The 144,179-nt window shown below is 41.6% G+C and overlaps 2 protein-coding genes across 2 annotated transcripts in view; one reads left to right on the top strand and one right to left on the bottom strand.

The window, feature by feature from the left end:
* The window catches only part of LOC100556473 (retinal guanylyl cyclase 2), a 64,121-nt gene extending 59,891 nt beyond the window's left edge, over window positions 1-4,230 (bottom strand). Inside the window, 2 exon segments of the mRNA XM_062974459.1 lie at window positions 2,009-2,310; window positions 3,549-4,230. Of these exon segments, the coding sequence (XP_062830529.1) occupies window positions 2,009-2,310; window positions 3,549-4,191 (945 nt within the window). The 5' untranslated portion in view covers window positions 4,192-4,230.
* Window positions 4,231-98,961: 94,731 nt separating this feature from the next.
* On the top strand, window positions 98,962-143,843 carry tsku (tsukushi, small leucine rich proteoglycan). Its single transcript, XM_062974458.1, has 2 exons — window positions 98,962-99,319; window positions 142,654-143,843. Exons 1-2 carry the CDS (start codon window positions 99,304-99,306, stop codon window positions 143,715-143,717), a joined length of 1,080 nt encoding a protein of 359 aa, XP_062830528.1. The 5' UTR covers window positions 98,962-99,303; the 3' UTR covers window positions 143,718-143,843.
* The last annotated feature ends 336 nt before the right edge of the window (window positions 143,844-144,179 follow it).

Here is a 144,179-nt window from a genome sequence, read left to right as displayed (position 1 = left end):
ACCACTCTCACAACCACTATGTCAGACTACACAGAGAAGCCACTGAAATCCACAAGCATGTGAACAATTTCCACAGAAAGGAGGAAACTGTAAAAACAAACAAAATCTGGTTACCAGTATTTAAAAAACACCAGAATCAAGACAGTAAATAAAGAACACCACTCAGAAATAGGAGAACTCTAGATAGCAAGCAATCAAGTGCCATGTGTTGTCGAAGGCTTTCATGGTTGTGTTGTTGTGGACATGTTGTATGGACATGTTCCAGAAGTATCTCCTGAGGTTTCTCCCACATCTATGGCAGGCATCCTCAAGTGCCAGTTAACACCTCCCAAACAGAGGATTCCTCCAGGCAACACAACCCAGGCAACCTCCAGGCAGATACCCTCACTGATGGACTTTGAAGTTTCATGGCTACTCAATGCAATTCAAGGTTGCTAATTGCAACATCCACATTTGCTTTAACAGACAAGGGTTCTTTCTCTCACCCTGGACATCATTCCACAGATATACGTATTTACACCCCACTGTTTTGAGTCACTGGCTTCACTGCTAACAGAATCTCTGAAGATGCCAGCCACAGATGCAGGTGAAACATCAGGAGAGAATACTACTAGAACATGGCCATACAGCCCGAAAAACTCACATCAACCCAGTGGTTCTGGTCATAAAAGCCTTCGATTACAAAATAAATGCAGTTTGACAGCACTTTAACTGTCATGGCCCAATGCTATGGAATCCTTCAATTTGTAGTTCGGCGAGGCACCAGCACTTTTTGGAAGACTAAACTAAAGACCTTGTATAATTATAAGGATTCCATATTAACAATACGATTTAGGCCTATGGGAAATAGCTACACACACATGCAAAATTCCACAAAATGCAACCAACTCAAGTGCAATGTGTTGTCGAAGGCTTTCATGGCCGGAATCACTGGGTTGTTGTGAGTTTTCTGGTCATGTTTCAGAATCATTCTCTCTTGACGTTTCGCCTACATCTATGCCAGGCATCATCATTAAGTGCAATGACTCAAAACAGTCCAATGCCATCTATAAGTGCAGAATCCCTGCCGTCATTGGACTACACCACCCATCAATTGTATACAGTGTTCCCTCACTTATCGCTGGGGTTAGGTTCCAGGATCACCTGCAATAAGTGAAAATCCACAAAGTAAGGACACTATATTTATTTTAATATTTATACATTATTTTAGTAGTTACTAGCTGTGCCCGGCCACGCGTTGCTGTGGCATAGTCTGGTGGTGTTGGTCAGTACGCATTAGGTTGTTTTTATGCTGTTCTGTAAATTGTAATTTTTTATGATTTATAATAGTCTTTTAGATTTTATTGAAAACAAAAACAGCGAATCCGTGAAAAGTGAACCACAAAGTAGTGAGGGAACACTATACACCATAATTGGAATATACCATTTATGTGTTTTAAATGCAATTTTTTATCCTGTATTTTTGTTTTAATTGATATATTGTATTACTGTTTTATCTTTTTATAGTGTGATTTGTATTATGTTGCCTATGTTTTGTTCTATGTTGTTTGGGCCTCTGCCCCATGTAAGCCACCCCGAGTCCCCATGGGGAGATGGTGGCAGGGTATAAATAAAATATTATTATTATTATTATTATTATTATTATTATTATTATTATTATTATTATTATAGCAAGAATGGTAATCTAACAACTTCTAAATATGTTGAATTCTCCACCATGGATGCTTATAAGACCTTGCCATCAGTATTTCAAAGTTCTAGAGATGTAGAATAAATGCAGTTTGACCCAACTTTTAATTGCCATGGCTGAATGCTATGGAACCATGGGAATTATAGTTTTAAAAGGTCTGTAGTCTTCTCTGACAAATAGTGCTTGTGCCTCAATAAACTATAGCTCCCAAGACTCCATAGCATTGAGACATGACAGTTAAAGTGGTCTGAAACTGAATTCATTCTACAGTGCAGATGACTTTGTAACAAAGGCCTTCTGTTTTTAGGCAATGCTGACCTGTTGTGGTTCCAAGTCTAGTGTTATTTCACCTCGTTGTTTTGCAGCGTCAAATGCCTCGTAAAAGCTTCTCTCCCCAGACTGTAAAGTAATAGTCAACACGGCATCGTAAGCTTGTCGGAAGACATGGTCGTTTTCAAGAATGAAGTGGGAATGGTTTTCGTAGGGAAGGCTGTAGAAGAGAGTGTCGTATGGTACAAAGACATATCTCCCGTCAGTCAGGCCCATTTCCTGAGCTTTGGTGAGGAACGTCGCTTGGTCTTCACCTCCAACGAGGGCAGAATGCATGCAGAGAATGAGAACTAAAAGAAGAGAAGTCAGGGTTATTTCTATTTTTCAAAAGACGGCAGTTTTTAGTGTTGCGCAAATGAATAAAAGAAGACAATGAAACACATACTCCTCAACATGATGACATGCATACTCTCCAAGTAAATATGAGTCAACAGTGTGGTGCGGCAGCTATAAAAGCCAATGCAATTCTAGGCTGCATCAACAGGAGTCTAATGTCCAGATTGAGGAGAGCCATAGCCTTACTCTATTCTGCTTTAGTGAGACGTTGCCTGGAATAATACAGTGTCCAGTTTTGACAACACAATTCAAGAAGGAGATGAACAAGATGGAATATATTATTGAAGGCTTTCATAGCCGGAATCACGGGGTTGCTGTGAGTTTTCCGGGCTGCATGGCCAAGTTCCAGAAGCATTCTCTCCTGACGTTTCAAGCACATTTATGGCAGGCATCCTCAGAGGCTGTAAGGTCTGTTGGAAACTAGGCAAGTGGGGTTTATATATCTGTGGAAAGTCCAGGGTGAGAGAAAGAACCCTTTATCAAGCTGGCCAATTGCACCATTCACACTTGCCTCAAACAGACAAGAGTTCTTTCTCCCACCCTAAACATTCCACAGATATATGAACTCCACTTGCCTTGTTTCCAACAGGCCTCACAATCTCTGTGGGCAAAACGTCAGGAGAGAATGCTTCTGGAACATAGCCATACAGCCCAGAAAACTCACAAGAGCAACCCAAGATAGAATATATCTAGAGGAAGGTGACCAAAGTGGTCCAAGATGTGGAAGCCAAGTGCCTTAGGGAGCTGAAGATATTTAGCTTGGAGAAAAGTCAGCTGAGAGAGGACATGTTTACATATTTGAAAGGATATCAATTTGAGGAGTTTGTTTTTTGCTGCTCCAGAGCCTGAGACACAAGAAGCAATGGATTCAAATTTTAGGGGGAGATACCACCTAAATTTTTGGAAGAATGTTCTGATGGTGGAATATGATACTTGGCAATCCAGTTGATGCTCCATCTCTGGTGGATTTTAAGCAGAGGCTAGGTGGCCATCTGCCATGAGGGCTTCAATTGTGTCTTTCTACCTACCCCTTGAGATCCTTTTCATTTCTATGAGTCAGTGATTTTATGATCAAATTGGATCCATTGGAGCTATGGTAATTAAAGCAGTATCAGACTAGTATAACTGTCTAGTGCAGATAGACACTCTGCCATATGCTCTTTCCAAAAGAAGGTATTCTCATGTTTCTCACCTTTGACGCTTCCATCGGCCTGGATCTTTTCCCAAGTCCCTTCAACGGCCTCATCTCCTTTCCCCATTGATGTCACAACTCCGACCGGCAGACCTCGGTTTCTCAGTGCGACGGCTAGCTTGTTGGCCGTCTCGACCCAAAGGTCCTCTTTGGAAAAGACGATGCCGACGTGAGCCCATCGGAAATGCTTCAAGACAGCCAGGAGGACGCCGGTCGAAGAGGGCAAGGTCCTGACAAAGGTTGGGTGTTGGCTTGGGTTGTCCAGCTCCTCGCTAAGGCATGCCCAGGAGAAAAGGGCTTTATTCCATCCCATCCCAAGCAAAGAGGCCGAGACGCAGTAGCCAGGGTTCAGGGGCCCAATGAAAGCCGAAGCGTGCTTTGCGTCCCTGGTGAACCCAGCCAGGGCTTGGCTAGTTTGGCAGTCTTCATCATACAAAGAGCAGCCCAGTTGCTGAGCGCCATTAACAGAAGGGTCCTTCTTGATCCGCTCCATGGCCAACTTGGTGGCCAATTCGGGGAAAGCCTTGGATAGAAAAGGATCACAGGACCAGGGTCCTACCAGACCAATGTTGAAGACCATGCAGTTTATTGGGAAAGGTGGAGGGACCATCCCAAGAACGATCCACCACAGTCCCGTCAACATCCGACAAAGGGACCTTACATAATAGGAGATGATCAGAGATGAGTGATGAAAACACACCAAGACAGCCATCATCTTATATCTGGTTAGTTCCAGGCAAAAGTCTTTAAGATGACGTGATCTGTCAAAAAGAAAATAGAAATGAATAAATAATAATTTATTTATTTCGTGTCAAAAGCATTGCATAACAAATACATTTTAAAATGATGGAAAAAAAGGAAATCACAAGCAACTAAATAGTTTTAGACCAAAAATGGGCAACAGCAACCGCATTGTCCGTAGCTTTAAGAGAAAGGCTATGAGAAAGGCTGCATTACGGGAACAGTTTTTGTGGACCTTACGGCAGCCTATGACACGGTGCAACATAGAAAAATGCTGCATAAAGTCTACCATATCACCCGGGATTTGATTTTACAAAAACTGTCCAGACCCTCCTAGAAAACCGCAGCTTCTATGTGGAGTTTCAGGGCCAGAAAAGCAGATGGAGGAGGCAAAAGAATGGTTTACCCCAAGGCAGCGTTCTTGCACCGACCTTATTTAACATCTTCACGAACGATCAGCCACAACCACCACTCACAAAGAGCTTTATATATGCTGATGACCTTGGCCTTACAACACAAGCAAAAGATTTTGAAACAGTTGAAAAGCAACTCACTAATGCCTTGAAAGATCTCTCCAGCTACTACAAAGTGAACCACCTGAAGCCCAACCCTGCCAAGACACAAGTGTGTGCTTTCCACCTACGTAACCGCAAAGCCAACAGGAAACTGAAAGTTACTTGGGAAGGCCAAGAGCTCGAACACTGTTTCCATCCTAAATACCTTGGTGTCACCTTAGACCGAACACTAACATATAGGAAACACTGCATGAACACCAAGCACAAAGTAGCTGCACGCAATAACATCCTGCGGAAACTGACTGGCAGCGCATGGGGAGCAGACCCACAAGTAATAAGAACCTCAGCCCTGGCCTTGTCTTTCTCAACTGCTGAGTACGCCTGTCCTGTTTGGCACAAGTCTGCCCATGCAAAGCAGGTGGACATAGCACTGAATGAAACATGCAGAATCATCACAGGATGCCTTAAACCTACACCTGTTGATAAACTCTACAAGTTAGCTGGCATTGCCCCTCCTGACGTGCGACGGGAAGTTGCTGCTAACGGTGAGACAAATAAGGTCGAACATTGTGAAAGCCACCCACTGCATGGCTATCACCCTCCTCCCACCAGACTCAAATCAAGGAAGGGCTTCATGAGAACCACCATTCACTCCTCTTGATGTTCCTCCAGCAGCAGCAAGGGTGTCTCTCTGGGCAGCTAAACCTGGCAATTCTAACTGGATGGCCCTCCAAGAGGGTCTTCCTCCAGGGGCAAACCAGGAATGGACAACTTGGAAGTCCCTGAACAGACTCAGAAGTGGAGTGGGCAGATCTAAAGACAACTTGGCAAGGTGGCACTACCTGGAGGAATCCTCCACCTTGTGTGACTGTGGAGCTGAACAAACAACTCAGCATATGTATGCTTGCCCACAATGTCCTGCCTCATGCACGGAGGAGGAGTTGTTTAATAAATAATAATAAAAATAATGAATGCCTGTTGTAAGTCCCAATTATGGAATCAATGGGATTTACCCCAATATTGACTCATCAGTCAAAAATTAATTCAGCACTCTAGTTAGGACTGATCCGTAGTATTCTAGATATAAACATTGCTGTCTCTTGATTTGTTTACACACTCATTGGCACAGCACTGAATTTCACTAGTGCACAATTGTCAGAAAACTCTCTAACATTACATTTTACTTGGTAGACTCCCCACCTGTATCGTCACTTAAATAAAATCATTTCACTTTCAGGGGTTATCTTTCCAAATTGTTCCACACATTGCAAACTCATTCCCAACTTCCAAAACAAAGCTTTGATTTTTACTCTCTTGAGCGAAACTGTTTTGTTGGAGTAGATCAAGAAAGAATGAAAGTGGCCCAGAAACGGAGGTTTAAAACGAGCCACTTAAAGGAAAGGAGAACCTATTTTAAGTGACAATATGCAATTTTGCAAATTACACCTACCGTAGTTTGCCGCATTTGGATGGGAAGATTGTACCCGAACGGGAGATGTTGCCGAGATACTTAAATAGCAGTATTATTTCACATTGTGTTTCTAGCAATTGCTCAAGACAGCGAGCACAATGTCTAAATGAAAGGCAAGAATGACAAGATAAAAGGAAGCGACTCCTCTCCGTTTTCATTATAAAACATTGACTTTCTGATGGAATATTTGATTGCGTCTTGATCAGTGTAGTGCAGTCATGGGCAAACTTTGGCCCTCCGGGTGTTTTGGATTCCAACTCCCACAATTCCTAACAGCCTACCGGCTGTTAGGAATTGTGGGAGTTGGAGTCCAAAACACCCGGAGGGCCAAAGTTTGCTCATGCTTGGTGTAGTTCCATATAATGCAGTTCTAAATAGTTATATAAGTCAGTGTAGATCCAGCTTTTGAAGACCAGAAGTGTGGTGAATGAAACCAGTATGGGGTTCAAAGCAATTGTCTCATTTCTTTACCCAACTTTGACTTTCTCTCGCTATAAAATCACGTGAAATCCACTTACCGTATCCAAAATACGATGGTAGTTTCACCTCCCAGCCAACATTAATCGGTGCAATGCAACCAACGCAATGTTTCAAGACCAACAGTTTCCCCGGAAACTCTGCTTTTTTCTAACATTTGAAGATAACCATTTTGGAGACGACGAACGGTGCACAAAAGCGTCTCTTCATCAACGGATGTGGCGCTGGCACTTTTCTTGAGCTTTGTATCATATTCAGCACCACGGAGAGTTCACCCTTTGGGAGAACTCCTAATTAAAAGGATTTTTGTGACAGAAAGCTACCCGCTTGGCAGCCCATTATTGAATTGTCGTGGGCACCTCTCTCGCAATCCCAAGTCGCCTTTTCCTTGTGGAGCGTCGGAAATATCTCCACGCCTTCCGCGTTTTTCAATTTCGACTCCTTTCCTCAATGGGAAGGCAAAAGCCTTTTTGAGCAGTTCTTTATTATAAAGAATGGCATGTCCCAGTTTAATTTTGGAGAAGCCTGACATGACTGCAATTACCGAAAGTACCAGTTTAAGCTCCGCATTTGGAGTAAGAAGATTTAGTTCATACAATGCAGCTTTTGTTGAGATGGCTACGAGGCGACTCAAAGCTTTACGCCCAGATATTGGAGATGTTATGCAGACTGTTACAGTTTATTATTATTATTATTTTATTGTGACACAGCAAACAAGATAGATATGCTGGATTTCGTATCACAAAATCACAAGTCGAACACGTCCCAAGTGTCTAGGACTGTGTGATGTATTTTCGGATGATGCGCGCAGATCCCATTCGGGTGGCCTTTTGCAGTTGGCAGATCGTAATTTTTATTTAATAATTATAATTATAATTATTATTTTATTATAACACAGCAAACAAGATAGACATGCTGGATTTCGTATCACAAAATCACAGGTCGAACACTTCCTAAGTGTCTAGGACTGTGTGATGTATTATTATTATTATTATTATTATTATTATTATTATTATTATTATTATTATTATTATTGACACAAAGACAGAATATGACACAGCAAACAAGATATATATGCTGGATCTCGTATCACAAAATCACAAGCTGAACACTTCCCAAGTGTTTAGAACTGTGCGATGTATTTTTGGATGATGCACGCAGATCCCAGCAGGGTGGCCTTTTGCAGCTGGCAGATCGTGATTTTTATTTTATTATTATTATTATTATTATTATTATTATTATTATTATTTTATTATAACACAGCAAACAAGATAGACATGCTGGATTTCGTATCACAAAATCACAGGTCGATCAGTTCCTAAGTGTCTAGGACTGTGTGATGTATAATAATAATAATAATTATTATTATTATTATAATCCAGCATATATATCTTGTTTGCTGTGTTAGACTATGTCGTTGTGTCAATAATAATAATAATAATAATAATTATTATTATTATTATTATTATTATTATTATTGACACAACGACATAGTCTAACACAGCAAACAAGATATATATGCTGGATTTCGTATCACAAAATCACAAGTCGAACACTTCCCAAGTGTCTAGGACTGTGTGATGTATTTTTGGGTGATGCGTGCAGATCCCAGCAGGGTGGCCTTTTGCAGCTGGCAGATCGTGATTTGTCAATGTCTATTGTTTCCAAATGCCAGCTGAGATTATTATTATTATTATTATTATTATTATTATTATTATTATTATTATTATTTGATACACAACAAGATTAGTACACAGCAAACAAGATCACTATGCTGGCTGTTGTATTGGATCACACGTTGGACACTTCCCAAGTGTCTAGAATTATGTGATGTATCAGGGAATAATGGGGGCAGATCCGAATAGGGTGGCCTTTTGCAGCTGACAGATAGTAATTTTGTCAGCATCGATGGTTTGGCCAAGGTCTTGAGGCACTGCACCCAGTGTGCCGATCACCACTGACCACCTTTACTGACTTGTACCAGAGTCTTTGCAATTCAATCTTTATATCCTCATATCATGTAAAATTTTACCAGTGGCTTCTAGTCAAATTTGCTGTTGCCTGGGATTGCAACATCGACAATCCATACTTTGTTTTTTTCCATGTTTATGAGGTCAGGAGTATTGTGCTCCAAAACTCTGTCAGTCTGAATTCAGAATTCTCAGAATAGTTTGACATGTTCATTTTCTGTAACTTTTTCAGGCTTATGATCGCATCAGTTTTTTGTCACAGGCAAATAGTATTTGTGGCACAAGTTCCAATGGATCATCTGAGCAATGGTGTTATGCCTCTGCTTGTAGTCTGTCTCCGCAATCTTCTTGCAGCAGCTGAAGATGTGATCCATCATTTCGTCTGCTTCCTTGCAGAGTCTACACTTGGAATATAGTCAGTGTAGTCAATTGAAAAGCTGAATGTAGTCAACTTTTCAATTGACTACATTCAGTGTTTTGATGCCATTTGTTCTAATTGCATGTTCTTCAGCTGAAAGAATCAGGCCCTCCGCCTCCTTTTTTAAAATTCCATTTGTAAATCACATCCATGTTTTTTCCTTGTCAAGTTTGCTCTCAAATTTTCCCAGGAACTGTCGATTGAGAGCCTCATTTTGCCAGTTCTGCTCTGCATTGTATTTTCATTATTATTATTATTATTATTATTATTATTATTATTATTATTACAGTTTAGTAGCATATAAGGCAATTTGGCATATAGTAGCATATATTAGTAGCATATTGATTAGAAAGGCCAACGTCATTCCAGATTGCATCAATACACATATATAGCACTAGCTGTGCCCGGCCACGCGTTGCTGTGGCAAAGTGGTGGTGGTATTGGTTAAAAATTGTTGTGTAATTTTTATTTGACATTATTTGTATTTTTTAATTAATTTTATTGTAAGTTATCTTTTTATTTATTATATTTTATGATTTTCTTGTATAATTTTTAGTTTTTTTGTTATTATGATATTTTATTGTATTAATTTTTTAATTATTTTTAGTGTTTTTTATTATTTTTTATTGGGTTGCTAGGAGACCAAGTTGGAGGAGCTTAGCCTTCTAACTGGCAGCAATTGGATAAAAGCAATTATTCCTCTCTCTCTAATTAGGACTTTATTTTTCTTTTCTTTTTGTTGTATCAACCTAGAGACGTGGATGATGGGTTGTGTTGTCAAATTTCGAGGTTAGGGAGCCTGTAGTTTTGTTGTTTTGTGGGTCGCCGTGATGCCATCACTCTTTTATATATATATAGATGGGTGAGACCTGGCTTGAAAACAGTCCAGACTTAGGTGTCTTAGTAAACCTCAAGCTGAACATGGGCCAACAGTGTGATGCAGCAGCTAAACAAGCCAATGTGATTCTAGGTTGCATCAATAGGAGTCATCAAGTGCCATTATATTCTGGTTTGGTCAGAACTTGGTTGAAATGACCTTATATCAAGTTCTTGGTATCACAATTAAAAAAGGATATGGACAAGATAGAAGATGTGTTGTCGAAGGCTTTCATGGTCGGGATCACAGGTTTGTTGTATGTTTTCCGGACTGTATGGCCATGTTCCAGAAGTATTCTCTCCTGACGTTTTGCCCACATCTATGGCAGGCAACCTCACAACCTCTATCACATGCGGTAGAACGTTCCTTCATGATCCCTGCACTTCCAACATTTGTTATGTGAGTTTTTGCACATTATTCCTAACATTTGTGGCATCATGTACCATCGGTACATCATTTTATACCAATTTCCTTTCAAATCTGTTGCATAGGAATATTTTAATTTTGTATTCCACATGGATTCTCAATATTTTAATTTAATTGGTTTCCCTATATTGGTGGCCCATTTTATCGTACAGTTTTTTACCGATTCTATTTCTCAGACCATTCCAGAATTTAATTATGAGATCTAGAGAATGCCAGAAAATGCAATAGACGTCCTTCCTTCCCTTGAGAAAGGATCTGAAGCTTTGTTGACATGAGACGTCATCTGGAAGTGATCTGGAAGAGCCTTTGCCTCTTGAGAAGCCATGGCTTGGAAGGATTGCGTAGTGTGTCAATCTTCTCACTCATGTTCATGAGTCACAAACCCGAAGCAAGCCACATCCCTAGCTGTAAAAACAAAGGAGAATACTTAAGTCTGAATGTGGAATTTAATTATCAGACTCAGAAAATATACTAGACCACCCCCCTCCCCTTGAGAAAGGATCTTAACCATATAAGCCATGTTGACATGAGACTCTAGCAGAGCAGGACAAAGAAGATTAAGACTCATGATTGTTCCAGGAATCCAAAGGAGACTTTGTGAAGCTCGAGACGCAAGGCAGCTCTCTCCGAAAACAATGGCATTCGGATAGAAGAGTCACGTTGCGGATAGGATAAATGTCTCTCTAGACAAAGCAGCCATTTCTATGGTCAATTCTCCGGCTTAAAAGAGGAAACAAAGCCGCAAATGCTCTTGAAATATATTGCTTTGTGGGCTTGGAAACCCTGAGGATATCCAAGAATGCCAGACCCGCTTCAACATCTCCAAAAATGCCCAAAGTAACCATCATAGTTCTCACTTGGTTTGGCAGAGAAGGCAAAATATCTTGTAAAATCAAAACTCACAAGGAGGCATGTACGGATATAGTGGTGTCAAACTACATTAATTGTATAGCGTAGATCAGCATTTCTCAACCTGGGGGTCGGGATCCCTGGGTGGGTCACGAGGGGGTGTCAGAGAGGTCACCAAAGACCATCAGAAAACACATATTAATTCACAGTGTTCTCCAGAGATAGGTGAACTACATCACCTCTAAATCACTGTCAATTCCTACCAAATCCCTCCAGTATTTTCTGTTGGCTCTGTGTGGGAAGTTTGGCCCAATTCTATCATTGGTGGAGTTCAATGTTCTTTGATTGTAGGTGAACTATAAATCTCACCAATTACAACTCCCAGATGTCAAGATCTATTTTCCCTAAACTCCACCAGTGTTCACATTTGGGAATATTGAGTATTCGTGCTAAGTTTGGTCCAGATCCATCATTGTTTGAATCCACAGTGGTCTCCGGATGTAGGTGAACTACAACTCCAAAACCCAACGTCAATGCCCACCAAATCCTTCTAGTATTTCCTGTTGGTCATGGAAGTTCAGTGTGTCAAGACTGGTTCAATTTCATTGTTGGTGGAGTTCAGAGTGCTCTTTGATTGAAGGCGAACTATAAATCCCAGCAACTACAACTCCCAAATGACAAAATCAATCCCACTCCAACCCCACCAATATTCAAATTTGAGTGTATCGGGTATTTGTGCCAAATTTGGTCCAGTAAATCCTGCCTATCGGATATTTACATTACAATTCATAACAATATTATGAAGTAGCAACGAAAATAAGTTTGTGGTTGGGGGTCACCACAACATGAGGAACTGTATTAAGGGGTCGTGGCATTAGGAAGGTTGAGGACCACTCGCTGGTGGAGATGAATCCTCTATTGGGTTTTTGTATGTTTTCCGGGCTGTATGGCCATGTTCCAGAAGCATTCTCTCCTGATGTTTCACCCACATCTATGGCAGGCATCCTCAGAGGTTGTGAGGATGCCTGCCATAGATGTGGGCAAAACATCAGGAAAAAATGCTTCTTGAACATGGCCATACAGCCTGGAAAACATACAACAACCCAGCTTCTACATTAATTATTATTATTATTATTATTATTATTATTATTATTATTATTATTATTATTATAAGACCTGGCTCTGGCTCACGAATGGGACCCTGAAGAAGGAGACAGAAGGCCTGATCCTCGCAGCCCAGGAGCAAGACATCAGGACAAAGGCAATTCAGGCCAAGATCGAAAAATCAGCTGATGACCCAAAATGCAGACTCTGCAAGGAAACCGATGAAACCATTGATCATATCCTTAGCTGCTGTAAGAAAATTGCACAGACAGACTACAAACAGAGGCACAACTATGTGGCCCAAATGATCCATTGGAACTTATGCCTCAAGTACCACCTCCCAGCAGCAAAGAACTGGTGGGATCACAAACCTGCAAAAGTCTTGGAAAATGAGCACGCAAAGATACTGTGGGACTTCCGAATCCAGACTGACAAAGTTCTGGAACACAACACACCAGACATCACAGTTGTGGAAAAGAAAAAGGTTTGGATCATTGATGTCGCCATCCAAGGTGACAGTCGCATTGACGGAAAACAACAGGAAAAACTCAGCCGCTATCAGGACCTCAAGATTGAACTTCAAAGACTCTGGCAGAAACCAGTGCAGGTGGTCCCGGTGGTGATGGGCACATTGGGTGCCGTGCCAAAAGATCTCAGCCGGCATTTGGAAACAATGGACATTGACAGAATCACGATCTGCCAACTGCAAAAGGCCACCCTGCTGGGATCTGCGTGCATCATCCGAAAATACACCACACAGTCCTAGACACTTGGGAAGTGTTCGACTTGTGATTTTGTGATATGAAATCCAGCATGTCTATCTTGTTTGCTGTGTCATAATAAAATAATAATAATAATAATAATAATAATAATAATAATAATAATACTTTTATTTCTTACTCGCCTCTCCTCATGGCTCTCCTCATGGCTCAAGGCGGGTTACAAAATAATTAAGACACATAAACATTGCAAAAACACTACAAATACACATATTATTCCAGGATTCTATATTAAAAAGTATTCCTATAAAAGCTACATTCTTGCTGGGCCCACGAGGGGGCGCCTTGTCTCTAGCTCATTGCTTCAGCTGAGAAAGCAAATCAAAGCAAGTAGTGAGATCATATGGCTGATTAATTATATTTGTTTTATTCCCTAAGCTCTGCCATTTTGGTAGAAAGTGTACTTTACAGGGCGTTCTCACTTTGCAGAGCTTCTCAGATTTGCTTTCGATGCTGTAAATATTATTTCACCCGTCTTCTTCCTTTCGCTCGTGTCTGTTCCAGCAGCAACAACACTACTAAGGATGAGGAGAATATCAGCAGCAATTCTCTACCAAGGCCCACATTAACTACCCTGTTTCCCCTAAAATAAGACAGTGTCTTATATTAATTTTTGCTCTAGGTCTTCTTTTCAGGGGATGTCTTATTTTTCCATGAAGAAGAATTCACATTTATTGTTGAACAAAAAAATGAACATTTATTATATACTGTACAGTAGTTGTCATCATAAACCAGCATAATAATAATAATAACAACAACAACAACAACTTTATTTTTATACCCCGCCCCATCTCCCTGAAGGGACTCGGGGCGGCTTACATGGGGCCTTGCCCGATACAACAATATAATAACAACAACAAAACAATAAAACAACCATCCCAACAATAAAAACATCAGCATCAATAAAACAGTCATTAAAATCAACATACAGCATAAAATGTTAAAAACAAGAGACTAATACACAGATCTAGGCCAAAGTGCAGAATATTCCAAAATGGGGAGAGGTAGTTTCACAGCTAAAATGGACAATAAAGTGCAATGTAATAATGGCAAAGCATCAACGATGGAGCTATTGTAGAATTGGCAGATACCAGACAAACTGTGAATCCTATCAAGAATTTCTGGTTACAACCAATATTTCCATGTACAACACTTTATGGTACGTAAATTTACCGATCCTGCATGCTCTGGTGTTCTGTTCGGCGGGCATGCTTCCAAACAAAAACTTTGCTAGGTCTTACTTTCGGGGGAGGCCTTATATTTAGCAATTCAGCAAAACCTCTCCTAGGTCTTATTTTCCGGGGATGTCTTATTTTAGGGGAAACAGGGTATGTAGCAGTGACATTGAATGTGTTGTTAAAGGCTTTCATGGCCAGAATCACTAGGGTTGCTGTGAGTTTTCCGGGCTGCGTGGCCATCTTCCAGAAGCATTCTCTTCTGACGTTTCGCCCACATCTATGGCAGACACCCTCAGAAGTTGTGAGGTCTGTTGGAAACTAGGCAAGTGGGGTTTATATATCTGTGGAATAATATCCAGGGTGGGAGAAAGAACTCTTGTCTGTTGGAAGCAAGTGTGAATATCACAATTGGCCACCTTGATTAGCATTGAATAGCTTTGCAGCTTCAAAGTTTGGCTGCTTCGTGCATGGGAGAATCAATTGTTAGGAGGTGTTAGCTGGCTCTGGTTGTTTTCTGTCTGGAATTCCCATTTTCTGAATGTTGCTCTTTACTTACTGTCTTGATTTTAAGAGTTTTTTAAATACTGGGAGCCAGATTTTGTTCATTTTCATGGTTCCTTCTTTCTGTTGAAGTTGTCCACATGCTTGTGGATTTCAATGGCTTCTCTGCTATGGCTTCTCTGGTATGGCTAACTTTTCTGGTTGGATTAGAGAAGACTAAGCGAGTGTTGGATAAGTGAGACTCTACTGTACTTTTCCAAAGTGTGGGAAACAGAACCTTAGACTGTTTCAAACACTGTAAACTATGAAAAACTATAAGTAAAGGTAAAGGATTCCCCTGACGTTAAGTCTAGTCATGTCCGATTCTGGGGGTTGGTGCTCATCTCCATTTCTAAGCCGAAGAGCCGGTGTTGTCCATAGACACGTCCAAGGTCATGTGGCTGGCATGACTGCATGGAGCACCATTACCTTCCCGTCGGAGTAGTACCTACTGATCTACTCACATTTGCATGTGAGGTTGGCAGAAGCTGGGGCTAACAGTGGGAGCTCACCCTACTCCTTGTATTCGAACTGTGAACCTTTTGGTCAGCAAGTTCCGCAGCTTAGCAGTTCTATTGATCTCCCATTTGCATGTGAGGTTGGCAGAAGCTGGGACTAACAGCGGGAGCTCACCCTCCTCCTTGTATTCGAACCACCAGCCATTCGGGCAGCAAGTTCAGCAGCTCAGCACTCCTATTGATCTACCCACATTTGCATGTGAGGTTGGCAGAAGCTGGGGCTAACAGTGGGAGCTCACCCTCCTCCTTGTATTCGAACTGTGAACCTTTTGGTCGGCAAGTTCAGCAGCTTAGCGGTCCTATTGATCTACCCACATTTGCATGTGAGGTTGGCAGAAGCTGGGGCTAACAGCGGGAGCTCACCCTCCACCTTGTATTCGAACTGTGAACCTTTTGGTCGGCAAGTTCAGCAGCTTAGCGGTCCTATTGATCTACCCACATTTGCATGTGAGGTTGGCAGAAGCTGGGGCTAACAGCGGGAGCTCACCCTCCTCCTTGTATTCGGACCATCAACCTTTCGGTCAGCAAGTTCAGCAGCTCAGCAGTTTAACCCACTGTTCCACCGGGTTATATTTCCTTCTTAATGTCTAAATAACATTAATTTAGAAACATTTTTGTGTTGTTGTTGCTGTCCACTTTGGGAAGAACAAACAATAACAGCAAACAGCCTCTTCACTTTTTGACCTGTTGCTTCCAAAGGTCTGCCTGTTGCATTACGGGCCGGAGACCGCAGCCACAATGGACGGACACACGGTGCTTGATTGATGAAGTGTGTCATTATATATAGCCGCACAGCACAACAAAACACACCCTCAAGGGATGCTTGTGGCATTCTTTTGCCCTCACCTCCTGCTGCGAACAAGCAAGGGGAAAATCCTCTGGGGATTGTCCGGTTTGGTATGCAGGAGGGGAAAATCTGACACCGGAGGCATGTGAGAAAGGGAGAGAGAGGGAGACTGGAAGTGTACACTTGATACACTTAACTTGGGTCCTCCGGGTGTTTTGGACTCCAACTCCCACCATTCCTAACAGCTTCAGGCCCTTTCCTTTTCCCCCTCAGCCGCTTAAGCGGGACTTCCTACATGATCTGTGGAATGCAGGGGAGTTTTCTGTGTGTTCGGCGTGAGCGTTCACTGAAGATGGACTAAGAATGTTTTGCTCCGTAGCCGAGAAGACACTGCCATGTGTCTGGGACTTATTGCAAATGACTGCTACTGTATATAGTAATGTAAATAAAGATTAAGTACCGTTGGATTTCAACTGAACATTCAACTGCTGGTTTTTGTTGACCAGTGCTGATTCTCTGTATGAGAAGGCAGCCTGGAGAAGGAGGGATCGGTGAGACCAGGATGATGATTTTGGAACCCACTCTGCATGGCAAGCAGAGTCTCACCCTTCGTCACCCCGTCACATTCTATCCTGTGTACGTCACATCCCTTATTTTGAAGTTAGTAGAAATGTGAATCTCCAGGGACACTAACTTCCCATTGGTCAGAATGTCTTTTATGGCCCCAATAAACTGGGCCATGAGGTGGAACCATTTTGGTTCTCTCTTCTCCCTTTGTTCTTCAAGCTAACAACACGTCCTGCCATCTCTCCTGGCAAGATGTAACTATGTAGATGTTTGTTATTTTTCCTTTCTTATTTTTCCTTAGAAACCAGTCTAGAGCAGTCTAGACAGCTCCCAAGCCTTTCTATCTACAATGGAGTTCTTTTTACCTGAAGAAATACTTTTTGAACTTTTACTGAGACTCTGCAGTCCATTGCAATCCTAAAGGCTTCTCTTGCTTGCCAGTGTAAGTAACTGTTGCATTTGAAAGCTTTGCTTTTGCTACTCTGCTGATTTTGGTGGAATCTCCCCCAGAAGAGGGTTACATTGAGTCTAACCGCTCAGAGATTACCACAACACTGTGGAGGTGTCACACCTCAGGTTAGCTTCACCTTGCTAAAGACACCAGGCTGCACACATATCGTATTCTTGTGTAGTTTATTAGGAAATAGGGAAAAGATAGTTCATAAAAGGCAAAAGTTCAGTTCCAAAAGATAGTTACAAAATCAAGGCTGTAGAATAAATCCATGGAAATATTAGGCATGAAACAAGGTCCTTAAAATGAAGCCAAAGACCCAGAAACGAGGATACATCCAGGCTACAAGATAATACAGGAGAGCAGACTTGGTTCTTGATTCAAGCGAGGAAATTGCTTTGACGAAGATTTCCCTCTCAGCAGACTGTTTTAATAGCATAACATGAAGGCATTTCTTTGCCCTTTGAACTCCCTCTTATTTGCTATTCTGAGGCTTCTGCGCAACCCCCGAAATTCCAAACGACTAGCTCGATCTAGAGACACGGCCTCATCGCTTTCGCTTTCAAGGCCGCAGGGCTCGTAAGTGTTATCAGAGGTATGGAGAAACTAAGCATACCTCACAACCTCTGAGGATGCCTGCCATAGATGTGGGCGAAACGTCATGAGAGAATGCTTCTGGAACATGGCCATACAGCCAGAAGAAGAGAGTTCAGTCTAATTCCATTCTGTAATAAAAAGGAGTTTTTTCCCTACCTTGGGATCACACTGTTTAGTGCACTCAGTTGTCTTGCGTACGAGGGTTGAATGAAAAGTAATGCCTCCACCTTCGTAACTCCTCAAGAGGTGGCAGTCCTGGTCTGCAGCAGGTACTGTCTTGTTCAATAGACTCTCCTCTACAGTCCCATTTGGAGGGAAGCCTTAGCATTGAGTGGTTGTGTTGTTAAAGTGCGAAGTATGGAACCCTGCACAGACAGTTGGTCAATACGACTTAAGCAACGCGCAGTCATTGAGTTCATACATATAACAAATGGGAAATAAAAGGGAAATAAAAGAAGCAATAATTGAATGTGCACAAGCAGTAATAGTATTAGGGTGGAAAGATAAATCCAAATGGTCAGTAAGTAAATGGTACTAATATATGGTGGAGCAAATGGAATTTGAAATTATGAATGTGAAACTAAATGTTGTAAAAACTAATGAAAATAGAACAAGAGAAATAGAAGAAAGATGGACAATGGTAAAGAACTATATCATGAATCAATCTGGAGATCAAGCCATAAGAAATAAGATACAAATGTTATATAGTATATAGGATGGAAATGGATAATGATAAAGATATAAAGATTGTCTCATAAAGAAACGAATATGTAAAAAGAAAACAATCCTCGTGTTGGTGGTGGGAATTGTAAATGTTTTGTATGTCTACGGTATGTATTTTTTTATGTTTTAAAAAATAAAATAAAAAGTTAAAAAAAAATACATACAACAACCCTGTGATCCCGGCCATGAAAGCCTTCAACAACACAGTAACATTTCCCTTGCAAACAATAAATTGCAAACAATAAATTGCAAGATTAATTTGAGGGTAAATTATGTGCACATTCTGAGTTGCAACACCAACTTCAACCCAAGTTCTGCCGTGCCATCCCTTTCTTGCATGCTTTGGAGGAGAGGGACCCGAGCTTCGCAAGCCTTCAGAAAATGAGGCATTTGGGATTATCCGAAGCTTCTTCCAAAGCCCTGGGCATTATTTCCAGGGATCTGCCCCACTCCCACCTTGCCGGACTTCAAAGGCCAGCGGGGGCCTTAAATAGTCATTATGCCCTAGATTGACATCCCGGGAGGCCTTCCGAAGGGGCCGGGCTGATTGATGGTGCCCTGTGTTGACCTCTAAGGTCTCCGCAAGGCCTTGTTCCCCTTCGAGGGCTGATAACACCAGCCGGGGGTCAGGCATTCCAGCCGCGCATCAGCTCCAGCCCAACAATAGACCAGAGTCCGGCAGGGTGATTTATTTCGTTTCTGTGATGCCCGGCTATTTGTGATCAAAGGCGAACTCCGTCTGACACAGGAGCAAGATTAGCAGGGACTCCATCTGACATTTCGTCTTCGCTGTTCACTGCCTTCCCTGTTCTCCAGCCAAGTCAAAGATCCCAGAGAGTAAACTGTCACAAACGTAATAGCATAGGTGACACCTGGCTTGCAAAAAAATCCAGATAAAGGGGTCTAAGGAGTCAAACTGAATGTGATGCGGTAGTTATAAAAGGTCAAGGCAATTCTAGGCTTCAGATCACACTGGGAAGTGTTCAGAAGTGTTCAGAAGAAGAGAATTCAGTCTAACTCCATCTATCTATATATATAAAAGGGTAATGAAATTTCGGCCTAGGACAAAACAACAAAACTACACATCCCAGAAACACTAAACTTGGCAGCACAACCCCTCATCCATGCCTCTACGTTCATACAACAAAAAGAAAAGAAAAATAAAGTCCTAATTAGAGGGAGAAGAATAATTGTTTTTATCCAATTGCTGCCAGTTAGAAGGCTAAGCTCCGCCCAGGGGACAGGCAGAGTTAGGCCTCACTTAGGCCTCTTCCACACTGCTTATAAAATACAGATTATCTGATTTTAACTGGATTATATGGCAGTGTAGATTCAAGGCCCTTCCACACAGATATATAACCCATTTATAATGGACTTAATGTAAGGTAAAACCTTTACCCTTGACCTTAACTACCACCAATTCCTCAATACTTTTATTTCCCATACCTCCAGACTTCGCCACAGCAACGCGTGGCCGGGCACAGCTAGTCTATATATATAAAACAGTGATGGAATCCTGGCACCAAGCAAAACAACAAAACTAAACACCCCCCAACCTCGAAATTTCACGACACAATCCATCATCCACACCTTGAGGTTGAAACCACAAAATATCACATCACGAATCTCACAGGGCCTAAAAAACTCCAAAAACCGGACCTATTCAGTGCAATTCCAATGGACCACAGCAACGCGTGGCAGGGCACAAATAGTTCTGTAATAAAAAGGAGTTTTCCCCTACCTTGGGATCACACTGTTTACTGCACACAGTTGTCTTGTGTACGTGGGTTGAATGAAAAGTAATGCCTCCACCTTCATAACTCCTCAACAGATGATAGTCCTGGTCTGCGGCAGGTACTGGCTTGTTTCGTAGACTCTCCTCTACAGTTCCATTTGGCAGGAAGCCTTAGCATTGAACGGTTGTGTTGTTAAAGTGTGAGGTATGGAACCCTGCACATTGCAACTTAAGCAGAATACAAGATTTTAAGTGTAGAACTCAGTGGAATTTAAGTTATGTGATGAAGTGGATTAATAGGAGTATAGTCTCCAGACTGGTCCATAAGGTCACGGAGAATCGGAGACAACTAAGAAGTCTCCAGATTGAGGGAAGCCACTCCCACTCTTGTCTGCTTTGGTCAGACCTCACCTGGAATAATGCTGTGTCCAGTTCTAGGCAAAACACTTCATAAAGGATCTTGACAAGCTGGCATGTGTCCATAGAAGGGCAACCCAAAGAACCAAAAGCTGGAATTCCTGTAAGAAGCAACTTAGGGAGATGTGGATGTTTAGCTTGGAGAAAAGAAGGTTGAGAGGTGATGAAGGGGACAAGAGACAAGGACCTGGTTTAATTTGATTAATACAAGGGTTGAAAAGTAATGCCTCAACTGATGACAGGACTGGTCTGCAGCAGGTCCTGGCTTGTTCAGTAGACTCTCCTCTACAGTTCCTTTGGCAGGAAGCCTTAGCATTGAACGGTTGTGTTGTTAAAGTGTGAAGTATGGAACCCTGCGCAGACAGTCGGTCAATGTGACTTAAGCAACGTGTAGTCATTGAATTCTTGACAGCAAAAGGTCTCAACCCAAAGGAGATTCCTCAGAGAATGCAAGCGGTTTATGGGGATTGTGTTGATGTGAGTACTGCGCGTCGTTGGGCGAGTAAGTTTAAAGATGTTGAGGTGGGAACATCTGACTTGTGTGAGAAACAAAGAGTTGGACGTCCTGTGACAGCAACCACCAAGTTTCACAAGCAAAAGGTTGACGAATGGATTTAGGATGATCATCGTATCACTCAGAGAGAAATTTCAAGCATAATCAGCATTTCACAAAAACATGTGGGTCACATTATTGCTTTGCTTGGCTATTGGAAGATCTGTGCACGATGGGTCCTGTGAGACGCCGCTTGCGGAAACAGAGTGTTGACTTCTTCCGTGACGGCTTCGGGCAACTTGTTCATTGTTGGCAGAAATGTATCCAATTGCCTGGTGATTATGTGGAAAAGTGAATAGTGGTAGTTCAAGAGCCCATACTAAGGATTATTTCTGTGTTTGGTTTATTAAAATATTCCCATTCAAACCCAAGTAACGAAGGTGGAGGCATTACTTTTCATTCAACCCTTGGGCGCTTACAACTAAACCTTCCTGCTTGGGGAGCAAAAGGAAATGCTGGAAATTGCCCAAAAGGTTTATTTTGACTCCTCCCCCAATTTCTCAACCAGCCGGTCACCCCTTTCTGCAGCTGCGCATTGTCGCCAAAACACTGCTTTGCCAGCCATCCCTTCATTGTTGGAAACAAGTGGTTGAGGACGCAAGTGGCAGAGTTTTGTGGGGAAGAAGTTGCAAAGCTTATTCATCGCTATGATAAGTGCCTAGATTTGAATGGTGACTGTGGGTGGGTGTGGCTTTCAACTGCATATGATAAATGTTTTCTCCTATACTTTGTTCATTTTTAATTCCAAAACGTAATCTACTTTCTGGATAGCCCTCGTATATGGCATTATTGTGGATATAGTAATCCTGGTGAGAAGGAAATTGGCCTCCGATCTTTTGCAGGCACTCTCCCCTGCTGCAGTCACTAACCCACACCCACTTTTGCACCAATGGTGATGAGGCAGATAAAGATAATGAAAGAGGAGTGTGTGTGTTTTTGTGTCCAACGCATTTGGAAGAGTTTTGCCCAATGACATTTTCCAGTGGTGACCCAGCTGGGGATTCATTTCATCCCTTTTGGCTGGTGACACTCTGCACACATGTGGATTCATGAGCCGGCGCATGTGAATGCTTTCATTCTGGACGCTTCCAAGACTTGGGAGGAATTATTCTCAGATGAGCACTTCAACGCCTAAAAAACAAAAATCAAATGGAAGAATCAGGCATCTGGGTCAGAAGAAAAGTGTTTGCTTAGTGGAACTGCCAGCCAAATATAAGAACTGGGCCTGGGTTTTTAGTAAAAAGAAGGAAATAAAGCCCACACTATAAAAAAATAATAGCAAGAGATTAAAATCCTTTAAGAAACAATTGAAAACCTGGATGTTTGGGCTGGCCTTTGGAGAGACAGCCATTGGATGACCAGCCTCATTATAATTATTCTATTCTGAATATTATTAGGTTTCTTTCACTGGGATATTTTAATCTAATGATTTTATCTTATATTGCTGCTATAGTCCCCCCACCTTTGAAGTTGACTGAATCGCATTGGTGGTTGTTTGATATTATTACTATTGATATTATTATTGTTGTTTAAATCTTTGTTTTAACTTGTTTTATTATCTTCTTGTGTTTCAAACTGTGTGTATTGTTAATGTATTTGTGCTGTTATTTTTGTAACATTGTGAGCCGCTCCGAGCCCCCACGGGGAGATGGTGGCGGGGTATAAATAAAGTTTTATTATTATTATTATTATTATTATTATTATTATTATTATTATTATTAAAATCCAAGCTTGGGCGAATGATTTTTCTGACTGCAAATGTCAGAATCCCCAAACCAGTGTGAGCTCTGTCCATCCCCCTCTTAGCTTTCCTCACTTTCCAGCTTTTACTTCCAAACATAGGAACTGGAAGTAAAATCCAGCATGGATGGTTCTGACTTTTAATTGATGCATTTTGACACTCCAGGATCATGTCTAATTCCTCCAAGTCTTAGTGCCCCTTCAATAGGTACAGCCTATAAAACAAGGATGGGCACGAAGCATTCCTTGGTTTTAATAGTGTTAGAGGATTAGAATTATCACAGCCGGGGGCAACGGCTAATCCACAATGGATCGATGGAGTTTTCCTCACCCTCAGCTCTATTGTTGCAGAAATCCTCACCGATAGAGGGAACAAATTAGACAGTCTAGCCATTAAAAAAGAACAGATCCGCAGAGGTCCCATGGCCTATATTCAAAGGGCTCGTTTTGATGGCTAAAGCTCATATCCAGGTTATCTGAATGTTGGGTTTTCCTATAGGAACCTGCCCATGTTTTGAGATCCCTTCCCTCTGTCCCAATTATAAAAATTGGAACAAAACTACAAGCTGAACATGAGCAGATTAAAAAGCCAGTGTATCCATAGAAGCATAGTATTAGATCAGTGTTTGGTCCTCCCTATGTTTTGGACTTCAACTCCCAGAAATCCCAGCCACTTACCAGCTGTTAGTAATTGTGGAAGCTGAAGTTTGTTTATTTATTAATTACAGTATTTATATTCCGCCCTTCTCACCCCAAAGGAGACTCAGGGCGGATCACAATGTACATATACATGGTGAACATTCAATGCCATTAAACATACAACATATATAGACAGACACAGAGGCAACTCAAGGCAGATCACAATATACATATACATGGCGAACATTCAATGCCATTAAACATACGACATATATAGACAGACACAGAGGCAACTCAGGGCAGATCACAATATACATATAAATGGCGAACATTCAATGCCATTAAACATACGACATATATAGACAGACACAGAGGCAACTCAGGGCGGATCACAATATACATATAAATGATGAACATTCAATGCCATTAAACATACGACATATATAGACAGACACAGAGGCAACTCAGGGCAGATCACAATATACATATACATGGCAAACATTCAATGCCATTAAACATACAACATATATAGACAGACACAGAGGCAATTTAACATTTTCCAGCTTCCGGCTTCATGAGGGTATGCTCGATTCCGGCCACAGAGGGAGCTGCTGTTTCATCATCCACTGTGATGCCGAGTCCTTGATGGAGTGCTTCCTCATTCTTCCTGTCCTGTTTTGTCTTTCAAGAACAGCCTTAAGACACTGTGGTAAGTAAATGAAAACTGCTTTACTTCAGCAAAACATAAAGTACAGCACACTCAGTGGAATAATGCAAAAGGAAACAAGAAAGTCTCAGGGCAAATGCAGTTCTTAGTCTCTGATACAGTCCCAAAACAAATAGCAGTCTTACTTCAGACAAAGAAACAGCAATAAATCCAGATGCAGACTCGGAGCAGGCACACGGGGACGAAGGCATTGGAGTCAGTTTGTTACCAGCAAGAGCTGGCTGCACCTGCTTCTGCTTTATAACCCTGGGTCCCCTCACAGCTACATGTTATAAATAAATATTTGTTGTTGTTGTTGTTGTTGTTTTAAAGGGAGGTTATGCTCTCAAATTGCTTTTAATTCTATTGTAACTTTTGTTGATTTCCATCATGTGGAATTTTATCTGTAGTAGTTTCAACTTCATAAGAAGATACATACATATTTAAATACAGTGTTGTTAAGTGGTTGGAACATCGGACTAAGACTCTGGAGATCAGGTTTGTCCTGTTTTGTCTTTCAAGAACAGCCTTAAAACACTGTGGTAAGTAAATGAAAACTGCGTTACTTCAGCAAAACATAAAGTATAGCACACTCAGTTGAATAATGCAAAAAGTAGCAAGGAAGTCTTAGAGCAAACACAGTTCTTAGTCTACCAAAACAAGTAGCAGTCTTACTTTAGACAAAGAAACAGCAATAAATCCAGATGCAGACTCGAAGCAGGCACAAGGAGAGCGAAGGCTTTAGAGTCAGTCTGTTACCAGCAAGAGCTGGCTGCACCTGCTTCTGCTTTATAGCCCTGAGTCCCCTCACAGCTGCTAGGGCAGTTCCTCATTACTCAGCTGCATTTCTGGCCGTGATTCTAGCTGAACGACGTCTCTGCTCTGTTTCCTTTCGCCTCTCCTGAAAAGTGGGTACTTGCAAAGTCTCCTCCTCAGATTCCAACTCACCCTCAGATTCATGAACACTTTCCTGCTCCCCTTCCTCTTCTGAAGAAGAGGAATCCCTAACAGGGTTTGAATTTCCCCTCAGCCCTGGAATCCCACTGAATGACCTTAGGCAAGTCATGCTCTCTCAGCCTCAGAGGAAGGCAAACAGTAACTCCTCTCTGAACTAATCTTGCCAAGGAAACCACTGCAATAAGTTTGCCTTTGGGTCCTCAATAGTTGGAAATGACTTAAACATACACTCCAAATATTCCCAGACAATCAGGTGGAAAACACTAATGTCAGATGACCAGCTAGAAAAGCAACACACAACAGGAAATAAATGCTGTGTTGACAAACTGAACGAAGTTTTAAATAGGAAAAGCAAATACAACTCACTGCGAGTGTGAGATGCATCACAGATCGTGACCCCAGATTGAAGCAAAGGCATTGTCCAGATTTTAAGCCTCCCCTTTGAAAAATGTGGGTACCATATATACTTGAGTATAAGCTGACCCAAATATAAGCCGAGGCACCTAATTTTACCACAAAAAACTGGGACAACTTATTGACCCAAGTATAAGACGAGGGTGGGAAATGAAGCAGCTACTGGTAAATTTCAAAATAAAAATAGATACCAATAAAATTACATTAATTGGGGCATCAACAGATTAAATAATGTATATATATGGATACAGATATACAGGTACATGGATCTATATGTATATAGGATTTGCAAGGACCTGCAGACATATGAGGGGAAAATTCATATATAAAATTAAGATAGATAGATAGATAGAGATATATAAGCAGATAGGGATTGCAAATGCATGCAGGAGGTTAATGCCTATATATCTGTAGGAGAGATTAACAAATATTTCAGAGGAAAATGCTTTTATAAGATTAATGTCGCACCTCAGGCTAATTTCACCTTGCTTAATACACCAGGCTGCACACAGGTTAAAGTCTTTTGTAGTTTATTAGAAAATAAACAGTTGTTAAAAAGCAAAGGTAAAGTTCCAAAAGATTGTTGCAAAACAAGGGTTCAAAGAATAATCCAAGAAATCATAAGGAACAAACAAGGTTCCATTAAGGCATGACGAAGTCCCATGAACATGAACACACAAAGGCTGCAAGATAATCCAGGAAAACGAGAGCTTGCTTCTTGACTTGAGCGAGAAGTTGCTTTGACAAAGGTTTCTCTTCCAACACACTGTTTTAATACCCTTTGCATAGCATGAAAGCATTTCTTTGGCCTCTGACCTCCTTCTTGTTTGCTATTCTAACACTCCTGCGAACCTTGAATTCCAAACTGCCAGCTCGATCTAAAGATTCCGTTTCATCAAGGCCAGCCAGCTTGTTAGCATCAATCTGCTGGCGGCTATCAGACTGAGAACTATCCTCCTTTTCTGAGTCAATTTGCACCTGGCTAGTTTCAGTATCATCAACACCATTCCCCGCTGTGGGAAAGACTCCCTGTTCCTCATCTTCAATAACCAGAACACTCTGAACCTGAATTCCATAATTCCCATCAGAGTCATCTTGAACCTGAATCCCATAATCCCCATCAGAGTAATCTTGAACCTGAATCCCATAATCCCCATCAGAGTCACTCTGAGGTTCCAGATGAGTCACAACAATTAATGGATATATACCCTGTTTCCATGAAAATAAGACATCCCCAGAAAATAAGACATAGGAGAGGTTTTGCTGAATTGCTAAATATAAGGCCTCCCCCGAAAGTAAGACCTAGCAAAGTTTTTGTTTGGAAGCATGCCCGCCAAACCGAACACCAGAGCTTGTAAGATCGGTAAATGTACGTACCATAGAGTGTTGTACATGGAAATAATAGTAGTAACAAGAAATTATTGCTAAGATTCACAGTTTGTTTGGTTATGCTGGTTTGTGATGACAGCTACTGTACAGTGTATAATAAATGTTCATTTTTTTTGTTCAACAATTAATGTGAATTCTCCTTCATGGAAAAATAAGCCATCACCTGAAAATAAGACCTAGCGCATCTTTGGGAGCAAAAATTAATATAAGACACTGTCTTATTTTCGGGGAAACACGGTATTTTTCTTCTTCCTGACTTGCAAGGGCGTCTTTCCCTTTTCAAAACATTGCCTTGGTTAAAAGCGAGGGAGGCTTTGCAAAAGAAAACACACTGATAAGGGAGGGTAAGAGAAAAATATATCATATATTGCAAGCAATGGCCTTCAGGTTCTGTTGCCTGGCCTTAACCTTGAACCAATTGTAAGTCGAGGGAGGCTTTTTCAGTTCAAAAAAAGGGCTGAAAAACTCAAGGTATTTTCGAGTATATACGGTAATTTCTAGGATGAAATTTCAGCCTGATTTGCCAATCGGATTCTCGCTGAACTTTTGCCTTCTTGACCATACATGTCCTCCGTTGCTCTGATGACAAAGGCCGGACCGTGCTCCGATGACTTGTGGATTACCAAAGGTAGCCTCTCACGGTTTCCTTTACATCCCCAGCCTGCTTAAAGCAATCTTCTCAAAGGGATTTGTTTATTTATCTCACGGCTTGCTTGGCATTCAAGAAGGGAACTGGCTAATCTCTGGGGAATGTCCGCGGCAGGGGCCAATTTGTTCTGAAATATCCGTAACACAAGACAGCAAAGCAGTGGGTCCAGTGAAGCATCAGGAGGAAGACATTCCAGCAATGGAAAGAAGAGCAAAGACAGCCTGGATCTGGAAGAGATTTGGACACGGCATCCTGAAATCTTAGAGCTGGAAGGGGTCACAAATGACATCTAGTCCAACCACCTGTCAGGCAAAATACACAAGTAAAGCACTCCCAAAAGATGACCATCCAAAGTCGTCGAGCGAAGGAGAGCTCACCATCCTCTAAAGCAGTCTATATATATATATATATATATATATATATATATATATATATATATATATGATTTATCAATCAAAATGTATAAGTATATATTCTTTCCTCATTTTACAATATCTTAGACATATCATATTGTATACAATCCGACAAATAACAATAATAATAATAAATAAAATTATGTATAAGTAGATAAAAGGGTGTAGTAGAGATATATGTAGTAAAGTTGTAATGGGAAAAATCTAAAACTGATAAGAAATATGTTTAAAGATGTTTTGATTTTTTTAACTGTCTGATTGTATACAACATGATATGTTTAAGATATAGTAAAATGAGGAAAATGTAAACTTATACATTTTGATTGATAAATTAATAAAAAAAATTAAAAATAAAAAGTATACAATACGACAGTAAAAAAAAATCAAGAACATCTTCAAACGTATTTCTTATCAGTTTTTAACTTTTCCATTACAACTGTACTACATGTCCCTCTACTACACCTTTTATCTACTTATATATGTTTTATATTTTATTATTATTATTGTTATTATCATTAATTTATCAATCAAAATGTATAAGTATATGTTCTTTCCTCTTTTTACAATGTCTTAGACATATCATATTGTATATACAATCCAACAGTAAAAAAAATCAAAATCAAAGATATTTGAAAGCATAATTTTTATCAGTTTTTAAGTTTTCCATTACAACTTTACTACATATCTCTCTACTACACAAATTTTATCTACTTATACCGTGTTTCCCCGAAAATAAGAAAGTGTCTTATATTAATTTTTGCTCCCAAAGATGCACTAGGTCTTATTTTCAGGGGATGTCTTATTTTTCCATGAAGAAGAATTCACATTTATTGTTGAACAAAAAAATGAACATTTATTATATACTGTACAGTAGTTGTCATCACAAACCAGCATAACCAGACAAACTGAATCCTATCAAGAATTTCTTGTTACTACCACTATTTCCATGTACAACACTCTGGTACGTACATTTACCAATCCTGCATGCTCTGGTGTTCTGTTCGGCGGGCATGCTTCCAAACAAAAACTAGGTCTTACTTTCGGGGGAGGCCTTATATTTAGCAATTCAGCAAAACCTCTACTAGGTCTTATTTTCTGGGGATGTCTTATTTTAGGGGAAACAGGGTACATGTTTTATTTTTATTGTTGTTGTTGTTATTATTATTTTATTATGACACAGCAAACAAGATAGATATGCTGGATTTCATATCACAAAATCACAAGCCGAACACTTCCCAAGTGTCTAGAACTGTGTGATGTATTTTCGGATGATGCACGCAGATCCCAGTAGGGTGGCCTTTTGCAGTTGGCAGATCGTAATTTTGTCAATGTCTATTGTTTCCAAATGCCGGCTGAGATCTTTTGGCATGGTACCCAGTGTGCCCATCACCCCCGGGACCACCTGCACTGGTTTCTTCCAGAGTCTTTGAAGTTCAATCTTGAGGTCCTGATAGCGGCTGAGTTTTTCCTGTTGTTTTTCGTCAATGCGACTGTCACCTGGGATGGCAACATCAATGATCCAAACCTTTTTCTTTTCCACAACTGTGATGTCTGGGGTGTTGTGTTCCAGAACTTTGTCAGTCTGGATCCAGAAGTCCTGCAGTATCTTTTCATGTCCATTTTCCATTACCTTTGCTGGTTTGTGATCCCACCAGTTCTTTGCTGCTCGGAGGTGGTACTTGAGGCATAAGTTCCAATGAATCATTTGGGCCACATGGTTGTGCCTCTGTTTGTAGCCTGACTGAGTTTTTCCTGTTGTTTTTCGTCAATGCGACTGTCACCTGGGATGGCAACATCAATGATCCAACCCTTTTTCTTTTCCACAACTGTGATGTCTGGTGTATTTTGTTCCAGAACTTTGTCAGTCTGGATTCAGAAGTCCTGCAGTATCTTTACATGTCTATTTTCCAATAGTTTTGCAGGTTTGTGATCCCACCAATTCTTTACTGCTGGCAGGTGGTACATGAGGCATAAGTTCCAATGAATCATTTGGGCCACATAGTTGTGCCTCTGTTTGTAGTCTGTCTGTGCAATTTTCTTACTGAGTTTTTCCTGTTGTTTTTCGTCAATTCGAAAAACTTATTATTATTATTATTCATATCAGAAGAGAATGAGAAAAAGGAGCAGTGCATACTTGCATTTGGGATGTGGAAATCAAAACTGTTTCAATGCCATATATTACTACTAGTATGGAGCCCCCTGTGGCTCAGTGGATTAAACCGCTGAGCTGATTAATTTGCTGACCAAAATGTTGGCAGTTCGAATCCGGGGTATGGAGTAAGCTCCCACTGTCAGCTCCAGCTTCTGCCAACCTAGCAGTTCAAACATGTAAATGTGAGATTAATAGGTACCGCTCCGGCGGGAAGATAATGGCATTCCAGTCAGTCATGCCAATGGCCACATGACCTTGGAGGTGTCTACGGACAACGCTGGCTCTTCAGCTTAGAAATTGAGATAAGCACCAACCCCCAGAGTCAGACACAACTGGACTTAACGTCAGGGGAAAACCTTTAACTTTAATATGGTGAATCTAAGGCGGAATAGTCTTCATTGAAACTGAATTATTTGGACGGTATAGACCGGACCTAAGTTTGATGGAACCATGGTAGAGCAGATAGATACAGAGACACAGGCACACTTTTTGATCATTGCCGCTATTTCTGCTCTTCCCAGCATACCGAACTGGCTTCCATTTCTGAGTAGTGTTCCTGTTTTCAAAAACCCATATCTCCCAAAAACTCATATCTCATGAAACTGAGACTCAAGGTGTCACGGCAACCGAGGCATGACTGAAACCAGATTAAAAACAAACTTCAGAACACTGACTACAGAGAGGGACAAAAAGGAATTCATACCAGATGCATATTCTTCTTTGCAGAAAACGTATTGCTGCTTTATCAGCCTTCTTATCTATTCTTTGCGGTTTACGTATTCATGGTTGAGGGTTTTCTCAACCTGGTATCGATTTTGAGAGAGAGGGGAATAAAAATATTCTTAATAAAAACACTGAAAACTATAGATTACGCCAGAGCATGGATTGCCAGGTAGAATGGATGTTTCTTAGTGTTTTTCACAATTGCCTTGTGCTGAGATGAAATCTCAAAACATCTGGACTTTGCTCTCACCAATGCTGTTATCAATATCAATCAGAGGTCAAAATCCAATTACTGTATTAACTTCAACTATAGAAAACCCATTGCTGAACAGTATCTTATACAATGTGAACTTTCTAAAAGTTGGAAAACAAGACACATGCAGCCAAACACTATTGCAGAATAAAAGCATTTTGATACTACTTTAACTCCTATGGCTCAAAGTTATGGAATCACAGAAGCTGTAGCCGTGGCAGTTAAAGTGGTATCAAACTGCATCAATGCTACAGTGTAGATCAGGCCTGGGCAAACTTGGGCCCTCCAGGTGTTTTGGACTACAACTCCCACAATTCCTAACGGCCTATCGGCCGTTAGGAATTGTGGGAGTTGAAGTCCAAAACACCTGGAGGGCCCAAGTTTGCCCAGGCCTGGTGTAGATGCACCCAGAGTGTGATCAAGTTGCAAAAAGGTATTCATAAGGAAGAACAGACAAGCTAAGAGAAGCTGTAATCCCTCTCTAAGCAAATCCTCTCACAAAAGCCCAAGGATAGGGTCGCCATATATTGTATTAAGGTATAAGCATGTCACTAAGCAAGTATATACTCCATCTGTCCTGATTTGGTAGAGTTGATCCTCTGCTGTCCCACTTTCTCAATTGCTTTTAAAATGTCCCAGTTTCTCTCTCTCCTCTTCCTCTCTCTTTGTCCTAAGCTTCCTTCAATAGCTGCAAAAGTAGTTTACATTTAGTTAACTCAATGGAAAGGGAGAAGATTATGAGAGGAAGAATCTTGCCCTTTCCAGTAGGCTCAGGCAAAAGCAAACGTCTGCAGCCTCTCTTATTTAATGTGGGTTTTTTTTCTCATTAATACTTTTGTCACATGCATTCTCCTTTTCATCTGTGACATTTCTATGATAAAAATCAAGTGTGGGCAAACTTCGGCCCTCCAGGTGTCTTGGACTACAACTTCCACAATTCCTAACAGTTTGTAGGTGAAGTTGAAGGTGAACCCCCCAATATTTATTTATTTACAGTATTTAGATTCCGCCCTTCTCACCCCGAAGAGGACTCAGGGTGGATCACATTGCACACATTCAATGCCATATAAACAGAGACAGACACAGAGGCAATTTAACCTTCTCCAGCTTCCAGCTTCCAGAGGGTATGCTTGATTCCGGCCACAGGGGGAGCAGCTGCTTCATCATCCACTGCGACGGCAACTTCCTCATTCCAACAGCAGCTGGATGATTTTTATGGTGTCGGAAATTAGCCTCCCCACATATAAGTGGTACCTACATTTCCTACTTGATAGATGCAACTATCTTTTGGGTTGCTTAGGTCAACAACAAGCAGGGGCTATATTTTTATTTTAATTGTCGGATGCTCACCCCAACACGGACTGGTATCGAATTCATGACCTCTTGGTCAGAGTGATTTATTGCAGCTGGCTGCTAACCAGCCTGCGCCACAGGATAGTAAAATATAGTAACTTATAGTTTTTCTAAGGACAAGGACATCAGGCTGGATAATAAGGGTTAAGTCTTGATCAACTTGCAAAGGCACTAACAACAACAAGGACCCTTTCCATGTTGGATAGTGTATACATTTAATCAAGGCTTTCTGTCCTATATTTCATATATTTATAGCAGAAGATAACAAATCTATTACTGGAAACCATGTCGCAAACGTTATTTGACTTTTTCCATCTGGGTCGCACCTGGGCTAGAGAATTAACAACTCTTCTAATGGTTTCCCATCTCAGTCAACGACTCACAAACAAAAGGGTCTCCCTTTTGAGCTGAGAAACATTTACATATTTAGGCTAAAGATTAGCCAAGCAAACATTATGCTTTATAATCTTTCCCTTGCCATTTATTTCCCTCTCCTGCATGAACCCCTTGTATTATTATTTATTTATTTATTTATTTATTTATTTATTTTTATTATTTATTTGTATTCCTTGTGCCGTTTCCCAGTTCTAGGGAAACCCCAAAAGCCTCTCACCTGTTGTGCTGCTGGGGAACTTCTGAGATCCCTTTCTTTGTCCCCCATCGGAAACACAGGTGAGATCAGAGCCCCCTGAAAGCCCCATGGATAAAACCTGTGTTAGTCTCCCAACACAATGGGAATGCTGGATCTCCCCCATTGTGAGTCCCACATGTGTCTCCTATCAATTTTATATAGTTTATTATTATCATTATTCTTTATGATATCTTGCCCCTTATAAAATGAAGCACAGTGACCCTGGAGTGAACTTTTGGTCAGCATACCATCCTGACCTAAGTGCCTCTAGTCTGCCTCAGGCCATATCCTACCTCAATGGATTATCACGATCATCATCTGGAAATAACACAATGGACTCTTTTCTAAGTTTCAGAGGGGAAAGCCAGACCACTTAAGAATGGGGCAACCTTTGGACATTCCAATAATTTCACATAAATGGCATATCTCCTCTGCGAGAAGGCAAGGTACGCTGCAGTTGTCAAGACAATGCCATTTCCCCTCCCTGGACTCTGAATCATTTAATCCCATCAAAATTGCTGATGCTACTGCCCTTTTTGACAATGGAACTGGCATCTAGGTGTCAGACCCCTATTCAGGGGACTTGTTGTTTCAATTAGTGTATCAATAGACAGGTTCAGCTTGTAGGACCCAAGACTCTCGCTGGGCGGTCTGACCATGGGCCCAGGAAGGGCCAGTCATAATCCAGTCATTAGACAAATATTTTCTGTTGGACTTATCTGGGAATTTTAGTGTTTGGGACACTGGGCTTCATCAAAGACTGTACATGCAAAAGGACAATAAGAGTTTCAACAGGATTATTGTCCCCACACAGCAGGATACTTAATCCCATCATCAGCCATTGCCTCCTCCATTGTTCAGATACCTGCCAGCCCCTCTTTCATCATTGGGCAGAGAGAGAATTTCATTGAAGACAGGTGGTGCTCTCTCATTGGCCGAGGCGTGTCAAGTGTTAGTGTGTTCTGTTGTTAGATTGAAATGTCAAATCAAGTTTTTGCTGTTGGGTGTTTGCAATTGTGTGTATCCGGCAGAGCATTCCAGCAGCGCATGGGTTAAGCACAAGCCAGCTTGATTGATTGCCCACAGGACCAATAGGTCAGGGCTTCCATTTGAACTGTCTTACCGGAACTTTCATCATGAACTGAGGAATGCAGGAGGTGCCAGCTTCTACAGATAACAGCCTTGCTGAGCTGAGAAGACGCGCCATGTGTCCAGAGAGTTATGGCTTTGAGTAATTTTATATACTTGTAAAATAAAGTAATTAGACCTGATGGGATCAGCAGTAAACGATGACTAAGTTGTCGTTTTGTTGGTGCCACTTTGCTGCTGCAACAAGTGGTCCTTCGGATGAGCAGACGGAGAGAACTGACTCATCAAACAGTCAGGGTGACGGATGATTGATTTAACTCCCCATCCCAGCAATCCCCTGACATAAAGCTCCCACCTCTCCAGGGAGCCCCAACCAATCACAGCAAGGCTGGCTCCAGCCAGGGACGGTGGGAATTTTGAACCTGAAAACTGTATTAAACTGCATGCTTTGCTATGGTATGTATGTATCTCAGTCTATTAAATTAAATTAAATTAAAATCCTTGGTGGCTTCTGCTTCGACTTGGTGAGTTATATTCTGGAAATTATTGGCTTCTTTTTCTCACCAGGCTTAACCCACAGCTTGGGTCTCACTATCCAATGCTGCTCTAAATTGCTCATTAACATCAGCATTTAGGAATTGTGGAAACTGAAGTCCAAAACACCTGGAGGGACAAATTTTGCCCATGCCTGATATAGATGGAAGACAAGAACTAGCATTGTGTCATGGTTCAAGCTTTGGAGAACAAAATTCAAATCTCTGCTTGGCCATGGAAGTCACTGGGTGAAGCTTGGGCAAGTCACTCTCTCTCAGCCTCAGAGGAAAGCAATGATAAACCATCTGCAAACAAATCTTGCCATGAAAAGTTCACCATATGTCTGAAACACCTTGAAAGACGCACAACAATAAAACAACACATCGGATGCAAGACCTACTGAGTTCAATAGGCCTAGCTTTTCAAGAAATGGGCCCAAGTTTGCCGCTTGTTGTAGCCCAGGATCAAGGAAACAAATGCAAATAAAGGACGATAGAAGCTGTGGTCTGCAAAGGAGAGGATTCACGAAATGCCTGCGGTCTGAGCCTGGCGTTTTTGCACATATTTCTTGAGTTTAGCGACTTCGGAGGCATTACAACATCAAATTGTGATGACTCAAGGCCGACCCTCCCAGAATCCTACAGCTGCAGAAACCGCCTCCAAATAATCCCAGTGGGATAGGAAGGCAGGGGGGAGGCTTTGCTGAATAAGGGGAACTTCAACCCTTTTCCAGCCCCAACCCCCTTTTTAAGCAATTGAGCTTGGGTTTTTCTTCTCTGCAAATTGCAGCTGGAAAGACTTAAAAATGTCAGGCAGGGACAATTGCCTCTATTGAGGCTCTAAAACCAGCTGTACTGAGCAAGGCAAAATAGTTTGGGAAAAAGCTGGGCTGCGTTTAGCAGCTAATGATCCCCAGCACTTTCCAAAAGGAGGGTTGCAAACACTGAAATATTTGGAGACTTCCAACCTTAGAAAATTTGGCAAAGGTTTGGAGATAGTTGGGCCAAAGAGGACATCCACCTCCTTAATGTACTCACAATGAGATTAAAACCAGTGACAACCAAAGGATCCAAATGTCTATAGGGCACCGCTTCTCTCATCAGAAAGTGCCTTGAATTTTATTAATTGAATTACAGTAGAGTCTCACTTATCCAACACTCGCTTATCCAACGTTCTGGATTATCCAACGCATTTTTGTAGTCAATGTTTTCAATACATCGTGATATTTTGGTGCTAAATTCGTAAATACAGTAATTACTACATAGCATTACTGCGTATTGAACTACTTTTTCTGTCAAATTTGTTCTATAACATGATGTTTTGGTGCTTAATTTGTAAAATTATAACATAATTTGATGTTTAATAGGCTTTTCCTTAATGCCTTCTTATTATCCAACATATTCGCTCATCCAACGTTCTGCTGGCCCATTTATGTTGGATAAGTGAGACTCTACTGTACCGTATATACTCGAGTATAAGCCGACCCGAATAAATATTTATATTTATTTATTAGACTTGTATACCGCCACTCCCAGTTTGGCTTGGAGCTGTTTACAGAAATAGATTAAAACAATACAATTAGCTTTAAAATAACAATAAAAACAATAAAAACAACAATAAAAACAGACATAGCCCCGAGTTTTTCACCCATCAAAAGCTTGTCGGAAGAGAAAGATTTTGCAGGCTTTCCGAAAGGCAAGCCAAGGCACCTAATTTTACCACAAAAAACTGGGAAATCATTGACTCCAGTATAAGCCGAGGGTGGTAAATTTCTGAAATAAAAATAGATACCAATAAAATTACATTAATTGAGGCATCAGTAGGTTAAATGTTTTTGAATACTTACATAAAGCTCAAATTTAAGATAAGACTGTCCAACTCTGATCTAATCATTATTCTCATCTTCTTCAATGTCAATGTGCTTATGTATCCTTTTAATAATAATAGAGTAAAATAATACATGTAATAATAATAATAAATAAATAAAGGAAAATAATACATGTAATAATAAATAGAGTAAAATAATAAATGCAATAATAATATCAGAGTGAAATAATAAATGTATTAATAATAATAATAATAATTAAAAATAGAGTAAAATAAATGTAATAGTAGCAGCAATAATAGAGAAAAATAATAAATGTAATAATGCCAATAATAATAGAGAAAAATAATAAATGTACCATATATTCTCAAGTATAAGCTGACCCAAATATAAGCCAACCAGGACCCTCACCCGAGTATAAGAAGAGGGGGCCTTTTTCAGTCTTAAAAGAGGGCTGAAAAATCATAGAATCATAGAGGCTTATACTCGAGTATATACAGTAATCTCTATTAATTGTATCATTTATTAATTTTATCAAACTCAAATGGGTTACATTTTGAACTCAAATGGGGTCACATTCACTCCAGATTCCATTGTAGTTTAAATCTAGACAGCAATCAATATAAACTTTTTAAAATGTCCCAGTTTCTCTCTCCTCCTCTACCTTTGCCCTCAGCTTCCTTCAATTGCTGCAAAGTGCAAAATTTTCATAAGTCTCGTCGTGGTGAAGGGGACAGGGGACCAGATTTCATTTTATTAATAAATAGCAATAGTATGATTAAATAAATAGCCTTAGTCTTTACAGGCTGACAGGGCAATGAATCATGATAGGGCAATGAAATACAAGGAAGGAGACAGAACCCAGCAATAAACAGGCCATCACCTTCTTTAGAGATGCAAGGAAGTCTGTGTGACTTAGGGAACTCACACAAGCCTTATGTGATGTCTCATGGGCCATGTAGTCCCGTTCCTAGTACTATTGTGGCAGACGAAGAGGAAAACTTTGGTTTCCCACCGTTTCAGCCAGAATTGGAGCCTGTGCACCTGCAGGATGTTTGCCCTCCAGAAGTCAGCCAAACAAGCCTTGGGCAGAATTCTCCCCCGTTCTCTCGTAGGGATAATTATAATCGAGATAGAGGCGCTAGGGAGGCGAATCGCCGAAGCGCCAGAATCGCTACCAGACAATTAGCTGATTAAGCCTGTTTCCCTTGGGAAATCTTAAGGAGTCATGCATCTGGACACAGTATGGGTTTCACTTCTTGTTCCCCAGGGAAAGTGTTTCTTGGCGGGAAAACAAGATCCTATATAGGTGTTTACCCGCAAGGAGATCCTTGCGGAGTCAATTCGTCAGCTTCGGGAGTGAGATCGTGTGTGGACTACGCTACTCCTGTTCCTTGTTTCCAGGACCTTGTTCTTGTTCCAACCCTGCCTTGTTCCCCAGACCTCGCCACGGACTTCGCCACGGACCCTGTTCTTGTTTCTTGCTTCTTGTTGCCCCGAATCAAGCCTTGTTTGCCAAGAATCTAGTTTGCTCTCCAGCCTTGTTGTCATGCTCCATTGGACTAAAGGACCCTGTCATTTCCCCACACTTTGCTCGGCAAAGTGTGTGTTTCGGTTATTGGATTATAACTTTGGACTCTAATATCTCATATTGGACATTGATTTCCTGGACTATATTTGACCTTTCCTGAAAGGTCTACTTCTGAACTATATTCTTCACTTGTTTTTATTGACTTTATATATTCCTTTAATAAAGATATTAGATAGATTCTGGTCTCTGTGCATGGTTATTGGTGCTCTGCAGCCTGGGTCCTGACACCTTAGACATTGGATTTAGAAATGGCATTTTGATGTAGTGTTACACCCCAAGACTGCAAGAGCACCTTGAAAACCACACTGGAGCCAGGATCAAAAGCAAAGCAGTTTATTAGAGGATATATATATATATATCCTCTATATATATATGCTAGCAAAAGCGTTTAAAGTCAATGGAGAAAATAGTTCATAAGGTAATGTCCTTAACTGTCCAAAAGCAAGCCCAATAAAGTCTTTCAATATTGTGATCCACAAATGGAACCCATTAGTTCCACCAAGAAGTCAGGGTTAGTCCATAGGCGTTGTCCAAACAGGATCAGCCAGAAGTTGCCAGAAACAGGACAAGACGTTGGAAATCCACCAACTGTAATCCACATAGGAAGCAAAAACCGAGGAATTCTGGAATTGGGGTTAGCATGGCAAGGTATCCTCGAGAGTCAAAAGGCACGAACTCGGCTTGGAAATCCTGAAACAAGGCACGGGAACAAGGCAAGGAGCAAGATACTGGAACACAGAGTCCTCTTCCAAGGATGGCAAAGTTGACACCGCCACGAAAACAGGAAGCGAGGCCCCTTTAAGGAGATCCCAAGGCTACCGGGCAGTGAGAGTTTGGAGACGCAGAACTTCACATGGGAAAGTTATTCATTAGTGCACCTGAGAGCCAAGCGCCGACTTCGTCTCACCCCCTCCCTTTGACTCCTGTCCTTCGCAAAAGATTCCCTCCGATCCAAAACCACCTTCTCCTCCGCAACAACAACATCTGGCAAAACCAACCTTGACTGGACATCGGAATGTTCTCCAATTAACAGATCTTCTGTAAGCACAACTTCGGGCACCTGCAAAGCCATTGGACTGTGATCCAAATCCTGGAGGGGCCCAAAATCAAAATCAGACTCTGATTCACCCTCCATCTCCTGCGGAAGGGCAGAACCTGGCTGAGCTACAGCATGTAGTTTGATGTTGATTGATTAGGCCACATTGAGGCTTCTAAAGACCCAGATAGTATATTGATATATTGAATGGACATTTGCTTTCCTGAACTGTTTTGATAAGCATCTGATCAAAAGCACCATGTGCAGGATGGAGAGAAAGAAACAAGATGAAAGACAAAGAGGGCATGGGAAGAGAAGAATTTTGGGAGGTGTGAAATGTCCTTGGGAATCCTATAAAGCCCAACTGAGCTGCATCTTGGTGTGACAATTCCTTTTTATACTGTCCGTAGGTCTTTTGTTTTGCAAAATAAAGTCTGTTGTATCTTTCATCTCCTCGCCTCTGAAACCTTATTTCGGAAACCGGCTTCAGTAGTTTAAAAGGAGCCAAGCCTCTTTAGTGGTGTCAAACTGCACTAATTCTACAGTGTGGATGCACCCTGAGTGCTATTTTTATTACCAATTCCTGCACTGGCAAGGATTTTTAGAAACATTTCGAACTCTGTGATTCTATCTTCCGTGCCCATTTTTTCCCATCCTATGCAAGCAAGTTGCAAAAAGCTTTTTCAACATGTAGGCAATAGCAGAACTTGTCTTCCTTCTTTTCAAGGTTAATGGCATTGCTTGCCCAGAAAGGGACTCCCGGGCTGTCAACATGTCTTCTCTGAGCTCCAGTGCTTCGCCCTTTCAGGAGGCGCTTTGCATCTCATCGCTGTTCCTTGTCTGACCCTGGAAGTCCTTGACCAGATGCTCTTGAAGGAAGCTGAGTGATCTCATACTGAAGATGGAGCAGGATTATTTCCTGCTGCTCCAGAAACTAGGACACAGAGCAATGAATACAAACTCCATGAATACAGAATACTAACTGTATATTAGGAAAAAATTCCCGGTGGTAAGAGCTGTTGGGCATATTGAAGACTTCTTCTCCTGAGCTTTTTAAGCAAAGGCTGGATGGCCATCAGTTAGGAGGACTTGGATGGTGTCTTCCTGTAATACAGAAGGGGGTTGGACTGGATGTCTTTTGGGGTCCCTTCCAACTCTAGGATTTGATGTTTCTGTCTTCTCCAAACACTTCCACCGAAGTCCTCTTTCCTATTTTCTCACACAGAATCCTAGAACTGGAAGAGATCCAAAAGAGCCATTCTGTTATAGCTTAGCCGTCAGGATCTGGCCCTCCTCAGGAGACTGAGTGGGACTCAGAGGCTGATTTGGATTTTGGCCTCTCCAGGGTTTGGATCAGAGCCCAATGATTTTGCAGGTGCCTGAAGTTGTGCTTCCAGAGGAACAGCTAATTGGGGAACATTCCGATGTTAACTCAAGGCTGGATTCACCAGATGAAGTGGAGCCTCCGGTGGCCCAGGGGATAAAAGTCTTGTGACTTGAAGGTTGGGTTGCTGACCTGAAGGCTGCCAGGTTCGAATCCCACCCGGGGAGAGCATGGATGAGCTCCCTCTATCAGCTCCATGCGGGGACATGAGAGAAGCCTCCCCCAAGGATGGTAAAACATCAAAAAAAAAAAAAAACATCCGGGCGTCCCCTGGGCAACGTCCTTGCAGACAGCAATTCTCTCACTCCAGAAGCAACTCCGGTTGCTCCTGACATGAAAAAAAAAAACCAGATGAAGTTGTTTTAGGGGAGGATGTGTCTTTTGATCGGAGACAATCTATCTCACAGGATAGGAGTCAAAGAGAAGTGCTGAGAAGAAGTAAACGCTTGGCTCTCAAGCGCTGTAATTAATAAACTTTCCCATGTGAAGTTGTGATTGTCCTGGATCTCATTGAACGGTAGCCTTGAGGTTTCCTTAAAGGGACCTCGTTCCTTGTTTTCATTGCGGTGTCAACATTGCCATTCTTGGGAGAAGCATCTCCGTTCCTGTCTCTTGATCCTTGCCTTGTTCCCGTGCCATTTCCAGGATATCCTGTTGGAGTTTGTGTCTTGTGACTCTCGAGTATACCTCGCCTTGTTACTCTTGTTTCCCTGCTTTTCAAGGAATACTCTCCAGTTGTCGTTTTGCTGTGTCTTGTCCCTGCTTCCTGCAATTCCTGGGTGCTTACTGACTTTGATTCTTTGCTGGAACCCTTTGAGTGCTGTTTGTGGATTACATCTTTGAGAGACTTTGAAGAACTATCTTTTGAACTATTGTGGACATTATATTATGGACTACTTGCTCTATTGACTCTTCCCGCTGTTTGCTTGCACACATATATATATAACCCTCAATAAACTGCTTTGCTTGAACATCTGGCCTCAGTGTGGTTTTCAGAGTGCTCTCGTACCTTTGGGGTGCAACACATTCAGTCCAACCTTATTCTGTTATGCAGGAAGACACAATCAAAGCACTCTTGACAGATAGTCATCCATCTTCTGTTTAATATTCTCCAAGGAAGGAGCCTCCACCACAATCCATGGTAACATATTGCACGGTCTCAGCTCTCACCATCAGCAATATTTTTCTAACATTATGGAGAGTAATATTATAGGTTGTATGGGAGCAGCTCAGACTCACTCAGCCACCGTTGCTCATAGACAAAGGGCACTGAGGAGTCGAGTGACTGAGTATCATAAATCTTCTTTCTGTACAGTTTTTAAATGCATGGTTTAAATAACTCCCTTTGTGTATTTACTTCTTGACATGTGTTATCACTTTTGTGTGCCTTCAAGTCATTTAAAACTTATGGTAATCAATAGGCAGGCCTATCACAGGGTTTTCTTGACAAGGTTTGTTCTGTGCCTTCCTCTGAGGCTGAGAGAGTGTGGCTTGCTCATGGTTGCACATTACGTTTCCATGGCTTGATCCCATTTTGGGAGATAGGTTCCATCACCCTGGATAGCTCCTCTCATTTATTTATTACTAGCTTGGGAACCCGGCGATGCCCGGGTTATTTGATAAAGGCATTATTTGTCTTTGAATGTTATGTATTCTCAGTTTGGAGTGGATGAACTACAATTCCCAGAATCGTGGGTCAATCCTCCCCAAACCCTGCCAGTATTCAAAGTTGGCCATTTTGGGTCTGTGTCCCAAGTGTGGTCCAGATCTGTCATTGGCTGGTCATCGCCTGGCTGCAGTGCTCTCTGGATGAGGGTGAACTACTACAACTCCCAGATTTCTGGGGCAATTGTCCCAAAACATCTGCCAATATCCGCAGCAGGCTATGTTGAGTCTGTGTGCCAAGTTTGATCCAGGTCCGTCGTTGGCTGGGTTCAGTGCTCTTTGGATGCATGTGAACTATAACTCCCAAAATCAAGGCCCATTCCCACAAACCCCTACAGTATGTTCAGTTGGTCATACGCCTTCTCTGTGTGAAGTTTGGTCCTGGTCCATTGTTGGTGTGGGCCAGTTTCTCTGGATGCAGGTAAACTATAACTCCCTTTTCCCCAAACTTGTCCAATATGTTCTATTGGTTATGGGGATTCGTGTGCAAAGTTTGGTCCTGGTCCATCATCGGTGGGGTTCGAAATGCTCATTCATTTCAGGTGAACTATAAATCCCAGTACCGACTACTCCCAAATGTCCAGGCCAATTCCCCTCAAAACCCACCAGTATTCAAATCTGGGCATATCGGGTTTACATTGCAAGTTTGGTCCAGACCCATTATTGTTTGGTTTCATAGCATTCTGGGTGTAGGTGAACTACAACTCCTCTACATTCCCCAGTAGGAGTCACAGTACTCCGACTTGATGCAGGGTGAACTACAACTTCCACCATGTGGAGTCAATCCCCCAAACTCCTCCAGGAAGTGTAGTTGTTGCTCAGTTGTGCTGTGTTTGTTCTGCAGACAGATTTGAAAGGGAAGGGCAGTGGGCGGGGTCATGCAAATTCCACACCAATGGAGAACTCTGGGATGCCTACCTGTGGTGGAGGAATATGCACAATCTGGGATGAAATGGTCCCCAAACGAAAGCATTCCTTGGGTGGTGGGCCGTAGTGTTTGGGAAGGACATTGGCAGGGGTTGGGATACATGTTCATGGTGCTCGCTGTAACCGCAATGTCAGTGGAAAAGAGTGACTTGCTGGCTCCTCAGCACTGGGAACGGGAGCCTGTTTGTGGAGGCCGGAGGCTGTCTGTGTGAGCAGACACCTGTGCCACATACATACATATGAGTTTTCACTTTTATTATGGATATAGATGTAGATATAGATATATAGATAGAAAGATAGAGATAGATTAAAGATATAGAAGATAGATATAGACAGAGATAGATAGATATAGATTTATTTATTTATTTGCAGTATATTTATATACCACTCTTCTCAACCCCGAAGGGGATTCATTTGTGAATTCAGACCAGGAACTCATCACTGCTCCACAGACTTGGAAGCCATCAAGTGTTCACTGGAGGTGCCTCAGCCACGGTGGACTTCTCTTGGAGATCTCAAAGTCTTGGCTGTATTGTATGAGAAAATAGGGCCTTACTGTGGAACTCACTGCAATTCAAGTCTAACTAAACATCCATGGGGCATGTTAATAAGTTTGTTCTTGCTTGCCTTCAAGTTGTTTCCAACTTATGGGGGCCCTAAGATGACCCTATCACAGAGTGTCCTTGGAAAGATGTGCGCAAAGATGGTTTACCATCTGAGGCTGAGAAAGTGTGACTTGCCCAACATCACGCAGGAGCTTTCTATGGCTGAATGGGGACCCAAATCTTGGTCATCCAGAGTCCTAAACCAAGACTCCAGCCACTCTATCTCCAATTTATGGGGAAACTATCCTACGGTTGTATTGGCAAGTTTAGATGAGAGAAGTTTAGCCTTTGAGGCTGAGATGGTATGACTTCCCAAGGCTGCCCAGAGGGTTTCCATGAGCAAGAATGGATCTGAATACAAGTTAGGAGGGGAATACAGCAGTTTGCTTTTGCCTGAACCTACCAGGAAGGGCCAAATACCAAGCCTTTCTCTCCTTCCTGCTCAGCTGAAATATGTTAGCAGCAACTGAATCAAACTGGAGACAAAGAATGAATCTATACTGTAGAATGAATGCAGTTTATACCTCTTTAACTGCCATGGCTCAATGCTATGGGTTCCTGGGATTTGTAGTTTGGCATCACTTTAACTGCCATGACCCAATGATATGGATCCTGGGATTTGTAGTTTGGCATCACTTTAACTAACGTTTCTAAATGCTGTGGGTTCCTGGGATTTGTAGTTTGGCATCACTTTAACTGCCATGACCCAATGCTATGGGATCCTGGGATTTGTAGTTTGACATCACTTTAACTGTCATGACCCAATGCTATGGGATCCTGGGATTTGTAGTTTGACATCACTTTAACTGTCATGACCCAATGCTATGGGATCCTGGGATTTGTAGTTTGACATCACTTTAACTGCCATTCCTCAATGCTGTGGGATCCTGGGATTTGTAGTTTGACATCACTTTAACTGTCATGACCCAATGCTATGGGATCCTGGGATTTGTAGTTTGACATCACTTTAACTGCCATTCCTCAATGCTGTGGGATCCTGGGATTTGTAGTTTGACATCACTTTAACTGTCATGACCCAATGCTATGGGATCCTGGGATTTGTAGTTCTGCATCACTTTAACTGCCATAGCTCAATGCAATTGGATCCTGGGATTTGTAGTTTGACAACACTTTAGTTGCCATGGCTTAATGCTATGAGATCCTGGGATTTGTAGTTTTACATCACTTTAACTGCCATAGCTCGATGCCATCGGATCCTGGGATTTGTAGTTTAGCGAGGCCATTCCTCAATGCTATGGGAGCCTGGGATTTGTAGTTTGGTGAGGCACCAGCACTCTTTGGTAGAGGCTAAAGACTAAGAATGACAAATCTTGTGATTTCATAGCATTGAGCCATGGCAGTTAAAGTGGAATCAAATGCTATTATTTTTATTATGCGGATGCAGCGAAAGCTGGAAAATGGAAGTAGAGTAAAACTAAGATATTTATTAAAAGGAGCCGAAAAAGGACAGTTGAAGAGAATGGAGTTTTTCCCCATAGCTTCAAACAGCCCCAAATGGCTCAGAATTGCCACACAAAGCAAGGCGGCAATGCTAGCATCTCTGAAGAAGAGCATCCGAAGTGCCTTTTGGTTCTTCCGCAATGGCCCAATATAATGCTTTGAAAGCTTTTTCCCCTCCGCATAAACCTAATTATCCGCACACAGCGAGGGAGCCTTGATCCGAACACCAACCTTTGCAAATCAGATTACTTTCCACTTTATTAGCAAGCCATTGTCCGTCTCCATCCACAGCAATTGCAATTTCCCAAAGAGATTTTCTTTCTCTAAAATTGCTCTCAGCGCTGCGGGCTCATCTAGTCCCTTGTCGGCAACTTGTCCGGTCAGGGTTTGTTTTTGTTTTTTTTAGGGTAGGCTTTTGACACAGGAAGGGTGGGCTTAGGGTACACATATACGGCAAGGTTTTGGGGCAAAATTGCTGGTCTTTTGTCAAGATAATAAAGACAACATTCCTTGATCCAGCCGTAGAGAAAGTTTTGCAAAAAATACAAGACCATCTCTTAAAAGATGACCACATTTGGGAGAAGACAGCTCAAAGATTACTGGAAAGACCAAACACTTTTAAGAGTCCTTTCCTCTGAACAAAGGCAGGCAATCATTTTCAAGGGGGTTGCTTTGTATTTTCAAAATGAGATTCACATTTCATTGCCCTTCTCTTCCTGCCTTGGTTCCCACTTTATTCTCAGCGTTGATCCTTTCCAGACCATTCCTGTATACAACCTAGGAGCCAAACAACTGCATTTATGTGACTTCGAAATTGTCCCATTCCTCTTTCTCCTTTTCTTGCATGCTCTCTTATATATATGAGGGTTATCCAGAAAGTAGATTACGTTTTGGAACTAAAAATGAACAAAGTATAGGAGAAAACATTTATCATATGCAGTTGAAAGCCACACTGAAATAACACTACTCAACATAGTCGCCATTCAAATCTAGGTACTTATCATAGCGATGAATGAGCTTAGCAACACCTTCCCCACAAAACTCTGCCGCTTGCGTCCTCAACCAGCCGGTTACCCCTGCTCTCAGCTGTGCATCGTTGCCAAAACGCTGCGTTGAGGACACAAGCAGCAGAGTTTTGTGGGGAAGGAGTTGCCAAGCTCATTCATGTTTCCTTCTCTCTCCCCTCTCCACCAATGGCCCGCATTCCAAGGTGGAATAAGGGAGGCCCAGCCCTCACAGGAAGGCCCAGCCAATGGCGCTGCAGTTCCCCACCTCCTTGCGCTCATAGGCCTGCCGCCGGAGCTGGGCCTCGCTCAGCTCCACCCCAGCAGCCCTGCGCCGATGAATGAGCTTGGCAACTCCTTCCCCACAAAACTCTGCCGCTTGCATCCTCAATCAGCCGCAGCTGTGCATCATTGCCAAAACGCTGCGTTGAGGACGCAAGCAGTAGAGTTTTGTGGGTAAGGAGTTGCCAAGTTCATTCATGTTTCCTTCTCTCTCCCGTCTTTGCCAATGGCCCGCATTCCGAGGCGGAATAAGGGAGGGAGGGAGGCCCAGCCCTCGCAGGCAGGCCCAGCCAATGGCGCCGCAGCTCCTCGCCCCCCTGTGCTCATAGGCCTGCCACTGGAGCTGGGCCTCGCTCGGCTCCACCCCCAGCAGCCCTGTGCCAGGACCAGGCAGCCAGGCCTCTTCGGGGGCAGTTCATCCTCTCCCGTGATATGGAAGCCTCATGCAGAGGGAGGACTTGGGGCCCGAAATGGCCTGCGTTGGGTCTCCTCAGGTTGGCACCTCCGCCCAGGCGTAGCCTTCCTGCTGGCCAGGTCAAGGCCACGAAGGTGAGAAGGCCACGCCTGGGCGGAGGTGCCTCAATGGCGCCCCCCACAGGATGGCGCCACAGACAATTGCCTAAATTGCCTTACGGTTGAACCGCCCCCATCTATGCCACAGCTTTTACGGTAATCTTTAAGCCCATCTTTAAATCTCTTTTCCGGTGCACATTACATTGGACAGGAAACATTATGTTTGCCGTTCTTGAGTTGGAAGTACAGTAACTGCTTTGGGAGAAAGTGACTGGGCATTCGGAGAATGTGGCCAGTCCAGCAGAGTTGAAGGCGCAGGAGCATCACTTCAATGCTGGGGGTCTTTGCTTCTGTGTATGTCTGATGGTAAATCCATCCCTGAATTGTTAAAGTTACTAAACTATGAGGGTTGAATGAAAAGTAATGCATCCACCTTCGTTACTTGGGTTTGGATGGGAATATTTTAATAAATCAAACGCAGAAATAATCCTTAGAATGTGGTGGGTGGTGGCTGGCAACGCAGCGTTTTGGTGATGATGCGCAGCTGCGGAAAGGGCTGACCGGCTGGTTGAGGACGCAAGCGGCAGACAATTGGATACATTTCTGCCAATTATGAACAAGTTTTCTGAAGCCTTCATGGAAGAAGTCGACACTCTGTTTCCTCAACCAGCATCTCACAGTAACCCATCATGCCAGATCTTCTGATAGCCAAACAAAGCAATCATGTGACCCACATGTTCTTGTGAAATGCCAATGATGCTTGAAATTCCTCTCTGAGTGATACGACTGTCAACCTTTTGCTTGTGAAACTCTGTGGTTGCTGTCACAGGACGTCCAACTCTTTGTTTGTCACGCAAGTCAGATGTTCCCACTTCAACATCTTTAAACTTACTCGCCCAACAATGCACAGGACTCACATCAACATAATCCCCATAAACAGCTTGCATTCTCTGGTGTATCTCCTTTGGGGTGCCACCTTCTGCTGTCAAGAATTCAATGACTGCACGTTGCTTAAGTCGCATTGGCCAACTGTCTGTGCAGGGTTCCATACTTTGCATTTTAACAACACAACCATTCAATGCTAAGGCTTCCCACCAAATGGAACTATAGAGGAGAGTCTACTGAACAAGCCAGGACCTGCCATCTGTTGAGGAGTTACGAAGGTGGAGGCATTACTTTTCATTCAACCTTCGTACAATCATCCCTCCATATTTGCAGTTTTCATTTTTTTGCAGATTGAATTATTTGCAGATTTGATTAAAATGTCTCTCTATGAATTCCAGTGTGATTCTATGATCAGCTTTCTCTGGTCCTCCAGTGAGATTCTATGGTCAGTTTCAAGTGGTGCTGGAAGACCTAGAATTTCCTACAGAGATAATCCTTTGGGTAAAAAGAAACAGTTTTTCACTTCCATGGGGGTCCTATGCCCCTAAAATCTCCAAATGTGGAGGGATGTGTGATGACTCATGGGCCATGTAGTTCCGTTCCTAGCGCTGTTGTGGCAGATGAAGAGGAAAACTTGGGTTTTCCACCATTTCAGCCAGAATTGGAACTTTCCCAGCCTGATTTGGAGCCCTTGCACCTGCAAGAGGTTTGCCTTCCAGAAATCTGCCAAACAAGCCCTGAGTCAGAATCTCCCCCATTTTCTCGCCGTAGTTATTATCAACAACAAAAAGGAGTTCAGCAGGCTAATCGCAGAAGCCTGAGAATCGCAGCCAAGCATTCAGCTGATTAAGACTGCTTCCATGAGAAATTCTAGGGAGTCATGCATCTGGACACAGAGATTGACTTTCGGTTCTGATTCCCCAGAGAAGTGTTCTTTGGTGGGAAAACGAGACCCTATTTAGGTTCCTTGCCCCGAAGGAATCTTGCGGAGTCAATTCGTCAGCAACTGGAGTAGATTGTGTGTGGACAGCGCTACTCCCGTTTCCAAGCCTTCGTTCCTGTTTCCAAGCCTCGTTCCTGTTTCCAAGCCTTCGTTCACGTTTCCAACCTTGCCTTGCTTCCCGGACCTTGCCAAGTATTTACCACGGATCTTGTCCTTGTTCCTCGTTCCTTGCTGCCTTGTATCAAGCCTTGTGTTCCAAGAATCAAGTTTACTTCCTAGCCTTGCCTCAAGTTCCTTGGACTAAGAACCTTGTCATCTCCCCTCACTTTGCTTGGCAAAGTGAGTGTTTCGGTTATTGGATTACAACTTTGGACCTTAATATTTTATATTGGACATTGTTTTCCTGGACTATAATTGACCTTTCCTGAAAGGTCTTCTTCTGAACTACATTCTACACTTATTTTTATTGACTTTATATATTTCCTTAATAAAGATATTAGATAGATTCTGGCCTCTGTGTATGGTTATTGGTGCTCTGCAGCCTGGGTCGTGACAGGATGACTGCACGTGGCCATTCTAGCTGGACATTTCTAGGAGCCCTAGGGCAAAAAGTAACTTTTCCATCTCCAGTCACCACTGCAGGTCACATTGACTTTTTCAGGCAATGCATCTCAGCATGATTCAGCATAGGGCAGGTATATGTCTTCAGTCCTGTTGACCTGGGTTGGTCAACATGGACTATACCAGACAAACATTGCAAACAGTCCAATCTGCTGTATTGTAAAATAATCAGGAATCCACCCAGCCCATTTTATGCTGCTTTGAACAGAGAAAGCCTTGAACTAGCCCTGCTCAATATCTACCCTTATCTAACATTTTCCCTGTTGTAAACACAGCTGACATGGGCGGATATCTACTGGGACAAAGGTGAGCACAGTACAATCTGCTTTCATGTGCCCAAACATTGTCGTTTCCATTGGAGTTTGGAAAAAGTACTTCTTTCTATTTGCATACAGTTGTGAAAGCTGATGGTGAAAACCACTCACAGGGAGAAAATTATTATTCCTAAGCAGTGCCTTTTCTCCCAGGAACAGAATCCTGCCATATTATTATCACCATCATATAATTTCAGATGTCTATGTATGGTTATGAATGTTGAACAGTAAAGAAAGTTGGTAAGAAAAGAATCAGCACATTTGAAAGTTGACCTATCCAAGGCTGTCATATTTTGGACATAAAGCGAGACAACGTGAATTATTGGGGGAAGCATGATGTTTTGGTGCTTAATTTGTAAAATCATAACCTAATTTGATGTTTAATAGGCTTTTCCTTGATCAGTCCTTATAATCCAAGATATTCGCTTATCCAAGCTTCTGCCGGCCCGTTTAGCTTGGATTAGTGAGACTCTACTGTATTTCAAAGAAAAACAGTAAACTAGCTCTGTAGGTGGATCAACAAAAACAATATAGTATTAACAATAACTTAATAATAATAATAATAATAATAATAACAATAATAATAATAATAATCAGCTGATGACCCAAAATACAGACTCTGCAAGGAAACTGACGAAACCATTGATCATATCCTCAGCTGCTGTAAGAAAATCACACAGACAGACTACAAACAGAGGCACAACTATGTGGCCCAAATGATTCATTGGAATTTATGCCTCATGTACCACCTCCCTGCAGTAAAGAACTGGTAGGATCACAAACCTGCAAAGGTTGTGGAAAATGAGCACGCAAAGATACTGTGGGACTTCCGAATCCAGACTGACAAAGTTCTTGAACACAACACACCAGACATCACAGTTGTGGAAAAGAAAAAGGTTTGGATCATTGATGTTGCCATCCCAGGTGACAGTCGCATTGACAAAAAGCAACAGGAAAAACTCAGCCGCTACCAGGACCTCAAGATTGAACTTCAAAGACTCTGGCAGAAACCAGTGCAGGTGGTCCCGGTGGTGGTGGGCACACTGGGTGCCGTGCCAAAAGATCTCAGCCGGCATTTGGAAACAATAGACATTGACAAAATTACGATCTGCCAACTGCAAAAGGCCACCCGACTGGGATCTGCGCACATCATCCGAAAATACATCACACAGTCCTAGACACTTGGGTTGTGATATGAAATCCAGCATATCTATCTTGTTTGCTGTGTCATAATAAAATAATAATAATAATAATAAACTTCATTTCTACCCTGTCCTATCTCCCATGGGGACTCAGGCCAGCTTCCAACATAGTAACAGGCAAACATTCAATGCCTACATAAACAATGCAGAGCTAGATATAGATCTATAATTATATATACTAATTTCACATATGCATTTCCCCCTGAAACGTTTGCAAATCCTCTCTCTGTATATGTGCATTTCCCTGCGGCAATATTTGTAAGCCCTATATATTTATGTTCATATCTATCTAGAAATCTCTATGTGTGTATGTGTGCATTTCCCTTGCAATATTTACAAGTCCTATATATCTATATTCATATATATCTATCTAGACATCTCTCTATATATACATAATTATATCTGTATAGGATTTGCAAAGAATTGCAAACATATGAGGCATAAATTCATATATAAAATAATGTATACACATAGATATAGATATACAGGTACATGGACATCTCTAGATATCTATATGTATATAGGATTTGCAAAGACTTGCAAACATATGAGAGGAAAATTCATATATAAAATGAATGTATATAAATAGATACAAATATAAAGGTACATAAGGATTGCAAAGGCTTGCAAGGGGAAATGCCTACATGTCTGTAGACATTTATAAGCTTAATGGGAATATATATATATATATATATATATATATATATATATATATATATATATTCTTTTTCCTGACTTGCAAGGGCTTCTTTCCCTTTTCAAAACATTCCCTTGGTTAAGAGCAAGGGAGGCTTTGGAAAAGTAAACACCGATAAGGGAGGGTAAGGTGAGAGATAAATCTCTATATATAATAAAAGTGAATGTTTGTATGTATGTATCTGGGTATGTGGCAGCTTTCTGATTGGCCGACCCTTCCACAGGCCACTGAGACCACCACAAATGACGGATCTGGCCCAAACTTGACACATTTAACCCCCATGATGCACTTTATGGCCTGGTGCCGTTTGGGGGAGGATGGACCACAGATGATGGGATTTGCAGTACTTTCAAACACTTTAACTCCCACAGACTACTGCAATCCCCACCAATGATGGAAATGGACCAAACTTGGCACACAGAACCCCTGTAGCCCCCTTTACGTCCTGATGTATATTGGGGCAGGATGGACCAAGGATGATGGAATTTGCAGTACCTTCCCTCACTTCTTGAGACCACAGCAACTACCAAAAATCACAGAACTGAACCAAACCAGGCACACATATCCCAAATGGCACACTTCACATGCTGCAGCAGTTTGATAGAGGATGGACCAAGGATTATGGGATTTGCAATACCTTCATCCAATTCACCTCCCAGAAACCATGAATGACAAAACTGTATCAAACTTGACACACAGGTGCAGGCTAGCCCACTTTACATCTTGGTGAAGTTTGAAAGAGCTTGGACCTTGGATGATAGGACTTGCAGTATGTTCACTCACTTCCCGAGACCACTCTCACCCCCATCAATGTCTCATCAAGACCAAACTTGACACAGAAAACACCCATGACTCACTCTACATCCCGGTGCAGTTTGCAGGACGATGGACCATGGACGATGGGACTTCCAATACTTTCACTCACTTCCTGACAGCACCGCGACCCACACAAATGACTCATCAAGACCAAACATGGTACATGGAGCCCCCATGACCTACTCTACATACTGGCTCTGTTTGGAGGGGGATGGACACTGGACGATGGGACTTGCATATGGGAGTTGGAGCTCACCCACACCCACTGAACCCAGCTGACATTGGATATAGGCTACACTTGGAACACAGGCAAACAATGCCTTTCTCAAATGACCCGGGCATCGCTGGGTCTCCAAGCTAGTATATCATATATTGCAAGCAACGGCCTCCAGGCTCCGCAGCCGGCTTGACTTTGACACAATTATAACCCGGGGAGGCTTTTTCAGCTCATAAAAAGGGCAGAAAAACCTGGCTTATCTTCGAGTATATATGGTAAGTTCCTTCAAGATGATTCTGACTGATGGCGAACCTAAGGCCAGACCTATCACAAGGTTGTCTTGCCAAGATTTGCATAGTTTTGCCTTTATCTTTCTCCAAGGTTGAGAGAGAAAGACTTGTCCAAGATCACCCAATGGGTTTCCATGGCTGACCAGCAATTTGAACCCTGGTATCCAGAGTCATAGTTCAATGCTCAAACATAAAACAGAACCATAGAATCATAGAAGTTGGAAGAGACCAACAGGGGCCATTCAATCCAACCCCCTGCCATGCAGGAAAAGTACAACCAAAGCACTCCCAACAGATGTCCATTCAGCCTTTACTTAAAAACCATTCCATCTTCTCCATATCCTTCTTGAATTGTGGCGCTCAGGTTACTCCAAATTAAGGGGAAGACAGTCAACTTTAAGGCCCATTCAGGAGAAATTGAAGGAAAGTTGGGTAATGAATAAAGGTGATAGGGAGATCTCCTCCACCTCCTTCTTTGCCATCATGTCTGGTAGGTCTGTCACTGTCTTCTGCTTTGGTGACCTAGGACAATCTACACTGTAGAATAAATGCTGTTTAATTGCGATGGAATCATGGGAGCCACAGTTTGGTAAGGCACCAGCACTCTTTGGTAGAGAATGCAGGAAACTTGTTGTCAAACAGCATTAATTCTACAGTGTAGATGTACCCACTGTGTCTCATTCTGGGCACCAAAGTTCAAGAGGAATATCAGCATGTTGGAACATATCCATAGAAGAGCAACCAAGCCGTATAAGTTGGCTAATGTTTGGCTTGGAGAAGAGACAACTGAGAAGCAAATGAGAGCCATCTTTGAATATCTGTAGGCATGTCATGGAAAGGATGGAGCCAGCTTCCGGGAACCAGAACATTCCACCTAATGGACCCATGGGATTCCACCTAAACATGATGAAGATCTTTCGTACTGGAAGAGATGTTCAGCAGTGGAATGGATAGACTCCAAGGATGGCGGTCTTTAAACAGAGGTTGGTTGGGTGGGCCTCTTTCAAGACAACTTGGATTGTGCATTCCTGCATGGCTGGGACCTGCATGATGGGCCTTGTGGTCCTCCCAACTCTATAACTCAAAGTCAACTTTGGCTTATGGCAACCCATGAATGAGTGCCTCAGTCATCATCCAACCTTCTTAGATCCTTCAAACCCAGACTGTGGTTTCCTTGAATGACTCAATCCTTCTTTAATCGTGCTTTCCTTCTTTCCTTCCTTCCTTCCTTCCTTCCTTCCTTCCTTCCTTCCTTCCTTCCTTCCTTCCTTCCTTCTTTCTTTCCTTCTTTCCTTCCTTCCTTCCTTCCTTCCTTCCTTCCTTCCTTTCTTCTTCTTTCCTTCCTTCCTTCCTTCCTTCTTCTTTCCTTCCTTCCTTCCTTCTTCTTTCCTTCCTTCCTTTCTTCTTCTTTCCTTCCTTCCTTCCTTCCTTCTTTCCTTCCTTCCTTCCTTCCTTCTTTCCTTCCTTCCTTCCTTCCTTCCTTCCTTCCTTCCTTCCTTCCTTTCCTTCTTTCCTTCCTTCCTTCCTTCTTTCCTTCCTTCCTTCCTTCCTTCCTTCCTTCCTTCCTTCCTTCCTTCTTTCCTTCCTTCCTTCCTTCCTTCCTTCCTTCCTTCTTTCCTTCCTTCCTTCCTTCCTTCCTTCCTTCCTTCCTTCCTTCCTTCTTTCCTTCCTTCCTTCCTTCTTTCCTTCCTTCCTTCCTTCCTTCTTCTTTCCTTCCTTCCTTCCTTCCTTCTTCTTTCCTTCCTTCCTTCCTTCTTCTTTCCTTCCTTCCTTCCTTCTTCTTTCCTTCCTTCCTTCTTTCCTTCCTTCCTTCCTTCCTTCCTTCTTTCCTTCCTTCCTTTCTTCCTTCTTTCCTTCCTTCCTTCTTTCCTTCCTTCCTTCCTTCTTTCCTTCTTTCCTTCCTTCCTTCTTTCCTTCCTTCTTTCCTTTCCTTCCTTCTTTCCTTTCCTTCCTTCTTTCCTTTCCTTCCTTCCTTTCCTTTCCTTCCTTCCCTTCCCTTCCCTTCCCTTCCCTTCCCTTCCCTTCCCTTCCCTTCCTTCCTTCCTTCCTTCCTTCCTTCCTTCCTTCCTTCCTTCCTTCCTCTTTACCAGGCATTACTGAAGGGACCATAAACCAGAAAATAGTAAACTATTGCCTATGTAGCTTTGCCTCTGCATATGCCCCTCCCTTCCTGTGAGCTGGTGCCTTCCTCCAGAAAGTTCCAAGGAGAGAAGAAAGCTCAGAGTAAACAAGTTTAGGTCATTGGTATCACTTGTGCCAAGTGGGTGTGGAAGGCGAGGAAGATCCTCAGGCATTGGTCAATTTTAGATAAGCCAAGATATATATTATTTGTTAACTGTGCATATGTTGCGATGGCCATTTTCATGGTACAGCCTTCTGGAGTATGTACAGCTGTTGCCTTCTCACAGCTGTGGTGAAAATAAACTTTGCTTTTTGCATCTCTCACGAGACTGGGTTTTCTGCCTGATTTCCTTCCTGAGCCAGGACCCTTTGAAGGTAACTGTCTTACATTACCATATTTTTCAGTGTTCCATGTCATTTCATGAGTGGTCCAAAATATGACAGCCTCTGTTAAGAAACATAGAATCGGAGTTGGAAGAGACCAGAAGGACCATCCATTCATCCATTCCAATTTACTCCTGACACAAACAAAGCCCTACCAACAGATGGCCATCCAGCCTATGTTTAAAGGGGGACTCCTAAAAGAACAATGGGTTCCCCTAAAACTGTGGAGACCAAAATCCACTGCTAGTGGTAATATGAAAATAACCAAATAAACTCAATGTATATATTACAATAACATATATCCAAAAAACAGGACTGTTCCAATCACATAGAAGTAGAAACCAGCGGTTCTTCTCTCGAAGTACAAGGCCAAGTTTTTCATGTAAGTAAATGTCCTGTTCTTTATTACGTATGAGTAGACTCCAGTTCTCATATAACTTGACTCAAACCTGCAACCGGTTTCGACTCACAGGAGTTTTCGTCAGGCGGTTGGGTCTACAAATAATACATATCATAAATACATACATGCAATTAAATAATTTGTACAGAAAGTTTACAAAATTCTTCCTAATGTTTAGATAGAATCGCTTTTCCTGGAGGACACTGCTCCATGTCATAGGGCGCATGGACACAGCAGTTTGACACCTCTTTAAATGCCATGTGGAATCCTGGGATTTATAGTTTGGGATTTATACAATTCTTCTTTTTTTTGCCCTTAATTCATTGTATATGAGTTTAGTTATTTTTGTTATATACTGATTTTCCAATTTTCCTATCTCTTTTTCTAATAATTTTTTCCTTTCTTCTTGTTTCTTTCTTACCTTTGATGCTTCTTTCATTATTAACCCTTTCATCACCGCTTTCATCGTATCCCATAATAAAGCTCTTGATATCTCTTTGTTGTTTACGTCCCAAATTTCTTGCCATTGGTTTGCTAATTCATTTACCGTTTCCTCCTGTTTCAGTATACTAGGATTGAATCTCCATCTTTTTATCTGATTATAATCTTGCTTGATTTCAATTTCTATACTAACTGGAGCATGGTCACTAATCCTTATGTTTTCTATTTCCGTATTTACAACTTTGTCTGTTTTTTTGTAATAAACATGTAGTCAATACTTGTACAGTAGAGTCTCGCTTATCCAACATTCTGGATTATCCAACGCATTTTTGTCGTCAATGTTTTCAATACATCGTGATATTTTGGTGCTAAATTTGTAAATACAGTAATTACTACATAGCATTACTGCGTGTTGAACTACTTTTTCTGTCAAATTTGTTGTATAAAATGCTGTTTTGGTGCTTAATTTGTAAAATCATAACCTAATTTGATGTTTAATAGGCTTTTCCTTAGTGCCTCCTTATTATCCAACGTATTCGCTTATCCAACATTCTGCCGGTCCGTTTATGTTGGATAAGTGAGACTCTACTGTTTAGGCGAACAGAATTTTGGCTCCCCCCCAAACCAATCACTGAAAAATAAAAGTTTTGGATAAGCAAAAATGTTTGATAATAAGGAGGGATTAAGGAAAAGCCTAAATAAAGAACAACACTCTGAAAACAGGGGAAATCCAGACAGGAAACAATCAGGGCCAGCTAACACCTCCCAACCAAGGATGCCCCCAGGCTTTGAATCTGCAAGGCCATTAAATGCTAATTAAACTGGCCCGTTTATGTTGGATAAGTGAGACTCTACTGTAAATGTTTTATGCACTTCTGAGAAGTATGTATACCTTCTCTCATCTCCTTTTAAAAGTCTCCAAACATCACTCAATCCCCATTTACCCATAGTCATGCTTAGTTTTGTCATGTTATTACTTTTATCTCTAACCGTTAGAATCCTGGGATTTATAGTTTGGTGAGACACCAGAACTCTTTGGCAGAGAAGGCTAAGGACCTTTTAAAATACAGCTTCCCTGATTCCATAGCTTTGAGCCATGGCAGTTAAAATGGTCCCAAACTGTATTCTTTCTGTAATATGGATGAATGCTATAGCACATGTCACAAACTCGGGGTAACGGAAGTGAAGAATATACAAAAAGAAAAAATGATTGACAAATTAATAGCACGTGCACAAATTGTTTTAGTGAGGGGTTGGAAAGATAAAACAAAATGGACTCTGATGAATTGGTATAAGTATATACAGTAGAGTCTCACTTATCCAACATAAACGGGCCAGCAGAACGTTAGATAAGCGAATATGTTGGATAATAAGAAGGCATTAAGGAAAAGCCTATTTGTGCCGTCGCGCCTGGGGCTGTACTCTTAGTGAAAGAGGCATGGACGTGACATCTTTCCCCAGGGGATTGCTTCTTGCCCTCCTTTAGGGAAACTGGAACTCCCAAGGACCAAAACACTGTCGATAACTCAAAAACTGGGTTTATTGTTCACAAAGGGGGTAAAGAAAATGTACATTACAGTCTTTGATTGTTTAAGTCCATGAAGCTTGTCCAGATCCCTCTTTCTCTGGCTGTGAATGCCGGAGCAAACTCAGCCTCAGTCCAATGACCTATATCTGAAGACAAGAGTCTTCCTCTGTTGCCAAAGGACTGATGTGAAGGCGCTTGAGACTCCTCAACGTTGTTCAGGTTGGCCCTGAACATGAAGTGTGAGTCCCAAGGGTAAGAACCTCAGAATTGGTGCTGAGAGGTAACTTTTGAAGGGCTTTCAGAGCCAAGCCTCTCTTTCACGTCCATCCGATAGAGAGCTTGCTGGTGGAATGAAAAGGAGAAAACACAGTCCTACTCCAGGAAGAGGTGGAGCCAAACAGTTTTGCTGAGTGAGTAATATAACAGGTACAAACAACATTGATTGACAGATATGAAAAACCAATCCAACTACATTTACAGGGTAAGGGCAAAATCAGACATGATACAACAATTCAAATCTTGAAACTTATAGTTTGACATATAGATTGCGCCACTCGTGCCGTCACACTATTAAACATCAAATTAGGTTATGATTTTACAAAACAAGCACCAAAACATCATGTTATACAACAAAATTGACAGAAAAAGTAATTCAATATGCAGTAATGCTATGGAGGAATTACTGTATTTACGAATTTAGCACCAAAATATCATGATGTATTGAAAACATTGACTGCAAAAATGCGTTGGATAATCCAGAATGTTGGATAAGCGAGTGTTGGATAAGTGAGACTCTACTGTATATGTTTTATGCACTTCTGAGAAGTATGTATACCTTCTCTCATCTCCTTTTCAAAGTCTTCAAACATCTCTCAATCCCCATTTACCCATAGTCATGCTTAGTTTTGTCATGTTACAGTAGAGTCTCACTTATCCAACATAAATGGGCCAGCAGAATGTTGGATAAGCGAATATGTTGGATAATAAGGAGGCATTAAGGAAAAGCCTATTAAACATCAAATTAGGTTATGATTTTACAAATTAAGCACGAAAACATCATGTTATACAACAAATTTGACAGAAAAAGTAGTTCAATACGCAGTAATGTTATGTTGTAATTATTGTATTTACGAATTTAGCACCGAAATATCACGATATATTGAAAACATTGACTGCAAAAATGCGTTGGATAATCCAGAATGTTGGATAAGCGAGTGTTGGATAAGTGAGACTCTACTGTAGTTGATATGTTAAATGTAGAAATCACAAATTGCAAATGGAATAATATAGATAAAATTGAAAATATTGCAATAATCAAGGGGATGTGGGAACCAGTTAAGAACTATTTAGAGAACATACTAAGATGTGGAGTGGAAAAATTAAGATTGAGATTGATATTTCAAATGTAACTTCTGTAGTTTGTGGTATAAAGTACAAGGAGGGGAGGGTGGGAGTGGGATAAAATAACAAAACAACAAAAACAAATTTTTAAAAAATGTCACAAACTTGGGGTGAGAACACCGGGGGATTATAAGATCCAGAATCGCCCCAGACTGGAAGATTCTGGGATTCGTAGTCCAAAGAAGTAACAGCTTTGCTCCTTCCATGCTGCGGGATACAGGGCTATGTTGAGCCTGGGTTGTTGTATGTTTTCTGGGTTGTATGGCCATGTTCCAGAAGTATTCTCTCCTGATGTTTCGCCCACATCTATGGCAGGCATCCTCACAACCTCTGAGGATGCCTGCCATAGATGTGGGCGAAACGCCAGGAGAGAATACTTCTTGAACATGGCCATACAACCCAGAAAACATACAACAACCCTGTGATCCTGGCCATGAAACCCTTCGACAACACAGAAGGTGGTTCTTTTTTCTGCTTCTTGCCTGGAAATGCTTCCCGGCCTCACACAGGCCTCCCTCTTCTTGATCCCATTTCCTGGGGGGAACTCCTTTGACCGTGGAAAAGGTCACAGCTGGAAAAACATGGCCGAGGGAGTGTGGCGGGACAGAGATTTTCAGGAGGCGGGGAGCCGGGCCTCTCGGCACAATCCCCTCTTTATCCGCCCGCTGCTTGACATGGGAGTCAGGAAGCAAAGGGAGCAGAGTTCAGGCACAGAATATGCGGCTGGAATGATAACAGTCGGTGAGGAGGCGGTGGAGACACATCGCATGGCGCCGAGGCCTCCTCCTGCCTCCCTATCCTTCTCCACGGCACTTCTACACTTGAACACAGCAAAGAAAGACCTGACTTCACTGTGAGGATGTGAAGTCTTTATGGATGACTTGGAACAAGGAATAAAAAGCATGCTTATGGCTTGCCCAATTTGCACATGACACCAAATTGGGAAGGACAGCGAATATTCCAGAGGACAGGATAAGGATCCAAAAGGACCGGCTTGTTGTGTCAGACTACACAGAAAAGTCATTGAAATCCCCAAGCATGTGGACAACTTCAACAGAAAGGAGGAAACCATGAAAATAAACAAAATCTGGCTCCCAGTGTGCCGATCACCACCGGGACCACCTGTACTGGTTTCTGCCAGAGTCTTTGAAGTTCAATCTTGGGGTCCTGATAGCGGCTGAGTTTTTCCTGTTGTTTTGCGTCAATTCGACTGTCATCTGGGATAGCAACATGAATAACCCAAACCTTTTTCTTTTCCACAACTGTGATGTCTGGTGTGTTGTGTTCCAGAATTTTGTTAGTCTGGATTCGGACGTCCCACAGTATCTTTGCGTGCTCATTTTCCAATACTTTTGCAGGTTTCTGATCCCACCAGTTCTTTGCTGCTGGCAGGTGGTACTTGAGGCATAAGTTCCAATGAATCATTTGGGCCACATACCCTGTTTCCCCTAAAATAAGACATCCCCAGAAAATAAGACCTAGTAAAGGTTTTGCTGAATTTCTAAATATAAGGCCTCCCCCAAAAGTAAGACCTAGCCAAGATTTTGTTTGGAAGCATGACCGCCAAACAGAACACCAGAGCATGCAGGATCAGGAAACAATGGCAGTAACAAGAAATTCTTGATAGGATTCACAGTTTGTCTGGTTATGCTGGTTTGTGATGACAACTACTGTACAGTATATAATAAATCTTAATTTTTTTGTTCAACAATAAATGTGAATTCTTCTTCATGGAAAAATAAGATATCCCCTGAAAATAAGACCTAGTGCATCTTTGGGAGCAAAAATTAATATAAGACACTGTCCTATTTTCGGGGAAACACGGTAGTTGTGCCTCTGTTTGTAGTCTGTCTGTGCAATTTTCTTACAGCAGCTGAGGAGATGATCAATGATTTCATCGGTTTCCTTGCACAGTCTGCATTTTGGGTCATCAGCTGATTTTTCGATCTTGGCCTGAATTGCATTTGTCCAGATGGCTTGCTCCTGGGCTGCAAGGATCAGGCCTTCTATCTCCTTCTTCAGGGTCCCATTCGTGAGCCATAGTCAGGTCTTCTCCTTATCAGCTTTTCCTTCAATTTTGTCAAGGAACTTTCCATGCATTGTTTTGTTGTGCCAGCTGTCAGCTCTAGTTTGTAGTGCGGTTTTCTTGTACTGACTCTTTGTCTGGTGTGTTGTGAGGAGTTTCCCATTTTTGACTTCAATCAAAGCAGGTTCTTCACTTTGCTTTACATATTCTATTATTATTATTATGGAACATAGCCATACAGCCCAGAAAACTCACAGCAACCCAGTGATTCCATCCATGAAAGCCTTCGACAACACATCTCTATTATTTTCGTTCCCTAAATATTCAAGTGTGATCTTGTTTTTGGCTAATCTTGATCAAAGACATTGGTGCGCATCATGCACAGCCACCACAATCCGGTAAGGAGAAGGTGAGCCTGGCTCTTCTCCAGCAGAGAACCCGTGCTTTGAACTTGGTTGCCCTGTTGCGTGAGATGATGGAATGGCTCTTTTCAACTCCATTGCCCTCTGGCATGAAAGCAAGGGAGAGGAGATATCTTTGAGCTGGGGGGAAAAAGCAGTTACAAAGGTAACTCAGAGCAAATTATTTGTGCAGAACGTTCTAGAACAGTGCACCGGGCAACACACCTTCCAAGCAATGAAACGATCCTTTCGCAGGCACATATAAATCACTTTTGCACACACATAAATCACTCTTGCAGTGACACTGCAACATTGCAAAAGGTATTGAAATATTAGAGACTGTAAAGTGAACGCAGTTTGACCCCACTTTAACTGCCATTCTCAATGCGATGGAATCCTGGGAGGTGTAGTTTTACAAGGCGTTTAGTCTTCTCTGCCAAAGAGTGCTGGTGTTTCATCAAAGTACAACTGTAAAGCTTCCATTAGCATTGAGACATGGCAGTTGGAGTGGGATCGAACTGTATTCATTCTATAGTGTAGATCAGTCATCAGGAAACTTTGACCCTTCGGGTGTTTTGGACTCCAGTTCCCACAATTCCTAACAGCCAGGGCCAAGGTAATTTTCAAGTGTAAGTGAACAGAATTTTGGCATCCACCCCCAAACCAATCACTGAAAAATAAAAGCGTTGGATAAGCAAAAATGTTGGATAATAAGGAGGGATTAAGGAAAAGCCTAAATAAAGAACAACAATCTGAAAACAGGGGAAATCCAGACAGGAAACAATCAGGGCCAGCTAACACCTCCCAACCAAGGATGCCCCAGGGAGGAAGCAGCCAGGCTTTGAATCTGCAAGGCCATTAAATGCTAATCAAGGTGGCCAATCGCAACATTCACACTTGCCTCAAGCAGACAAGAGCTCTTTCTCCCACCCTGGACTTTCCACAGATATATAAACCCCACTTACCTAGCTTCCAACAGACCTAAGAACCTCTGAGGGTGCCTGCCATAGATGTGGGTGAAACGTCAGGAGAGAATGCTTCTGTAACATGGCTGTACAGCCCGCAAAACTCACAACAACCTATGACTTCCCTTGATTGAGACACAAGACTCCTATTGATGCAGCCTAGAATTGCATTGGCTTGAGCAGCTGAGGGGGAAAGGAAAGGGCCTGAGGCTGTTAGGAATGGTGGGAGTTGGAGTCCAAAACACCTGGAGGACCAAAGTTTGCCCATATGCCTGGTGTAAATGCATCCATCAGTTTTTGTCTTTGCTGGCGTATTCCAGTTTGAATCTGTTCACCTGGACCATAAGATTAGATCCACGTGAATAGAAGTTAGCATTGCACATTGACAGGATATCTGGTTAAAACCAGACCGAACAGAGAAGCTCTGAAGCAAATTAAAACCTCATGTATCTGACCTCTACACGTGAGTTTTGGATCTCTATAAACCTGTGAGCTTATCTGCACAGAGTCAAAGCAGAGCCTTCACAGACTTAGGAAATGTTTGATTGTAAAGCAGTGCCCTCCCATGATCCACTAGTAACTTATTAACCAGGCGGTTTAACAGTCTCTTTCTTGAGAAAAAACAGCGATGGGAACAGATGTAAATCCAATTGATCATATTTGCAGGCAGTGAAGTGTTGTGCAGCTAGAACAATCCAGCAACCGAGGCAATTTCCCGTTTCAAACAAAACACAATGCAGAGTTTTTAAATGTCTTGATTAAACACACCTAGGATGCATTCACACTGTATGATTAATGCAACCTGACACCACCTGAACTACTGTGGCTCACTGCAATGGAATCCTACTGAAGGGGACAAGGAACACACACCTGATTTAATTTCATTTAACTGGATTAATAAATAGCAATAGCATGAAGAGTAAGTTTGGTTAAATAAGTAGTCTTAGTCTTTATTGTTAGAAGAAATCGATTGAAGATTTTGCCATAAGGAAACACGGGGTGGCAGGGCAATAAGACACAAGCAAGGAAACAGAACCCAGCAATAAACGGCCCATCACTTTCTTAAAGGCGCAAAAAGGGATCATTTGAAGTTCTGAGAATGTCAAGCCACAGGCAGGACAATAAAGCCCCAACTGACAGCCATCTCAGATGTAGGGATTGGAAATAGCATTTTGATGTAGTTTTATTTTGATTGATTGGGCCAAATTGAGACTTCAAAACTGACAGGGGATTTTAAATCGCAGCTCGAAACACCCTGATTTATTGGTGAGACAGGTCCTCTCACCTTCTCCTCTCCAGTCAGACCGCTTAAGCATCCAGAGAAAGCAACACCAATAAACGACACCTTGGTTGTTATTCTGCTGATCCCAGCGGTTCTAAGACTTTATTTATTTACAAGTATTTACAGCTCAATGGATTGTCATCTTGACGTGGTGAGGGGGCTTGCGTGTTCCAATGAACCTGCGGGCACAACCACGGGAGTCACACACTCCTAGGAGTGGCCACAGGGGAGGATCCAGACCAAGAACAATCCGAAGACCCAAAGACCTCAACGGCGGAGCAGGCGGAAGATAACATGATACATGTTACAACGGCTGTGAAGGTGGAAGAAGACTGAGAAGCCACTCTCATTGTGTTAATCATACCATTGCTGGGACCTCAATCTGTGAAGGCTGTGTGTTGACCAGCCATGCACTGACCTCCACACATTAAAAAAAAATCACGCACAGGCGTCTTCCAAGAAATGGGGGACCATCATCCTCGAACTACAAGGGTTCGCCTAAGTAAGTATTTACAGCTACAATAACAAACACCATCGTTCTCTGGACTCATGCTTCCCTGCAAGGGTAAAGTATGTCCTCTCTCTTCGCTGTCAGCTATCAGCACACACTGGCAACACCCAACATTCCACTGTCCATGACGAATGTTCCGTCCATGCTGTTGAAACTGGAAGACTTGACCTATTGGCCCTGCAGGCAGTCAATCAGGGCTGGCTGGTAATGAACTCATGTGCTGCTGGAAAGCTCGCTGGAACATACAGATGCACAATCCAAACAGCAAACAATTGATCTAACATTTCCCTCTAACAAGAACATACACCAACAAAAACGGCTCAGATGGTATACTGATATATTGAATGATTGTAATTGGGAAATTGTGGGGAAATTTGCTTTCCTAAACCATTTTGATAAACCTCTGATCAAAATGCTATGGAGGATGAAAGGGGGATGAAAGTGAAGAAGGCATGGGAACAGAAAGGTGCTTAGGTAGGTAGGTAAAGGTTTTCCCCTGACATGAAGTCTATGTCGGAGCGCGCGGTTTGGATAAACACACATGCAGCGGAAGATCAACGAAAATCACTGGCACCAATAAAGAGGCTGAAGCCTGTTTGGCTATCTACAAAAGGTTTACTAACAAACGGAAAACTCTCAAGACGATATATACAGACAGAATTCAGAGAGGCAGAGAGCAGAGGGGAGTTATTTATAATCACCTCTGCTGTCTGATGCAATACACAGTTAACTCTTTACACACTCGCATAATGGACAGCAGACAGTGCATGATGCAATCACCAGCTCACATTGCAACACTATAACTCAATTACATTTAAACAACTCTATATACAATCATTCCCACTTCAACAGTCGAGTCGTGTCCAACTCTGAGGGTTGGTGCTCATCTCCATTTCTAAACCGAAGAGCCAGCGTTGTCCATAGACACCTCCAAGGTCATGTGGCCGGCATGACTGCATGGAGCGCCGTTACCTTCCCACCAGAGCAGTACCTATTGATCTACTCATATTTACATGTTTTTGAACTGCTAGGTTGGCAGGAGCTGGGGCTAACAGCGGGAGCTCACTCCCCTCCCCAGATTAGAACCACCAGCCTTTCGGTCAGCAAGTTCAGCAGCTCAGCACTTTAACCTGCTGTGCCACCGGGGGCTCCAGATGCGTAGAGGCATGAAATCGTTCCTGCAAAACTATAAGAATCCCAAGTGAAACCTCATTCGGGGTGGCACTTCTTTTCAAGCTGCTGTCTGCAAAATTATTTTGCAAAATACAATCTGTGCATTTCATCTCCTCGCCTCTGAACCTCAATGAGAAACCGGCTTTCGGGGTTAAACACTGTAGATTCACCTAGAAAAACAAAAATAGGCAAACAATCTGTGTTGAATCAAACCATCCCTCGCTTCCACTTTTCCAACCTTTCTGCTTACATCTCTCCTTTTAGTTTTTTTTCCTCTTTCATCCTTCCCTTCCACTTTTCCTATCATTCTTTCATCCCTCTCTTTGACTTTTCCTTTCTTCTTTCATCATTCCCTTCTTTTTTCTTTCATTTCTTTTTTCATTCCTCTCTTCCACTTTTCATTTCTTTCTTCTTTCATCCTTCTCTTCATTTTTTCCTTTCATTTCTTTTCATTCTTCTCTTCCACTTTTCATTTCTTTCTTCTTTCATCCTTCTCTTCATTTTTTCCTTTCATTTCTTCTTTCATTCCTCTCTTCCACTTTTCATTTCTTTCTTCTTTCATCCTTCTCTCACATTTTTTCTTCTTTTCTACTTTCATCTCTTCCTTTGATTTTCCTTTCTTTTTTCCCTTTCTCTTTTCTTTAAAATAGCTGAAAAAAGCCAAAATGTCTTGGGGCAACTCTAACAAGAAACATCTGCTGGAAGGGAGGAACTAGATTATTATTCTTACAGAGTCTGGAGATACTTGTCAGTTTCCTCAAATCACTGAAATTATTTGAAAACTGGCTTGTATGATGTGTTGTCGAAAGCTTTCATGGCCAGAATCACTGGGTTGCTGTGAGTTTTCTGGGCTGTATGGCCATGTTCCAGAAGCATTCTCTCCTGACGTTTCGCCCACATCTATGGCAGGCATCTTCAGAGGTTGTGAGGTCTGTTGGAAACTAGGCAAGTGGGGTTTGTATATATGTTGGATGGGAGAAAAAACTCTTGTCTGTTGGAGGTAAGTGCGAATATTGCCATTGGCAAGCTGATATTTCACCCACATTTATGGCTTAGTCAGTGAGCTCCAACTCAACCACCACAAGACATCTTAGATAGAGTTACAAGCTGGGTAAATTCAGGGAACGACGTGGATGGACTTATCTGGATTTCAGTAAGGCCTTCGACTACGTCTCTCATGACCTTCTGGCCAACAAACTAGTAAAATGTGGGCTAGACAAAGCTACAGTTATGTGGATCTGTAATTGGTTAAGCCAACGAACCCAAAGGGTGCTCACCAATGCATCGTCTTCATCATGGAAAGAAGTGACAAGTGGAGTGCCATCAGCAGGGCTCCGTCCTGGGTCTGGTTCTGTTCAACATCTTTATTAACGATTTAGACGAAGGGTTAGAAGGCACGATCATCCAGGTTGCAGATGACACCAAACTGGGAGGGATAGCTAACACTCCAGAAGACAGGAGCAGAATTCAAAACGATCTTGACAGACTAGAGAGATGGGCCGAAACTAACAAAATGAAGTTCAACAGGGACAAATGCAAGATACTTCATTTCGGCAGAAAAAAGGAAATGCAAAGATACAGAATGGGGACGATGCCTGGCTTGACAGCAGTGTGTGCAAAAAAGACCTTGGAGTCCTCGTGGACAACAAGTTAAACATGAGCCAACAATGTGATGCAGCGGCAAAAAAATGCAATGAGATTTTTGGCCTACATCAATAGGAACCTAGTGCCTAGATCCAGGGAAGTCGTGCTATCCTTCTATTCTGCCTTGGTCAGACCACACCTGGAATCACACTGGGTCCAATTCTGGGCACCACAGTTGAAGGGAGATGTTGACAAGCTGGAAAGCGTCCAGAGGAGGGCAACTAAAATGATGAAGGGTCTGGAGAACAAGCCCTATGAGGAGCGGCTTAAAGAGCTGGGCATGTTTAGCCTGCAGAAGAGAAGGCTGAGAGGAGACATGATAGCCATGTACAAATACATGAAGGGAAGTCATAGGGAGGAGGGAGCAAGATTGTTTTCTGCTGCCCTGCAGACTAGGACACGGAACAATGGCTACAAACTACAGGAAAGGAGATTCCACCTGAACATCAGGAAGAACTTCCTCACTGTGAGAGCTGTTCAGCGGTGGAACTCTCTGCCCTGGAGTGTGGTGGAGGCTCCTTCTCTGCTTTTAAGCAGAGACTGGATGGCCATCTATCAGGAGTGTTTTGAATGTGACTTTGCTGTTTCTTGACAGAATGGGGTTGGACTGGGTAGCCCGTGAAGTCTCTTCCAAATCTAGGATTCTATCTCAGATTGAAACTCTCATCATCCTCAGCCGTCATGCTATCTGGGGATGCATTAAAGTGATGTCAAACTGCATTGATTCTGCAGTGCAGATGTACCCCTAGAAGATGAAAGTTTCCAGCAGGATCCTGGTGGTTCTAAATTTCCAATCCTGTTTTAAGAAGAAATAATATGAGAGCGAGAAGAACATGGAGTACTGAAGGGAAAGGGATGTCAGAGCAGCTGCAAAAAAGACCAAACGTAGAAACAGTTGAACTTGAAAAACATATTAATTTACAAAGATGCAAGAAAGATTTTCCATACCTTTCTTTCCTGGGGTTTGTAATTGAGTGAGTCGGCTTCTTTACTCCAGCTGCAAGCTTTTTGTTCTTCCAAGAATTATTGTTATTTGGAACGGATCCTCAAGAGGAGAAGGAAACTCAACGCCTGTATCATCCAGATGCAAGAGTTTAATCCAAAAATTCTGCAACCATGGATTCAACCATGGATTCGAAGGCTTTCATGGCCGGAATCACTGAGTTGCCGTGAGTTTTCCTGGCTGTATGATAATGTTCCAGAATCATTCTCTCCTGACGTTTCTCCCACATCTATACAGACATCCTCAAAGGTAGTGAAGTCTGTTAGAAACTAGGTAAGTGGGGTCTATGTATCTGTGGAATGAATATCCAGGGTGGGAGAAAAAACTCTTGTCTGCTTGAGGCAAGTGTGAATGTTGCAATTGGCCACCTTGAATAGCATTGAATAGCCTTGCAGCTTCAAAGCCTGGCTGCTTCCTGCCTGGAGGAATCTTTTCTTGGGAGGTGTTAGCTGGCCCTGATTGTTTCCTGTCTGGATTTCCCCTGTTTTCAGAGTGTTGTTCTTTATTTAGGCTTTTCCTTAATCCCTCCTTATTATCCAACATTTTCACTTATCCAACACTTTTATTTTTCAGTGATTGGTTTGGAGGGGGGTGCCAAAATTCTGTTCGCTTACACTTGAAAATTACTATATTATTATTATATTTATTATTCTACTCTATTATTACATGTATTATTTTCCTGTATTATTTATTATTATTATTATTATTATTATTATTATTATTATTATTACATGTATTATTTTACTCTATTATTATTAAAAGGATACATAAGCACATTTACATTGAAGAAGATGAGAATAATGATTTAATCAGAGTTGGACAGTCTTATCTTAAATTAGAGCTTGATGTAAATATTCAAAAACATTTAACCTACTGATGCCTCAATTAATGTAATTTTTTGGTATCTATTTTTATTTCTGAAATTTACCACCCTCGGCTTATACTTGAGTCAATGATTTCCCAGTTTTTTTGTGGTAAAATTAAATGCCTCGGCTTATATTCGTGTCGGCTTATATTCTAGTATATATGGTATACCCTTATCTCCTGCAGTCCTAAGTTGTGTCTACACAGCAGAATTAGTGCAGTTTGATACTGCTTTAACTGCCATGGTTCAATGTTTTGGAATCCTGGGAGTTATAGTTTTACCACGTCTTTAGCCTTCTCTTCCAAAGAAGGTGGGTGCCTGTGGAGAAGAGGAATTATTAATTAATTATATAACCGCTCCACCAATGTAAAGATGTTTAATTAAATGCTGCCACCAAATTATAAAGTCTTTATAATGCTGCCACCAGATGTAAAGGGGATTATCAACGCTTGCCACCACTATGGGAAGATGCAGCCACTAGCTACTCAGAGAGGAGACCTTTTAAATTTTGTTTTTCTTCCTTCTTCTAGTTTACTCTTGAAGGTAATATATGTGACAGAGGCTGAGATGTTTGAAGAACAATAACAAGTTTATTCAGGCACAGAGCTTAGTGGTTACAATAACGTTTCTACTTAGAGGCACTTTGATTAACAGTCGCAAAGCTAGAATGAGGTGTTTCAAACTCCTTAAAATGTCACTTCTTTCTCTACTGCTTTTAAACCGCAGTCACCCTGTGAATTACAATCACAGATTATCTGTTCCTTATCAGGAGACAGACTACCTTAAAATAAGGTAAACTGACTCAAAAATAAGCAATTGAGTCTCCCTGATTTTTCAACTGAGGATCAGTCTTCCCTGTATCTCATCAGGGCACAGACTGCTTCTTTTTAAACCTGCACTTCTCCAACAAAATGACAGTTGGCTCCGCCCACTTCTCCATGGCAACCAACTCCTGAGTGCAGAGATGCAATAACTGAAATATTGACCCTTGTAAAACACAATTAAACATAGCATCTGTAAACCAAAAAATTCACACTTCATTACAGTGCCCCACCAAATTACAAATCTCAGGATCCCATAGACACTAAGCCTCAACAGTTAAAGTGGTGTCAAACTGCATTTATTCTATAGTGTAGAATGAACACATGATCTTCCCAGTCAGTGAATCCAGCACAAGTATTCTACCACCACCTTCTTCCATTGTCCCCTCCAACTAAAACTTACAGATCTCTAGAGGACAAAAGGAGAGCAAAAGCTGAAATCCTCCCCTATTCCACGAAGCTTGCACTATGCAACTAGAAGTGTGTGTATGTAGCAAATATTTTCCTAAATATCTGATACGCACACAGGCCTGTTCCCTTACGTAATCCCAGCACATCCATCCTTTGGCAACCTTTGCTATGACTGTTTGGGAAGGAATGATGAGAAGGGAAGTCCCTGGGATTTTTTCTTGCCAAATTCCTTTCCTGTTTGCAGCTGAGATATGAATTGCACATTCTGTATGGTTTGCACAAAGCAAACCCCTGACCTGAATAGCAGAAGGCTAGTGTTTATTATTTATAAACTGGCGTGCAATTCAATGCAAACATTGGGTGCATCTACACTGTAGAATTAAAACAGTTTGACACTACTTGAATTGCCATGGCTCAGTGCGATGGAATCCTGAGATTTGTATTTTAGTGAGGAACTGCTGGAACCTCAGCACACTATAATTCTCATGAATCCATAGTATTGAACAATGGCATTTAAAGTGGTGTCAAAGTGAATTAATTTGATCATGTGGATGTACCCTTTAAGTCCTCTTTAACTGCTATCATGGAATCCCATGGAATCATGATATATCTTGTTTGGTGAGGCATCAGAGTGTTGTACTGAGAACGTTAAATGCCATTATATTAATACTTTGCTTTGCAAGAAAGTCACAACTGTTCTGAAGCTGAATCTACACTGCCATATAATGTAGTTTGGCACTGTATTATATGGTCAACGTAAGACCCGTTCAATGCAGTTAATCTGCATCATATTGGTCTACACTGACCATATAATGAAGTTCCAAATTGCATTATTGTTGAGTGGTTTCAGCTACCACAAGAACCATGGGTTCGGAAGCCCAGCATATCTAGCTTCCCAGAATGCCAAATCAGACACTAATGAGTAGAAGGCAAAACCAGAGGTTTATTCTCAATGGCCAAAGAGGATGTCAGCAGAGAAAACACTCCAAAGTACTGATGCAACACAATTGCAAATACAAAGCATTTTTATTTCATTTGACAACTATTCAAGAAACCTGTGCCAGCTCCCAATTGGTTGAAAAACTATGTGGTGGAGTCTCCTTCTCTGTAGGTTTTCAAGCAGTGGCTGAATGTCAATAATAATAATAATAATAATAATAATAATAATAATAATAATAAAACATAAACAAGCAGTCAAAGAAGAAGAACATGCCCTGGCAGAAAATGTAAGGCAAAGTGAAGAACCTGCTTTGATTGAAGTCAAAAACCAGAAACTCCTCAAAGCACAACAGACAAATAATCAATACAAGAAAACCGCATTACAAACTAGAGCTGACAGCTGGCACAACAAAACATTGCATGGAAAGTTCCTTGACAAAATTGAAGGAAAAGCTGATAAGGAGAAGACCTGGCTCTGGTTCACGAATGGGACCCTGAAGAAGGAGACAGAAGGCCTGATCCTTGCAGCCCAGGAGCAAGCCATCAGAACAAAGGCAATTAAGGCCAAGATCGAAAAATCAGCTGATGACCCAAAATGCAGACTCTGAAAGTAAACTGACGAAACCATTGATCATATCGTCAGCTGCTGTAAGAAAATCGCACAGACAGACTACAAACAGAGGCACAACTATGTGGCCCAAATGATTCATTGGAACTTATGCCTCAAGTACCACCTCCCTGAAGTAAAGAACTGGTGGGATCACAAACCTGCAAAAGTATTGGAAAATGAGCACACAAAGTTACTGTGGGACTTCCGAATCCAGACTGACAAAGTTCTGGAACACAACACACCAGACATCACAGTTGTGGAAAAGAAAAAGATTTGGATCATTGATGTCGCCATCCCAGGTGACAGTCGCATTGACGAAAACAACAGGAAAAACTCAGCCGCTATCAGGACCTCAAGTTCGAACTTCAAAGACTCTGGCAGAAACCAGTGCAGGTGGTCCCGGTGGTGATCGGCACACTGGGTGCCATGCCAAAAGATCTCAGCCAGCATTTGGAAATAATAGACATTGACAAAATTACGATCTGCCAACTGCAAAAGGCCACCCTACTGGGATCTGCATGCATCATCCGAAAATACATCACACAGTCCTAGACACTCGGGAAGTGTTCGACTTGTGGTTTTGTGATACGAAATCCAGCATGTCTCTCTTGTTTGCTGTGTCATACTGTGTCGTTGTGTCAATAATAACAATACACTATATTTATATTCCGCTCTATCTCCCAGAGGGAACTCATAGCGGTTTACAGATACATATATAGCAAACATTCAATGTCATTATACAATTGACAACAAAGACAGACAGTACATAAACAGAGGCAAGGTTTTCCTCTTTTTTCCATCTCCAGCATCTGGAGGCTGTACACGCCTCAGCCAACCCCTACCAACCCCAGAGATTACTTCGGTCTGAAGACCAAAATTTGCTTGAAGTCCCTAACATACGGACTTATCATTTGTCTTCCACTAGGCAGAGAGCCTTCTCGATTGTAGCCCCTTATTTATGAAATGCCTTGCCAGTTGAAACCCGAACCACCCGAGACCTACTTGCCTTTCGGAAAGCCTGCAAAACCTTGCTCTTCCAACAAGCTTTCAATGGGTGAAAAACTCAGGGCTATGTCTGTTTTTATTGTTGCTTTTATTGTTGTTTTTATTGTGTTTATTGTTAATTTAAAGCCAAGTGTATTGTTTTAATCTATTTCTGTAAACCGCTCCGAGCCAACTGGGAGTAGCGGTATACAAGTTTAATAAATAAATAAATAAAAATGGGGAAGAGCTGTTGTTTCAATTTTCCATGCCAAGGAGCCTGTTGTTCATGAACACCTTCCTGATCAAATTGCAGACATGTTTTCAGGGACACCTTTTATCACCCTGCCAGAGCAGTACCTATTTATCTACTCACATTGCTGTTGTCGAACTGCTAGGTAAGCAGACGCTAGGGCTGACAGCGGGAGCTTACCCTTACCCGCAGCTTGAACTGCCAATCTTCCAGTTGGCGAGATTTTCTGTAACTGGCAGTTTAACCTGCTGTGCTAGCCATGACTCCATCTGTCTGGGGTGCTTTGATTGTTTCTTCCTGGTAGAACAGGGTTAGACTGGATGGCCCTTGTGGTCTCTTCCAACTCTATGATTCTATGATTTAGTGAAATGCTGGCATATTCACGAGAGAAGAGCATTTGTCAGATGGCGTGCAAATGAAGGGGTCGGGGTCTGCGACGTGTCTTTTGCAAAATATGACAGGCGCCGATTAGCATATCAAAACATCTCCCTCAAGAAAAGCACAGCTGTTGAAACGAGGCTTCCCTGATAAGACTCTCTCTGCACCGGCAGCCCTGTGTCCATTGGGGAACCATTGAAATCAATGCATCAGAAATCCAAGCACAAATCTCATTGCAGAGCCTTCTGCTCTAGGATGATTCCCGCCACCCTCAGCTCTGATGCAACTGGTTTTGCAAAGAAATCATTTAAATGAACCGAAAACCTCAAGGGCTACTTTCCCCCCTGTGAAGTCCCACAGGCTCTTTGCAGAACAAATACAGTTCGACACCAGTCAATGCTATGGAATGATGGAAGTTTAAGGCCCCTTCTACATGGCCATATAATCCAGTTCAGAGCAGATAATCTGGATTTTATATGGCAGCAGAAAAGGGGTTGAAGTTTGGTGATGCACAAGTACTTTTTTGGCAGAAAAGGTCTAATAAAACTACAACTCCCAGGACTCCATAGCATTAATCCATAGCACTTCAAAGAGTGTGTTAATTTTATAGTGTAGATACATCCCTTGATTATGGATTTAGGGGCTGAAAAAGAATGCAAATTGAAGAGCAGTTGCTAATCATAGACTCATAGAATCATAAACCTAGAATCATATAATCATAGACCTCCAAAAGACCATCCAGTCCAAACTCTTCCTTCAATGAAGAAAGACACAATCCAAGCATTCCTGACAGATGACCATCTAGCCTTGTTGAAAAACTTACGAGGGTTGAATGAAAAATAATGCCTCCGCCTTCATAACTCCTCAACAGACGGCAATCCTGGTCTGAGGCAGGTACTGGCTTGTTCAGGAGACTCTCCTCTACAGTCCCATTTAACGGGAAGCCTTAGCATTGAATGGTTGTGTTGTTAACGTGCAAAGTATGGAACCCTGCGCAGACGGTCGGTCAATGCAACTTAAGCAACGTGCAGTCATTGAATTCTTGACAGCAGAAGGAGAAAGGCGTCACCTTCATTCTCATAACACAAGAGGAATTCCTGGCAAATTTCAGTCTGTGCGCTTTCATTTCAGGCATCAGCATCCTGGGTACCCATCGTGCACAGATCTTCTGATAGCCAAGCAAAGCAATAATGTGACCCACACATTCTTGTGAAATGCCGATTATGCTTGAAATTTCTCTCTGAGTGATACGACGATCATCCTGAATCAATCTGTCAACCTTTGGCTTGTGAAACTCGGTGGTTGCTGTCACAGGACGTCCAACTCTTTGTTTGTCACACAAGTCAGATGTTCAACATCTTTAAATTTATTTGCCCAATGATGCACAGGACTCACATCAACACAATCACCATAAACAGCTTGCGTTCTCTGATGAATCTCCTTTGGGGTGACACCTTCTGCTGTCAAGAATTCAGTGACTGCACATTGCTTAAGTCGCATTGACCGACCGTCTGCGCAGGGTTCCATACTTCACACATTAACAACACAACCGTTCAAAGCTAAGGCTTCCCACCAAATGGAACCGTCTGTGCAGGGTTCCATACTTTGCACTTTAACAACACAACCGTTCAATGCTAAGGCTTCCCACCAAATGGAACTAACTGTAGAGGAGAGTCTACTGAACAAGCCAGGACCTGCCACAGATCAGTACTGACATCTGTTGAGGAGTTACGAAGGTGGAGGCATTACTTTTCATTCAACCCTTGTATTTCAATCCAGTCACTCTACTCCTATGATGCAGCCTAGAATTACCGGTCCTCAGAAAACCTCCTCTCATGGTTACGTTTACCCGCTCCTAATGCAAAAATAATTGAATTATTTGTTTTGGTTCATTAATGATTAATTAAAATCATTAACCCCTTTTCTACTAATTTTCCTGTCACTCCAACTGGTTTTAAACACAAGGTCATTCAAAACAACCTATGGTTATACAACTGACCATCTTTAAAAATATATCTCTAAGAAAACATTGAATTGCACACTTGAAAACCATGAGTCCACACTGGAAAATGTCAAGTGGGTTTTAAGAGGGGGAAACTATATAAGAGGACAAACTTCAAAATTATTACATTCAACAGCCAGTCCATGCTCGCTGCAGGCTTTTGACAGCAAATAATAAAAGTACAAATAGGTTTCTAATGAGCTCTGTTGGCTTACAGAATTTTTAAACTACCTACAAAGACTCTAATAACCTGAACTAACACACTGCATTGTTTGTAAATCAGTGGAAAATATTCAACAAGACAATAACATTAAGAGGAACGAGTGTTCAGCCAGATGAAAACTCAATAATCAACAACGTCAGGGCAAATAAGTAGGTTTTAACTGATGGCCGAAAGGGCCACCACCACATTTACGCTAATTCTGTCCCGAGAGGGACTATTCCATTAAGAGGAACCAGCAGGTCTGATCAAAACAGAGCGACTGTGGTCATTTCCCAGTAGGTTCACTGCTTTCAAATGATGTATTTCCAGATGCTTCCAAACATGATTTACATCAGTGGTGTCGCACCTCAGGTTAGCTTCACCTTGCTTTACACACCAAACTGCACACAGGTTGAAGTCTTTTTAGTTTATTAGAAAATAGAAGATAAAAAAGTTCTTTAAAAGCAAAAGTAAAGTTCCAAAAGATCATTACAAAATAAAGCCTTAGAAAATAATTCAAGAAATCACAAGGAATAAACAAAGTCCCGTTAGAGCATGACAAGGTCCCAAGAACATGAACACAAAAGCTGCAAGATAATCCAGCAAAACGAGAATTTGTTTCTTGGTTGAACAAAAGTTGCTTTGACAAAGGTTTGTCTCCAAACACATTGCTTTAATACCCTTTGCGAAGCATGAAAGCATTTCTCTGGCCTTAATAATAATAATAATAATAATAATAATAATAATAATAATAATAATAATAATAATAATAATTTTATTTTTATACCCCGCCCCATCTCCCCGAAGGGACTCAGAGCGGCTTACATGGGGCCTTGCCCGATACAACAATATAATAACAAAAACAAAACAATAACACAATTATCCCAACAATAAAAACATCAGCATCAATAAAACAGTCATTAAAATCAACATGCAGCATAAAATGTTAAAAACAGGAGACTAATTCATAGATCTAGGCCAAAGTGCAGAATATTCCGAAATGGGGAGAGGTAGTTTCACAGCTAAAATGGACAATAAAGTGCAATGTAATAATGGCAACGCATCAACAATGGAGCTATTTTAGAATGGGCAGATAAATCAAACCCACAACAATTAAACATCAAAGGCCTTTTGGAAGAGCCAGGTTTTTAGGCTCTTCCGGAAGGATAGGAGGGTAATTGTTTGCAATTCTCACACTCCTCCGAACCCTGAATTCCAAACAGGCAGCTCAATCTAAGGAACCTGTTTCGTCAAGGTCAGCCTGCTCGTTAGTTTGCTGAGCCTCGTTATCAGACTGAGAACTGTCCTCCTTTCCCAAGTCCATTTGCACCTGGCTAGTTTCAGTATCAACAACCTCATTCCTTGCTGTGGGAAAATGAACTTGCACTCTCTGTTCCTCATCTTCTGCAACAGGAACATTTTGAAACTGACTTTGAACCTGAATCCCATCATCCTCATCAAAGTCAATCTGAGGTTCCAGCTGAGTCACAACAAGTGGTTTTGTTGTTGTTCCGGCTTCATCAAAGAAGCCATGGTTGCCCTGTGTCTGCAAGATTTAAGACAGGAGATTGAGGAGCAGGTGACTTAGAGGTCTCTCATTGATAGGGTCACCCAAATCAAAGTCAACTGGAAGGCAATGAACAATATCACTGACTTATTGAGATCCTATGAACAAGAATCCTCCAAGAGCTTTGCTCGCCAACAGCATTACCTTGGTCTTGCAAACTCAGTTGAGGAAGGATCTATACTATCAAAGAATCCAGATTATTTCCTTTGAAGTAGATTATATGAGGCTGGATCTACACTACCATTTACTACTACACTACCATTGTGAAACTCGGTGGTTGCTGTCACAGGACATCCAACTCTTTGTCACGCAACTCAGATGTTCCCACCTCAACATCTTTAAACTTACTCGCCCAACGATGCACAGGACTCACATCAACACAATCCCCATAAACAGCTTGCATTCTCTGATGAATCTCCTTTGGGGTGACACCTTCTGCTGTCAAGAATTCAGTGACTGCACATTGCTTAAGTTGCATTGACCAAACTTCTGCACAGGGATCCATACTTCACACTTTAACAACACAACCGTTCAATGCTAAGGCTTCCCGCCAAATGGAACTGTAGAGGAGAGTCTACTGAACAAGCCAGGACCTGCCACTTACCAATACTGCTATCTATTGAGGAGTTACGAAGGGGGAGGCATTACTTTTCGTTCAACCCTCATATATAACTTTATCTGGGTTGGTACAGGAAGTCACCTATCTTTGTATACACATAAACAATGGACCCGATGATTACCTGGCTTGGGAAATGGCCAGAGGGGTTTTCACAGTCTTCCTGATCTCAGGAGAGATCCTGGATATTTGGCTGTCTCTGGGCTACATCTTGAAACATTTTATACATTTCCCATATAAGAAATAAATACCGTACACAACTGAAAGATACAAGTGATACAGAAAGTCATGAAAAATAGAAACAACGTATTAAAGAGTTAGAAGCTATAGAGTATTTTGTGGGGTAAAGCTGCCAATGGTCCATTCCTGATCTCCTAATGCTTTGAACTTGCAAAAGTCTGGAAAAAGTAGATCATATATTTATTTCTGAGCCCTTGGAGAACTATAAATCCTCGGGGAGGGGGGGTTTATTAAGTTTATTAAGTTCAATTTATCCAGTTTATTAAGTTCCATTATTTTTCACAATTAGTCCTTTGCACCCATGATATGTCCAAAGCACAATAACCACACCTTCCAATTTGGTTTCTAGTGAGAGTTCAGATTTGATTGACTCTAGCACCCATTTATTCATATTTTATAACAGCCCATTATATCTACAGCACCACATTTGAAATGAGTTGGTTTTCTTCCTATCAGCCTTTTTCCACTGCCCAGCTTTCCCAAGTACAGTAGAGTCTCACTTATCCAACATAAACGGGCCGGCAGAATGTTGGATGAGCGAATGTGTTGGATAATGAGGAGGCATTAAGGAAAAGCCTATTAAACATCAAATTAGGTTATGATTTTACAAATGAAGCACCAAAACATCATGTTAGACAACAAATTTGGCAGAAAAGGTAGTTCAATATGCAGTAATGCTATGTAGTAATTACTGTATTTATGAATTTAGCACCAAAATATCACAATATATTGAAAACATTGACTACAAAATTGCGTTGGATAATCCAGAACGTTGGATAAGCGAGTGTTGGATAAGTGAGACTCTACTGTATACGTAAACATAGGAAATATGATAGCATGGATTCTTGTGACTTTGGTGCTTAAAGACGTGTCTGTACATTTGTGGATCATATCTATTTCCCTTATGGTTCCTGTTTATTATTAGTAGTAGTAGTAGTAGTAGTGGTAGTAGTATTTTTACCCTGCTTTTTCTCTGTCAAAGGAGAGTAAAAATGGATAACATTAAAAACCATAATGCGTGAATTAAAACGTAATGCACATAAACATTAAAATAGAATTTAATGTAGATATATTAAAATACTGTATATACTTGAGTATAAGGCTAGTTTTTCAGCCCTCTTTTTAAGACTGAAAAAGCCCCCCTTGGCTTATATTTGGGTCCTGGTTGGCTTATATTTGGGTCAGCTTATACTCGAGAATATATGGTACATGTATTATTTTTCTCTATTATTATTGGTATTGTTACATTTATTATTTTTCTCTATTATTGTTGCTACTATTACATTTATTTTACTCTATTTTTATTGTTATTATTCATACATTTATTATTTCACTCTGATATTATTATTGTTGTTGTTGTTGTTGTTGCATTTATTATTTTACTCTATTATTACATGTATTATTTTCCTGTATTTATTATTATTCCATGTATTATTTTACTTTATTATTATTAAAAGGATACATAAGCACATTTACATTGAAGAAGATGAGAATAAGAATTTGATCAGAGTCGGAGAGTCTTCTCTTAAATTTGAGCTTGATGTAAATATTCAAAAACATTTCACCTACTGATGCCGCAATTAATGTAATTTTATTGGTATCTATTTTTATTTCTGAAATTTACCACCCTCGCCTTATACTGGAGTCAATGTTTTCCCAGTTTTTTTGTGGTAAAATTAGGTGCCTCGGCTTATATTCGGGTCGACTTATACTCGAGTATATATGGTACATAGTTAAAACCAATAAAACCATGAAACAAATATATTAAACTACTTAAGAAAACAGCACCTGGCTTGGTCTTAACGTATTAAGGTGCATTTCCACTGTAAATTAATACAATTTTACACAACTTGAATGGCTATGGTTTAATGTTATGGAATCCTGGTAGTTCTAGTTTTACAAGGTCTTTAATCTGAGCCTGAGTCCCTCATTTTGGCTTGAGTTCAAATCTGAACTCTCACTAGAAGCCAAATTGGAAGGTATTGTGGTTATTATGCTTTGGGTGCAAAGGACTAATTGTGAAAAAGAATGGCACTTAATAAGCTGGATAGCAATGTTGTTGAACCATGGAACCACCCTCGAGGATCTATAGTTCTCCAATGGCTCAGAAATAAATATATGATTTATTTTTTCTAGATTTTTGCAAGTTCAAGACATTAGGAGACCACGAATGGACCAGTGGCAGCTTTACCCCACAAAATACTCGATAGCTTCTAACTCTTTAATACACTGTTTCTATTTTTCATGACTTTCAGTGTAACTTGTATCTTTCAATTGTGTACTGTATCTATTTCTTATACGTGAAATGTATAAAATGTTTCAAATACGTAGCCCAGAGACAGCCAAATATCTAGGACCCTGCGGAGACAATCTCCTGAGAACAGGAAGACTGTGAAAACCCCTCTGGCCATTTCCCAAGCCAGGTAATCAGTGCTCCAGAACCAATTGTTTTGGAGCACTCAAAATATTATATTATTGTATTTTGTAGTAAGCTGAGTTGATTCATGTGATAGCTTTACAATACAATCGCAGTGCTGTAATACCACTTTAAGGTAAAGGTAAAGGTTTCCCCTGAAGTTAAGTCCAGTCATGTCTGACTCTGGGGGTTGGTGCTCATCTCCATTTCTAAGCCAAAGAGCCGGCGTTGTCCGTAGACACCTCCAAGGTCATGTGGCCGGCATGACTGCATGGAGCGCCGTTACCTTCCTGCCAGAGAAGTACCTATTGATCTACTCACATTGGCACGTTTTCGAACTGCTAGGTTGGCAGAAGCTGGAGCTGACAGCGGGCGCTCACCCCGCTCCCGGGATTTGAACCTGGGACTTTTCAGTCTGCAAGTTCAGCAGCTCAGTGCTTTAACACACTTCGCCACCGGGACTCTTAATACCACTTTAGGTGCTATGATTTCATTCTGGGATTTGCAGCACAGGAATCCTGAGATTTGTAGTGCAGTGTTTAGGATTCTCAGTGTAACTGACACTTCTCAATGCGATGGAATCCTGGAAGCTGCAGTTTTGCAACTTCTCTGTCAAAGAGTGTTGGCGCCTCGCCAAACTACAACTCCCAGGATCCCATCACATTGAGCCATGGCAATTCAGGTGGTGTCAAATTGCAGCAATTGTACACTGTAGAGACGCACGTTTAGTTGGCTGGGGCACATTTTGTAACACAGGCCACTTTCTGCATCCTTGTCTTGTCATAGGTCTGGCTTCAGGCCGGGGCATGGTACCGAGACAGCCTTGGTCGCCTTAGTCGATGATCTTCGCCGGGAACTGGACAGGGGGAGTGTGTCCCTGCTGGTTCTGCTGGACCTCTCAGCGGCCTTCGATACTGTCGATCACGGTATCCTTCTGGGGCGCCATCTACATAAAGCCGCTGGGAGAGATCATCCAGAGTTTCGGGGTGAGGTGTCATCTGTACGCAGATGATGTCCAGCTCTGTCACTCCTTTCCACCTGTCACTAAGGAGGCTGTTCAGGTCCTGAACCGGTGTCTGGCCGCTGTGTCGGACTGGATGAGGTCGAACAAATTGAAATGGAATCCAGACAAGACGGAGGTCCTCCTGGTCAGTCGTAAGGCTGAACAGGGAATAGGGTTACAGCCTGTGCTGGATGGGGTCACACTCCCCCTGAAGACACAGGTTCGCAGTCTGGGGGTTCTCCTGGACTCATTGCTGAGCCTGGAGCCCCAGGTCTCAGCGGTGGCCAGGGAAGCATTTGCACAACTTGTGCACCAGTTGCACCCATACTTTGGGAAGTCTGACTTGGCCACGGTGGTCCACACTCTGGTTACATCCCACCTGGATTACTGCAACGCGTTCTATGTGGAGCTGCCATTGAAGATGGCCCAGAAGCTCTAACTAGTACAATGGGCGGCAGCCAGTTTAATAACTGGGGCGGCTTACAGGAAGCGTACCACCCCCCTGCTAAGCCAGCTCCACTGGCTGCCGATATGCTACCGAGCCCAATTCAAAGTGCTGGTTTTGGCCTACAAAGCCCTAAATGGTTCTGGTCCAACTTACCTGTCCGAACGTATCTCCTCCTACGAGCCTACGAGAACTTTAAGATCATCTGGAGAGGCCCTGCTCTCGATCCCGCCCGCCTTGTAGGTGCGGGTGGTGGGGATGAGAGACAGGGCCTTCTCGGTGGTGGCTCCTCGGCTGTGGAACTCCCTCCCCAGCGACATCCGGCAAGCTCTATCCCTTCTGGGGTTCAGAAAGAATCTGAAGACCTGGTTATGCGCGGAAGTGCTTAAAGAATAAGTCTTTACTGGCTTCAACTTACTCTGGAATAAAGGTTTTTGTACAAGGTCTGGTGGACGAATGGCATAAGCGTTTTGCACTATTTTAAATTGTGTATATTGTATATTATAATTGTTTTAACTGTTTTAATGTTTATTTTATTGTACTATGGTGTATTGGCATAAATTGCCAGTCTGTAAGCCGCCCTGAGTCCCTGCAGGTGAGAAGTGCGGGGTAGAAATGATAGAAATAAATAAATAAATAAATAAATAAATAAATAAATAAATAAATAAATAAATAAATAAATAGGTTGTTGAATCTGGCTCTCTGCATTCCCCATGAATCCAGCTTCCCAACCAGAGGAGGAGAAATGTCAGCTCCAGCCTGGGTGTGCCTCCGATTGTGAAATGTCTGGGCAAAAGTCATTCGGGTGGGTCAGGCCGCCTAGTCGGAGCTGACTAATCTAATTTTCGCAAATGTAATTTTCTTTTGCATCATCTGAGCAGCCGCAGCTCAAAGCTGCAGCGAAGCGGCACAGACGTCTTCCTAACAACGGCAACAGCAAAGCAATGTTTGCTGAAGTAGATGTGATCAAATGTTACCCCAGGAACAAGCACGGTTGTGCACCAACCAGCACTTAGCATCGCAACTCAAAACGAAGCAGGTTTCAACTGCGTCTCTAGAAACAAAGAGTTGGAGAAAACCCCAAGTGCCATCCAGTCCAAACCCATTCTGTCGTATAAGAATGTACAATAATAACTAAACTCAGCTGTCTATTCTAAACAATATACACCACGATAAAGGTTTTTCTATCTGAAAAATATACACCACGATAAAGGTTCAAAACATAGAACACAATATGTATATTAGAGCATCATATACATAATAATGTTAACATTAATACAACTGATAACCAAATTCTGTCAGCTGTAGTGGCACACAGTCGTAACTTACAAAGATTTATAGACTGCAGGGTGTAAATGCAGTCAATTAGCCGTAGCTTCAGTTTGTTGACAATAAATGGTCAAATAGATGTTATTTTAGAGTAGCTGGCTGTGAGCCCTTTTGAGGAGACCAGTTCTGATGTCAGCATTGTCAGTAGTATGTAACTTCTCTAAAGCTGAGCCAACAATACAGATATTCAAAACATTGCCACTTACCAGATGAAACTGGAGTAAACCTGGGAACCAGTAGTAACGGCTAATTGACTGCATTTACAACCTGAGGAGTCCTACAGAATTGCTCCAAGACTACAGAGATTTTGATTTGTTTTGACTCCAAGCCAGGTTTGAGCCAATTGATTTGCACACTGATATATTTAGTTTTACAGCATATTACATGCATTTGGAGAGACTGAATGTACACATACTGTGTTGCTAACAAACTTTGGTTGGAGTCTTGTTGATATATGTTTGATATATGTTTTATACTGAAAACTGCTCTGTGTAGCATTTAAATCTGGATGACTGCAGTCTATAAATCTTTGTAAGTTACAACTGTGTGCCACTACAGCTGACAGAATGTGGTTATCAGTTGTATTATTGTTTGTATTATTGTTAACACTATTATGTATATGATGCTCTAATATACATATTGTGTTCTATGTTTTGAACCTTTATTGTGGTGTATATTTTTCAGATATTGTATAAGAATGTACAACTTAAGCATTCACTACACTCCAAGGCAGTGAGTTCCACTGTTGAGCTGTTCTTACAGTCAGGAAGTTTTTTTTTCTTCTAATATTTAGATGGAGTCTTTTTTCCTGCCATGTGAATCCATGGCTCAGTGTCTTCGCAGCAGAAAACATTCTTGCACCCTCCTCCATATGACATCCTTTCAAATAGTGCAGCTCTCCGTATCCATGGATTCTGTATCCATGGATTCCACCATTCACAGTTTTCAGACGCTCCCCTCCAAAATAACAATTCCCAAAAGCAAAACTTGATTTTGCCATTTTATACAAAGAACACCATCGTACCAAGCCATATCCATGCATTTTGGTATCCACAGGCATCCTAGAAGCAAACCCAGACACATACCAAGAGTCCAATATATTTACAGGATACTGTAAAGTGTTTGAAACTGCATTATATGATCAGTATGGGTCTACACCAGCCATATAATGTACCGTATATACTCGAATATAAGCCGACCCGAATATAAGCCGAGGCACCTAATTTTGCCACAAAAAAACTGGGGAAAAATTGACTCCAGTATAAGCCGAGGGTGGTAAATTTTAGAAATAAAAATAGATACCAATAAAATTACATTAATTGAGGCATCGGTAGGTGAAATGTTTTTGAATATTTACATAAAGCTCAAATTTAAGATAAGACTGTCCAACTCTGATCAAATCATTATTCTCATCTTCAATGTAAATGTGCTTATGTATCCTTTTAATAATAATTGAGTAAAATAATAAATGTAATAATAATAATAATAAATACAGGAAAATAATTCAAGTAATAAATAGAGTAAAATAATGCATGTAATAATAATAATAATAATAATAATAATAATAAGATCAGAGTGAAATAATAAATGTAATTATTATTATTATTATTATTATTATTATTATTATTATTATTATTATTATTATTATTATTGGGTGCCATGCCAAAAGATCTCAGCTGGCATTTGGAAACAATAGACATTGACAAAATTATGATCTGCCAGCTGCAAAAGGCCACCCTACTGGGATCTGCGTGCATCATCCGAAAATACATCACACAGTCCTAGACACTTGGGAAGTGTTCAACTTGTGATTTTGTGATACGAAATCCAGCATATCTATCTTGTTTGCTGTGTCATAATAAAATAATAATAATAATAATAATAATAATAGAGTAAAATAATTGTAATAGTAGCAACAATAATAAAGAAAAATAATAAATGTAATAATACCAATAATAATAATAAAGAAAAATAATAAATGTACCATATATTCTCGAATATAAGCTGACCCAAATATAAGTCAACCAGGACCCTCACCCGAGTATAAGCCGAGGGGGGCTTTTTCAGTCTTAAAAAAGGGGCTGAAAAACTAGGTTTATACTCAAGTATATACAGTACAGTAGAGTCTCACTTATCCAACATAAACGGGCCAGCAGAACGTTGGATAAGCGAATATGTTGGATCATAAGGAGAGATTAAGGAGAAGCCTCTTAAACATCAAATTAGGTTATGATTTTACAAATTAAGCACCAAAACAACATGTTATACAACAAATTTGATAGAAAAGGTAGTTCAATAGGCAGTAATGCTACGTAGTAATTACTGTATTTACGAATTTAGCACCAAAATATCACGATGTATTGAAAACATTGACTACAAAAATGCGTTGGATAATCCAGAACGTTGGATAAGCGAATGTTGGATAAGTGAGACTCTACTGTACTTTCAAACTGGATTGTATGGCAGTGTAGGTCCAGCCCCCCAAAAAAGCAAACAGCGTCCTTCCATTGATAGGAAAAGGCCAGGAAGAAGTGTGCTGAATAATCCCATTAAATCAAATCAAACTGAACCTTTGTCCTCTCCCAACTTTGGAAGAGACCTTTCTGGCCTTTCCAAGCTGAATTTTAGCCTTTTAGGGCAGAAAGCCGAAATCCAGCCACTCTCCCATTGACTTCCCTCCCTACCAGCTGTTCCTCCATCTGCTGAAACTTCTCTTCTTCCACACCCCCAAATCCAAGCCTCCCCAATAACACGAATCCACCAATTATTAATAGTGCCATAAAGAATAAGCTTTTGGCACCTATTGATCAGACCTGGATGAGTTCAGTGAATGCATTGCTTTCAGGTTATGCAGAAGATATAGTTTTCCATAGTTTACAGTGTTGTTTGAAACAGCCTAAGGTTCTCAGGGTTGTTGTATGTTTTCTGGGCAGTGTGGCCATGTTCCAGAAGTATTCTCTTCTGACGTTTCGCCCACCTCTATGGCAGGCATCCTCAGAAGTTGTGAGGTATGGAGAAACTAAGCAAGGAAGGTTAATATATATCTGTGGAAAGTCCAGGGTGTGAGAAGAACTCTTTGTCAGTTGGAAGCCAGTGTGAATGTTGCAGTTAACCACCTTAATTAGCATTGGAAAGGTTCATCTCCTGGCTTTTCCTGCCTGGAGGCATCTTTTGTTCAGAGTCATTAGCTGCCCCTGGAACTCTTCTGTTTTCAGAGTGTTGCTTCTTATTTACTGTTCTGATTTTTCAGTTTTGTAATACTGGTAGCCAGATTGTGCTCATTTTCATGGTTTCCTCCTTTCTGTTGAAGTTGTCCACATGCTTGTGAATTTCAATGGCTTCTCTGCATAGTCCGACATGATAGTCGTTGGAGTGGTCGAGCATTTCTGTGTTCTCAAGTAATATACTGTGTCCAGGTTGGTTCATCAAGGGCTCTGCTATGGCTGATTTCTCTGGTTGAGTGGGTCTGCAGTGCCTTTCATGTTCTTTGACTCAGTTTGGGCAACACTGCGTTTGGTGTTCCCTCTGTAGACTTGTCCACAGCTGCAGGGTATCCGGTAGACTCCTGCAGAAGAGAGAGGATCCCTCTTGTCTTTCGCTGACTGTAGCATTTGTTGGATTTTCTTTGTGGGTCTGTAGATAGTTTGTAGGTTGTGCTTCTTCATCAGTTTGCCTATGCGGTCAGTGGTTCTCTTGATGTATGGTAAGAACACCTTTCCTCTGGGTGGATCTTTGTCTTGACTCACATGGCTTGTTCTTGGCCTTGCAGCTCTTCGGATGTCTGTGGTGGAGTCTCCATTGGCCTGTAGAGCCCAGTTTAGGTGGTTGAGTTCACCTTGGAGGAGGTGAGGTTCGCAGATTCTTTGTGCACGGTCTGTCAGGGCTTTGATTGTGCTTCTTTTTTGACTTGGGCGATGGTTGGAGTTTTTATGAAGGTATCTATCTGTGTGTGTAGGTTTTCTGTAAACTGTGTGGCCCAATTGTTGATTGGGTTTGCGGATGACCAGAACATCTAGAAATGGCAGTTTTCCTTCCTTTTCTTTTTCCATGGTGAATTGGATATTTGGGTGGATGCTGTTGGGGTGGTCCAGGAACTTGCTGAGTTCTTCCTCTCTCCATGGCTCCAAAGAAGTGGATTTTAAATAGAGGTTGGATGGCTATCTATCGGGGGTGCTTTGAATGTGATTTTCCTGCTTCTTGGCAGAGAAGTCGGACTGGATGGCCCATGAGGTCTCTTCTAACTCTATGGCTATATAATACTATTATGCACGCTGTACATGCTCAAGGTCTACCATGCTCTTATGCTTCAGTTTTTTGATATGGTACAGAAGAGACATAGGTAGATGATAGATAGATAGATAGATAGATAGATAGATAGATAGATAGATAGATAATCATAGAAAGTAGAAGCATCTCAAACAAAATCCATTGGCAGATGATCACCCAGTGATGCAAATTTCAGTAGTGACTTAGGGTCCATCTGTACTGTAGAATGAATGCAGTTTGATACCACTTTAACTGCTCTGGCTCAATGATATAGAATCCTGGGTGTTGTAGTTTTATAAGACTTCTCTTTTGCTAGTGACTAATCAAACTAATCAAAGGTCATGCTCAAGATCCTGCAAGGCAGACTCCAGCAAGACATGGAGCGAGAGCTGCCAGATGTCCAAGCTGGGTTCAGAAAAGGCAGAGGAACCAGAGACCAAATTGCCAATATCCAGATGCTGGATAATGGAGGAAGCCAGGGAATTTCAGAAAAACATCTATTTCTGCTTTATTGACTATTCTAAAGCCTTCAACTGTGTGGATCATAATAAACTATGGCATGTTCTTGGTGGTCTGGGGAGACCAAGTCACCTTGTCTGTCTCCTGAGAAATCTGTATAAAGACCAAGTGGCCACAGTCAGAACAGACCACGGAACAGGAGACTGGTTCCAGATTGGGAAAGGAGTGCGGACATCAGGGCTACATACTCTCACCCTCCCTATTCAACTTGTACGCAGAACACATCATGTGATGTGCGGGGCTTGAGGAATCCAAGGCCGGAGTTAAAATTTCTGGAAGAAACATTAACAATCTTAGGTATGCAGATGACACCACTCTGATGGCCGAAAGCGAGGAAGAGCTGAGGAGCCTTCTCACCACGGTGAAAGAAGAAAGTGCAAAAGCTGGGTTGCAGTTAAACATCAAGAAAACCAAGATCATGGCAACTACACCTATTGACAACTGGCAAATAGAAGGAGAAAACGTGGAGGCAGAGATAGACTTTGTATTTCTAGGAGTGAAGATTCCTACAGCCAGGAAATCAGAAGACGTTTCCTTCTTGGGAGGAGAACAATGGCCAACCTTGTCAAAAGAGTGAAGAGCAGAGACATCACACGGGCAACAAAGGTTCGCATAGTCAAAGCCATGGTATTCCCCATAGGAACCTATAGATGTGAGAGCTGGACCGTAAGGAAGGCTGAGCGAAGGAAGAGAGACGCTTTTGAACTCTGGTGCTGGAGGAAAATCCTGAGAGTGCCTTGGACCTTGGCAAGAAGATCCATCCAGTCCATCATCCAGGAAATAATGCCCAGTGGCTGCTCACTGGAGGGAAGGATATTAGAGGCAAAGCTGAAGTATTTTGGCCACATCATGAGGAGACAGGAAAGCTTGGAAAAGATCACGATGCTGGGGAAAATGGAAGGAAAAAGGAAGAGAGGCCGACCAAGAGCAAGATGGATGGACGGTATCCTTGAAGTCACTGGCTTGACTTTGAAGGAACTGGGGGCGGTGACGGCCAACTGGGAGCTCTGGCCTGGACTGGTCTGTGAGGTCACCAAGAGTCGGAAACGACTGAACAACTGAGCAGCAATCAAACTACATTGCCCAGGAACTCATAACATTTGAGCTGTGGCAGTTAAAGTGCTATCAAATTGCATTAATTCTACTAGATGCACCCTTGAACCATGGTCTCTGCAGCAATTATTTTTGTCAACCTGATCTACCTTACAGGGCTGTTGGAAAGTAAACAACTGTGTAACCACCATTGTCTGGGAAAATCTGGGGATTGTAGTCTGACAAATAAAACTGTTTCCATCACTTTGCCTTTTGCGGCATTTCCAAACACTCCCTCTTTTTCCATCTACTCACCCATTGTGCTGGGAAAAAATATTTATTACATTTATGTATGTATTATTTATACTATGTGTATATGTGAGTGTGAGTGTGTATATATATATCTCCAAGATTTAATAACATTACCATAATTTAATTTAATTAATATATCTCTCTCTTCTGCCCCAGTGCAGGAGTCAGGGCAGCTTGGAACCATTTCCAAGCACAGAACCATAAAACGATTAATAATACCAAAGTTAAAAACACAATTTAACCGTATTTGTATTATATAAATTAAAACACAAGTTAAAAGCGAAATTAAAAAAACAAGCGCACACATTAGAGGCGTAATAAAACAGAAACACAAAACACAACACCCCATTAAAATCTCCATCTGTTGCAACATATTAAAAAACCAAATGCCTTCCTAAATTAAAAGGTCTCTTACTTGATTGCAGAAAGAAAGCGGGGAGGGAGCCAATGTCTCGTTTTGCTCCCCATAAAGACACCCCTTGAAAGCCAATGGTTTCAATAGGAAGATCTGGATTCAAATCCTGTGCAGTCCATGATCATGGGCACATCGCACTCTCGGCTTCAAGGAAAGCAAGGTCAATTTTCCTCTGAAGAAATCCAGCCAAGGAAACCCAATGATAGGGTCATACTAGGGTTGCCAACTTCACGGCACACAGTCAAATTGACTTTGACTTCTGGTGACCCCAGGAATGAGGAACCTCGAAATCATGCCGTCATCCACAGGATAGCTCTGGTCTTACAGATTCAAGATAGTCATTGCTTCATTAGCTTAGTGTGCATCTACACTATAGGATTTGTTGGCCCCATTTTAGGAGGCAACCCCCTGCAGTGAGACCAGGGAGAAGCCTGTTGGTAGAAACCAAGGCAAGTGATTCGCCTGAGCTGCCCATTTTGAGTGAGTCCCTGCTATGGAGGGCATTCAGATTAGGCCCAATTGAAATTAGCCAGCAAGCAAGGAGAAAAGGTGATTTTCAGCCAAGGAAGATTTTATTATCTGCAGATACATTCACAAAGTAGATAGCATACAGAATACAGTTTCATAGTTATACATAGGCTGCAGCCAAGCCTCTAATTCAGACCAGTCACAGAGAGGGGCTTGGCTCACTAGCCAGTGTGGGCTGGGACAAAGGATAATTAAGTGTTGATGAATGGGGTTCCTTTTACTGAACAGGAAAATAACAAAGTGATTGAGGGCATCTCTGGCCTTACCCAAGAATGCTATTGTCTTATGAGATGGACATGATTGGGCCCATCAAGGGGCTGATCTGGCGGTTCCAGACCCCAGGGAAACAAAACATCATATATTAATACAATCATGCAAAAATGACTGTCATACCCCAGCCACCTTTGGCTTCTGAACCTGATCCAGAAATGAACCATGACCAGGATGAAACTTATTCTGACTTTTTACCTAGTCCACAGAGCTCTTTCCAATTACAGCTGCCGGCTGTTGATAGCTTGGGTGATTCCTTAATTGGGAGAGAAAGTGAAAATATTACTCCCATGGCGGAACCAGATGTTCTTAGTTCCCCAGAGATTGTGTCCTTCAACAGAAGGGAGTTTCTGCATTGCCAGAGATCTGAGAAACAAGAACTCTGCAGGAGTAACCGCTTGCCATCTCGAGGGGATAATGGATAGAAGATCTTCCCTTGGGAACCTTTAGGGAGTTTGGCTTCCCTTGTTTGTGATCAATCTAAGTTCCATAAAAGTGTTTTGCACCATGGACACTTCACGATGTCAACTTTGCTATTTCCTGAGAAAGGTTCACTGACTCTAGCTCCTGTTTCTTCCAAACCAAGTTTCCAGATCTTGGCGGCCAAGCCAAGCCGAGTAGACCCGGATTAGACCCGAGTAGACCCGGACTCCCGAGTAGACCCGGATTAAGTCTACTTCCTTGCCTTGTTCCTGAACCAAGTTTTGCCTCAGCTTCATCACGTTCCTACCTTGATATCAAAGACTTCCTAGTGACTTTGGACTTTGTTATTCAGTCTTGCTTCCTTGTTTTTCCCCGCTCAAGAACTTTCCAACAGTTTTGAGCGTGTTTCGGTTTCTGGACTTTGGACAATAAAATTGGACATTTCCCTTCAATTCTTTGGACTAATTCATATGTTTTCATAAAGGACTATTATCTGCTCAACCGTTCCACCTATTTATTCCTGGATTTATAATTGTTTTAATAAAGGTATTATATGTTTATTGGTCTCTGTCTGGTTTTCAGTGCTCACGCTGCCCTGGGGTGCAACAATGACAGAGGATGGGTTTTGGATGTAGAAATGCTGATTTCTTTCCAATGTGAGAGGTCCCGTTCGTCAAAGGCGGTCATCAAAGGTGCAAGTGGTGAAATTGGTTCTTCCCCAGAGGGGCAGGGAGATATGATTGCCCTGCCTGAGTAAGTTATTGTGTTACAATGTCTAGATGAAGTCCAAGAGATGTGTGAGGCTAGGAATTGATGAGAAAATTCCCAGCTTGGTTTCTTTCCCTCAGGCTATGCAATTGTGTGGGATGCAAGACATCTTTGGGTTCAGGAACAAGGTTTCCCCCAAAGGGAAGGAATGGGGATCTCAGGAGCATAAAACATTAGGTTAACACAACATAGAGGCAAAATAGGAACCCATAGGAAAACACATTTAGGGCAAATTATATACATGAAAGACATAGTTTTCCAAAGTACCTTTAACAAGCCAGCTTCCCAGAGGAAAAGGGGGAAGAAAGGCAGCCAGAGTGGAAGAAAAGGAGGAAAGGAAAAAAGAGTGAGGAAGGAAGAAAAAGGGAAAGGAAAGAAAAGAGGGAGGAAAGGAGAAAGAAAGGAAGAGAAGGAGGAAGAAGAGAAGGAAAGGAGGGGGAAGGAGGAAGAAAATAGAGGGGGGAAAGGAGACTTCAGTGAGTGGGGACCTGGCCCAGGTAAACTAGACATCCCAAGGACCCAGGGCTCATTTTCTCATGCAACAGATGGATGCAACTTGACACCACTCCAACTGGCAACACATCACCAAACTACAACTCCCAGGATTTCATAGCATTTAGTCTTGGCCATTTAACTGGGGGTCAACTATAGTCTCCCCATCTATAGCATTACCTCGTACTTTACTCATCTCCCTAGATGGCCAAAGTATTACAGCCCCGATTTAGTCATCTTGGCTTTGAGAGGGAGTTCTGGTTTAATCTTCTCTTGGACACTTTTATTTGTCCTTTTAGGATTCTTCTCCAGTCAAGAATGAATTGAATGGGACATACCATAGCATCCTAACTTTAGTATTCCACAGTACAGCTTTCTATTTCGTGATGTTGTCCAGTCCTTTCATAGCTGTCCTTCCAAGTCCTTAAAAATCGGATGCCCTGATAAATTCAGGGGAAAACCTTTACCTTATACGGTACATATTTTCACTTTTATTATATGTATAGATATATGTAGCAACTTGTTCCTGCTTGTCAATACCCTCCTGAATTGTGGTGTTAGACAACCTACTGGGGATCATAGGATTTGGAGTCCAATACACACATTTGGAACTGAGATGGAGACATGTTTCCAAGTTTGTTTCCAAAACAAACTTGGAAACAGTCTTGGACAGCAACGGCTCCCAAAGTGACCCACTTAAGGTGGAATCAAGTGTCGAACAGGGAAGTGTTATTGCCCCAATCCTATTTCCCATCTTCATCCTTATGGTACTTCACCTTCTTGATGGGAAGCTTCCCACCGGAGTGGAAATCATCTATCAGACAGATTTATTTATTTACAGCATTTATATTCCGCCCTTCTCACCCTGAAGGTGTGATCGAGGTGACCACCCTCCCCCCCAGGACTTTGTAAAAGATAGTTCAAAAATCAAGACTTTATGTTCTATATTCCATATATTTATAGTAGAAGGCGATTGAGACTTTTTACTGGAGTTTACTAAAACTCTGCACTCTGAGGCAAGCATGAATTGTAAAATCATGCTGCTAAAACTCCACTTTTATGAATTTCCATGCTGGGTTCTCCAGATGTTATGAACTTCGTTCTTATCAAATATTTTCAATTGTTTATATCATTCATGATTCCCCTTTATGCAATGTAACTCACTTTTATGGATTCTCCCTTATTTCCATGAAATCTATCTATCAGCCTATATGTATTTGTACTCTTTGGGATCCCCGGAAAATATGTATTTTTCCCAGCATGGTTTATATTCCAACTTTATTTTATTTTTCATTTTATTTCATATAATTGTCAAGTCATGAAATCAAATAGGAAATATTTTGAACTCAACCTGAACCCCAGAACTTATCCCATTTCCTATGACCCAGGCTTCCTTTCCCAAAAACAAAAGGATAATCTGCCACCGCTAAACCCAATCAAATTCAAATTGCATGGACAATATAGGGCTTGAGTCGCCGAATTTGGAGTGTTGACCTAAAGGTGATTCGCCCCAAGGCAAACATTGTCATATCTCACCCAAAGGAAAAACCAGGACACCTAGGAAGGCGCCCTGCAGAGCCTGTCAATATGGCTCATCACCACCCATCTTTACTTCCACCTCTGACACCCCAAGGCATATCTAAAATCTGTATACGTGACAGAAGCCCGGACACCCTTGATTGCTGCCATTAATCACCCTTTAGAAATCGGTCTAGCAGGATTTAATCCTCCAGTTCCTGTCCTGTCACCTCATTGTTTCAATAACTCCCGCCTTCTCTTTCCTGATTGGCCCGAGTAGAGACAAAAGGCAGCTTCCTATTGGGCCAACGGAGCAAGGCGGGAAACGAAAGCCCGCCTCGTTCAACCTTCTAGCCTATCAACGATCAGATGGGCGGGGGAGAAGGGCGGGAAATTCAAAGGGCTGTCAGACTGAAATTTTGTATAAATATGGCTTTATTTTGATTGTATGGGACCCTAGTAGACCGAATGATCGCTACTAGAGTCCTCTTCAGCTGAATTGCTCAATAAAGACTCCTTGGCGGATTTTCCTTCAACTTTGGCGGACCTTCTTCATTTCGGCTTCAGGTTGTATTGCGGCTCATATTTTCCTATTGGCTCCGCCAAGGTCCGTTCTCTCAGGACCGGATCGGGTCTCTCTTTAAGGGCCCGATCCCCTAAAACGCGGTCGACAACAAAGGGGACTCAGGGCGGATCACATTACACATATAGGCCATTCAATGCCTTTTAACATAGAACAAAGACAAGACAAACATAGGCTCCGAGCGGGGCTCGAACTCATTACCTCCTGGTCAGAGTGATTCATTACAGCTGGCTACAGCTGGCTTGCTCTACAGCCTACGCCACAGCCCAAGCCAGATGGCAAGTTATTTAACCTCAGCAGACTGAGAGCCAAAACCAAGGTCACCACAACATCTGTTGTAGAACTCCAATATGCTGATGACAACGTAGTCTGTGCACATTCAGAAGAAGACCTACAAGCCACTCTAAACACCTTCGCAGAAGCATACGAGAAGCTCGGCCTCTCACTGAACATCGAGAAAACCAAAGTGCTCTTCCAACAGGCACCAGCTCATCCCTCTGCAATGCCAGAAATTCAACTTAATGGTGTAATATCAGAAAATACGGACCATTTCTGCTACCTTGGCAGCCACCTCTCCACAAAAGTCAACATGGACAATGAAATACAACAATGACTGAGCTCTGCGAGTGCAGCATTTTTCTGAATGCAGCAGAGAGTGTTTGAGGATTGGGACATTCATAGGGAGACCAAGGTGCTTGTTTATAAAGCCATTGTCCTCCGAACTCTGTTATACGCCTGTGAAATGTGGACCATCTACAGACATCACACTCAACTCCTGGAATAAGGTTGTTGCATGTTTTCCGGGCTGTATGGTCATGTTTATTTATTTATTTACAGTATTTATTTACAGTATTTATATTCTGCCCTTCTCACCCCAAAGGGGACTCAGGGCGGATCACATTATATATATATATAGGGCAAACATTCAATGCCATATAACATAGAACATTATTATGATGAACATTATTTTTATTGTTGTTAATAAATGTGTATGTTTGTGTTTCTTATACAGCTTGAGCATTGCTTATCCAAAATAACAACCCCCATTATATTTTGGTGGTTGTTATATCCATCGGGAGCAATAATAACAATCATCACCATCAGTCCTCTATTTTGGAGTTCCCTCATATTCATGGGAAGAGACAGGTCAGAAACTACTACGAGGGTTGAATGAAAAGTAATGCCTCCACTGTGTTGTTGAATGAAAAGTAATGCCTCCACCCTCGATACTTGGGTTTGGATGGAATATTTTAATAAATCAAACACAGAAATAATCCTTAGAATGTGATCTTTAACTACCACTATTCATTATTATTATTATTATTATTATTATTATTATTATTATTATTATTATTTTCTTACCTGATTCCCCAAAAGTAGGGGTGGGAGCTGGGAAGCCAAAGGCAGTTCAAAGGCAGGCTTCACAACAGCAACAACCACAACCACAACAACCACAACCACAACAACAACAACATCAAGATAATTGCTGTTATTATCATTATTACTATTAGTATTATTATTTTCTTACCTGACTCCCCATGGATACTGGGGAAGCCCACAATCTAGTGGGGTTAGATGATGATGATTATGACTGGATTGTTGTTGTTGTTGTTGTTGTTGTTGTTATTTTCTTACCTGACTCCCCAAAAGATCTCAGCCAGCATTTGGAAACAACAGACACTGACAAAATTACGATCTGCCAACTGCAAAAGGCCACCCTACTGGGATCTGCACACATCATCCGAAAATACATCACACAGTCCTAGACACTTGGGAAGTGTTCGACTTGTGGTTTTGTGATATGAAATCCAGCATATCTATCTTGTTTGCTGTGTCATACAATAAAATAATAACAGCAATGATCTCCTTGTTGTTGTTGTTGTTGATGATGATGATGTTGTGAAGCCTGCCTTTGAACTGCCTTTGGCTTCCCAGCCCCCACCCCTGCTTTTGGGGAGTCAGATAAGAAAATAATAATAATAATAATAATAATAATAATAATAATAATAATAATAACAACAGTAATGCTCTTGTTGTTGTTGTTGTTGTTGTTGTTGTTGTTGAGCCTGCCTTTGAACTGCCTTTGGCTTCCCAGCTCCCACCCCTGCTTTTGGGGAGTCAGATAAGAAAATAATAATAATAATAATAATAATAATAATAATAATAATAATAATAACAGCAATGATCTCATTGTTGTTGTTGTTGTTGTTGAGCCTGCTTTTGAACTGCCTTTGGCTTCCCAACTTCCACCCTGCTTTTGGGGAGTCAGGTAAGAAAATAATAATAATAACAATAATAATAATATAATAATAATAACAACAATAACGAAATCCAGCATATCTGTCTTGTTTGCTGTGTCATACAATTAATAATAATAATAATAATAATAATAATAATAATAATAAAAGCAATGATCTCATTGTTGTTGTTGTTGTTGTTGTTGTTGTGAAGCCTGCATTTGAACTGCTTTTGGCTTTCCAGCTCCCACCCCTGCTTTTGGGGAGTCAGGTAAGAAAATTAATAATAATAATAATAATAATAATAATAATAATAATAATAATAATGATTGGCCCAAATGATTCATTGGAACTTATGCCTCAAGTACCACCTCCCAGCAGCAAAGAACTGGTGGGATCACAAACCTGCAAAAGTATTGGAAAATGAGCACGCAAAGATACTGTGGGACTTCAGAATCCAGACTGACAAAGTTCTGGAACACAACACACCAGACATCACAGTTGTGGAAAAGAAAAAGGTTTGGATCATTGATGTCGCCATCCCAGGTGACAGTCGCATTGACGAAAAACAACAGGAAAAACTCAGCCGCTATCAGGACCTCAAGATTGAACTTCAAAGACTCTGGCAGAAACCAGTGCAGGTGGTCCCGGTGGTGAAGGGCACACTGGGTGCTGTGCCAAAAGATCTGAGCCGGCATTTGGAAACAATAGACATTGACAAAATCACAATCTGCCAGCTGCAAAAGGCCACCCTACTGGGATCTGCGCCCATCATCCGAAAATACATCACACATTCCTAGACACTTGGGAAGTGTTCGACTTGTGATTTTGTGATACGAAATCCAGCATGTCTATCTTGTTTGCTGTGTCATAATAAAATAATAATAACAGAATAATAGTAGTAATAATAATAATAAATGAAATCCAGCATATCTATCTTGTTTTCTGTGTCATACTATGTTGTTGTGTCAATAATAATAATAATAATAATAATAATTCCGAAAATACATCACACAGTCGTAGACACTTGGGAAGTGTTCAACTTGTGGTTTTGTGAAACGAAATCCAACATGACTATCTTGTTTGCTGTGCCATACAACGTCGTTGTGTTGATAATAATAATAACAATAACAATAATAACAGCAATGATCTCAATGTTGCTGCTGTTGTTGTTGTTGTTGTTGATGATGATGATGATGATGATGATGGTGTTTTTGTTGTGAAGCAGGGGTCCCCAAACTTTTAAAGCAGAGGGCCGGTCCACAACCCTTCAGACTGGGGAGGGGCCGAATTATCATTTGGAAAAAAAATGAACAAATTCCTATGCACACTACACATGTCTTATTTGTAGTGCAAAACAACAACAACAATGAAAGAACAATACAATATTTAAAAAATGAAAACAATTATAACCAACATAAACCTATCAGGATTTCAATGGGAAGTGTGGGCCTGCTTCTGGCCAATGAGATAGTCAGGTTCATTAGGATTGTTGTTGTTGTGTGCCTTCAAGTCATTTCAGACTTTGGGTGAGCCTAAGTCTAAAATTATTTATTTGTTCATTTACTACATTTATTTACTACATTTATATCCTGCCCTTCTCACCCCGAAGGGGACTCAGAAGCTGTATGTACATACAATATATTATATTATTAGCATAGCACAATATTAGCATTATATATTACTATATTGAACTATACCACTATACTATAATATTATATGTAATATATAACATATAATTATTATTATATGGTATTATTATTAGTATTATATTATATAACATTATAATATTATTATCAATATTATATGTATATACAATATATTATATTCTTTAAAATGATATAAAAATATTATATTATAAAACTGAGGGCGGGGGCCAGGTAAATGAGCTTGGAGGGCCGCATCCGGCCCCCGGGCCTTAGTTTGGGGACCCCTGTTGTGAAGCCTGCCTCTGAACTGCCTTTGCCTTCCCAGCTCCCAGCTCTGCTTTTCCTGAATGGAGACCTTCGCCTGGGAGTGAGGCGCGCACTTTGTCGACGCTCCCTTGGCGGTGGAGAAAGGCAGGCAGGCAGGCAGGCAGCCCAGGGAGGCGGGCGCGCTTTGGAGAGGCGGCCAGTCCACGCACACGCAACACACAACACACACACACACACACACACAAGGCCCTTCCTTGCCAGAGGAGGAGGAGATGGAGGCGAGACGGGGATTCGTGGTGCCTTAAACCCGAGCGGGGAGTTGCAGGCGGCGAGAAGGTGGGAGCCAAGGTTGGTCCCACGAAAGGAAGAAAATCCCTGCGTGTTCGTGCCTTGCTCCGTGGAAGGATCCCAAGCCGGAGCCAAGGAGGAACGCATCGCGGAACCAGAGGAAACCAGGAACCTGAACCCACTTGGGATCCCTTCCTTTCCACGCCACCCACGCGAGATGCCTTCCCCACGAGGTGAGTTTTTTTGCTTTTCTTTCTTTTTTTTAACGAAGGAGAGGAGACGGGGAAACTTTCTTTTCTTCCACAGCTATGGTCCACACTGCTTCTCTGTTCCACACGTGACAAAAACCCACGCGTGGCCACGCGTGGGTTTTGTCACGCGTGGAACAGAGAAGCCGTGTGGACGCGCCCCGGAGAGTATTGGCCAGGTTGTATTCCTCCCTCTCATACCTATTTCAACTTTTTTTAAGAGACACGCGTGGGGATGCTCCCTCTCTCACACAAAGGGTTTTATTCCACTTAACCCAAACAAAATTCGGCTTCTTTTCTTGATAGGTGCATCTACACTTAATTTACTAGCTTGACCGGGTTATTTGCAAAAGTCGGTGTTTTAATTGCACAAAATGCCTAAGATTGTGGGGGTTATTTGCAAAAGTCGGTGTTTTAATTGCACAAAATGCCTAAGATTGTGGGGGTTATTTGCAAAAGTCGGTGTTTTAATTGCACAAAATGCCTAAAATTGTGGGGGTTATTTGCAAAAGCCAGTGTTTTAATTGCACAAAATGCCTAAGATTGTGGGGGTTATTTGCAAAAGTCGGTGTTTTAATTGCACAAAATGCCTAAGATTGTGGGGGTTATTTGCAAAAGCCAGTGTTTTAATTGCACAAAATGCATAAGATTGTGGGGGTTATTTGCAAAAGCCAGTGTTTTAATTGCACAAAATGCATAAGATTGTGGGGGTTATTTGCAAAAGTCGGTGTTTTAATTGCACAAAATGCATAAGATTGTGGGGGTTATTTGCAAAAGTCGGTGTTTTAATTGCACAAAATGCCTAAGATTGTGGGGGTTATTTGCAAAAGTCAGTGTTTTAATTGCACAAAATGCATAAGATTGTGGGGGTTATTTGCAAAAGTCAGTGTTTTAATTGCACAAAATGCCTAAGATTGTGGGGGTTATTTGCAAAAGTCGGTGTTTTAATTGCACAAAATGCCTAAGATTGTGGGGGTTATTTGCAAAAGTCGGTGTTTTAATTGCACAAAATGCCTAAGATTGTGGGGGTTATTTGCAAAAGTCAGTGTTTTAATTGCACAAAATGTGGGTGAACTACAACTCACATCATGCCAGGCTAAACCCAAGAAACTCCATCAGTGCTTAAAGTTTGTGATGTTGGGCAAGTTTGCTCTAGTTGCATCATGAGTGAAGTTCAGTATGCTCCCTGGCTGTAGGGTAAACTACAACTCCCACTGTGGTGAGTCAGTCACCTCAAACTCCTCCAGTAGGTTATTATTATTATTATTATTATTATTATTATTATTATTATTATTATTATTAAACTTTATTTGTACCCCACTAGCATCTCCCGAAGGACTCGATGTGGCTTACAAAGGCCAAGGCCTCAACACACAATATAACAATACAAACAAAGGCAAATAAAAAGAATTAAAACAGTATAAACCACAAGCAATAACAATACGCTAAAACGCAATAGAACTGGGCCGGGCCAGAGTAATGGGTACAAGATTAAAAGTGCTGATGTGACAGGTGATATATAAGGCTTCTAGGGCAAGTGCAGAGTGCGATATGTGATCTTAATTCTAATAAAGTGCTTATGGGACTTGGTATTGGAGATTTCCTATTAATCTGGGAAGGCACATTGGAAGAGCCAGGTCTTCAAGTTCTTTCTGAAGACTGCCAATGTCGGGGCCTGTCTGAGATCCTTGGGGAGGGTGTTCCAGAGTCGGGGGGCCACCACAGAGAAGGCCCTGTCTCGTGTCCCCACCAACCGCGCTTGCGACGCAGGCGGGATCACGAGCAGGGCCTCTCCAGATGACCCAAGTGAACGCGTGGGTTCGTAGACGGAGATGCGGTCACGGAGGTAGGATGGTCCCAAACCGTTCAGGGCTTTGTAGGTAAGCACCTGCACCTTGAATTGGGCTCGGAAAATAAATGGCAGCCAGTGGAGCTCCTTGAACAGGAGGGTTGACCTCTCTCTGGAAGGGGCCCCAGTTAACATCCTGGCTGCCGCTCATTGGACCAGTTGGAACTTCCGAGCCGTTTTCAAGGGCAGCCCCACATAGAGCGCATTACAGTAGTCCAGTCTGGAGGTGACCAAGGCATGGACCACCCCGGCCAGATCAGCCTTCGCGAAGTACGGTCGCAGTTGGCGCACGAGTCTCAATTGTGCAAAGGCCCTCCCAGACACCGCCTATGACGCCTGAGCCTCAAGCCCAGGTTGAGTTAGTCATGCAGGTTCTGTCTCTTAAGTTTGGTCCAGGTCCATAATTGGTGGAGGTCACAGTTTTTCTGTTTGTGGGTGAACTACAACTCCCAGAAATGAAGGTCACTTCCCCTCAAATCCCTCCAGTAATCAAATTTCGGCATATCGAGTATGCATGCCAAGTGTGGTTCAGATCCATCAGTGTTTGGGTTCACTGTGTTCTCTGGATGTAGGCGAACTACAACTCCCACAAATCAAGGTGAATTTTCCCCAAAGACTTCCAACATTTTTTGCTGGTCATTTTTTTGCTCTGTGTGCCAAGTTTGATCCAATTCCATCTTTGGTTGAGTTCAGAATGTTCATTGATTGCAGGTGAACTATAAATCCCAGTATTTACAACTCCCAAATGTCGAGGCCATTTCCTCCCAAAACCTACCAGTATTCAAAATTGGGGATATTCGGTTATGCGCGCTGAATTTGGTCCAGATCTGTTGTCGACCGCGTTTTAGGGGATCGGGCCCTTAAAGAGAGACCTGATCCGGTCCTGAGAGAACGGACCTTGGCGGAGCCAATAGGAAGATATGAGCCGCAATACAACCTGAAGCCGAAATGAAGAAGGTCCGCCAAAGTTGAAGGAAAATTCCGCCAAGGAGTCTTTATTGAGCAATTTAGCTGAAGAGGACTCTAGTAGCGATCATTCAGTCTACTAGGGTCCCATATAATCAAAATAAAGCCATATTTATACAAAATTTCAGTCTGACAGCCCTTTGAATTTCCCGCCCTGCTCCCCTGCCCATCTGATCGTTGATAGGCTAGAAGGTTGAACGAGGCGGGCTTTCGTTTCCCGCCTTGCTCCGTTGGCCCAATAGGAAGCTGCCTTTTGTCTCTACTCGGGCCAATCAGGAAGGAGAAGGCGGGAGTTATTGAAACAATGAAGTGACAGGGCAGGAAATATCGGATTAATTCCTGCTAGACCGATTTCTAAAGGGATTAATGGCAGCAATCAAGGGTGTCCGGGTTTCTGTCACGTATACAGATTTTAGATATGCCTTGGGGTGTCAGAGGTGGAAGTAAAGATGGGTGGTGATGAGCCATATTGACAGGCTCTGCAGGGCGCCTTCCTGAGGTGTCCTGGATTTTCCTTTGGGTGAGATATGACAATGTTTGCTTTGGGGCGAATCACCTTTAGGTCAACACTCCGAATTCGGCGACTCAAGCCCTATATTGTCCATGCAATCTGAATTTGATTGGATTTAGCGGTGGCAGATTATCCTTTTGTTTTTGGGAAGGGAAGCCTGGGTCATAAGAAATGGGATAGGTTCTGGGGTTCAGGTTGAGTTCAAAATATTTCCTATTTGATTTCATGACTTGACAATTATATGAAATAAAATGAAAAAGATAAAATAAAGTTGGAATATAAACCATGCTGGGAAAAATACATATTTTCCGGGGATCCCAAAGAGTACAAATACATATAGGCAGACAGATAGATTTCATGGAAATAAGGGAGAATCCATAAAAGTGAGTTACATTGCCTAAAGGGGAATCATGAATGATATAAACAATTGAAAATATTTGATAAGAACGAAGTTCATAACATCTGGAGAACCCAGCATGGAAATTCATAAAAGTGGAGTTTTAGCAGCATGATTTTACAATTCATGAAGTTGTTATCTCTTGCCTCAGAGTGCAGGGATAATCCACAGTAAACTCCAGTAAAAAGTCTCAATCACCTTCTACTATAAATATATAGAATATAGAACATAAAGTCTTGATTTTTGAACTATCTTTTACAAAGTCCTGGGGGGGGAGGGTGGTCACCTCGATCACATGATGATGATGATGATGATGATGATGATTGATTTGGGCGTGACTGGTTTGTGTAACGCGGAACATATTTAATATGTTCTGTGCAATGCAGAACATATTAAATATTAAACATATTTAATATTAGCATATTAATAAGGCTTTTTCTTTTGCATTATTTTATAGAAGTCTGCAAAGTTTGGGAATCAGGAGGGAGTACATTTAACCGTCGTGGCTCAATGCCGTGGGATCCTGGGACCTGTAGTTTGTTTTGGGACATGAAGGCTAAAGTCCTTGCAAAACTACAACTCCCAGGATTCCATAGCATTGCACCCTAGGAGTAAAAGTAATGCCAAACTGCATTGAATTATGTGATATAGTCTCTTAGATGTTTCTGCCAGGAAGCTTTAGTGCTTCACCAAACTATATATCCCTGAATTATTTCAGTGCTGTAGCTGAAATAATGTAGAGAGCAGAGGATTTCCCCAGGCAGGAAGCAGCCAGGCTTTGAAGCTGCAAGGCTATTCAATGCTAATCAAGCTTGCCAATGGCAATATTCACACTTGCCTCCAACAGACAAGAGTTCTTTATCCCACCCAACAGATAACAGTGGAGTCTCACTTATCCAACACTCGCTTATCCAACGTTCTGGATTATCCGAGCCATTTTTGTAGTCAATGTTTTCAAAATGTCGTGATATTTTGGTCCTAAAATCGTAAATACAGTAATTACTACGTAGCATTCCTGCGTATTGAACTACTTTTTCTGTCAAATTTGTTGTATAACATGATGTTTTGGTGCTTAATTTGTAAAATCATAACCTAATTTGATGTTTAATAGGCTTTTCCTTAATCCCTCCTTATTATCCAAGGTGTTCACTTATCCAAGCTTCTGCCGGCCCGTTTAGCTTGGATAAGTGAGACTCTACTGTATTATTATTATTATTATTACAGTAGAGTCTCACTTATCCAACGTTCTGGATTATCCAATGCATTTTTGTAGTCAATGTTTTCAATATATCGTGATATTTTGGTGCTAAATTAGTAAATACAGTAATTACTACATAGCATTCCTGCATATTAAACTACTTTTTTGTCAAATTTGTTGTATAACATGATGTTTTGGTGCTTAATTTGTAAAATCATAACCTAATTTGATGTTTAATAGGCTTTTCCTTAATCCCTCGTTGTTATCCAACATATTCGCTTATCCAACGTTCTGCTGGCCCGTTTATGTTGGATAAGTGAGACTCTACTGTATATAAACCCCACTTGCCTAGTTTCCAACAGACCTCACAACCTCTGAGGATGCCTGCCATAGATGTGGGCGAAACGTCAGGAGAGAATGCTTCTGGAACATGGCCAGACAGCCCTGAAAACTCACAGCAACCCTTTGACAACACCATGTAGAGTTTTTTAAAGGGTGCAAAAAGAACCAAATGATTTTTTTTTCGGGGTAATATCCACTTCATGAAATGTTTAAAGCACTTAAAGAACTTTATTTAGGGAAGTAGACTGTAACTCTTGAAAACTCATGGTGCAATATTGGTCCCAATTGCTGTCATAAGACTCCTTATTTCTTCTTTCCAATTGATCCCAAGGGCTGGATTAACTTCTCCATAAGGGTGCATTTACACTAGAAAGTACAGTAGTCTCGCTTATCCCAACATAAACGGGCCGGCAGAACGTTGGATAAGCGAAAATGTTGGATAATAAGGAGAGATTAAGAAAAAGCCTATTAAACATCAAATTAGGTTACGATTTTACAAATTAAGCACAAAAACATCATGTTAGACAACAAATTTGGCAGAAAAAGGAGTTCAATACGCAGTAATGCTATGTAGTAATTACTGTATTTATGAATTTAGCACCAAAATATCACGATATATTGAAAACATTGACTACAAAAATGTCTTGGATAATCCAGAAGCTTGGATAAGTGAGACTCTACTGTATTAGCATGGCAATAAATTACCATATTGTACTATATCTATATATATGCTTTTGACACGAAATAAATGCTTTTGACACAAAATAAATAAATATCGATATATTGTAATATTATTAATAATATTACATGTAATAAATAATATATAATTAATTAATATTATTATATTATATTATTAGTATTATTTTTTATTACAAAATAATATTATTAATATTATATGCATATACAATATATTATAATATTATTATATATTATTGTAAATTATATTGTATATATGTATATATCTGTGGAATAATGTCCAGGGTGGGAGAAAGAACTCTTGTTTGTGTTAATGTTGCAACTGATCACCTTGATTAGTGGTGAAGCCTTGCAGCTTCAAAGCTCGGCTGCTTCCTGCCTGGGGGAAATCCTTTGTTGGGAAATGATTTGGGAAAAGAATTGTCTCCCACCCACAGACAGTCCATTTTCCTAGTTTCCAATAAACCTCACAACCTCTGAGGATGCCTGCCATCGATGTGGGCGAAACGTCAGGAGAGAATGCTTCGGGAACACGACCATACAGCCAAGAAAGCTCACAGCAACCCAGTTGCTTCAACCCCAGCCATGCAATGGACTTGCCTGGGCTTATATATCGGAAGCATAACCTCTTAACCTCCGGCACATTTCAATATTTTTCTCTCTCCGTAGCAGGGAATTTCCCCCTCTATCGCATCAGGAGTCCCTTTAATCTTTTTAATCGGAGCAGTCTCGACAAGAAAGATCCCAGAAGCGGCCTCTAGTCATCCAACTTTTTCCCAGAGATCTTTGTCTGTTTAGAAGGAGGAGGAGAGGCAGAGAAAGGAAGGAAGAAAGAATGGGAAGAATGGAACGAGAAGGAAGAAAGAAGGAAGAATAAAAATGAGGAAGTGGTGATGTGAAGGAATGAAAACAAGGTGCATCTACACACTACAATTAATGCAGTTTGACACCACTACAAACCCTAGGATTTGTGAATTTTGGGTTGCTCTGAGTTTTCTGGGCTGTGTGGCCATGTTCCAGAAGCATTCTCTCCTGACGTTTCACCCACATCTGTGGCAGGCATCCTCAGAGGTGGTGAGGTCTGTTGGAAACTAGGCAAGTGGGGTTCATATATTTATTGAATGATGTCCAGGATGGGAAGGATGTTCTTGTTAATGGGTTGCTGTGAGTTTTCTGAGCTGTGTGGCCATGTTCCAGAAGCATTCTCTCCTGACGTTTCACCCACATCTGTGGCAGGCATCTTCAGAGGTGGTGAGGTCTGTTGGAAACTAGGCAAGTGGGGTTCATATATTTATTGAATGATGTCCAGGATGGGAAGGATGTTCTTGTTAATGGGTTGCTGTGAGTTTTCCGAGCTGTGTGGCCATGTTCCAGAAGCATTCTCTCCTGACGTTTCACCCACATCTGTGGCAGGCATCCTCAGAGGTGGTGAGGTCTGTTGGAAACTAGGCAAGTGGGGTTCATATATTTATTGAATGATGTCCAGGATGGGAAGGATGTTCTTGTTAATGGGTTGCTGTGAGTTTTCCGAGCTGTGTGGCCATGTTCCAGAAGCATTCTCTCCTGACGTTTCACCCACATCTGTGGCAGGCATCCTCAGAGGTGGTGAGGTCTGTTGGAAACTAGGCAAGTGGGGTTCATATATTTATTGAATGATGTCCAGGATGGGAAGGATGTTCTTGTTAATGGGTTGCTGTAAGTTTTCCGAGCTGTGTGGCCATGTTCCAGAAGCATTCTCTCCTGACGTTTCACCCACATCTGTGGCAGGAATCCTCAGAGGTGGTGAGGTCTGTTGGAAACTAGGCAAGTGGGGTTCATATATTTATTGAATGATGTCCAGGATGGGAAGGATGTTCTTGTTAATGGGTTGCTGTGAGTTTTCCGAGCTGTGTGGCCATGTTCCAGAAGCATTCTCTCCTGACGTTTCACCCACATCTGTGGCAGGCATCCTCAGAGGTGGTGAGGTCTGTTGGAAACTAGGCAAGTGGGGTTCATATATTTATTGAATGATGTCCAGGATGGGAAGGATGTTCTTGTTAATGGGTTGCTGTGAGTTTTCCGAGCTGTGTGGCCATGTTCCAGAAGCATTCTCTCCTGACGTTTCACCCACATCTGTGGCAGGCATCCTCAGAGGTGGTGAGGTCTGTTGGAAACTAGGCAAGTGGGGTTCATATATTTATTGAATGATGTCCAGGATGGGAAGGATGTTCTTGTTAATGGGTTGCTGTGAGTTTTCCGAGCTGTGTGGCCATGTCCCAGAAGCATTCTCTCCTGACGTTTCACCCACATCTGTGGCAGGAATCCTCAGAGGTGGTAGAGAGAGAAACATGGTAGAGAGCAGTGTATACTCAGAGAGGTCTTGCTATTTTTGAGGCCTGTTTGCTGCTGAGAAAGGAGAGGGAAGAACCAGGACTGTATTCTTCTCTGGAGCAGATTTGTGGACTGAGAAAGGACTATTTGTGACTGTGGACTTCTGTAAGTGGTCAGAGGGACCATTGTAAATAATACTGTTTCGATCTCTTGGAATCAGTAAAGTTTCCCTATGTTTGTTCTGCAAACCTGAGTGGCGTGTTATTGTCCTGCGGGGGACTCTGGATCGCGGGCACATATAAGAGCTTCAATTTATCATCATCGTCAATCCGTAACACAGTTTGGCACCACCAACTCAGAAATGCAATGGAGTAATAGTATCCATAGTTTTGCAACTCTACAGGCTGTTAGGAATTGTGGGAATTGAAGTCCAAAACACCCGGAGGGCCAAAGTTTGCCCATGCCTGGCCTACAATCTATATATATAAAAGGGTAATGAAATTTCGGCCTAGGACAAAACAACAAAACTACACATCCCAGAAACACTAAACTTGGCAGCACAACCCCTCATCCATGCCTCTACGTTCATACAACAAAAAGAAAAGAAAAATAAAGTCATAATTAGAGGGAGAGGAAGAATTGTTTTTATCCAATTGCTGCCAGTTAGAAGGCTAAGCTCTGCCCACTTGGTCTCCTAGCAACCCACTCAGCCCAGGGGAAGGCAGAGTTAGGCCTCACTTAGGCCTCTTCCACACTGCCTATAAAATACAGATTATCTGATTTTAACTGGATTATATGGCAGTGTAGACTCAAGGCCCTTCCACACAGCTATATAACCCATTTATAATGGACTTAATGTAAGGTAAAACCTTTACCCTTTACCTTAACTACCACCAATTCCTCAATACTTTATTTCCCATACCACCATACTCCGCCACAGCAACGCGTGGCCGGGCACAGCTAGTGACCATATAAAGTAGAATAATTTGGTCATTATATGGCAGGTTGGATCCGCCAAGATCTGCAAAAAAAGGAGTGTAATGCAAGCAAAGTCCTCAAAAGATTCTAGTTGGAGAAAAAGTTGAGAAAACATAGTGAACACAGGGGAAAAAGAAGTGATAATTCTGGACAGCTTTTAAAACCAGGAAGAAGAAGAAAAAATCATGACATTTAGTCATGTCTTAGTCAGAAGGCGTTCCAGACAGAGGAGGATGACAATAGGTTTTTGGTCCAGTTTGTTTGTTTGTTTAGCTTAACCAAAATCACTGAACCTCTTCTGCCTCCTGCGTAGATATTTTCAGCTGAGTTTTAGATTCTCTGGGGCTGTGTTGTGGTCAAGAAAGTCAAAATGAGAACTGGAAAAGGAAGAGATTGGATCTGTCACATGTAGGAATGCAATAAAGCTGTTGGCCTTGTAGGTTTATGGCTTGGTATATGCATCTACACTGTAGAATTAATACAGTTTGATTGCCACGTCTTAATACTATGGAATCCTGAGATTTTGTAGTTTAATAAGGCACCAGCACTCTTACGAACAGAAGGCTAAAGACTTTGTAAAACTACAACTTCTATGTGTTGTTGAAGGCTTTCATCACTGGGTTGCGGTGAGTTTTCTGGGCTGTACAGCCATGTTGCAGAAGCATTCTCTCCTGATGTTTCACCCACATCTATGGCAGGCATCCCCAGAGGTTGTGAGGTCTGTTGGAAACCAGGAAAGTGGAGTTTATATATCTGCGTAAGGTTCAGGGTGTGAGAAAGAACTCTTGTCTGTTTGAGGATGAATCTGGATGAATTGATTTAATTACTACAGTAGAGTCTCACTTATCCAACGTTCTGGATTATCCAACGCATTTTTGTAGTCAATGTTTTCAATACATCGTGATATTTTGGTGCTAAATTCGTAAATACAGTAATTACTACATAGCATTACTGCGTATTGAACTACTTTTTCTGCCAAATTTGTTGTCTAACATGATGTTTTGGTGCTTAATTTGTAAAATCATAACCTAATTTGATGTTTAATAGGCTTCTCCTTAATCCCTCCTTATTATCCAACATATTTGCTTATCCAACATTTTGCCGGCCTGTTTCCGTTGGATAAGCGAGACTCTACTGTATATATGTTTTTAAGTACAACTTCTATCTATCAATCAATCAATCAAAATAGTTTTGATTGATTGATTCTATCATTCCATAACATTGAGCCATGGCAGTTAAAGTGGTATCAAACTGTATTAGTTCTACAATATAGTTGCACTCTGATGAGTAGCAATTGTGAAGGCAAAACAGTACCGATGAACAAATCTAGGTAACAGTTCCATATTCATAGTTATTAGATTAATAGTATATTAGAGTTGGAAGAGACTGCATGGGCCATTTAGTCCAACCGTCTGCCATGCAGGAAAAGCACAATCACCACCAACAGATGGCCATTCAGCCTCTGTTTAAAAGCCTCCAAGGAAGGAGCTTCGACCACACTCTGGGGCAGAGAGTTCCACTGCTGAACAGCTCTTACAGTCAGGAAGTTCTTCCTAATATTGACGTGGAATCCCCTCTCCTGTCATTTGAGCCCATTGCTCAAATGTCCTAATCTTCAGGGCAGCAATAAACAAATCTGCTCCCTCTTCCTTATGGCATCCTTTCACATATTTATATATGGCTCTCATATCTCCTCTCAACCTCAAGGAGCTCTTTAAGACGCTCCTCATAGGGAATCTTGGTCTCCAGACCTTTGATCATTTTAGTTGCCCTCCTCTGGACACCTTCCAGCTTGTTAATATCTCTTTTGAAATGTGGTGCCCAGAATTGGACACCATGGCTTCTCTGGATCTGGACACTAGACTCCTTTTGATGTAGCCCAAGATCCCATTGGCTTTTTTAGCTGCTGCATCACACTGTTGGCTCATGTTCAACTTGTTCATGAAGACTCCAAGATCTTTTTCACATGGACTGTTGTCGAGCCAGAAATCACCCATTGTGTATGTTTGCATTTCATTTTTTTCTGCCTAAATGAAGTATTTTACTTTTCTCCTCACTGAAATTAATTTTGTTAGTTTTGGCTCAACTGTCTAATCTGTTGAGGTAGTTTTGAATTCTGATCTTGACCTCTGGAGTATTAGTTCTACCTTCTAATTTGCTCCCATCTTCAAACTTGATAAGCACACCGTCTAAACCATCATCCAAGTCATTAATAAAGATATTGAACAGAACTGGGCCCAGGACTGAATCCTCTTAAACTAGTCACTTCTTTCCAGGATGAAGAGGAACCATTGAGGAGAAGCACGCTTTGGATTTCGTCACTTCACCAATTGTAGCATTGCCTAGCCCACATTGCCTAGTCCACCTAGTTGTAGCATTGCCTAGCCCACATTTGACTAGTTTGCTTTGACAAAGACCTTAATGAAATAAAGATATGCTACATCCACAGCATTCCCTGGATCTACCAAGCTTGTAACTCTATTGAAAAAGTGATAAGATTAGTCTGGCATCAGGGCATGCTTGTTTTTGCGGAATCCATGCTGACTTTTAGTAATCCCAACATTCCCTTCTAAGTGATTGCAGACTACCTCCTTAATTGTCTGCTCCAGAATCTGTGATGTCTCAGAGACCCTCGAGTCATGACCCCGCAGCCATTATAGATCAGACTGAAGAGGATATGGGGTTTGTTCCAACTCAGCAAGATTCTGTTCCCTTCCAGATGTTCCCTGTTGACAGTTTGGGTCCCAAGCTAATTACAAAAGCCCTTGAAACAGAGCCTGGTTCCCCGGAAAGTGTTCCTTTTGATAGGAAATCATTTCTCAAAACATTCCACTCTGAGAAGGAGATTCAGAGACGAAGCGCGAGATTAGTGGAGAGAGAGGGCGCTAATTAAACCAATTCCCTTGGGAGTTTCCAGGGAGGGTTGCATCTGGCAAAGTTGTTGTCTTCAGTCCGTTTCCCTTGGGAAAATGTGATCAAGCACCTGGTTTGGGGGAAGATTTGAAGTCCCATAAAAGTTCTGGGCACAGGCTAGCCATCGCGGTGTCAACGTGTCAGTTGGGAAGTTAACATCGACACTAGTTCCTGCGGCGCGCTACTCTTGAGTAGACCGGGCGTTGTGTCTCGTCTCCCTGCCAAGTCTGGACTGCAATTCAGTTCCACCACGACCAACTTTGCCTTGCCTTGCTTCCTTGCCTTGCCTTGCTTCCCTGCATTGGACATTGAACCTGGAACTCTTGTGAAAGACCTTGCTTTATTCCCCACTCAAACTGCTTGGAAGTTTAAGTGTGTTTCAGTTATTGGATTTAAAACTTTGAACTCTAATTCTGGACATTAAACTTTATATTACTGGACTATATTTGACCTTTCCTAAAAGGACTATTGCTGGACTATATATTCTGCTTATTTTTGTTTGATTCTTTTATTGCTTTAATAAAGATATTAGATTGTTTATTGGCCTCCATGTTGGTTTCCAGTGCTCACGCAGCCTAGAGGCGTCACAGAATCTTTCCTGGTCTTGATGTCAGGGTGACTGGACATTGGTCATTGTTTGGGTCCTTCTTTTTTCCCTTCTTGAAGAAGGGACAACATTTGCCCTCCTCCAGTCTGCTTGGGACTTCTCCCGTTCTCCAAGAATTCTCAAAGATTATCGCCAGTGGTTCTGAAACAACTTCTGCTAATTCTTTCAGTACTCTTGGATGTAGTTCATCTGTCCCTGGAGACTTGAATTCATTTAGAGTCACCAGGTATTCCTGGACTACTTCTTTACCTATTTTGGGTTGCGTTTCCCTTATTACTTCATCCGCTTCGTATTGCTCAGGTTGAACTCCAATTGCCTTTTGGGAGAAGACTGAGGCAAAGAAGATGTTGAGTAATTCTGCCTTTTCCCTATTCCCTGTTAGCATCTCACCATCTTCTCCGGACAGACGTCCTACCATTTCCTTGAGCTATTTTCTACTGAAATAACAAAAGAACCATTTTAATTGTCTACGGACAACGCCGGCTCTTCGGCTTAGAAATGAAGATGAGCACCAACCCCCAGAGTTGGTCACGACTGGACTTAACGTCAGGGAAAACCTTTACTTTTACCTAATCTTTCTGGCAAGCCTGAGCCCATTTTGTGCTTTAGAGTTTTGGACTTTTTCCGTACATGTATTGCTTATTTCTTCGAATTCCTCTTTGGTGATTTCTGACCCTTTTCCCTCTCTTGTGCATGTCTCCTTTAAATCTTAGCTCAACTGAAAGTTCCTTGGACATCCGTTCTGGTTGCTTTGCACTTCTCTTATTTTTCTTCTTGCCAACACTGCTTGCAATTGTGCCTTCAGCATCCCACTTTTAAGATCCTCTTAGTCAAGATGTCGGAAACTACCTTTAGTCAGGTAATTACATCATCGTCATTATTATTATCCAGTTCCAAGTTGAATTATTGATATATGTCAGTGTAAATGGGGCTTACACTGACCATTTAAGGCAGATGATGGCGTAGGAGCATCACTTCAATGCTGGTGGTCTTTGCTTCTTCCAGCACGCTGACATTTGTCCGCCTGTCTTCCCAAGAGATTTGCAGGATTTTCCTGAGGCAACACTGATGGAAATGCTCCAGGAGTTGAGTGTGACTTCTGTAGACCATCCACGTTTTGCAGGCGTATAGCAGGGTTGGGAGGACAATGGCTTTATAAACGAACACCTTGGTATCTCTACGGATGTCCCAATCCTCAAACACCCTCTGCTTCATACGGAAAAATGCTGCACTCGCAGAGCTCAGGCGGTGTTGTATTTCAGTGTCGATGTTGACTTTTGTGGAGAGGTGGCTGCCAAGGTAGCGGAAATGGTCAACATTTTCTAATGTGACACTGCTAAGCTGTATTCCTGGCTTTGCAGAGGGATGAGCTGGTGCCTGTTGGAAGAGCACTTTGGTTTTCTCGATATTCAGTGAGAGGCCGAGCTTCTCGTATGCTTCTGCGAAGGTGTTGAGAGTGGCTTGTAGGTCTTCTTCTGAATGTGCACAGACTACGTTGTCATCGGCATATTAGAGTTCTATAATAGATGTTGTGGTGACCTTGGTTTTGGCTTTCAGTCTGGACTGGCTATGTTGTCCAAATGCCCGATCACTATCTCTCAAAGCAGCTACTCTACTCTGAACTCAAGAACGGGAAACGTAATGTTGCTGGGCAGGAAAAGAGATTTAAAGATGGGCTTAAAGCCAACCTTAAAAACTGTGGCATAGACACTGAGAACTGGGAAGCCCTGGCCCTCGAGCGCTCGAATTGGAGGTCAGCTGTGACCAGCAGTGCTGTGGAGTTCGAAGAGGCACGAATGGAAGGCTTAAGGGAGAAACGTCCCAAGAGAAAGGCACGTCAAGCCAACGCTGACCAGGACCGCCTTCCACATCTTCGGAAGAACATGCGGGTCAAGAATAGGTTTCTTCAGCCACCTACGGACACGTCCCCAAGACACCAGAATCGGAGGACCATCATCCTCGGCCTACGAGGGATCACCTAAGTAAGTAAGTAAGTAAGTAAGGCAGGTCAAAGCCAGCTTCGAACTAATGCAGCCAGACAACAAATTACCACAGAAATGCACAAAGGCAAGCTTTTAGTGTGCATCGGTGATCTGTGGTTAGTGTAATCATTATCCAGGCTTCAAATGGTTCCAGATTTTCCATTGTAATCATCTGCACAGTGAAACCATACCTGTTTGAAACTGATTCAAGTGGTCAGTGTAGATGAGGTCTCCACAAAGAACGTACCAGTCAAATCTGAAATAATGTGTGGTTTTGATATATACCAGATATGAGTAATAGAATCCCAGAGCTAGAAGAGGTCCCAAGGGCCACCCAGTCCAATTTGCTTCTGCTATGATCAAAGCCCTATCTGAAAAATATGCACCACGATAAAGGTTCAAAGCATAGAGCACAATATGTATATTAGAGCATCATATACATAATAATGTTATCGATAATACAAATAATAATACAACTGATTACCAAATTCAGTCAGCTGTAGCGGCACACAGTCGTAACTTACAGAGTAGTAACTTACAGAGTATAAAGATTTATAGACTGCAATCATCCAGATTTAAATGCTACACAGAGCAGTTTTCAGTATAGAACATATATCAGACATATATCAGGACTCCAACTAAAATTTGTTAGTGACACAGTATGTGTACATTTATTCTCTCCAAAATGGTATGTAATATGCTGTGAAACTAAATATATCAGTATACAAATCAATTGGCTCAAACCTGGCTTGGAGTCAAAACAAATCAAAGTCTCTGTAGTCTTGAAGCAGTTCTATAGGACTCCTCAGGTTGTAAATGCAGTCAGTTAGCCGTAGCTTCAATTTGTTGATGATTGCAGTCTATAAATCTTTATACTCTGTAAGTTACTACTCTGTAAGTTGCGACTGTGTGCCACTACAGCTGACTGAATTTGGTCATCAGTTGTATTATTATTTGTATTATTGTTAACATTATTATGTACTAGCTGTGCCTGGCCACGCGTTGCTGTGGCGAAGTCTGGTGGTATGGGAAATAAAGTATTGAGGAATTGGTGGTAGTTAAGGTAAAGAGTAAAGGTTTTCTCCTGACATTAAGTCCATTATAAATGGGTTATATAGCTGTGTGGAAGGGGCCTTGAGTCTACACTGCCATATAATCCAGTTAAAATCAGATAATCTGTATTTTATAGGCAGTGTGGAAGAGGCCTGATTGAAGTGGCCCTGGGCTGAGTGAGTTGCTAGGAGACCAAGTGGGTGGAGCTTAGCCTTCTAACTGACAGCAGACCAAGTGGGTGGAGCTTAGCCTTCTAATTGGCAGCAATTGGATAAAAACAATTCTTCCTCTCCCTCTAATTAGGACTTTATTTTTCTTTTCTTTTTGTTGTATGAACGTAGAGGCATGGATGAGGGGTTGTGCTGCCAAGTTTAGAGTTTCTGGGATGTGGAGTTTTGTTGTTTTGTCCTAGGCCGAAATTTCATTACCCTTTTATATATATAGATATGATGCTCTAATATACATATTGTGTTCTATGCTTTGAACCTTTATCGTGGTGCATATTTTTCAGATATTGTTTAGAATTTAGTTATTATTACTCTGTTTCCCCTAAAATAAGACATGCCCAAAAAATAAGACCTAGTAGAGGTTTTACTGAATGGCTAAATATAAGGCCTCCCCTGAAAGTAAGACCTAGCAAAGTTTTTGTTTGGAAGCATGCTGGCCAAACAGAACACCAGATCAGTAAATGTATGTACCATAGATTGTAGTACATGGAAATATTAGTACAGTAGAGTCTCACTTATCCAACACTCGCTTATCCAATGTTCTGGATTATCCAACGCATTTTTGTAGTCAATGTTTTCAATATATCGTGATATTTTGGTGCTAAATTCATAAATACAGTAATTACTACATAGCATTACTGCATATTGAACTACTTTTTCTACCAAATTGGTTGTCTAACATGATGTTTTGGTGCTTCATTTGTAAAATCATAACCTAATTTGATGTTTAATAGGCTTTTCCTTAATGCCTCCTTATTATCCAACATATTCGCTTATCCAACATTCTGCCGGCCCGTTTATGTTGGATAAGTGAGACTCTACTGTAGTTACAAGAAATTCTTGATAGGATTCACAGTTTGTCTGGTTATGCTGGTTTATGATGACAACTACTGTACAGTATATAATAAATGTTCATTTTTTTGTCCAACAATAAATGTGAATTCTTCTTCATGGAAAAATAAGACATCCCCTGAAAAGAAGACTTAGAGCACCTTTGGGAGCAAAAATTAATATAAGACACAGTCTTATTTTCGGGGAAACACGGTACAAGAAATTCTTGATAGGATTCACAGTTAGTCTGGTTATGCTGGTTTATGATGACAACTACTGTACAGTATATAATAAATGTTCATTTTTTTGTCCAACAATAAATGTGAATTTTTCTTCATGGAAAAATAAGACATCCCCTGAAAAGAAGACTTAGAGCATCTTTGGGAGCAAAAATTAATATAAGACACTGTCTTATTTTCGGGGAAACACGGTATATAATGATCAGAGCCCTCCCAACAGATGGCCATCCAGCCTCAGCTTCAAAACCTCCAGGGAAGGAGACTCCACCAAACATTTCAATTTCTGTTGGTGGCGTAATGCAGGCTCCGGGATAGAGTTTCCCGTTCATGCCGCAGCTGGGTTTCCTTGCAACGTGAGACTTTTCCCTCTCTCCCTTAGCTGACTCTTGACTTTCCTCCTCCGCTGGTTTTTCCCCTTCCTCCTGGTGAAGTCAGTCGGTTGGTTGGGGGAGCTCTCGCACACTTTCCAGAGACAACGATTCCTTTTTGCGCCATACGCTTCCATATTCTCCTGGGCTTCCAGCTGGGAGGGGAGGCCAAGGAGTGGTTTGCATTTTGGCAGCGCTGCTTTCTCTCAAAGGCAACCCACCTTGCCAAGTTTTTGATCAACTCAAATACATGTCGGAGCTGCTAGACCAGGGGTCCTCAAACTTTTAAAGCAAAGGGCCGGTCTACAATCCTTCAGACTGTTGAGGGGCCGAATTATCATTTGAAAAAAAATACGAACAAATTCCTATGCACGCTGCACATGTCTTATTTGTAGTGCAAAACAACAACAACAATAACAATGAAAGAACAATACAATATTTAAAAATGAAAACAATCTTAACCAACATAAAACTATCAGGATTTCAATGGAAAGTGTGGGCTTGCTACTGGCCAATGAGATAGTCAAGTTAATTAGGGTTGTTGTTGTTGTTGTTGTTGTTGTTGTTGTGTGCCTTCAAGTCATTTCAGAATTTGGATGAGCCTAAGTCTAAAATTAATTATTTATTTACTTACTACATTTATTTACTACATTTCTGTCCCACCCTTCTTACCCTGAAGGGGACTCAGAGCAGCTGTATGTACATACAATATATTATATTATTAGCATAGCAAAATATTAGCATTTTACATTACTATATTGAACTATACCACTATACTGTAATATTATATGTAATATATAACATATAATTAATATTGTTATATGGTATTATTATTAGTATTATATTGTATAACATTTTAATATTTTAATCAATATTATATGTATATACAATATATTATATTATTAAAACTGATATAAAAATATATTATAAAACTGAGGGCGGGGGCCAGGTAAATGACCTTGGAGGGCCGCATTCGGCCCCCGGGCCTTAGTTTGGGGACCCCTGTGCTAGACTTTCAAGAGAGAGAGAAAGAGAAAAAGTAGGATTAAACTTTAGACGAGATTTTATTTAAAAACTGCAGATGTTTGAATGGGGAAGCTGTACAAGAGTGTATCCACACTATGGATTTAATGTAGTTTGACGCCACTTGAACCGCCATATATCCATCATATGTAATCCAGGAAACTAGCCTTCTCAGCCAAAGAGTGTTGGTGCCTCCCAGACTACAAATCCCATGATTCCAGACCACTGAGCCATGGCAATTACAGTGGTGTCAAACTGCATTAATTCTGCAGTGTAGATGTAGTCTGTTTTCATTCCTTCACGTCACCTCCTCATTTTCTTTCTTCCTTCCTTCACCCATCCTCTTCTCTCCCTCTTTTCTCTTCTCTACTCTCCTTCCTCTCTTCTATTCTATTCTCTTCCCTTCTCTTCTCTCCCTCTTCTCTTCCTCTTCTATTCTCTCCTTCCTCTCTTCTATTCTCTTCTCTCCCTCTTTTTTATTCTATTCTCTTCTCTTCTCTCCCTCTTCTCTTCTCTTCTCTCCCTCTTCTCTTCTCTCCCTCTTTTCTCTTCTCTTCTCTCCCTCTTCTCTTCTATTCTCTTCCTCTTCTCTTCTATTCTATTCTCTCTTCTCTTCTCGTCTCTCCCTCTTTTCTATTCTCGTCTCTTCTCTTCCTCTTCTATTCTATTCTCTTCTCTACCTCTTCTCTTCCTCTTCTATTCTCTCCTCTCCCTCTTCTATTCTCTTTCTCTTCTCTTCTCTTCTCTTAAATTCTCTCCCTCTTCTCTTCTCTTCTCTTCCTCTTCTCTTCTCTTCTATTCTCTCCCTCTTCTCTTCTCTTCTCTCCCTCTTCTCTTCTATTCTCTTCCTTTTCTCTTCTATTCTCTCCCTCTTCTCTTCTCGTCTCTCCCTCTTTTCTATTCTCGTCTCTTCTCTTCCTCTTCTATTCTATTCTCTTCTCTACCTCTTCTCTTCCTCTTCTCTTCTCTTCTCTCCCTCTTCTATTCTCTTCTATTCTCTCCCTCTTCTCTTCTCTTCTCTCCCTCTTCTCTTCTATTCTCTTCCTTTTCTCTTCTATTCTCTCCCTCTTCTCTTCTCGTCTCTCCCTCTTTTCTATTCTCGTCTCTTCTCTTCCTCTTCTATTCTATTCTCTTCTCTACCTCTTCTCTTCCTCTTCTCTTCTCTTCTCTCCCTCTTCTATTCTCTTCTATTCTCTCCCGCTTCTCTTCTCTTCTCTTCTATTCTCTCCCTCTTCTCTTCTCTTCTATTCTCTTTCTCTTCTATTCTATTCTCTTCTCTCCCTCTTCTCTTCTTGTCTCTCCCTCTTTTCTATTCTCGTCTCTTCTCTTCCTCTTCTATTCTATTCTCTTCTCTCCCTCTTCTCTTCCTCTTCTATTCTCTCCTTCCTCTCTTCTATTCTCTTCTCTCCCTCTTTTCTATTCTATTCTCTTCTCTCCTCTCCCTCTTCTCTTCTCTTCTATTCTCTCCCTCTTTTCTCTCTCTCTTCTCTTCTATTCTCTTCTCTCCCTCTTCTATTCTATTCTCCTTCTCTTCTCTTCTCTTCTCTTCTATTCTCTTCCTCTTCTATTCTATTCTCTTCTCTCCCTCTTCTCTTCCTCTTCTATTCTCTCCTTCCTCTCTTCTATTCTCTTCTCTCCCTCTTTTCTATTCTCTTCTCTCCTCTCCCTCTTCTCTTCTCTTCTCTTCTCTTCTCTTCTCTTCTCTTCTATTCTCTCCCTCTTTTCTCTCTCTCTTCTCTTCTATTCTCTTCTCTCTCTCTTCTCTTCTATTCTCTTCTCTCCCTCTTCTCTTCTATTCTCTTCCTCTTCTATTCTATTCTCTTCTCTCCCTCTTCTCTTCTCGTGTCTCCCTCTTTTCTATTCTTGTCTCTTCTCTTCCTCTTCTATTCTCTCCTTCCTCTCTTCTATTCTCTTCTCTCCCTCTTTTCTATTCTATTCTCTTCTCTCCTCTCCCTCTTCTCTTCTCTTCTATTCTCTCCCTCTTCTTTTCTCTCTTCTCTTCTCTTCTCTCCCTCTTCTCTTCTATTCTCTTCCTCTTCTATTCTATTGTCTTCTCTCCCTCTTATCTGTTCTTCTTTTTCTTGCTTCCCCCCCTCTCTTTCTTCTTGAACCGTGGAAATTAAACTACCTTAATCCTAAATGTACATATATTAGCTAAAGTGAGACACACATTCCAACAAGTCTCTTTTTGACTAGGCAACTTTATTTGCCCATGGCTGGATCCGCCATATAATAACGCATTATATGGTCAGTGTAGTAGACCCAAATAATTCAGTTCCATTATATAGCAGAGTAATGTGAGTTTTTCTACTTGATTTATCTGCCTGAGAATTGGGAATTGCCCAGCCATCCAGATATGGTTGGACTGCAAACTTTCAAGAGTCCTTGCTAACAACTAATGGTGAGGAATAATGGGAGGTGCAATGCCACATCATCTGAAAGGAAAGCGGCACATGAGTGAAGTCTCTCACAAGGTTCTTATAGGTTTTTACAAGCACATTTCGCACCTTTAAACATCCTGCTTCTCATGCCCTTCCTTGTCTTTCATCTTGTCTCTTTCTCTTGTCACCTTGCGCATGGCACTTTGATCAGATGCTTATCAAAACAGTTCAGGAAAGCAAATTTCCCCACAATTTCCCGATTACAATAATTCACGATATCAGTATAGCATCTGGCCCAATCAATTAAAATCAAACTACCGTATATACTCGAGTAGAAGCCGACCCGAATATAAGCCGAGGCACCTAATTTTACCATACAAAAACCTGGGAAAACATTGACTCTAGTATAAACCGAGAGTGGTAAATTTCAGAAATAAAAACAGATACCAATAAAATTACATTAATTGAGGCATCAGTAGGTTAAATGTTTTTGAATATTTACATCAAGCTCTAATTTAAGATAAGACTGTCCAACTCTCATCAAATCATTATTCTCATCTTCTTCAATGTAAACATGTTTATGTATCCTTTTAATAATAATAGAGTAAAATAATGCATGTAATAATAATAATAAATATAAGAAAATAATACATGTAATAATAAATAGAGTAAAATAATAAATGCAATAATAATAAGATCAGAGTGAAAGAATAAATGTATTAATTATAATAATAAAAATAGAGTAAAATAAATGTAATAGTAGCAACAATAATAGAGTAAAATAATGCATGTAATAATAATAATAATAAATATAAGAAAATAATACATGTAATAATAAATAGAGTAAAATAATAAATGCAATAATAATAATAAGATCAGAGTGAAAGAATAAAGGTATTAATAATAATAATAAAAGTAGAGTAAAATAAATGTAATAGTAGCAACAATAATAGAGTAATGTGTTGTCGAAGGCTTTCCAGAAGAATGCTTCTGGAACATGGCCACACAGCCCGAAAGACATACAACAACCCAATAATAGAGTAAAATAATGCATGTAATAATAATAAATATAAGAAAATAATACATGTAATAATAAATAGAGTAAAATAATAAATGCAATAATAAGATCAGAGTGAAATAATAAATGTATTAATTATAATAATAAAAATAGAGTAAAATAAATGCAATAGTAGTAACAATAATAGAGAAAATAATACATGTAATAATAGAGTAAAATAATAAATGCAATAATAATAATAAGATCAGAGTGAAAGAATAAAGGTATTAATAATAAAAATAAAAGTAGAGTAAAATAAATGTAATATTAGCAACAATAATAGAGTAAAATAATGCATGTAATAATAATAATAAATATAAGAAAATAATACATGTAATAATAAATAGAGTAAAATAATAAATATAATAATAATAATAAGATCAGAGTGAAAAAATAAATGTATTAATAATAATAAAAATAGAGTAAAATAAATAATAGTAGCAACAATAATAGAGAAAAATAATAAATGCAATAATAGCAACAATAATAGAAAAAAATAATAAATGCAATAATACCAATAATAATAGAGAAAAATAATAAATGTACCATGTATTCTCGAGTATAAGCTGACCCAAATATAAGCCAACCAGGACCCTCACCCAAGTATAAGCCGAGGGGGGCTTTTTCAGTCTTAAAAAAAGGGCTGAAAAACTAGGCTTATACTCGAGTATATACAGAACATCAAAATGCTATTTCCAATCCCTACTGTGTCTAAGGCTTTATTGCCCTGCTTGTGGCTTAACATTCCCAGACCTTCAATTGATCCCTTTTTGCATCTCTAAGGAAGGGATGGGCTTTTTATTGCTGGATTTGGTTTCCTTGCTTGAGTTTTATTGCCCTGTCACCCTGTGTTTTGTTATGGCAAAATCTTCCATTGATTTCTTCTAACACTAAAGACTGATGCTATTTATTTAATTATACCATTGCTATTTATTAATTGGGGCCCCGGGTGGTTCAGCGTGTTAAAGCACTGAGCTGCTGAACTTGGGGACCAAAAAGTCGCAGGTTCGAATTTTATTTGTTTATTTATTTACAGTATTTATATTCCGCCCTTCTCACTCCGAAGGGGACTCAGGGCGGATCACATTGTACATATATAAGGCAAACATTCAATGCCATATAACATAGAACAGAGACAGACGCAGAGGCAATTTAAACCTTCTCCAGCTTCCAGAGGGTATGCTTAATTCCGGCCACAGGGGGATCAGCTGCTTCATCATCCACTGTGACGGCACTTCCTCATTCCAACAGCGGCTGGGTGATTTTTATAGTGTCGTAAATTAGCCTCCCCACATATAAGTGGTACCTAAATTTCCTACTTGATAGATGCAACTGTCTTTCGGGTTGCATAGGTCAGCAACGAACAGGGGCTATATTTTATTTTTAATTGTCGGGTGCTCACCCCGACACGGGCTGGCCTCGAACTCATGACCTCTTGGTCAGAGTGATTTATTGCAGCAGGCTGCTCACCAGCCTGCGCCACAGCCCGAATCCGGGGAGCGGAGTGAGCACCCGCTGTTAGCTCCAGCTTCTGCCAGCCTAGCAGTTCGAAAACATGCAAATGTGAGTAGATCAATAGGTACCGCTCCAGCGGGAAGGTAATGGCACTCCATGCAGTCATGCCGGCCACATGACCTTGGAGGTGTCTACGAACAACACCGGCTCTTCGGCTTAAAATGGAGATGAGCACCAACCCCCAGAGTCGGTCACGACTAGACTTAATGTCAGGGGGAAACCTTTACCTTTACCTTACTATAGCAGTCTTACTTCAGACAAAGAAACAGCAATAAATCCAGATGCAGACTCGGAGCAGGCACATAGAGAGTGAAGGCATTAGAGTCAGTTTGTTACCAGCAAGAGCTGGCTGCACCTGCTTTATAGCCCTGAATCCCCTCACAGCTGCTAGGGCAGTTCCTAATTACTCAGCTGCATTTCTGGCAGCTATTCTAGCTGAACAATGTCTCAGCTCTGTTTCCTTTCACCTCTCCTGAAAAGTGGGTACTTTCAAAGTCTTCTCCTCAGATTCCAACTCACCCACAGATTCATGAACACTTCCCTGTTCCTGTTCCCTAACAGGGGTTGACCCTCAAAAGTTCCCTTTAGGGACCAACATCCTGTAGTTGACCAGATCCACTTTTACTTTTCTCTATCCCAAATTTCCTCTTGCTTCAGCTCCCTAAGAGTCATGTCTTTCTGTGATGTCTCAGAGACCCTCGAGTCATGACCCCGCAGCCATTATAGAGCAGACTGAAGAGGATATGGGGTTTTTCCCAACTCAGCAAGATTCCGTTCCCTTCCAGATGTCCCCTGTTGACAGTTTGGGTCCAAAGCTAATTACAAAAGCCCTTGAAACAGAGCCTGTTTCCCCGGAAAGTGTTGTTTTTGATAGGAGATCGTTTCTCAAAACATACCGCTCTGAGAATTAAACCGATTCCCTTGGGAGTTTTCAGGGAGGTTTACATCTGGCAAGTTGTTGTCTTCAGTCCGTTTCCCTTGGGAAAATGTGAACTTAGGCACCTGGTTCGGACAAGGTTTTGAAGTCCCATAAAAGTTCTGGGCACAGGCTTACCATTGCGGTGTCAACGTGTCAGTTGGAAAGTTAACATCGACTCTTGTTCCTGTGCATCTCAGCGGTTTGACAGAGCGCTACTCTTGAGTAGTCCGGGAGTTGCGTTTCATCTCCCTGCCAAGACTGGACTGCGTTTCAGATCCACCACAACTAACTTTGCCTTAATCCCTAGCCTTGGATATCATGCCTGGAAACTTTCCTGAGAGACCTTGCTTTATTCCCCACTCAAACTGCTTGGAAGTTTGAGTGTGTTTCGGTTATTGGATTTAAAACTTTGAACTCTAATACTGGACATTAAATTTTATATTACTAGACTATAATTGACTTTTCCTAAAAGGACTATTGCTGGACTATATACTCTGCTTATTTTTGTTTGATTCCTTTATTGCTTTAATAAAGATATTAGATTGTTTATTGGCTCCGTGTTGGTTTCCATTGTTCACGCAGCTTAGAGGCGTCACACTTTCCTCCTTCCGGTCCAGCTAGATTCCTAAAACAAACTGCAACACCTTGCTTTTTGCAACGGTACCTTTCTAACTACACTTGCATTTCTCACGCAGCACGTTTTTCCGTTCCTGCCCTTAGGATCTGCCGAGTTCCTCTCTTTGGCGTCTTATCAAAGCTCCCTCCGTGATAAGATAAAACTTGTGGTGGAGAAACATCCCTTCGGGTCAGCCTTGTCTCTTCTGACAGGTTTCCTCCTTCCGTTACTACACAACCTCAGGGGGAGTGTTGCCGATCAAGTGGAGTTGATCAACACATGTATGTGGTCATGTTTTGGCACAGTTTGGGACATGATCTTGGTTCATACAGAGCCGCACCCGTGGCAGCTTGTGTGAGCCTGTAGGTACCTTGAAGTTGTTTCCAAACTATTAGAAACCTATCACAAGTGTGGTCAAAGGCTTTTCTGGCCGGAATCACAGGGTTGTTGTGTTTTCTGGGCAGCCTGGGAAACACACAACAACCTATCACAAGGTTTTCTTGGCAAGATTTGTTCAGAAAAGTTTGTGTTTACCTTCCTCTGAAGCTGAAAATTGTTTGGCTGAGCAATATTCAAATCCAGGTCTCCGGAGTCATAGTCCAATGCTCAAATCACTCAGCCATAGAAACCCAACTTTGGCTTTGTTGTGTGCAAATCATTTCAGACTTACGGCAATACTACGGTGACACTATCACTGGGTTTTCTAGGCAAGATGAATTTTTGACTTAGGACTTTGTCACAGTCTCATGGCAATAGCATTGTTTAAACAAACAGAAACATATCCTCACTTTCACGCCTTGCAATCAGTTTGCACAGTTTTGTGTCCCACCTATGTTTGCCCTGCCCAACACGCGGTGTATGTTTTTCCTATTTTCCCCTTTCCCTCTATTTTGCCACACCTCCACAGTTGCACAGTATTGGCATGCACAGAATCACAGAATGCTAGGGCTGGAAGAGACCTCCAAGAACCATCTAGTCCAACCCCTTTCTGCCATGCAGGAACATGGGGGATGTCCAGGGTGGGAGAAAGAACTCTTTGTCTGTTTGGGGCAAGTGTGAATGTTGCAACTGGCCTGCTTGATTAGCATTGAATAGCCTTGTAGCTTCAAAGCCTGGCTGATTTCTGCCTGGGGGAATCCTTTGTTGGGAGGTGTTAGCTGGCCTTGATTGTTCCCTTCCTGGAATTCCCCTGTTTTCAGAGTGTTGTTCTTTATTTACTGTTCTGATTTTACAGATTTTGTTCATTTTCATGGTTTTAACAATTTCTATTGAAATCATCCACTTGCGTGTGGATTTCAATAATAATAATAATAATAATAATAATAATATCAAAAATCAGAAACTCCTCAAAACACAGCAAAGAATCAGTACAAGAAAACCGCACTACAAACTAGAGCTGACAGCTGGCACAGCAAAACATTGCATGGAAAGTTCCTTGACAAAATTGAAGGAAAAGCTGATAAGGAGAAGACCTGGCTCTGGCTCACGAATGGGACCCTGAAGAAGGAGACAGAAGGCCTGATCCTTGCAGCCCAGGAATAAATGCAACTAAGGCCAAGATTGAAAAATCAGCCGATGACCCAAAATGCAGACTCTGCAAGGAAACCGACGAAACCATTGAGCATATCCTCAGCTGCTGTGAGAAAATCGCACAGACAGACTACAAGAAGAGGCACAACTATGTGGCCCAAAGGATTCATTGGAACTTATGCCTCAGATACCACCTCCCAGCAGCAAAGAACTGGTGAGATCACAAACCTGCAAAAGTATTGGAAAATGAGGACGCAAAGATACTGTGGGACTTCCGAATCCAGACTGACAAAGTTCTGGAACACAACACACCAGACATCACAGTTGTGGAAAAGAAAAAGGTTTGGATCATTGATGTTGCCATCCCAGGTGACAGTTGCATTGACGAAAAACAATAGGAAAAACTCAGCCGCTATCAGGACCTCAAGATTGAACTGCAAAGACTCTGGCAGAAACCAGTGCAGGTGGTCCCAGTGGTGATGGGCACAAAGATCTCAGCCAGCATTTGGAAACAATAGACATTGACAAAATCACGATCTGCCAACTGCAAAAGGTCACCCTGCTGGGATCTGCACGCATCATCCGAAAATACATCACACAGTCCTAGACACTTGGGAAGTGTTCGACTTGTGATTTTGTGAAACGAAATCCAGCATATCTATCTTGTTTGCTGTGTCATAATAAAATAATATCATAACCTAATTTGATGTGTAATAGGCTTTTCCTTAAACCCTCCTTATTATCCAACATATTCGCGTATCCAGCGTTCTGCCGGCCCATTTATGTTGGATAAGTGAGACTCTACCGTAGTAGTAATAATAATAATAATAATAATAATAATAATAATAATAATAATAATATCTTTATTTATACCCTGCCACCATCTCCCTGCGGGGACAATGAGAATATGACAACAACATAGCATACAATACACACTATCCACTAAAACAATGAGATTTAAAAACAATGCAATATTTCAATGGCTTCTCCTTGTAGTTTGACATGGTAGTTATTAGAGTGGTCCAGCATTTTGAATATTCTCAAATAATCCACAGATATATAAACCCCACTTGCTTAGTTTCCAACAGATCTCACAACCTCTGAGGATCATTCCTCTGTTTTTATAAAGACAAGAACCAACATAAATGCAGTGCATTTGTTTGGTGAATATTCATCCCAACTATTCTTTAATTTCAAAAAAAAATTCTGACAGTAACATGTGGCTAGGACTCAGAGATGGTGTTTAGAGCTGCTTAGAAAACCATATTGTAAAATACTTAGCAAATTCTGAGCAAGGTCTGAGCAAATTCTGAAATATGTACCATGTTAAAATGTTGTTGCTGGGAACTTAAGTGGCGCAGGTGGGAGAGCAAGCCAGTGCAATTAACTGCAATGAATCACTCTGACCAGGAGGTCATGAGTTCGAGGCCCGCTCGGAGCCTATGTTTGTCTTGACTTTGTTCTATGTTAAAAGGCATTGAATGTTTGCCTATATGTGTAATGTGATCCGCCCTGAATCCCCTTCGGGGTGAGAAGGGCGGAATATAAATGCTGTAAATAAATAAATAAAATAAATAAATTTTCAGCTTTGGTGAGGGCTGGAAAGAGAAGACTGTTCATTAAGAGGATTTATATCCCATGACTTTAGGATATTGCCTCTCAGAGCACCTAATAATGTTTTAAAAGCAATCATAAACATTACAATTGATTGTTCTGTGTTTTAACTTGTGTTGTTGGGCTTGTCCCCATGTGAGCCGCTCTGAGTCCAATGTGTTGTCGAAGGCTTTCATGGCCGGGATCACAGGGTTGTTGTATGTCTTTCGGGCTGTGTAGCCATGTTCCAGAAGCATTCTCTCCTGACGTTTCGCCCACATCTATGGCAGGCATCCTCAGAGGTTGTGAGGTATGGAGAAAACTAAGCAAAGAGGTTAATATATATCTGTGGAAAGTCTAGGGTGAGAGAGGTCAGTGTGAATGTGTAGTTAATCACTTAAATTAGCATTGAAAAGCTTATCTGCTGTCTTCTTCCTGCCTCTGGGGCATCCTTTGTTTAGAGTCGTTAACTGCCCTTGGTTGATTCATGTCTGGAAACCCTCTGTTTTCAGAGTATTGCTTTTTATTTACTGTTCTGATTTTTGAGTTTTGTAATACTGGTAGCCAGATTTTGTTCATTTTCATGGTTTCTTCCTTTCTGTTGAAGTTGTCCACATGCTTGTGGATTTCAATGGCTTCTCTGTGTAGTCTGACATGATAGTTGTTAGAATGGTCCAGCATTTTTGCGTTCTCAAATAGTATTCTGTGTCCAGGCTGGTTCATCAAATGCTCTGCTATGGCTGATTTCTCTGGTTGAATTAGTCTGCAGTGCCTTTCATGTTCTTTGACTCTTGTTTGGGCAATGCTGCGTTTGGTGGTCCCTATGTAGACTTGTCCACAGCTGCATGGTATCCGGTAGACTCCTGCAGAAGAGAGAGGATCCCTCTTGTCCTTCGCTGACCGTAGCATTTGTTGGATTTTCTTCGTGGGTCTGTAGATAGTTTGTAGGTTGTGCTTCTTCATCAGCTTCCCTATGCGGTCAGTAGTTCCCTTGATGTCTGGTAAGAACACCTTTCCTCTGGGTGGATCTTTGTCTTGACTCTCATGGCTTGTTCTTGGCCTTGCAGCTCTTCTGATGTCTGTGGTGGAGTATCCATTGGCCTGTAGAGCCCAGTTTAGGTGGTTGAGTTCACCTTGGAGGAGGTGAGGTTCGCAGATTCTTTGTGCACGGTCTGTCAGGGCTTTGATTGTGCTCCTTTTTTGACTTGGGTGATGGTTGGAGTTTTTATGAAGGTATCTATCTGTGTGTGTAGGTTTTCTGTAAACTGTGTGGCCCAATTGTTGATTGGGTTTGCGGATGACCAGAACATCTAGAAATGGCAGTTTTCCTTCCTTTTCTTTTTCCATGGTGAATTGGATGTTTGGGTGGATGCTGTTAAGATGGTCCAGGAACTTGCTGAGTTCTTCCTCTCCATGGCTCCAAATCGTGAAGGTGTCATCTACGTATCTGAACCAAACAGTACTAGAATACTATAGAATAGTATTTGAGAACACAAAAATGCTGGACCATTCTAACAACTATCATGTCAGACTACACAGAGAAGCCATTGAAATCCACAAGCATGTGGACAACTTCAACAGAAAGGAAGAAACCATGAAAATGAACAAAATCTGGCTACCAGTATTAAAAAACTCAAAAATCAGAACAGTAAATAAAAAGCAATACTCTGAAAACAGAGGGTTTCCAGACATGAATCAACCAAGGGCAGTTAACGACTCTAAACAAAGGATGCCCCAGAGGCAGGAAGAAGACAGCAGATAAGCTTTTCAATGCTAATTTAAGTGATTAACTACACATTCACACTGACCTCTCTCACCCTAGACTTTCCACAGATATATATTAACCTCTTTGCTTAGTTTTCTCCATACCTCACAACCTCTGAGGATGCCTGCCATAGATGTGGGCGAAACGTCAGGAGAGAATGCTTCTGGAACATGGCTACACAGCCCGAAAGACATACAACAACCCCGCTCTGAGTCCCTTCGGGGAGATGGAGGCGGGATACAAAAATAAAGTTGTTGTTGTTGTTGTTGTTGTTGAGGATGCCTGCCACAGATGTGGGCAAAACGTCAGGAGAGAGTACTTCTGGAACATGGTCATACAACCCAGAAAACTCACAGCAACACAGCATTTCCAATATGTTTCTCTGCATGAGACCCAAAGTTCCAGGAGTGTTTTAGATGAACATTCCTGCGTGGCCAAGGGTTGGACTAGATGGCCCTTGGGGATCCCTTCCACTGATTCATAGGTTGCTTATTGGCGACACTTCCAAAAGCACTGCTTGGTGCACTGCGCCTTTAAATCTCCCCAAAGAAAGCCGCCTGCAAGTCCTAGCCTGTGAGTTTCAAGAGGAACCCATGCTAGGAGGGGGAAATGCAAAGAGAACACACATGACCTGGCATCGGTTTCCCTCTAACTAGCTAACCACACACTCCTGTCTCAAGAAAGCCCTGTAATAGCAGGGCAGGGTGTGGGAGAGGAAAATAAAGAAACACAGAAATAAAACCCAACCAGAGAGAGCCCAAAAGGCTATGTTTACATCAGGCAAAGAGTCGGGGAGGGAGCGAAAGGAATTGAACCTGAAAGACATGTGTTTCGTTGCAGGGAATTGGTTCGCTATCAGGCCTGAGCTTTTCAAATGGACTTAAACACACAAAAAGGACCATCTATTGTTTAAGACAGGGGTCCTCAAACTATATATATGTATATATATATATACTTTTTATTAATGAAGAGAAAAAGATCTATATACATAAAAAGTAGGGGAACAATATAAGGTATAGAACAGGGGTCCCCAAACTATGGCCCGGGGGCCGGATGCGGCCCATCGAAGCCATTTATCCAGCCCCCACGGCACAAGGGCAGAATGGGGTTGGGCTAAATGACCCAAGAGGTCCCTTCTTCTCTTACAACCCTTATTATTATTATTATTATTATTATTATTATTATTATTATTATTATTATTATTATTATTATTAACATTGCTTGTGCTTATGGTGCACAGAGGCAGAAGGGGGTTGGACTAAATGGCCCAAGAGGTCTCTTCCAACCCTCTTTATTATTATTATTATTATTATTATTATTATTAACATTGATTCTGGGTGGTCATCTGTCAGGGGTGCTTTGCTTGTGCTTTCGGTGCACAAAGGCAAAGGGGGATTGGACTCAATGGCCCAAAGGGTCTCTTCCAACCCTCTTATTTATTATTATTGTTATTATTATTATTATTGCTCGGTAGCCAACTATAGTCCGGCCCTCCAATGGTCTGAAGGATCGTGAACTGGCCCCCTGTTTAAAAAGTTTGGGGACCCCTGGTATAGAAAGTAGGAAAAAAGAGGGGTCCTCAAACCTTTTAAGTGGAGGCTGATTCACAGTCCCTCAGACTGTTGGGGGGCCGGACTAGGATGAAATAGTCCAAAATTAGGATTGTTGTTGTTGTGTGCCTTCAAGTCGTTTCAGACTTAGGTCAACCTTAAGTCTAAAGTTTAGGACAGAGGCCAGGTAGATGACCTTGGAGGGCCTTAGTTTGGGGACCCCTGATCTGGACGATCTCATAAGACCATAAATAAGGAAGGAGACCTCCAAAGACCATCTAGATGGTTTCATAAGACCACAGGTAAGGAAAGGGACCCTCAAAGGCCACCTAGATTATGTCACAAGGCCATCAGAAGACCATAGATAAAGAAAGGGACCTTAAAGACCATCTAGATGGTCTCATAAGACCATAGGTAAGGAAAGGGACCCTCAAAGGCCATCTAGATGGTTTCATAAGACCATCAGAATATCATAGATAAGAAAAGGGACCCTTAAAGACCATCTAGATGGTTTCATAAGACCATAGGTAAGCAAAGGGACCCTCAAAGACCATCTAGATGGTTTCATAAGACCATAGGTAAGGAAAGGGACCCTCAAAGGCCACCTAGATTATGTCATAAGGCCATCAGGAGACCATAGATAAGGAAAGAGACCTCAAAGACCATTTAGATGGTCTCATAAGACCATCGGTAAGGAAAGGGACCCTCAAAGACCATCTAGATGATCTCATCAGGCCATCAGAAGACCATAGATAAGGAAAGAGACCTCAAAGACCATCTAGATGGTTTCATAAGGCCATAGGTAAGGAAAGGGACCCTCAAAGGCCATCTAGATGATCTCTTAAGGCCATCAGAAGACCATAGATAAGGAAAGGGACCCTCAAAGACCATCTAGATGGTTTCATAAGACCAACGGTAAGAAAAGTAACCTCCAAAAGCCATCTAGATGGTCTCATAAGACCATAGGTAAGCAAAGAGACCTCCAAAGACCAGGCAGACTTAGGTCAACCCTAAGTCTAAAGTTTAGGGCAGGGGCCAGGTAAATGACCTTGGAGGGCCGCATCCGGCCCACGGACCTTAGTTTGGGGACATCTCTCTCTTTTTAAAAAGCAGGTGATTTTGGTTGATCTTGGAACGAGGGAGCACACAGGCTGCATATACACTGCAGAGAATGCAGTTTCAAACTGCATTATATGGCCAGTGTAGACCCATATAATGCAGTTCAGTGCATTGTATGAGTCCACATTAACGACATCATGCAGTTTCAACAACAACTGCTATATCTCCGATAAGGACTCAGAGCGGTTTGCACATCATAAAAACAATCAATACAGACTCACTCAACCAGAGAAATCAGCCATAGCAGAGCACTTGATGAACCAACCTGGACACAGTATATTATTTGAGAACACAGAAATGCTACACCATTCCAACAACTATCATGTCAGACTACACAAAGCCATTGAAATCCACAAGCATGTGGACAACTTCAACAGAAAGGAAGAAACCATGAAAATGAACAAAATCTGGCTACCAGTATTAAAAAACTCAAAAATCAGAACAGTAAATTAAAAGCAACACTCTGAAAACAGAGGATTTCCAGACATGAATCAACCAGGGGCAGTTAACGACTCTAAACAAAGGAAGACAGGAAATGAAGCTATTCAATGCTAATTTAGGTGATTAACTACAACATTCACACTGACCTCTCTCACCCTGGACTTTCCACAGATATATATTTACCTCTTTGCTTAGTTTTCTCCATACCTCACAACCTCTGAGGATGCCTGCCATAGATGTGGGCGAAACGTCAGGAGAATACTTCTGGAACATTGGCCACACAGCCCGGAAAACATACAACAACCCGATCAATACATATACATAATACAAAATACAAGAAACCAAACTGTGTCATTTGGCAATATAGATCCAGCCAGAGTGTCAGGTTGAAACTAGGAAGATGACAGAAGGTGGAATAATGATGGATTCATCTACAGCAGGGATCCCCAAACTTTTTAAACAGGGGGCCAGTTCACGATCCTTCGGACTGTTGGAGGGCCGGACTATAGTTGGCCACCGAGCAATAATAATAATTAACAACAACAACAACAATAATAATAAAAAAGAGGGTTGGAAGAGATCCTTTGGGCCATTGAGTCCAATGCCCTTCTGCCTTTGTGCACCGAAAGCACAAGCAAAGCACCCCTGACAGATGGCCACCCAGACTCAATCTTAATAATAATAATAATAATAATAATAATAATAATAATAATAATAATAATAAAGACGGTTGGAAGAGACCCCTTGGGCCATTTAGTCCAATTCCCTTCTGCCTCTGTGCACCAAAAGCACAAGCAAAGCACCCCTGGCAGATGGCCACCCATCCTCAATGTTAATAATAATAATAATAATAGTAAAGAGGGTTGGAAGAGACCCCTTGGGCCATTTAGTCCAACCCCCTTCTGCCTCTGTGCACCAAAAGCACAAGCAAAGCATCCCTGACAGATGGCCACCCAGCCTCAATGTTAATAATAATAATAATAATAATAATAATAATAATAATAATAATAATAATAATAATAATACATGGTTTTGGAACACAATACTCCTGACCTCACAATCATGTTAAAAAACAAAGTATGGATTGCTGATGTTGCAATACCAGGTGACAGCAAGATTGAGGAGAAACAACTGGAAAAGCTGACACGATATGAGGATTTAAAGATCGAATTACAAAGACTCTGGCACAAGCCAGTCAAGGTGGTCCCAGTGGTGATCGGCACACTGGGTGCAGTGCCTAAAGACCTTGGCCTGTACTTAAACACAATCGGCGCTGACAAAATCCCCACCTGCCAGCTGCAGAAGGCCACCTTACTGGGACCTGCACGTATTATTCGCCGATACATCACTCAGTCCTAGACACTTGGGAAGTGTCCAGAATATGATCCAGTACAACAGCCAGCAGAGTGTCTGCTGTGGACTCATCTTGTTGTGTTTCAAATAATAATAATAATAATAATAATAATAATAATAATAATAATAATAATAATAATAATAATGGTTGTAAGAGAAGAAGAGACCCCTTGGGTCATTTAGCCCAACCCCCTTCTGCCCTTGTGCCATGGGGGCCGGATAAATGGCTTCAATGGGCCGCATCCAGCCCCCGGGCCTTAGTTTGGGGACCCCTGATCTACAGTGTAGAATTAATGCATTTTGACGCCCCTTGAACCACAGCTCGATCCTATGGAATCCAGGGAGTTGTAGTTTTACATCCACACTGTAGAATGATTGGAGATTGACACTACTTCGATTGGCATGACTTTGCAGTCACAGGAGTTGTAGATTTGCAAGGTCTTCAGCCTTCTCTGCCCAAGTAATGCTGGTGCATTAAACTACAAATTCCATAATTCCATAGCATAGAGAGGAATGGTAGTTGAAGTGGTGTCAAACTGAATTAATTCTGCAGTGTAGCTGCACACCTAGATTCCACCAGCCAGCCTATAAATTCAAAATAAAGACAGAGACACGCACACTTAAATTCCTGGAAAATCCCAAGTTCCTCTCGGCTGCTGTCTGATGCGGAAATAGAAGGATGATCAATGGCTCGGCTTTACGGACGGAGTGTCTGAATGTCTTGCCTGAAAACTGAGCTTGGATCGCTTCCCTTTCGGAGGGTGAGAAGTCCAAGAAATCCCTAGGCCAGGGGTCCCCAAACTTTTTAAACAGGGGGCCAGTTCACGGTCCCTCAAACCGTTGGAGGGCCAGACTATAGTTTTTTTTAAAAACTATGAACAAATTCCCATGCACACTGCTCATATCTTATTTTGAAGTAAAAAAAAAACCGGGAACAAATAAAGCCTCAATGTTGTTAATAATAATAATAATAATAATAATAATAATAATAATAATAATAATAATAATAACAACAACAACAACAACAACAACAACAACAACAACAACAACAATGAAATATGAAATCCAGCATATCTATCTTGTTTGCTGTGTCATAATAAAATAATAATAATAATAATAATAAGAAGAAGAAGAAGAAGTCGCATTGACGAAAAACAGGAAAAACTCAGCCGCTATCAGGACCTCAAGATTGAACTTCAAAGACTCTGGCAGAAACCAGTGCAGGTGGTCCCGGTGGTGATGGGCACACTGGGTGCCGTGCCAAAAGATCTCAGCCGGCACTTGGAAACAATAGACATTGACAAAATTACGATCTGCCAGCTGCAAAAGGCCACCCTGCTGTGATCTGCGCGCATCATCCGAAAATACATCACACAGTCCTAGACACTTGGGAAGTGTTCGACTTGTGATTTTGTGATATGAAATCCAGCATATCTATCTTGTTTGCTGTGTCATAATATAATAATAATAATGAGGGTTGGAAGAGAGCCCTTGGGCCATTTAGTCCAACCCCCTTCTGCCTTTGTGCACCAAAAGCACAAGCAAAGCACCCGTGACAGATGGCCACCCAGCCTCAATGTTGTTAATAATACTAATAATAATACTAATAATAATAAATCACACAGTCCTAACTGCTTGGGAAGTGTTCAACTTGTGATTTTGTGATATGAAATCCAGCATATATATCTCATTTGCTGTGTTATACTGTGTTCTTCTGTCAATAATAATAATAAGAAGAAGAAAAAGGGTTGGAAAAGACTCCTTGGGCCATTTAGTCCAACCACCTTCTACCTTTGTGCACCAAAAGCACAAGCAAAGCACCCCTGACAGATGGCCACCCAGCCTCAATGTTGTTAATAATAATAAGCCCAACCCCTTCTGCCTTTGTGCACCAAAAGCACAAGCAAAGCACCCCTGACAGATGGCCACCCAGCCTCAATGTTGTTAATAATAATAAGCCCAACCCCTTCTGCCTTTGTGCACCAAAAGCACAAGCAAAGCACCCCTGACAGATGGCCACCCCGCCTCAATGTTGTTAATAATAAGCCCAACCCCTTCTGCCTTTGTGCACCAAAAGCACAAGCAAAGCACCCCTGACAGATGGCCACCCAGCCTCAATGTTGTTAATAATAATAATAATAATAATACGAAATCCAGCATATCTATCTTGTTTGCTGTGTCATAATAAAATACATACCCATAATAATAATAAATCGCACAGTCCTAACTGTTTGGGAAGTGTTCAACTTGTGATTTTGCGGTACAAAATCCAGCATATATATCTCGTTTGCTGTGTCCTTCTGTTAATAATAATAATAATAATGACCCAAAATGCAGACTGTGCAAGGAAACCGATGAAACCATTGATCATCTCCTCAGCTGCTGTAAGAAAGTCGCACAGACAGACTACAAACAGAGGCACAACTATGTGGCCCAAATGATTCATTGGAACTTATGCCTCAAGTGCCACCTGCCAGCAGCAAAGAACTGGTGGGATCACAAACCTGCAAAGGTTGTGGAAAATGAACACGCAAAGATACTGTGGGACTTCCGAATCCAGACTGACAAAGTTCTGGAACACAACACACCAGACATCACAGTTGTGGAAAAGAAAAAGGTTTGGATCATTGATGTCGCCATCCCAGGTGACAGTCGCATTGACGAAAAACAACAGGAAAAACTCAGCCGCTATCAGGACCTCAAGATTGAACTTCAAAGACTCTGGCAGAAACCAGTGCAGGTGGTCCCGGTGGTGATCGGCACACTGGGTGCCATGCCAAAAGATCTCAGCCGGCATTTGGAAACAATAGACATTGACAAAATTACGATCTGCCAGCTGCAAAAGGCCACCCTGCTGGGATCTGCGTGCATCATCCGAAAATACATCACAACAAGCAAAGCTTTGGAAGGTGCAAAGTGTCTTCCTCGGTGGAGGAGGAGGAGGGAGCCGCCACCGTGGGGGCCGCATAAATGGCTTCAATCCCCTGGGCCTTAGTTTTGGGACCCCTGCCCTAGGCAGCTGGAAAGATTATAAGAGTGCATCTATACTGCTGAATTAACCCAGTTTCACATCACACGGCTCAATGTTATAGCATGCTGGGAGTTGCAGTTTTACAAGGACTTCAGCCTTCTCTATCAAAAAGTGCTGGCTTCTCACCATACTACAATTTCCAGGATTTGACAGCATTGAGCCACGGCATTTAAAGTGGTTTCGAGCTGCATTAATTCTAGAGTGTAGCTGCACCGCAAGAAGAGTTATTTCCAACCGACAGCTTTTTTCTTTCTATCCGAAAAAGTTTGCGCCGTTATGATGCAACAAATAATGATGCAAGGGGATGAAAGAAGAGCAAGGTTGATACGGGAAAATATGGGAAACCGTGGCACGTTATTTGATTCTGCAAGATGAAACGCTCCGATTGCTACTGACCCCGTTATTGCACATATTTTCCGTCTCACCAACCGTCATTTTAAACCCGCAGAAATGAAAAACTGGACCAAACACATAGTCATATTGCAGCCTGCAAACAACACCATTGGGGACCTCTTAAGCTAATACATGCTGACAACTTTAGACTTTGCACAGGACAAGGTGTCCATTTTCACATTTCCTAATTATATTTTGAGGGCTAAAGCTCATGTCCAGGTTATCAGAAGGATTGTGTTCTTCCTTTGCTCTCTCCTAGGACCCTCCAATTGTAGAACTGAGGCAAAGCTACAACACAAGCTGAACATGAGTCAATAGTGTGATGCAGCAGCTAAAAAAGCCAATACGATATTAGCCTGTATCGATAGAAGTACAGTGTCTACATCAAGGGAAATCATAGCCCCACTCCATTCTGATTTAGGCCAAACTTCACCTGGAATAATCTCATTTCCAGTTCTGGAAGCAAAGAAATTCAAGAAGGATATGTTCAAGCTGGAAGATATCCAGAAAAGGGCAATCAAAGTGGTCAAAGGTTTAGAAGCCAAGCCCTATGGCAATGATGGGCAACCTTTTGCGCTTGGTGTGTCAAAATTCACCAAAAAACCTAGCATGACTTGGGTGGTGTGTCACTTCGAGAGAAAAAACCATAATTTCACCATATATATAGTTTAAATAACAAAAATATATAATTGTAATATATAACTGTATTTAATAAATCAAAAACTATTTACTACCATTATTTCCATGTACAACAATGCCAGGAATGCATTTATTGCCAATGAAGCAGAGACTTCTAACAGGTTTTAGCCTGCCACTTTTGGACTCTGGCTTGCTGAGGTGTTCCTGCGAGTATCTCTGTAGATCTTAGAAAACTGTTTCTTGATTTAAGTCGTTGGCATGCAGGCTGATATAAGCTAGGAATGCATTTATTGCGAATGAAGCAGAGACTTCTAACAGGTTTTAGCCTGCCACTTTTGGACTCTCGCTTGCTGAGGTGTTCCTGTGAGTATCTCTGTAGATCTTAGAAAACTATTTCTTGATTTAAGGCATTGGCGTACAGGCTGGTATCCCAGATAAGCTAGAAATGCATTTATTGCCATTGAAGCAGAGACTTCTGACTGGTTTTAGCCTGCCACTTTTGGACTCTGGCTTGCTGAGGTGTTCCTGTGAGTTTCTCTGTAGATCTTAGAAAACTATTTCTTGATTTGAGGCATTGGTGTGCAGGCTAATATAAGCTAGGAATGCATTTATTGCCAATGAAGCAGAGAGTTCTAACAGGTTTTAGCCTGCCACTTTTGGACTCTCACTAGGCTGGTATCCTAGATAAGCTAGGAATACATTTATTGCAAATGAAGCAGAGACTTCTAACTGGTTTTAGCCTGCCACTTTTGGACTCTCACTAGGCTGGTATCCTAGATAAGCTAGGAATGCATTTATTGCAAATGAAGCAGAGACTTCTAACTGGTTTTAGCCTGCCACTTTTGGACTCTGGCTTGCTGAGGTGTTCCTGCAAGTATCTCTGTAGATCTTAGAAAACTATTTCTTGATTTAACGCATTAGCATGATGGCTGGTATCCCAGATAAGCTAAGAATGCATTTATTGCAAATGAAGCAGAGACTTCTAACTGGTTTTAGCCTGCCACTTTTGGACTCTGGCTTGCTGAGGTGTTCCTGCGAATATCTCTGTAGATCTTAGAAAACTATTTCTTGATTTAAGGCATTGGCGTGCAGGCTGATATAAGCTAGGAATGCATTTATTGCCAATGAAGCAGGGACATCTAACACAGTTTTCTGAGCCAGGCAGGAGGGAGTGTTTCAGAATGACGGGTGAAAATGACAATTCTTTTCCCGGCCGGACAGCCCTGGTCAGCAATAAATTCCCCCAGCAAGCTGCAGATGTTGAATTATGGCTCTGCCAGAAGGGAAATTACACCCTATTGTCAAATCACACCCGAGTGTTATCCTTGCTCCAAGGGCATGTTTAAGCAATATATTATTCACCCTCCGACAATTCACAGATAGGAACTGGACGCTGTGTGGTGACCAAGTAAAACCAGGGGATGGTCAAGATGGCCAGAGTTAGAACACACAGGATGCGATGATCCTAATTTTCCAAAATCTTTAGCCTTCTCTACCAATAAATATTGATGCCTCACCAAACTGTGACTCCCAGGATTATATATTACTAGCTGTGCCCGGCCACGTGTTGCTGTGGCTTATGGGAATCATTTATTGGCCAGCTGGAATAGCAGTGAATAGCTTTGCAGCCTCAAAGCCTGACTGTTTTGCAATGAATATCTTTGCTGCTTCAAAGCCTGGCTGCTTGCTACCTAGGGCAATGATGGGCAAGCTTTTGCGCTTGGTGTGTCAAAATTCGCCAAAAAAAACTAGCATGACTTGAGTGGCGTGTCACTTCGAGAAAGAAAAAACCCATAATTTCGCAATAGGTATAGTTTAAATAACAAAGATATATAATTGTAATATATAACTGTATTCAATAAATCAAAAACTATTTACTACTGTTATTTCCATGTACAACAATCTATGGTACCTCTTGCAGTTTCTACGCTGATTTCTCTCTATTCTAGTTTCAATGTAGTCATGAATAATGAATAATATAATAATAATATAATAGTAATAATATAATATACTACAATAATAATAGAATATATATATATATATATATACACACACACACACACACACACACATACATACACACACACACATACGCATATACACAGTAGAGTCTCACTTATCCAACATAAACGGGCCGGCAGAACGTTGGATAAGTGAATATATTGGATAATAAGGAGAGATTAAAAAGAAGCCTATTAAACATCAAATTAGGTTAGAGAGAGAGAGAGACTCAAGGCAGTTAACAGCAAACTTAAGCCAACGATTGAAGACATTCTGTGCCTTCCTCTTAAACACAGATAGATTAATTCGCGCTGGCAGAAATCATGGGAGTCTTTCAAACTTTGACAAACGTATGATGCCAATGATATTGCTGGACTATTAACAGGGCACATTTTTGGGGAGCAGCAGGGGGTGCCGCATGAAATGGTGGCTGTGGCTGTCAAAAGCACAGCATCACTCTTGGTTTTGATTTATTTCCTACAGCTTCATTCCCCATTGGGCTGGCAAGGTCTCTTTCCGGTGTAAAAATAGAAGGGCTGAATGATCTCTCTCTCCTCCTGCGGCTGTGGAATTTATCCCTATTGTCATCTCTCTTTTCCCAAATAGCTCTCTTCCTCAGCCTCCTGCCTGCGTGCGTCTGCCTTTCCATTCTTTCCTTGAAATTGCCGCTGCTGTAAATTCACACCGGGTTGCTTCAGCTGGTCTGGGTGCTTTCTCAAGATCGAATCTTCGTTTGCAAAGAAAAAAAAAGGTTAAATTACTGTGAGAGCGCAAGGAAGCACTGGCCCTGTTTTGTCCAGCTTTGAAAGCAACCCTGTTAATAGTCCAGCAATATCATTGGCATCATACGAGGGTTATCCAGAAAGTAGATTACGTTTTGGAATTAAAAATGCACAAAGTATAGAAGAAAACATTTACCATATGCAGTTGAAAGCCACACCCAAATACCACTTCTCAACATAGTCGCCATTCAAATCCAGGCACTTATCATAGCAATGAATGAGCTTGGCAACTCCTTCCCCACCAAACTCTGCCGCTTATGTCCTCAAAGCAGCGTTTTGGCGAAGATGCACAGCTGCGGAAAGGGGTGACCAGCTGGTTGAGGAAGCAAGGAGCAGAGTTTTGGGGGGTTTTTTGTTTTTTACATGTCATTAGCAACCTGAGTTGCTTCTGGAGTGAGAGAATTGGCAGTCTGCAAGGACGTTGCCCAGGGGACGCCCAGATGTTTTGATGTTTTACCATCCTTGTGAGAGGCTTCTCTCATGTCCCTGCATGGAGCTGGAGCTGATAGAGGGAGCTTATCCACACTCTCCCCGGGTGGGATTTAAACCTGGCAGCTTTCAGGTCAGCAACCCAACCTTCAGGTCATGAGGCTTTTATCCACTAGGCTACTGGAGGCTCCTGTGGCAGAGTTTTGTGAGGGATGGGCTTCCAAGCTCATTCATCGCCATGATAAGTGCCTAGATTTGAATGGCGACTATGTTGAGAAGTGGTATTTGGGTGTGGCTTTCAACTGCATATGGTAAATGTTTTCTCCTATACTTTGTTGATTTTTAATTCCAAAGCGTAATCTACTTTCTGGATAGCCCTCATAGTTTGAGGGTACCCCAAGGGCCACCTAGTTCAACCCCTTGTCACAATCAAAGCCCTCCTGACACATGGCCTTCCAGCCCCACTTCTCTAGCATTTCTAGGTCATCCAGCACTATTCTGTGGTCATCGTCTGGTGGAAGCATACCATAACGTTGTGCTAGAGCAGGGGTCCCCAAACTAAGGCCCGGGGACCGGATTCGGTCCTCCAAGGTCATTTACCTGGCCCCTGTCCTAAACTTTAGACTTAGGGTTGACCTAAGTCTGCCTGGTCTTTGGAGGTCATTTTGCTTACCTATGGTCTTATGAGATCATCTAGATGGTCTTTGAAGGTCTCTTTGCTTAGCTACGGCCTTAGGAGACCATCTAGATGGCTTTTGGAGATCACTTTCCTTACCTATGGTCCTATGAGACCATCTAGATGGCTTTTGAGGGTCCCTTTCCTTACCTATGGTTTTATGAGATTGTCTAGATGGCCTTTGGGGGGGCCCTTTCCTTCTCTATGGTCTTATGAAACCGTCTAGATGGTCTTTGAGGGTCCCTTTCCTTAGCTATGGTCTTCTGATGACATTATGAGATCATGTACATCGCCTTTGAGGTTCCTTTTCCTTACCTATGGTTTTATGAGACCATCTAGATGGTCTTTGGAGGTCTCTTTGCTTACCTATGGTCTTATGAGATCATCTAGATGGTCTTTGGAGGTCTCTTTCCTTACCTATGGTCTTATGAGATCGTCTAGATCAGGGGTTCCCAAACTAAGGCCTTCCAAAGTCATTTACCTGACCTCTGTCCTAAACTTTAGACTTAGGGTTGACCTAAGTCTGAAATGACTTGGAGGCACACAACAACAACAACAATCCTAATTTTGGACTATTTCATCCTAGTCCGGCCCCCCAACAGTCTGAGGGACTGTGAATCGGCCCTTCACTTAAAAAGTTTGAGGACCCCTGTGCTAGAGGATCTGGAACATGCAGAGACTGTTGGGGATTGCGGATGACGGACAATGGATTTGGACCAAACGTTGCTTTGAGTCCCACCCATGGAGAGAAAAGTGGGATAAAAATAAATATATAACAACATCAACAACAACGTGGCACACTTACCCAACATGACCATCATTGAATAGTGGTAGAGTTTGGGGTGGATTGATCCAGCATGATGACAGTTGTAGCTCAACCATATCCTTATACATTTTCTATTGGGTACATTCATAAAAATTGAAACCAGAGAATGAGTATTTCTAATGTTTACCCTTACAAAAGACCTAACTCGTACATTATTGGGTACCTAAGATGATGATGATGATGATGATTTTAATGTATCCTTTTGTTTTACAGAGTCAGCAATGCCTCTCTCGGTGTTGGTCAACCTGCTGCTGCTTCTCCCCAGTGTTGGTTCCTCCAAGATTTGCTTCCCAGGATGTCACTGCGAGGTGGAGAGCTTTGGTCTCTTTGACAGCTTCAGCCTGACCAAGGTGGACTGCAGCGGCCTTGGCGCGCATATTGTGCCTGTCCCCATCCCACTGGATACAACCTACTTGGATCTATCGTCGAACCATCTCGAATCTCTCAACGAGTCCATGCTGACCGGACCTGGATACACCACGCTGGTGAGCCTGGATTTGAGCTACAACACCATCTCAAAGATCGTTTCCACCACCTTCTCAAGACTCAGGTACCTGGAATCTTTGGACCTGAGTCACAACTCTTTGGTTGCCCTTCCAGAAGACTGCTTTTCCAGGTCACCCTTGGGAGAGATTGACCTGAGCAACAACCTCATCCTGGAAATCTCCATGGACGTATTCACCTCGAAAGGTCAACGGAAACCGATTAATGTCGACCTCTCCAACAACTTGATAAGCCTGGTTCTGAGGCACCAAGACAAAGCCATCCCCAATATTCAGAGCTTAAACCTGTCTGGGAATAGGTTGAGGAACATCCCGGTTCTTCAAGGGATTCCTCTCCGGTACCTAAACCTTGATGGAAACCCGATCTCCGCCATTGGGAAAGGGGCATTCTCTGGATTGAAGGATTTAATCCACTTGTCACTCAGCGGTATTTATGACCTTTCGGCGATATCGCCGTACGCTTTCAAAGACCTCCCTGCTCTTCAAGTGTTGGATTTATCCAACAATCCCAGTATCCGTTCATTGGATGCCGAAGTCTTCTACAGCCTGGGTTCCTTGCAGGAGCTCAACCTGTCGGGTACAGGGGTGGCCACGTCTTTGTCGAAAAGCATGCTGAAATACCTGCCGTCCATCAAAAGCGTCACTTTGGGCAAGAACGTCAAGTGCCTAAAGACAATCCGGGAAGGGCAATACCACAGACAGGTTGGGTTGACCAAGAAGGAGACCCTCAGCTGCCATGACAGCCATGGGTCGTTGGCACCCTACGTTTTGTGACGTGGGCTGAACCGCCTGTACAGATTTCCAGACTCTCAAAGCAAAACACCACATGTGCCTTGTGTAAAATATTTTAATTTATATATTTTGTATATTTCAAAATTTGATTACAATGATTAATGGAAAGAGTGGCTGAGCGTGAATTCATTTGACTCTTCTTTCTGTCTCGTAATTTTCTTTGCCTTTAAACTGGAGAGTAGAAGCTTCTTTTTTCAACTACAGTAGAGTCTCACTTATCCAAGCCTCGCTTATCCAACGTTCTGGATTATCAAACGCATTTTTGTAGTCAATGTTTTCAATATATCATGATATTTTGGTGCTAAATTCGTAAATACAGTAATTACTACATAGCATTACTGCGTATTGAACTACTTTTTCTGCCAAATTTGTTGTATAACATGATGTTTTGGTGCTTAATTTGTAAAATCATAACCTAATTTGATGTTTAATAGGCTTTTCCTT

Source organism: Anolis carolinensis, chromosome 3, assembly GCF_035594765.1.
Source record: "Anolis carolinensis isolate JA03-04 chromosome 3, rAnoCar3.1.pri, whole genome shotgun sequence".
Lineage (NCBI taxonomy): Eukaryota > Metazoa > Chordata > Lepidosauria > Squamata > Dactyloidae > Anolis > Anolis carolinensis.
The sequence above is the reverse complement of the archived record's forward strand: the minus strand, read 5'-3'. Positions and strand labels throughout refer to the sequence as shown.